General features: G+C 31.3%; 1 protein-coding gene across 5 annotated transcripts; it reads left to right on the forward strand.

Moving 5' to 3' along the window:
* The first annotated feature begins 4561 nt into the window (after positions 1–4561).
* On the forward strand, positions 4562–111622 carry LOC129911548 (uncharacterized). Of its 5 annotated transcripts, none has more exons than XM_055989377.1 (9): positions 4562–8105; positions 55879–56377; positions 67072–67242; positions 80694–81133; positions 101016–101410; positions 101486–101837; positions 105413–105958; positions 106019–106546; positions 110596–111622. In XM_055989377.1, exons 1-9 carry the CDS (start codon positions 4629–4631, stop codon positions 111001–111003), a joined length of 6816 nt encoding a protein of 2271 aa, XP_055845352.1. In that variant the 5' UTR covers positions 4562–4628; the 3' UTR covers positions 111004–111622. The 5 variants fall into 5 exon arrangements, with proteins under 5 accessions (XP_055845352.1, XP_055845353.1, XP_055845355.1 ...); XM_055989378.1 differs by having other exon boundaries at positions 101486–101831; positions 110596–111621; XM_055989380.1 differs by having other exon boundaries at positions 80769–81133; positions 110596–111621.
* The last annotated feature ends 32557 nt before the right edge of the window (positions 111623–144179 follow it).

A 144179-nucleotide genomic window follows, 5' to 3' on the forward strand; every position in this document is an offset into this window, starting at 1 on the left:
AACCTAATATCTGAATAAAGTAGAAATTAAATGTCATACCGAAATTATACTATTCATATAAGAATATTCTAATGATATGGTGCAAATTGATCGATTAGACCTTGATAAATATGCTATAATATAATTGAGATATAATTGACTACTTCGTTAAGTAAAAAGATCAACTGTCAGACCTTTAAGCTTCAAACAATTTCGTGTATAAAAGTCAACCGCTGTATAGTTTAGCGTATAGGTCATCTTCTGGAACCTGGAAGATACCTAGTTTAAATTTAAAACTGGGTTCCATCCGCTTTAATTGAGCAGTTAATTCTATAGTAACAGATTTATCAGTGAACTCTTTGAAAAGATATTTTTATACAAATACAGTTCCGTATCCTTAGTGTCTTTATACCCTTTCAAAGAATCAATAAACGTATTTATTAATTATTTTTACCATTCATCTTTAAAAACTGTTTGAATATTCATTTAAATATAGTTTCTGTAAGGATTAGAATAAATATTTTCATAAATATAATAAACTACTATCAGATTTTCAGGGTTATTCCTTAAAAAACTCTTAGTAGTTATTAGTATGTTATAGGTGTTACTCTTTACCTACCTACCAACAAGTGAGTTCATTCATCCAAATGGCTCTCCATTGTGTGTTAAATAGGCAAACTAACAATTTTCCCACCTGCTTTTGCTTTGGTATCGTCATCCAACATAATCACTTCTCATAGTATTATTATAGCCGTGGGTATCTTTTGAGATTTAAATCCACCTAATAGTGGTATCTTGTCTTTTTCTGCCAGACTTACGCAATTGCAATCCACCATCGGAATAACCAAAGCCAAAGAACTCTTCAAAGGCTTGTGATACCACAATTAACTTGCATAATTTGATAGCTACCTACAGTATCTTACGGATATATGAAATTAAAATATTTGCATTAGAACAGAACATCAGAACAAAAAAATATACCTAGTTTAGTCTTGGTTTTCGTTCGTTTCCATTTTCTTTCTACTTTTAAAATATTTGCATAAAATAAAAGTGGCGCCCAACAAACACATAAATCTTAAAGTTGTATCACCGTTACCCTTTTCGAAAGTAAGATACCTCGCTGCTTATATTTGTTGAATACTGTATTCTCCAGACTACTTGGGATCGCCTTAGAAGGTGATTACCAAAGACAAAACAGAAAGATAAAAAACAAACAAAAAAAAAACTTATTAAAATATGTAATTTTTTGAAAATAAATTGCACCTATGAGTGAATACTAGGAGGAGTGTAGGAGTTATTTTTCCCTTAAAGCCATGATGGATAGTTCCCTTGGAGGAAGGGGAAACGTAGACGAAGATAGACAACAAACAAGACAACACAACGACAGCGGTTGAATTTGAATGAATGGCGCAAAAACAGTTCCCTTTCCAATTTTTATGTTTAGTTTACTTCCGAATCCCTTCGAGGACAGACAGACAACAAAGCGACCATTGATCGAGGTCTGAAGAGTTCTTTTTAACGCGCGCGCATAGGTCAACCGTGACGGAAGATCTTTCTTTTTTTTTTAAATTTCTTTAACGATTAAAAGAAAACCTTTGTTTATTATTTTTTTAACGTACACACACATCAGGTTCAAGAATATTATTATTTATGAATTTTCTTGTGACTTGTGCACGCAGAGGCACCCTCACTCAGTGGTGATAGCATACAAACGCGATCAATTGAATAATGTTTGAATAACTATTGGAATTTTGTTGTGTTTTGGAAACACCTGTTTACAAGGGTATTGTGCAATGTGCAAGGACTGTGTGATGTTTGTGGAAATGTACCTAATGTAAAAAAATATTTATAGATGTAGTGAAATGGAATAAAATAGGACTTTTGTTATAGAATATTTAATTTTTCACATAAGGGTTATGATAAAAACACTTACTTCTAGAAATCTTGGTATTTAAAGCAAACAATTTACTTTGACTATATAATTTGAAGAAAGTTAGTTACATTACTTACGAAAGTGATATGAAAATGATTGTTCTTGTTAGTTCTAATCATTATGAAGGATTTTTTTCAAAGATGTTAAGTTAATTAAATGAGGTAAGTACATTTTTTTTTCTTCAATATAATGTTTAAAAGTATTGCACTAAAGACTAAACCAAAGAAACAAAAACGATTAAAGTGCTTTATGCAAAATTAAACAACACAAGGAAATACGTTGAACATTTAAAAAAAGATTCATTGCTTGTTATATAATGTAAATTTTATAAATGCAATTTTGTAGAGCGTTCAATTTTATACAAGAAAATGGTTAAATCTAGAGTTTTTGATGATCGATTAAAAAGAAAAAAAATCTAAACACAAATACACAATCTTTCCCATACACATCGTATGGCAAATAGAAATTTGCGATGCGGCGGTACTAAATGTTAACATTAAGGGCTGAAACTTTTACAGTATTTTTTTTTCGTCATTTCCAACAATGGTGTCCGTCTTGAATACCAGAAACCATGTTCGGAGATTAAGAAGAACCAAGCCTCATGAGCTTATGGTCTAAAAAAACATGGGAAAGTATTAAAAGTTTAAACTTCCCCCAAAGTGATTTTACAAAGTTAAGGGGTAATAACACCTTGTAAACCACGAAATCGACCGTCATTTTCATCAGCGTATAAAACAAAGAAGAAATATTATTTTCTTTTGGTGTTTGTTTAGTTTAATTAAGTATATTAATAGGTAACAGAATAGGCTAATGTTAAATTTTTTAATGATGTGAAATTTTTGAAATGGCGGTGTAGTTCAGGATGATAGTAAAATCCTGTGCTCCCATCGGGCGACCAACTAACTCCTACAATTTTTAACCGATTGGGCTGAAATTTTTTTGAAATATTAAAATTTAACGATTTTATGGTCTTTTTTTCAACGAATTTTGTTTTTGGAATGAAATAATTTTTTCAAACTAATGCCATTTCTTTAAAAATTAATATTTCAAAAAAAGTACTTCACTAGAGAATAGTATTTCTAAGCTCCACACAAAATTTAACCTAATGCACACACGGCCTTATAAGTCACATAATTACCCGCGAATAACAATTTTTTTTGAAAATTTTATATTTTATGTCGGTTTCTATTTGCTTTTGAGATTTTTGTGTAAAAATCTCAGATTTTTTCACGCAAATAGAATATGAAATCTAGTTTTGTAATTGTGCACGACATCTGTTCATATAAAAAAAAAAAAACATTTTAAAATAAAACAACAAGAAATGTTCAGACAAATGTGTGAATCTTGAAATCGAGATTCAGATTTTTGAATCTCGGATCCAATCTCAAGTCGCAAATAGATCATGAAATCTGAGATTCTCCCACTTTTCCCCTCTTCACCCCCTCTTTCAGCTGTACAACACATTTATCGATCGAATATATGTATTAGCCCCGTTCCATTGGAGGTGGTATTTACTCATGAGTAGATCTAGTACTACAATTAACACATGATCTTTTACTCGAGGACATATGAAAGTATAGTAGATGTACTAGATTTCTACTCACGAGTAAACTAGCACCTCGAATGGAACAGGGCTTTTATTATAAATAAAGTTTTGGCAAATTTCAAGTTATTAAAAAAAAACAGAGATTGGCGAATTATTTGCCAATGAAGAAGTAAAGAAAAAAAAATTGCGCATTAATGCGGTTATGGCTTCAGGTGGACAATATCATCTGGCCCACCCTAGACAAAATCTCTAGCTACGCCCATGACCAAAGTTGAAGTTATATCGAAAGATATTACAATTTGAATACAACAAAACAAGGTTTTTTCGGCGTATTGCTCTGAAATAAAAGTAAGAAATTGAGTTTTTATAAAACTTGGAAATTGTTAATTAGTTTGCAACAAAATGGTGTATAAAATAAAAAATATTTCGATTAATAACTTATTTCTTATTATTAGGTAGGCAATGTTTTAGAGAAAGAATTGTAACAAACAAAAATCAGTTATGGGCGGAGAAAGAAAAATACTGTTACAAAGTAGGGATTTTTTGAAATTTCACAAGAACTCCATTAAATCGAAAACCGTAAGGGTTTGGGGTAAACAACAACCAAATTCTGAGAGCCCTTAAGTTGGCCTATCAGCATTTCGTTTGATCCATTATTTTTACGAATGCAAATAAAAAATATTAATTTCCAAATCAATGCATAAGCCGAAGTTTTGAAAAATCAGCCGAACCCTTCGACATTTTTGAAATACATTAATTGTTTTTTTTTTGTGTTCAATATCTGATGATCAGGTAAATAAAAAAAAATCCCCCATTGCTTTGGCATAAGCAAAACATTTTCATGTTCAACAGGTTTCCTAAATCGACATTACATTTTCGAAGAAAGTTACATCCCTTAAATAACGGAAATTAACTTAACCCGTTTGTGAAACAAAATTCCGTTACAATTTTGTAAAATCGTATTAAAAACATCAACTTCCGTTTCAAACCGGAAGTGGTTATATCATTTTCTTGTCGCCCCCATCAACAAAGTAATTAACTTTTATTTTTTTTTTCTATTCACAGCATTTAACAAACAATCGAAAAGTCAAACTAAAAACACAAAAAAAAAAAAAAAAACAAAATAATGCAAACAAAATTAAATTGTGACGGTCGAATAAAAACAAAGCAATGTCTTCTTCACTCCAATTGAACCACATTAACATTCTTCAACTTAACCAATGTGACAGTGAAAAACTACGTTTCCTTTCTCCACCACTGCCACCATCAGCACAACCAACTTCCACCAAACCGCCTACAACTCCATCAGCTCTAGAGGACATAGACAATGCAAATCGCATTGGGAGAAGGCAAAATGATAACAAAACGTTGAGCCACCACCATTGCCGTCATTGTCACCACATTCGTGGTGAAATTCCATGCAACTCAGAGTGGAGTTGTAATGGAACCGCCACAAAAGGTTCTATTTACACTCCACCGCTTTCCGTTTCAGCCCCCAACAATGGACAACACGACCAAGTGGGCATTAGCTATACTACGGGTGATGCGGATGTGTATGGGGGTGCGGATGATGGTAGTGCTGGCAGTGGAAGTATCAACAGCACTTGCAAAGGTATTTGTTGTGCTGTTGTCGAGTCGGTTCAGTGCGCATCCGCACTTGTGAACGACACTCACCATGATGATAATGTAGATGGCAAAGGCAAAGGCAATGGGACATTGACAACTACAGTAGACTCGAATTTCAAATGTGTATCGACTTCGACGACATCAGTGAGCGGTAATGGTCGCATAACATGCGCAGTTCTGCCCCAACCACGTCCGTTGGAATGCGTTCATAGGCGCTGTCGTCGCACCGAACGTCTAGCAACGGCAATAGCTCCAACAGCATCATCGATCCAGGAGCTATCACAAACAGACAAGCACATTGGTAAACACTTGAGCCAGGCCAACAGCAATAGCACCAGCACAAGCACCAACACGAACACCTATACCACCAGCACCACTACCAGTTGGGCATCGACTTCGACGTCGTCGGTTAGTAGTCCACCATCAGTGCAGGATTTTGCAAAAAAATGTCTAACAGCTGAAGAAAAAGCATCATCTCCTCCAAAAAGGACTGAAAATTCCCTGGCTAAAGGTCCAATTTCTGCCAATTCGTGTGATTTTGTGTTAAGTGAACTTTATTTCAGTCCGTTTGGTGATATTTTTTGCTATAATTTAGATCCGTGTCTAGTTTTTGGTGCTGCAGAAACTCTGCAAGCAATTCTTAGTGATTCTTTGGGCCATTTTTGTCATCCGAAAAGAATTTTTCTTGTCGCCAGCCAGAGCTCACACTCCCAGTGGGTTGCGTCTTCTTCATCGTCGTCGTCGTTTTTATCGTCGTCGGGCGTATTGACTTCGGGCCACCCCAATAATCAAGTTAGTGTTATTCCATCTGTGCAAAAGTTTAACTATCTTATTCTAAGTGCTTCGAATCTTAACAATACCCTTTGGTTTATTAATAACGAATTGGTTAATAATTTAAACGAAAATCTCTACTTTCTTCCAATACTACCAACACCATCATCATCTTCACCAATACCATCATCGTCAGCTCCACCAACACCACCAAAACCTAAACCATCATCATTACCATCATCATCGTCATCGACGAAATCACCAGGAGAATCTGTATGCGAATTCGAAGCAGAAGCAAGAAATTTTTGCAAAAGCTCTAGGCTTCAAGAGGAGTTAGAGAAGAAGAAGAAGTATCAACCAGAACAGAGCGACTACAACTACGATAGCAAAGGATACAAATACGGCGGCGGCGACGACAGTGAAAAGGAAAAAGCTAGCGACGAGTCACGTCGTCGACAGCCAACGCTTATTACTCTTCCAAACGACTACAACGATAACCAGCACAATTTCGACGAAAAAGTCATCACATCTCCTGCGAGGTGTTATGCTTATACACAACAAAAAGCTTCTTCTTCTCATTCATTGTTAAAGGTTAGTGATGTAAAAAAGGAATTATTCAACAAAGGCAGCAACAATAATAATGATAACAATGACAATAAACAACAACAACAACAACAATGTAACGGTAGTAGTAACACTACAACAACACCAACAACAAACCCATCTTCAATTCAAATAACAACAACACCTGTCAACTATAACAAAAACACTAACCCTATCAGCAGCCATCTTGTTGAAGATAATGATGATAATAATGATGATGATGAAGATGCATTCCAAGCAAGTCAACGCTTAAAAAGATTAGAAGAAAACTTCAAAGATTTGACAGTTTCACGAAAATCCAATCTCTGGCAGCCATCATTGATTGCGAAAAATTCGAATAATAACGGTAACGAGTTGTCATCGTCCATTGCCGAAAATCGATTGACAGCAGCAACAGAACTAACGAGGTCATTAATAGCATTGCAGTCATCATCAAGCATAACTAACAAAAACGAACAACACAAAGATAAAGAAGACGTCAAGAGCTCATCAAAATCATCATCGTCGTGCAATAATTGTGACAGCATCATCAATCTCTCTCTTTCATTTAACAAAGAGAATAAACCATTACCAAAAAGCTTCTCAACTACCACCACCAATACTCAAATAAAGTTTAAAAATGATGTAATTATAAATAATAATGAAAGCAATTCTCCTCCAATACCAGTAGTTAAAAATAGCTTGTATTTAAGTGATAATAATAACAATTTAAATTTAATATCGAAAAGTGACAGCTGTCATTTTAACAACAACAACAATAATAATAACGAATCTCATATAAGTACTTCTTATACTTCATTTGTAAATAATAATAAAAAGAATAACAGCAACAACTACTGTCGATTAGGAGAAGAAAATAATAATAAAACAAAAAAGAGTGCTTTAAATTCGACTTCGAAAAATAAAAAAGATATTTTTTACATAAGTCGACCAGTGCCATCGATATCCGAATTCGATGTTCGAAATTTAAATTATCGCAATAAATCAAATCAATTTTCTGACGATTCAGTGACATTTGAGTGTTACGACGAATTACTTGACGAAGAAGAACAAAACGAACAGAACGACGAACAAATAGAAGAAAATAAATTGCGATCGCGTTCAATTTTATTAGGTGTTTCTGAATTTGTCGACAATTGTTGTACAAGTGATGATGATGAACGTGAACGTGATGGTGAAAATAACAACGAAAACGCATGTGAATGTAATTTTTGTCAAAAGTTCCGTTTGATTAAATCTACGAAGCAAGTGAAAAATCAAAAAAATCCTTTTAACTTTAACAACACTCATTCCCAACAACAACAATCTTCTTCTTCTTTAATTGAATTTCGAACATCATCCTCAGTGACAGATCGATTACAAACGGATAATAATTTCGATATCGAAATGCGTGAATTAAACGGTCAGTTGCGTGGTTTGCTTAAAAAACCAAATCGACCGCCACCAGCTCGTAAAAATCGTGTCGTGTTCGATGAGACGCGCAATGAATTTTTCGAAGCCGATTATATTATTTTAATACGTGAGGATTGCGCGTACGACGAGGAGGACGAGGAGCCATGCACATGCGGCGAACATGAATTGGTGCGGCTTTGCTGTGAAGAGGGCTGTCAGTGTAATTATACAAATGAGGACACTCGGACACCTCAGGTGAGTGGATTTTGACCTATTAATAGCAAAGTTTAGATTTTTTTAGAAGATGTCACGTGCCCTTTATGTGATAGATGGGCATGAGAGGGGGCAGGCACGACACTCTTGTTGTTTTAATCGTGATTAATCAATAACCTATTCTATGAAATGAAGACATTTGTATGTTGACAGTTTGTGAATTTATAAATGCTAAGAATTAAAAAGCGTATAAATACCTTTGTTTGAATATTCAAATCTGAAAGTCTAAGTAAACATTTTTGTGTTTTTTTTTTTTGTCATTTTAAAAACATTTGTGTGACTTGACTCACATTACTTTGTAATGTGATCGTCTTAGTTTCGCATTTCATGATTGTTGTTATGAAATGTTTTCATCCATTATATTGAAGTGATCATAAAGAAGGAAACAACATAGTGTACCGTTGAAACACTTTTCTTTAAACTTGATACTTAAGTGAATTTGGTTATACAACAGTTTAAAAACAAACTTTAACGTAAACGCTTATTTCCACAGCGTGATGGTTTGTCACAAAAAAGTCTAATTTTTGTTAAGGGTAATTTTTGTTAAGGAAAACTTTGGTTCTTCGGGGAATCTAAAACTTTTAAACAAAATTTCGCAAAAACAAGAAATTGGACTAATTGTTGATACCTACTGATCAATCTTCAGCACCCCCAACAAATGTAAAGTTAGACTCCTTTGCTGATATGATTACAAACATATGTAACTTTAAATTGTATGCAATTTTTTTCTGCGAATAGGGTTAAAAGTAAAAAGGGCCTCACCTTGCGCAGAGAAGCACTGTCAGTTTTTATTTCATGGATCGATAGGGGTGTATTTAAAAGGCTTAAACCCAATTTCTAACCACCTGATCATTCTTTTTAGCGGAGTTATTCACAAAAATGCATTTTTTGGGATATTTAACATCTAAGCTAATATCTCTGCTCCAGATTGTCGTAGACCAAAAAATAAACATACATTCTCTTGCTTATAATATTTTCTATCGTTGTACGTAATTTCATTGTATTTGAGTGAGTAAATACAAAATGGCAGCCATTTAAAGTCAAATTCTTGTTGTTAAAAAACACATTTTTGTCATTATTTCGAAAAAAGCTTATATTATGATTGACATTTCTCTAATCTATTTTGTAGCCCTATTCATGTCCTGCATTTTAAAGAAAAAATCAGCTCTTTATCACCAAAGATGGCCGAGCAATTGATAAATGAACGCATGCAAAACCGGTGCGAAAACACCCAAAAATATCGTTTTTTGGGATTAACTCGACTTCAGAATGTCCTACGACAAAAAATAAAGCTATTAATTGTTCGTTACAACATTTTCTATCGATTTGGTGCACATTAGAAAAATGTCAATCATAATATAAGCTTTTTTCGAAATAATGACAAAAATGTGTTTTTTAGCAACAAGAATTTGACTTTAAATGGCTGCCATTCTGTATTTACTCACTCAAATACAATGAACATACAACGATAGAAAATATTATAAAGAAGAGAATGTATGTTTATTTTTTGGTCTACGACAATCTGGAGCAAAGATATTAGCTTAGAAGTTAAATATCCCAAAAAATGCATTTTTGCGAATAATGGATTGTCTCACTGTTTGCACTGTCTCACTGTTCGCACCTTTCCCCTAAATAAAATAAAAAAAATTGAAATTTTTTTTTTTTCAAACGGGTGGCGGACATGATCTCGACCGTCTGAATCCAGAAAACCCAAAATCTTGGAAATCCAGAATCCCAAAAAGACAAAATCCCGAACCCAAAATACATAAAACCAAAATTCCGAAAAACTAAAATGTGAAACCATCAAATCAAAATTTCGAAAAATGGATCTTAAAAATCGTTTTTTTTTGTTTTTTTTTCAACTTTTCTCAATATTTTCTAAAAAAAAAGTATAGTTTTTCCACATAATCTAAAAAAATATGTTTTAATCTAAATAATTGCATTCCAAAGTTTTCAAAAATCCAAAATTTTTTCGGTAACTTTTTTGAATGAAAAATAGGCTATTTTTTTCAAATTAAATTCGTCAAAAATCCAAAAATTAACTTTTTGCTCAAAAAATATTTAAAACAGATAGAAAACACAACAAAGTAATTTTTAACTAAGTTTTGTTAAAATCCAACCATTTTTGTAAAAGATAAAAATAAAAAATCGTATTTTTGCAATTTTTTCCAATATTTTTGAGGTTATACAAAAAAATAGGTTGAGTAAAAGTTGTAGACACTTTTGCTATCTACAACTTTTGGATTTAACTTTTTTCGCTAGGAGATCTCCTTTTGACAGAAATCGTAAAAAACCGCGATTATTGACACCCACTCCACTTTTTCACCCACCCACCCCCTTTCCCCCAATTTGTTTGTGGGCAGTTTATTTTTCCCCTTTCATATACCATATACTGCTAATAATTTTTTATTTTCAAAAATTATCGGCACTGGTCTACACTAAGTCGTCGAATTATTGTTTATAAATGTAAATTAAAAATATTTAAGTGAGAAAAATTTAGAAAAACAGTGTTTTTGAAATATTGATTTTTTTTTATCAAAACTACATGTTTTATGCATAGTTGATATCTTCTTAATCGATAAAAACACTAGAAATGGCTTAAAATTAACAAAGCAAGAATTTTTGCAAGGAAAGTCGGAAAAATATTTTGCCCCAAAATTCAGACTCCATTTCCATTTTACAAGGTTTAACTAGCCAGTGTTGCTTTTTATCACACGCAATCCTATAAACGGTCTTTTTGATAAAATCGATTTCTTGCCGTCTGATTTTCTCGTAATAATGTACATAACCGATTTCCACGAAATTTTTTTTAAGTATTCCTCATAATAGATTTCAAATTTTTTGAAAACCCAATTTTATATTTTAAAAAATCTAATTTTTTGAAACGAATCAATTATTTTTTTTTTTTTGAAATGTTGTCTTATTTGTATCGAATCAAGGGGCACGGTAGTGCCCAGCCAAGTTCTCTAGCAACTTTGGCACTACACCCTTATTTACAGGAAACAACTCAGGCCATTTTCGACCCCCCTCTAACTTCCACACCAAAGATGCTAGAAATTTCAAACTCACTACATTTGTTGAGCTCGTCAAAACCAAACACCTCACAAAATTTCAGCCTCCTACGATGAGTAGTTTCTGAGATATAGGGCTTCAAAAATCGCAAAAACCGTAACTGACTCACTGACTCACTGACTCACTGATTCACTGACTCACTGACTCACTGACAGATCATCAAAATTATGGAGAACTTCCCGATATCGTAGAAACTTGAAATTTGAGATTTTCAATTCAGGGGGCGTGGCATCCGCCCATTTCCGCTGAATTTTCATCATATATTATAGAGCACTTCTGATTATCGTAGAATCTTGAAATTTGGTAGAATAGTAGAGCTGGTAGTTTATACAAAGGAACAAATTTAAAACTTGAGAATTTCATCCAGGGGGCGTGGCAACCGCCCATTTCCACTGAATTTTCATAAATTATTATAGAGCACTTCTGATTGTCGTAGAATCTTGAAATTTGGTAGAATGGTGGAGCTGGTAGTTTACACAAAGGAAAAAATTTAAAGTTTGAGAATTTCAGGCAGGGGGCGTGGCAACCACCCATTTTCACTGAATTTTCATCAAATAAAGAGATTTTATATTCTACAGCCATACCTTGCAAAAAGTAGTGAAATCACAACAAAAACATTACTGTTGAAAAAAGAGCCAAGTTATCCTATGTTGAAATTATGCTGGCACAAAAAGTACTGAGATGTAAAAGTGTACCAAGTTCTAAATTTTGGGTTCAAATTCGTATCAATAAAATTTTGATTGTTTACTTGGCAATTTTTGAAATAACTTTAAAAATCGATAATTAAGAAAAATTGTCAAGAGAACAATCAAAATTTTATTGATACGAATTTGAACCCAAAATTTAGAACTTGGTACACTTTTACATCTCAGTACTTTTTGTGCCAGCATAATTTCAACATAGGATAACTTGGCTCTTTTTTCAACAGTAATGTTTTTGTTGTGATAATAGTTTCTGAAGAATGGCGTATCAGTTTTTGTTTATTCTCGGTTCACAGGTTTTGCGTTTTCTTCACAAGGTGTCTCTCATTTTCCTTAAAAAATACCTTCTTCTGAAAACCATAGTACCAAATTTTATTAGCATCCATATTTCCATGAACGTTAGGCTGTAAAAATTAAAAAGGTAAAGAATTTTCAATTCTCTATTTTTTTAACACGTATACGCCATAGTGTACGTGGTGCAGGTACGAAAATATTGTAAGTTATGGGTTATGACTTATGACCCTTAACATTTTTGACTAAGTTTATGCTCATCAAATGGACTGTATTTATTTTACTTGCGATATAAGTAAATGAGAACTGGGCACAACAAGAGACCACCGAGAAGCACCGGGGTAGAGGTCTACCTTTTTTAAATGATACATAAATAACTTTGATACTTTTTACATTTTTGAGTGTTTTTTTTTTGTTTACTTTCAAATCATTTTTTTTTTTTTTTTCAGAAAAGTGCATTATTTTTTCTTCTGGTTATGAACGATCAATTTATTCTCTCAAAATCATTTTGCATTTTGACTTACGATATATGTAGGTGCTATAATTATATAAAGTTATGCATACGTAAAAAAAAATGAACTCGAGATGTTCAGGCTTTTATTTGGTATTTTAAATATATGATAAATTTAGTCATGTAGAAAATTTGCCTCAAAAATAGAGTTGCCACATAAAATTTCCCATTTTAAAAGGAACCATCCTATTTTTTTTTTTTTTTTTTTTTTTTTAATATTTCCAGTATCAACTTATCTTTTATTTGACGCACCAAATTTAACCTCTAACCTTATGAGTTAAGTAACTCGACATTTCTAAGTGTTTCTCACTTTTGATCTATTTTTATTTAACTTAAAGAATTTTTCAGTAGGTGTTGTTTTAAATTTCAAACTTTTCAACATCCAAAAATATTAAAATCATCTGAAATTAGGGCCATTGATGCATTTACATAAATATGTTTATGTATCCTATAAAATTACCTAAATTAAATATAGAAAGTTCTAATTTTAGATTGATTAGCTTCCAAAGATTGAGCACCCTATGGGAATATACGGGATAAACCTTTAAAGGAAATTGATGCTCACTCAAATAACAAATTCTAATCCATATGTATAAATAAAATCGGAAATTGTTACGAAATATGATGATGAAATATGATTTCCCAGAGGATATTTTTAGTTTTTATTGATTGAAAAAGTGTTGCATTAGCGACAGCCACAAAATGTCAAATGTGATTAAATAATATCTCGTTAAACCTAACTCTTTTTTTTTTTAATGATTGAACGTAAAAATAAGCTGTCATTATTTTTATACAGTATGTTGGTTGTACATATGTGGGCTTAAATTACTTTCATTTAAGTCTACACAAAAAGGTTTAAAATTCCCTCCATCAGCAGCATTCGTCATATTATATACGTATACCTTCAAACGACAACGACCGGGGTAGAATCCAATTAAAGCTTAAAAGATTCAAGGACCCAATTCAATGTTTGCGAATGAAATGAAGGTTCATTTTCTCAAGTTTGTGATTGTTTGATTTGCTTCAAGACTGCCCACATGGTGTTTGTGTTGATTTTTATTTTTTTTTAAATAACGAATATTTTTAATAACGAGTATATTCTCAAGGCTATACCCAACTCACACACGTGTACGGTCTTAAATTGTCTGCTTTAAATCTTATATTTTTCTATATGTATCTTCTATAGATATATTGTCACCTCTTAAACATTTTTACCACTTGTGATAAAAAGACTTGTTAAAATTCATTGTTATTCTCTGAAAAATACATCATGAAGAAAACATGTCAATAGCCTAACTCCGTAAATAAACTTGAAAAAATAAATATTTATCCATAAATAAATTGTCTAACTTTGTTGTATACAATTAGGATGGGGACGGGCTTCCAAATCCGCAATACAAAGTTTGCTCAGTCAATTATGCTTGTGTTCGCCTTCATTTCGTATAAAACCTTATATTCCTTCACCGAATATCATGAATATTCATTCCATGGCTTATTAAAGTTCTTTTGAGTGAGGCAAGGCAGCAGCAGCAGCAAAAACTACTGTATTGGCCTTGAATGCCGCCACATTTCTCATTTTCCTGAAACAAAAATGTTCCTTGTAGATACTTTAGTCGTTTCGTTTATGTCTATAAGTATGTGTTGTGTGTATGTATGTGTGCGGTGTACCTATGTAATATTATATGGATATCAATTTGCTTGTTCCATGAAAATAAACTTTTATTTTACTTTTGGTTTATTTTTTTTTTTTTTTGCTTTCTTCTGGCGGCAAGGCCATTTGGTATAGGTACCTACTTGTACATACAAAAACATCATCGCTTTTACATCCCTATTGGGCGTGTATAACCTTCGTCTAAAGTGAGTTTGCTAGAGGTCAGAGAAGATTTACTAGCTCCTTTTTGCCAGAAAATGAATCTTTATCTATACCAGATCATATTTTGTGTTATATTATTTTTTGGTGGTTTTGACGCGAAAGGTTGACCTTAGATTTCACTCATGGATTGTCACTTCTTTAAGACGAAGGAATGGACTTTAAATTTTTAAATTTCTTAGTGAAGTTTTTAAAATGGGTTTGTTGAACATTGACGAATTGAGACATTTGATATAATACAAGTTTTTAAAGACTGAAACTCAAAAGTCTTAGGTTTTAGGTAAATAAGTCTAATGGCCGATTTTATAAACATTTAACAGGCTTTTAAATTTTTAAATGACATTTTTTGTTTGGAGGAAACATAATTTTAGGACGTAAAAGCCTGATAAATATTTAAAAAGGCTTTATGAAATTGGCCATAAGTATACATATATTAATAGAGAAATGAAATCTTTTTAATATATACAGGGTGATTCAGGAGTAATGTGCGAAAAAATTTTTCAAAATTTTATGTACATAGGAATTAAGTACTAATTTTGTTTTTAAAATTCAATGCTCTTATTTATTTTTAAACAAAAACACAAAACCGGAATAAATAAAATGCTCGACTGGGTCGCACGAACTTGCTCTTTAGAGTTGCTTACATTTTTAAGAAATTTGGAAAATGTACTAAAAATAAAAAAAAAAAAAAAACATAAATTCGATTTAAAAAAAATAAAACAAAATCTGAAACAAATTGCCCTCCAATTCAAGTATGCAGCTTTGATTAATATATTAAGATGCATTTTTAGAAGAAAAAAATTTAAAATCGTTAGAGCTGTTTTTTAAAACTAATTTTTTATAAATAATTTTTTGGAAAAAAAGTTTTAAAATAAAATTGGTATGCCATTTGGTAGAAATCACTATTCAACATCTAAAAACGAAATTTCAAAAAACACAAAAATTTGATTTTTCAAATTTGAGTTATACATAAGTGCTTCTTGACAAAAAGTTTCGTAGAAATCGAATAAGCCGTTTCGGAGAATATCATATTAAAAAAAAAACGGTTCTATGGCAGGTACCGTTAATAATGATTTAAAAAAAAATTTTTTTTTTCAATAAAAGATAGATAGACCTTGTCTTGAAACTTACATTTGAATTTTTTAAACAAAATCGTTGGAGCCGTTTTTGAGGAATTTCAACTTTATTAAAATCGGTATATTACAAGTACCTACCGTTATTTTTGGTCCAAAAAAATTAATTCCAAAAACACCTCAATCGGTCCATCCGTTTAGGCTGTAGGTCCTTATACAGACAGACAGACGGACTTCAGACTTCATGTAAAACTGAAAAACTTTTATTTCCAAATCATTTCAATTCTTCTCAAAAATTTCTGAGCAAAATTTTAGTTAAAATTTATAAGATCAACTAAATTTTTTTTTTGTAAAATATGCACATTCAGAGAGATGCTTAAAAGTAACATTTTTGAAAAGTTTAAAATTGTAATAATAAAATCTAAGTAACGAATAATAAATTCAAATAAATGGAATATTGAAATTGTTATAACTCAAAAACAATGATAGATCACTTCTGATTAATATTGAGGATATCAACATCCTTTGAAAATGTATTTTTAAAAAAGTTTGCTACACGTGTCGCGACGCGTCGTAGGCGGGTGGAATTAATTTTCTTTGCTAATTTAATAATACTCGTCTGGCGGTTTGTATTTTCTTCTGTTATATCAATACAAACTTAATGCGAAATAAATTGATTAAAAAAAAAATCCTATCCACCCTCCCTCACACAAATAACCTGGCTATGACTCTGCTGCTTATGCCGCTTATATATAAAACGCCTCCATTTAGCGCAGTCGTTCAAAAGAAAAATTTAAATTATTTAATAGAAAAAAAGACATCTTTTGGTGCAGATTAGACGTTCCTTGTTGGGAGAACCTTAACCAAACATAAACTCCTGCTCAAAATTAACGCACACATTTTTCGTCTGAAGTTATACCCCTGCATCTTATTTTAAAAGGCTTTAAAATTCTTTGGTGCATTTTTTTGTGTTTTGTTATTGTTTAGCAAGTCGAAAAAATGCTAAACTGCAACAGTATTATCAACCAAAAAAAAGATAAACAAAATTTAACAATTCAAGGTCTGAAAACTGATTATAAAATAATTTTTATTTTTAAGAAGAAAAATTTAAAAAAAAATGGAAGCTGGTGACGGTTCTTTCCCATAATTGTGTGCAATACTTGGTATAGTCTCCTCTAGCGCATATGACAACCTGCAGTCGTTTGTCCATTCCACTAATTAACTTTTGAAGGTTTTGTTTTAACACTTCTTTCACTGAAGTTTTCAGTTGATCAAGACTGCTTGGAGGTGGATTTCGGTCGCGAATGCATCTTTTCAATATTTCCTACACATGTTCTATTGAATTCAAATCCAGATTTCTGTGTGGTTAATCCGAAGCTGGAATATTAAAATCTTGAAGATGTTCTCAAACTACTCTAGCATGCATTATCGTGCATCAGACTAAACTGTGGACCAAATTTAGGGGTGATTGGAACCAGATGCTGTTCGAGGGCATCAGTCAAGTATTTTTGGGTACTTAACTTAGGTCTAAAAAGGCTCGCTAACTCCGTAGGTGTTGTAAAGCAGATTTAACTCCATGAAATTTTATGACTCTTCTTTAAAATGCTCGCGGGTTAACAGACAGACTTCAGCAAATCTCTCCCCAAATCTTCCCGAGAAAACATTTTATTCCATACCTTTAATTTAAGATCACTATTGTCTCATTTGAGAAAATAACCATGATGCTGTGGCATAAAGTAATAGCAAGACTTTACTTTAAAATAAATAAAATGTGCGTTAAATTTGAGCAGGAGTGTATAATAAAAAAAAGTTCTTGTGTTTTCAACCATTCTGAAATAAGGTACATCAAATTTAACTGAGCTAATACTGAGTAACCACAAAAACACGACTATTAAAAGTCTTAAACGGTAAATAATAAAAAAAAAAAACACAAAATTTGTATATTATTTATTAATCTAGAAAAGAAAATCAACATACTTTTTTCCAATAACAATTTTACCTGACATTACGATGATATGAAGAATGCAAAAAAAGTGGGTCCTGCAATTCTGTCTGTCTGTCCGTCTGTGTGTACCTGGAGCTACAGCCTAATGGAGCGATTCTCTTCAAAATTCGTAGTTAACAGTTTTGGGTGATTCCCTAGAGGACAAATTGAATTTTTTTTTTGACCAAAACTAACAGTTCATTTTTTGTCAAAAACGGCTCTAACGATTTTAATTAAAATTTGTGTAATAAAATAATAAAAGCTTTCTTTGGAAATACAAACAAATATTTTTAGTACCGTTATTAACGGTACCTGCCATAGAATGGTTTTTTTCATTAATGAATTTCTCGTAAACGACAACGCAGATTTCGACCAAAATGTTTAGGTATACAGAAACACTAAAACAAACAATCAGATTTTTACAGTGCTGCTAAAAACATTCCGGATTTTTTTTGTCATTTTCATCAAATAAAATTTTAAAACACAAAACTACCCCGAAATACTGTTTTACGAGCTTTTAAGAATTTTTGGCATCTTAACCTGCAGGAAAAGCCAATGTAAAGGCATTTCTTTCTCCTTTTATGGAGCCATTATAGGCTCCAACATCTCTCCGTTCTGGAAATGACCAATAAATCCGTTGATTTAGTGTAACGGGGTAGAGCCTGCAGCTGAAAACACCCCAAACCATCAATGATCCTCTCCTGTGCTTCACGGCAAGGAGCACATTTTTTTGGTTTCAAACATGTCCATGTTTTAGCGCCTGGCTGCCATTTAACAATCGGAATAGAACAAGTTAAAATTGCTTTAATCATTGCAAAACATATTTTTCCGTTTTGTTATCGAGCAATTCCGATGATTTTTTGTAAATACAAGCATGGTGAAGTATTTTCATTTTAAAATTTAAAGTTTTTCTTAAGATCCTTTCATTGCCTACTTTTTTAGACAATGCTTAGCATTAAGGAATGGCTGTTTTCCAAGCGGAAAAAGATTAAGACCAAATCTCAAAGCCTTCCTTAATGTACTTGATGTTGAAGGCAGATTAATCTCCTCACAAATCGATTAAGAAGTCGCAAAAGGATCTTTTATTAAAAACCTCTTTATTCGCCTATCAGTTTTTAGGAATATTTTGTTATGGCATCCACCCTAGTGATCTGCTTTAACTGATTTTTTTCCTTTTTACTGTTTGACGATATCATACTCACTTGACGTTGCAATTTACAACATCCCAAAGGGATAACATTTGGTTTTATTTTGACTTAAAAGTGTTCTACGACTTAGTAACGAATTTTATGACTAGAATGCGTTTTTTCCGTTATTCCATTAAATAATTTATACAATTCACAAAGCTAACAACTTTGTTTGTCACTGCAAACAAAAAATTTTCAGAAGTGACGCTTAAACCCGTTACCTTAACACCGAGAATCGAAATCCTTGAAAAATCCGGTTAGTTTTGCACAGACGAAACTCTGACTTTCCTTCATTTTTCGATTTTTAAATTTTTTTAATGTATTAAAGAACATTATTTTGTGTTCAAATTCCTTGACTGATATATTAAGGATCTAGAAAAAATATTAACCCTCTACTGCATACGAAGCCAAATATGGTTTTGTCTGTTTGTACGCACTTTTCTCTTTTCTGTTACAAAAAAATGGTAAAGATTAAATACAATCCTCTTCTTTGTGTTTCTGAAAACCCATACCTAGAGATAGTTTTTTTCGTGTGTCCGACCCAAAATAAAGGTGTATTTTATGATCACAGGTGAGTCGATCAGTCGTGTACATTGAAATCGAAAGTGTAGAATATATTCATAGTTTAAGTGTTAATTACTGCTTTTGTTTGGAAAGTAAAGTGGAATTAAAAATTTATTTCTGATCGATTGTCTAATTGTGTATGCTATGAACCAATTTTTATTGTAAAAAAATTATTGGCCTGTTCTTGGGAGGTTAAAAAGTACGGAAGCCATATTTGGCTTCGTATGCATTAAGGGGTTGTAAATCTACACAATTTCTTTAATTTTTTTGTTGGAAAATTTTGTTTCTTTACATTGTTATTTTGCTTGGAAGCTATGTTTTACTTCAGAAATGGAGCCCCTTCGCTTTTAGAGACATTTTTCTCATGTTAACCCCATTTCCAGAGGCGTAACCACAAAAATTTTAGGGGGAGGGGGGCTCACCTATAATATTTTTCAATCATTTTATTACTTTTTATCTTTTGTAAGATCTGGGAGTGGGTGAAAATGTTTGAGCAAGACTTACTTCGACAGTGGAAAGAATTTGAACAAGAAAAAATATATATAACGGACAAAAACAAATTGCTTTTCTCGGTTCATTGTCTTAAAATGAGCAAAATTTTAAATTAATTCTTAACCTTTTATTTATTTTACTTTATTTTGTTTTTAAATGATAAATATTTATATTTTGATATTTTTAATTGTATTCTTTTTATAATCTGAATAAATTAAATTAGTAAAATTTCTTACCCTTTAATGCATACGAAGCCAAATTTGGCTTATAAACAAATTTTTTAAACAAATTAATTTAAACAAATTTTTTAATGAAAACCGTTTTGAAACAACCCAATGAACCCATGTAAAGCATTTTTTAATTTTTTCGTCCGCTAATATTAATTAAGCAGTAGAGGGTTAAAACAATATTTTGTTCAATTTTTGTGTTTTACTTTTATTTGATGAAAATGACAAAAAAATCCGGAATTTTTTTAGCAGCACTGTATGTAAAAGGCCATTTTAAAACAGTGTTTAATTAATTTATAAAAACAGATTTTATTTTTTTAAGAAAACTTATGAAATTCCTTAAAAATATCAAATTTTAAATTTTCCCTAATTTTGTTGAGTAAAAAGCTTTAACATTAGAGTTACTTTTACCATAAGAGCACGTACGTTTGACCCCAATCGTGCATTTTTTTTTATTTGACTTTGCTGTCTGAGCTTAAAATAAGATTAATTATTAAAATAGATTATAATTTTAATTACAAAAATCCTATAATTACCTAAACTTCTAAACGGTAGATGTACCTACTTATTAAAAAATTACTTGTATTGAAATTTATTAAAATCAAATGGCCGTATTTCGTTTAGAACTTTATAATTTCCGAAAATGTATTATTTAAGTACCTACACTTCAATTTCAAAATTTTGTCAGTAATTTTACTTGATAGTCTTTCAATTATAATTTAAAATAAAAAAATGAACTCTTTTTGTACCTACATCTACTCTACCTACATACATACATATTTTTATAAAAAGGTCTCATATAAAAGCAAGTAGTCCTTAATCTCCATACATTTTAATTAAAAAGAAAAGTTTTTTAACTACAAGTTAAAGTAAGTATCTCAAATAAATGGTTCTAATTTGTCTGGTTTCAATTTTTTTTTTTTTATAAAATCTCATGAGAAAATCAAATACTTAAGAAATCCATTTAATATTCATAAAACGTTTTCAACTTACATCGTATACAACATTGCTTTCTTACTCTACAATCAGCGCACACTCAAGGGATAATAAACTGAGACATACATAATAATACATTATTTCCATATATAACTTACATAATGTATATATGAATCAAATTAAGGATAAAACAAAAAATCATTTTCATTTTAAATTCAATCTTTTTTTTTTTAAGAACGAACTTTTTGACAAAAGAACCAAGCACGTTTATTGCACACATCATAAGACTTAAACGATTTTTGAAAGACATTTGAAATTTATTTGATGAATCAAAGCACGATCTAAAAAGAAACAATATTAAACAGTAGTCGCGCAGAAACCATTTAAAATGACAAAAGAAATGAACCAGATACACCTACTACATAAAATATATAAATAAAAAAAAACATCTCTATACTAATATACCACTTATTTGAACTCAATTTAGAAACAAATGCTGCTCAGAAGACACATCTTTATGAATTGAAAATGTCACAGGATATTATATCGCACCCCATTCTTATTGCCGATACACTACACCACCACCCCTTCATCGACTCGGGGTAAGAAAAAGACTTTGGTCATATGTTCGGATGTTACGAATATACAACCAGGTCAACATTGATATATGGAAGTTATGTCGCATTAAAACGATTTGGATGTTTATATTTAAACTTCAAAATAATAATGAAAAAAGGAACAAAGACAAAAGGTCAGAAGTGTGAGGTGATAAACACAACAAGCACAATCATAAGCACTTGCTTTAGTTTTCGCAAGGGACCATTTTCTGCCCAAAATGTTTTATTTCTTTTTTTTTTTTTCTATATTCAATATTGAAATAAGTAAGAAACATTCCTTAAATTTATTTGAAGGAGAGCTTGTGACTGTCTTCTTGAAATGAACTGGCTTTCTTAATACACAAAATATTCATATTTCTTTAACTTCATGGAGAAAGCGTTAAATTCCTCACTTTAATAAAGTTATGAGGGAAACGACAGATGTTATTTATTACAAGCTTTTTTTTATTTTTACTATCGCACAAAATTTAAAGCCAATATTTTTGTAATAAGAAATGTTAATCAAATATTATGCTTCGGGAAGTTTGTGTGAATAACTTTTTGATTTCATTTTTCTTTAATTAAAAAGAAATACATTAGCAAAAATTAAAGAAATTAAAATTAAAATGCCTAACTGGCCCGCATAAACTTGCGCTTATAATTAAATTTGCTTAACTTGTTTAAACTTCAAATTTTATTTATTGTTTGTTAAATGCTTACTCCCGAACGCTTGGGGGCTGTGTGCGCTCACCGCAGCAGGTTAGCGTGGTCAGATTCAGTTCTTTGAAACACATATTCTTATGTGTGTTTATAAGTATAGGTATAGTAAAGTTGGGCACAGAAGACAGCTGAACGTTTGACAATTTATTACAAATTTAGAACAAAGAAATAAAGCTCAAATATCCTCACCTTATGCCCTAAAATTATTCAAACCGCAACTCAAGTAATTTTTTTTCTTTTGAAAAGGTGTATTAACTACTTTAGAATGCGAAAAATGTTGGTCTGTCTATACCTCGAGTGACAACCTAAACCACTTAAGAGATTGACTTAAAAATTTAAATTTTCCTTTGCGCCAAAATTTACAGTACCTGCCATTTAACTAATGTAGAAAATCAATAACGATTTTAATTTTAAAAAATCTGTTCTCTCGCAAATAACGTCCCATAAACAGAACGGTTTTTTTTTTTTTTTAATTCCTCGTAAATGACTTAACTAATTTCAATGAACATTTTCGTACAAAAAAGTTTAAGTGGGGAAATCCCTGTGGACTTTGGATTTTGTACTGCGGAGCACTTGGATTTAGGGCTATCTAGGCTAGGGACTTTTGAGGCTTCAAATAAAGCTACGACCACTGAAAATAGTTTTTTCGAACGATAAATGATTTTTTGAGCAAAAAAAAAAAAAACAAATTCCAAAACTCACCTTAATACTAAAACAAACAAAAATTTTTCAAAACGAAATTTTTTTTTTTGGAAAATCAATTATTATTATCAACTGATTTAGGAATGAAAGTTTGTTTTTATGTGTCAGTTAATAATTTCTTAACATTGAAAAAATATGAGAAAAGAAGATTTATTTTTTTTTAATACTTGTTATATGAACAAAAAATGGCAGATTAAAACTATTGAAAATCAGTAATAAATTATGGTGTAAAAAAGAGGATATTAAATCTACTTTTTTTAGCTCATCGATTTTAGTACCTACATACCTACTTACTAAATTTTTTTTTAAGCTTAAATTTTTTTTGTTTGATTCTACCATTTCAATCATCACACCAAAACCATATTTTTTTTTCAAATATGTACATACCTACATAATTCAATTTTTTTTTTTTTTTGAAAAACCTTTTTTTGAAATTTTTTTTCCATGTGTCGAATAATGATTTGTTAAGAATTGCATACCAATTTCTTTTTTATTTTTTGCCACCTGAAAGCTTATTGCTTCAGCTCAAAATATATATATAGATCATGTCTATTAGACATCTACAAAAAGAGCTAGAATTTTTTGAACTCGATCAAATTTCATTAAAAAAAAGCAAAAAAAAACATTTATTTTTATGTTCTCAGGATATCGCATCAATTTTTTTGTTTGAAAACCTATAAAAAATATACATATACCATTTGAAAGCTTATTATTACACCTTTCATATGAAGTATCAATTTCATTTCAAAGATGCCTACAAGAGAAGTTTTTTTAAAGTCAACCATGTCGAATTTCCAGACTGAGATTACAGTACTTCCCACACTGGTGGCTGTTCGGGGGGTAACAGATCTCCACTGGTGTTTTGAGGTTTTTCGCAAGTTTCTTGATTTAACATTGTGTAGCTTATAGTTAGTCTACCGTTATGTGTGATATACCAAATGAAAGGTAATTGTATCAGGATGCTCATAAAAGTTTAATAAATTTAATTTCTATCTGCTCTTGGTCAAAAGTTATAACTTGTTGAATTCTAAAATTTTATTTTACCGTTATCTCAAAATTGTGTTTACGAAAATGATTGAAACTTTGCACACATATAGTCGTCTCAAGTAGCACACTGGTGTATAAATTGGTGTAAATTCATTAATTTTGGTGTAAAATTGAGGAAATTGAAAAAATATGGTGTATTTCTCAAAATTAGTGGTATAAAAATTATACCACTGTCTTTTCTGTAAAAAATTTCAACATTTTTTTAAGATTCCGTGCAAAAAATACATCGATATTCAGTTGTTTTTATAATATAGGTACCAGTAATGGTGTATAAAATTATTCGATTCTGAAATCAACCAAAACGGTATATTTTGTACACTCTCTTTCACCAGAATGCATAAGTGGGAAACGCCATATTTTTCAATGGCCGCCATTTAAAAAAAGTAGACAGCAATTAATTATTTTTCTATAATAGTATATTTATCGACCTAATTATCCCGCAATTTGGTTTTTTATGAAAGTGAATAAAAATTCATTTTCATTTATTACATAAGAAATGGTATGAATTAGAATTCATCAAACTCTTTGAGGTAAAAAATAAACTTTGGTTCAAATTTTAAATCAGAATAATTTAAATGGTGTATTTTATCCGTAGATTTATTGTGTATTTTTCAATTTCAAAGGGATAATTTTCACCAAAAACCATGATCATTTAATATACCACTAGCGCCATTTATACACCAAAATCGGTATATTTTTTTAACCACCGGAGTTTATTATATACGAGAAAATGGTGTATTTTTTATATTCAAAATGTATATCACGAAAGTGCAAAAAAATACACCAAACATTTTGGTGTATTTTAGACTTTTGTGCTACTTGAGGTAGTCATGGTCTATCATTACTCCATATACTTTATTCCTGTATCTATTAAAGAAAAAAAGATAAAATAAAAAAACGATGAAAATCGGTTAAAAACGGTCAAAAAACGTGTTTTTTAAAAACTTGTTTCTTCCGTCATTCAGTCAAAACTCACTAAACGATTCCTACATGTCCTATAAGTTTGAGATTTTTTGAACGCTCTAAAAAAAGCTAAAAATCAAAAATTACCCAAAAATACCCCTAAAAAACAAGGTGTTTTTCAAAAATTCATATTTCGAAACGCAGAGTCCGTATCAGACGCCTATTTTTTTTCCCTTATCTTTCACCTAGCATCTTTAGGTGGCAAAAAAAATTTCCTTTACCCAAAATCATCATTTTGTCATATCCCCAACACGTGTACAACGTTCAAACAAAACGTTATAGCTTAGTTTAATTAAATTAATCTCATCTATCTATAGCAAAAAAATTCAATTCTCTACGACTTTGCGTTTAGATTTTAGCCCAAATTTCATCTTTCCGTTTTACCTCTGTTTACCCTATTAAATGACGGAATTTTTAAAAATCCTTCATTTGGATTAAGCTTTAGGCTATTATCTTTCAAATAAGCTATAGAAGATTTTTGTATCTCTAATAGTTTATTTTTAATTTTGAATTGAAATTTTTTGCCGCACTGCGAAAGTGCGAGAGTGTGACGTTAGAAAATGGCGTCACTTTTTTGTGGTGGCTGCCATGGTTCATCGATTTATAAGTCAAAAATATATTTAAAAAAAACGGTTCCTTAAATTTTTCGAAAATTCTACAAATTTGTTTTGCAAAAAAATATTAAATACCTAGATATTATTTTTAATTCACAAATTCTGATTATATATGAAAACAATTTGTAGTGTTAGTTTATAACAAAGACAAAAAGACAATCCAATTTCCTCAATTTTGACACCAACTCTCCAGGACTCTCCCCTCTCTTCAGCCAAAAGATTAAAGTAGTCAAATTAAATTTAGACATTAAATTACAAGCTAATTTGTAGGTTTTTATCAATCGAACTTAGAAAAAGTACTGGAAAAACAATTTCCGAAAACGATTAAGAATTATGTCTAATTGAAGTGGAAAATGCTTTAAGAATTCATCTACCTTACCTATAGTTATATAAATAAATTTTATCTCTTAATCTCTTCCAATCAGACAAGATTTCAATTTATTTTTGGATGAACTAAAAATGAAACTAATTGTTTTTGAGGTAAAACAAAATAAGCTAAAACAAAATATAAAACATTGTTGGTATTATTCCTTTTATTTCATTCAAGTTAAAATATCTGAATACAATTATTGAAATTTATCTATCAATCTTATCCATGTAAAATAAATTTTGTTTTGATTTAAAGAACCCTATTAGACCATCAGTTTGTATTTCTATTAGAATATTTGATTGTAAATTCCAGTTTGGCAATGTTTATTCTTCAACATGAGAAAACCATAATAATACTTTTCGTGCCACTTGAAATATCTTTAAGCAAAAAAAAAAACAACAAACAATTTGTGTATACCTAACATGGAAAAATAATAAATCCTTATGCATCCTTATATCTAGCAAGCAATTCTGATGCCAAAGCCCACCTCTATATTGAAACAAGCAAAATTTTGCTAGAAAAAACATCAGTGTCTCCAGTATTTTGGGTGGTAGAAGAGCCAAAACAAAAAACAAAATCATAAAAAAACCAGCGAAAATTTATATCGAATCTGGATCCAAAAAATACATTTGTAATAATCCCCAAGGGTACCTAGTAGTAGTTCTATGTATATACAGGGTGTCCCAAAAGTAATGGATCAAACGAAATATGCAGATAGGCCAACTTTAGGGCTCTCAGAATTTGGTAACTTGTTCATCCCAAATCCTTACGGTTTTCAATTTAATGCAGTTTTTGTGAATTATCGACAAATCTCGACTTTGCAACAGTATTTTGCTTCCTGCGGTCATAATTGATTTTTGTTTTTTACAATTCTTTCACTAAAACATTGCCTAATAATAAGAAATAATTAATTAATCAAAATATTTTTTATTTCATATGCCATTTTGCTGCAAATAAATTAACAGTTCCATGTTTTATAAAAACTCAATTTCTTACTTTTATTTCAGAGCAACATCCTGAAAAAAATTTGTAGGGTGTGGCACTGGTTTATTATTTTGAAAACTTGCCGTGTTATTGCAGTTTTCAAAAACGTATAAAAGTATCCAAAGTTGAAATTAGAATGAAAGGTATTACAATTTGAATGCAGAAAAATAGGGGTTTTCAGCGCAAAATAACAAACAAAAATCGAGGCTTTTATTCAAAAAGAAATAAACAAACAACAGTCGAGAAAATGTGTTTATTTTTCTTTGTTATTTTTCTCTGAAAAGCCCTGTTTTGTTGCTTTTAAATTGTAATATCTTTAGTTATAGCTTCAACTTTGGAAACTTTTATACATATTTGGAAACTGCAATAACAGGGCAAGTTTTCAAAATAATGAACCAGTGCCACACCATACAAATTTTTTTCAGGATGTTGCTCTGAAAAAAAAAGTAATAAATTGAGTTTTTATAAAACATGGAACTGTTAATTAATTTGCAGCAAAATGGCGTATGAAATAAAAAATATTTTGATTAAATAATTATTTATTCTTATTAGCCAATGTTTTAGTGAAAGAATTGTAAAAAACAAAAATCAATTATGACCGGAGGAAGCAAAATACTGTTGCAAAGTCGAGATTTGTCGATAATTCACAAAAACTGCATTAAATTGAAAACCGTAAGGATTTGGGATGAACAAGTTACCAAATTCTGAGAGCCCTAAAGTTGGCCTATCTGCATATTTCCTTTGATCCATTACTTTTGGGACACCCTGTATGTTGTATACATAGATTCCAAAGAGATAAATACTTTAAGTAGAAAAATATATGTATGTACCTAGAATAAACTATATAGATATAAAAATGCCTTTTGTATGGCTTCTCTTAGTATATCTTCAAAAAAAAAAAAAAGGAGTTAAAATATAATATCTATATCTATAACATTCACCGCCATTGGAGTCCTACCTCCTGCAGAGAGTGCCACTCGAAAAGAAAATAACTGCTTTTGCCAGTGATGTTATATCTATATTATCTCCTTTACAAACTTTATTCACATATAGATACATAAAAAGAGTTGTTTTCTTTTATATTTTGTTCATGCTTGATTTACCGTTTACTTGTTTTTGATTCTGAATAAATTGAGGATTAAAACAAAAATGTATTAAAACATTTTATGTTAAAATCATCAAAGATTTTATGAATTGATTTTTAAGAGTTCATCCAAGCAAAATGTATAGTTTTCTTAAATACCATTTTCAATTTAAATTTAAGCTTTAAAAATGAAAATATATTTTTTTCTCTTACATAAATGGAGCCAATGTATTCGGTAGGCTGGGCGGGATCACCACAGCTCAATGTTTATAAATTTGTGGATAACTTTCACATTTGTAAAGATAATTGAATGAAATGAGCCCTTAATTATGAAAGTGGACTAAGTCACTCCTAAAAATGGCATCAAATCTAGCCTTAAAACAATTATTATTTAAGGGGTAAAGTTTATTTGAAAGCGAAATCGCAGTAAATAAAATTCTTTATTGCTCCTCTAGTGATTTCATAAAAGAAATATAATTAAATCGTTATAAGAAAATTATTATGCAAGTTTTTCTTCAAACAATGCAAAAAGTGACTTAGTCCACTTTCATAATCATGGGCACAAATAAATTTTACTATAAAGTTAATAAACAAGGCTTAATATATTCGATCTTATAATTTCTAAATTTGAGCAATTGTAATTTAGAGAGCACAAAACACGACAATTTTGGTCGTTGTTTAAGTACGACCTATTTCTTTTGTGTTTGTTTCTTAGTCCAGACTAAAAATTTTATTTTTTTTTTAATTCTGTTTTGGAAAATTAAGGAGTAATTTTATTTTGAAAAACTTAATTTTTGTTTTTTTTTTTTTTATAGAAAAAATAATTCCAGCTGATGCTATTTTTCTTGAGCTGGCAATGTTTGAACAGGTGTAATTTCTGCACATATCAATATAATTCATCAAAATATAAAGTTTTAAGAAGCTCAACTCAAATATTACCACGTTGATTTTTTTCAGAAATAATAATTTATTTATATTTTTTTTTTTTCAAGTTCTCAAAACCTAAGACTTTTTCTTCAAAAACATCAAATTGGTTATATTTGAGTTGAGCTTCTAATTACTTTTTAGGTCCAACTCTCTAAAGTTACTATAATATATGTAGGTAGAGACTAACAAAAGTTTAAGAAGTCAGTTTTTGTATATTTCTACTTGTTTACGTATATTTCGGTTCTTAATTGAGTGTACTTTTAAGAAAATGAAAAAGAACATTTCTGGTTTTTTTTTTTTTTTTTTTGTACAAACAATTATGTCGGCTAGTGTGTATAGCTATATTTTGGGAATTTTTTTTTTAAAACAAGTCATTCCAATAACTTGCGGGTCACTGTGGTGTATGTGTAACTTTTTCGTCTATAAAAATACGGAAGTTCGATATTATTTATACTAGTAACTAGTTAAATTTTTTGTTTTTTTTCACGAATCTGCTCTTAGAGTTAATGTTGCTTAAATTTTTGAGACTTTTTATATAGAAATTTGAAAAAAAAAAAAAAATAAAATAAAATCTGAAATCTGAAATCAAATTGCCCTCCAAAACAAATTTTCAAAATCGTTAGAGCCGTTTTTTAAAAAAACTAATTTTTTATAAATAATTTTTTGGAAATAATGTTTTAAAATAAAATTGGTATGCCATTTTGTAGAAATCACTAATCAACATCTAAAACCAAATTTTCAAAAAAATTCAATGTCCCGTTTTCGAAAATTTGATTTTTCAAAAAAAAATTTTCAAAATTTTTTTAAAACTCCAAAAATAATTTTTTTGGAAATTTGTTTTTTGGTTTGTATTTAAATTGTATAAATTCTTCCTCACAAAAAGTTTCGTTGAAATCGAATAAGCAATTTCGGAGATAATCGGATTTGAAAAAAATGGTTCTATGGCAGGTACCGTTAATAATGATTTTCAAAAAAAAAACTTTTTCATAAAAAACTAACATTTGATTTTTTTAAACAAAATCGTTGGAGCCGTTTTTGAGATATTTCAATTTTACTAAAATCGGTATATGACAAGTACCGTTATTTTTGGTCCAAAAAAATTAATTCCAAAAACCCCTCTGGAGAGTCGCCAAATAACGCTACATACCAAGTTTGACATTAATCGGTCGATCCGTTTAGGCTGTAGCTTCTTATACAGACAGACAGAAGTAAATACCTACTCACTTACATAAGTGACCTGTTTAGAAAAAATTTTTTAATATAATATTAAATTTTTTAAAAATATTCGCAAATTAGTTTTTTTTTTAACAATCCTCCTATACAAAGAACTTTTGTTGAAATTGGTTTAATCGTTAAATTGCATTTTACTTACCATTACATAATAACGGTTCAAAAATTGTTTTCTTATTTCAAGAGTTTGACGTTATTTGCCACAAAAAATTGAACTTAAATCGTTTTAGCTGTTTCTGAGAATATTAAGTGGTTGTATATGATAGTTATGCTTTTAATTTTTGTCCTGAAGTAGGTAAGCTTAATTTCCCCTCTATGATTCCCTTAATCAACTACAACTTGCAAAAGCCTTACTGAAGTTTTTCTAGATGCTGTCATTATGAAATTGTAGAAAAAGTTAAAAGAATTTTCAGAAACATTTTCTTCACATTCTCAGTACTTCTATGATACTTCCTTCTGGTATGTTAATGGATTTTTTCGTTAGATTCACCTTTTTGAAAATCAAATTCACCCTCTGCACTGGTTTACAGCCAAAATGGACACTCAATCCCAATATTTTTTTCTTACGTACTTTGACCTCAGGGACTCGAAAATCACTTTAAAAAAAAATTACGATGGATAAGTTTTCGAGATATGATTCTTCAAAATTTTTTGTCGTTGTTTTTTCCAGCCTATTTAGTATTCGGGCTATATCTTGAGTAATAAACGACTATTCTGAACAGAAAAGCTGGCGACTGAAAGCTAAGTAAATAAGCAACAAACATCTTTCACATTCTTTCAAATCCTCATAGTTTTAAATTTTTTGTGTTAAAGGAAAATGGTTCAAAAAGAACAAAAACAGTAGATTTTGAAAGTCCATATTCTATCCAATTTTAGCCGTATTCAATTTTTGTGACCATTATGTTGAAAGATAAAGTATCTTCTTTTCTCCTTTACATTTTCAATATCTATAAATGCTCAAATGATAAAAAAAGACTATTTAGTAAGAACATCAAAAATTTCGTTATTTTCTCTTTTATGAATATTTTTTCTTAAGTTTTTTTACAATATTTCAATTTATATTTTTTTTAAAGAATACACATCGATAGGAAATTTAATAATCTACAATAGATTACTTAATACAAATTTTGACTTGCTTTTCAAGTTATAGACAAAAACTCAAAAAGTAACAAAAAAAAAGTCGAAAATACTGATCGTTACAAAAATGGTCATATCTTTATAATTTATCCATAGATTTTGAAAAAAAAATATCTTTTTATAAATGCCATTATCTTTTTGTACTATACACAAAAAATTTAAAACTATGAGGATTCGAAAGATTTTGATTTTTTCTTTTAGTAATAAAGTTTTTTTTTTCAGAAATTTTCTTTAAAAACTCGATTTTTAAAAAAATGTTTTAATACATTGCACTTAAACATCTGGAGTGACCCAGAAAAGTTGTTTTAGCGTTTGTTGCTTATTTACTCAGCTTTCAGTCGCCAGCTTTTCTGTTCAGATCAGTCGTTTATTACTCAAGATATAGGCCGAATACTAAGTAGGCTGGAAAAAACAACAACAAAAAAGTTTGAAAAATCATTTCTCGAAAACCTATTAATAAATATTTTTTTAGATATAATTTTCGAGTTTTCTGGGCTCAAATCTATACGAAAAGTATAACGGCACTTGGTGTCCAAAATTTTTTTATTTTTTTGTAAACTAGTGCTGAAAATCAAAGTCTTTTAACTTATAAATTTATTATTTGAATTAAAATTATAAATAAATTTACAAATCTAAAGACCAACAGTATTCTGAATGCACATGACCGCTTCAGCTACTTGAGAACTGTTTTCAAATTGTCTTCCAAAATTATACTATATACGAATTGCGAAGCTAATGGGTCGTATTCATAGACACTGTTTAAGGGGGGAAATCCCTCTGGACGACACCTTTTTCAATATTTTTTTATGAAAAACTGAAAGCACTTATTGAAATTTGGAAAAAGACAAGATATTACTGACATTATTAAGTATTGAAAAAATTTGTTTGAAATGAAAAAATAACAAAATGGCGGCTCTGGAGCCTTTCAAAGTTGACGCCTCTAGTTTACGCCGTGCAATGCACAGGTCCAGGAAATGATCTTAAATCAAAAGATTATCTTCCGTTAGATGATACTAGTACGCATTGCATGAACCTAAATTTTTTTTTTTTTAAATGAAAAATAAAAATTAGAAATCAAAAAAACGAAAAAAAACCATGTTTTTTTTACAAAGAAGTAGTTAAAAAAAATATTTACTGTACAAATTTTATTCAACTTTCATGTTGTGGCCAATAAGTTAAGAAGTAATTTGCTTCAAATTTCAAGTCGATAGCTTCATTAGTTTTTGAGTTACATTGCACTGCGCGGAAAAAAACTAGTTTCGAAAAAAATGCGTTTAAAGTTTTCGTTTTCGTACTATGGTAGGTTCGGAGCGCATTGGTTTCGGGACTATCTAGGCACTTTCGAGGCTTCATTTAAGGCTAAGACAACTGAAAATAGTTTCTTTGGTTGATAAATAAATTTAGTACGCAAAAAAAAAAATAATGCAAAAATAAAAAATTCCAGAGGGATTTCCCCCCTTAAGCTGCTTTTTAAGAAAAACTCGAGTTTATACCATTTGAATTGCATTGGATAAACTCCAGTTTAAGTTAAAAACAACTATGAATGTGGCCCAATATTTTTTAGTTTGCTTTTAATTCAAGTTGTGGATACTCACTAGCAAGCCAAAATCTAAATTTCGATTGGAAAAGTGCCGCTTTTGAGAAAAGCCGTATTCAAAAAAATGTATACGCTTTGCACTTCATGGTATTAATCACGTGTTTTTCGAATGAAATAACTTACGTATCCAGCTGATTCTGGAAGTTCTTCAACTCATTCGTTCTTGAACTAGTGAAAATCCGTATTCTGGAAAAGTTATTATTTTTTTTTTTTTTTTGCAAAATGTCAAAGCAACTTATTTGGCATGCTGCTATTGATTTAAATCTCCTTGTTTTCAGAAAAAAAAGCATTGAAAAAGAACAAATTTTAGCAGAAATTTCATGTGTAGCTGTCAAAAGTTGTACTTCTTGGAAAAATATTTCAGAAATGTCAGTCGCAGTCAATATGTACTTTGAAAATTCATAAAAAATTTAATTCTCAAATTAAAAATTGCTCCGAAGGAATAAAATCATATGACAAGACTGCTGGAGAGAGAGGGTAGAAAAAGAGCTTCAATAAATTCTTAACATACCTTCCATAACAATCCAACTCATAGCGCGATTATTTTAACTTGTACACGTCAGACTTCTAAGGAGTTCAAGGTAAAGACAACCATTGTCGTTTGTCCTTACTTACAACGATATAGTCTCCCTTCTTAGTATTTTCCATAAATCATCTTTTTTTATTTAAGCTTGAAATTTAAGAACTTAATGAGATCGCAAAAAAAAAAATAAGAAAATAAAAAAAAAAAGAGTATGAGTGGGAATAGGTTGATTGGATAGCCCAAAAGCACCCCCGCTGGTTTTAGCTGTACACTCAAGGCACTCGAGCCGTTATATCTGTATAGGTTTCTATATAAATAAACTTGAAGTTATTCTCGCCCTTTGTTGGCTTTTTCATTAGAAATGGTTACAGCGGAGAAAAGGGGCAAGATATTGTGGTGTAGATATATTGCTGATGTATGTACCTAGGTACTCCAGAACATATGTTAGTCTGGAGGACGATGGGGAGTCTGAAAAAAAAAAACAAAAAAAAAAAAGAAAGCTTTTTTCCCTTTGACAATAGTTATCAGTTGCGACCGACGCATAGCAACGCACATCAATGCGTTGCTGTTAGACAGGCCAAAAAGAGTGAGCTTTATAACACACAGTCGTCGCATACACACATAAAATCTCTTGGCTGTCTAATACTAACGTAGGCGGAAAGTGTTGAATCAAGCCCAATCGATTTTTTATTTGCCAACACTCTACAGCAAATAGCCCTTTGTCTTGAGTTTTTTTTTTTTTTTGTATTTTTTTGCCATGGTTGTTGTTGTTGGTATAGAAAGATAAAGGAAAGGGGGACAACTTGACAAATAAATAAATTTGTGCGCCTGGATGGTCGTTGTTGTTTAATGTTTATAATCAAACTAATGTGCTAATCATCAATTAAGTCATACTTGGCCACAGTTAACAAAATTGGGCTAGTAGAATACCTACCTGATTTTCTGATTTTGATATCGGATAACAACAAACTTATAGAATTGATCTAGGATTTTGGTAGCAACAATTTTATTTGGTCAACACTTTTAAGGACATACTTGTTACCACAATGCTACCACCGTAAACCCCGAGGCCCAACAAATTAATTCTTTTACACTTTTTCAGACTTTTTTTCTGTCAGATTGAGTGTGATAAAAGGGTTGAAGTATCGGTTGAAGAACTTTTAAGTCCGAATCTTTTCTAACACTTTTTTGTATTTTTTTTTTTATAAATTGATTATTTTTTATTGTTCAACTATGTTCAACAACTCGGGGCCATTGAGTTCGTAAATAAAAGAAACCGAAGTGAGCTTCGATAACAAATTGTACCTTTAGGTGAATTTTTATTTTTGTATTCTTCTTTGTCTGGCCTTTGTGGGATTTATATATATATTTTTTTTTCTTTTTTTTATGGAAATAAAAAAGTTTAACTTTGTCGGTTTGTCAATCTTAATTATAAATAAAGTGTGCCCTATACACTATTGGGTCTTCTTTTTGTTTAAATCAGATAAGTATACAATTTCAAAAAAAAAGAATTTAAGTACTAATCAGAGGTTTTTTAAGAGGTTAATGATTATTTAAGAAGTAAATCGACTGAAAACAGTATTTGTTTTAGGATCTTAAAATTATATTTATCAAATGATATTTTATTTTTTAAATAAAAATTATGATATCATTGTGAAAATTTATTGTTGCGGTAAACAACAAAGAACAAAGTTTCTTGGTGCATAGAAGTCTTAAGTAAATTCTATAATTAAAAAAATTAAAATTTGGTTTTTAATCGATTGCATTGATTCGAAAAAAAAATAAATTGCACGACTGGGGTCGCACGTACTTGATCTTATGCTTAATGTAACTATAATGTTAAAGCTTTTTATTCAAAAAATTTAAAATTTGATATTTTGAAGAAATTTCATAAGTAGTATAAAAAAATTAAATCTGTTTTTATAATTAATTAAACTCCGTTTTAAATTATCTTAAAAAAAAAACAAATATGCCATTTTATTTCTCGTATAAAAAGGTATTTTTAGAAAAAAATTTTCGAAAATTGTAGGAGCCGTTTTTTAAAAAAATAGTTTTTTATATATAAAAATTTTTTAACATTTTTCAAAAAAAAAGTTGGTATGCCATATTGAAGAAATAATTAATTTACACATAAAAACTAAATTTCAAAATTTTTCATTGATCCGTTTTCAAAAAATTGATTTGTCAAAAAACAATTTTGAAATATTTTTAAAAAAACCAAAAATGCGTTTTTTGAAAATTTTCTAAAATTTTAATATTAACTTTACTTACACACTTTTGTATAAAAATTTTATTCAAATCGGGTTAATGTTGTACGAGATATTCAGAAACGAAAAAAACCGTTCTATGACAGGTACCGTTAATAACGGTACAAAAAATATTTTTTTTATTTAAAAAGTTGGCTCTTATGTGTAGTACTACACACAAAAATTTTAATCAAAATCGTTAGAGCCGTTTTTGAAAAAAATTAACTTCTCTATTTCCGTTATATGGCAGGTACCGTTAGTTTTGGTCATAAAAAAAAAATTTCAATTTCCCCTCTAGGGAATCACCAAAAACTGCTAACTACCAAGTTTGAAGAAAATCACTTCACTCGTTTAGGCTGCAGCTCCAGATAGAGACAGACACACAGACAGACAGACAGACAGACAGACAGACAGACAGACAGACAGACAGACAGACAGACAGACAGACAGAATTGCCGGACCCACTTTTTTGGCATTCTCCATCATCGTAATGTCATGTAAAATTGTTATCTCGAGTTCGATTTTTTTTACGAATCCTAAGCTTGCCCTATAGTACCTATATCGCAAGTAAAAATGAGCGAGAGAGCGAAAAGTTGAAACACAAAATAAACATGGAAAGAATTTCTAACACTCTTTTTTGACGTTCCCGTTTTTTATTTCTGTCTCATTTTTATTAAATGTGGGGCCTTAAATTTTGATTGGAATAATTAAAAAATTCAAACAAACTGCCAAAGGAGAATGGGCATGTTGGACGTTTGGCGGCCAGTAATGAAATTGGTATCAAATGAAAGAACTATATCGTAGGAAAAATTTTTACTATGGCCGTTTCGTTGTACCTATTGCATTTAAAATGGAAGATATTGCAATATTAGTGTTGTTAATGCATCGAGCAATATGCGAAGGGCAAATTGAATTACTATTTTAATTAAATAATGAAATATGATTTTATGTCATTTTTTCTATGATTTAAAACCTCAATCTTGAATATCCGACCAATGGAACTCAAAATATAAGCTTTTTAAGCCAACCACTTCAAGATTTTGTTTTGAGTTTTCAAAAGGAAAAAAAAAATAAAAAATTGAGAAAAAAGTCTTAAAATAGACTCGAAATTGATGTTTTAAAAAGCCAATATTTTGGGTTCTATTGGTTGGATATCCAAGATAAAGGTCTTCAGGCTCAGAGAAAATGACAGATTATCATATCTTGCACTTAAATACACGTTCAATTTTAAACATTGAGACAATTTGCATTAACTTTTAGATGCAAAAATGCATTTTATCGGTTTGTGAAGAACGTTAGAAGGATAAAACTTCTGCACAATGTATGTAAGACTTAACTACATCAAAAAATAACAAAATCGTTCTTGGCCGCGGAACGTCCAAGTTCCATACAAAATTGCCCATTCTCCTTTATCAAACAAAAAATGAAGAAAAAAAATTACGGAGTAAATCAGTGGTCAAATATGAAAATTGTTAAAAAAACACTTTATAACACTTTCCGGCAGAATTTTGACCCCAACGCTTCGGATTAATATAATTTCGTACTTTAACAGGCGGATTCGTTCAAACTTGGTTACATGTTGTTTGGATATTGACTCTCATGAAAATTGCATTTTTTTTACACCGAAGAAAAAAACCATTTCGTTTTTGATCATCGATATCTTAGCAATCAAAAAAATATTTTTTTTTTTGTTTTTAAGTTAAAAATTGCTTGAAAGTTGTGGTCGTTGTACTTTTTCTGAAAAAACATCGAAATAATAAATTCTGGGGCCACTTCCAAGTAAATTTCGTCAATAGGTAGTACACAGGCATTTTTTTGCACATTTTGCTTATTATTTATTATTTTAAATTATTGCTCACTTTTTTTTCGAAAAAAAAATGTATATGTTTTATAAAGACAAGTAGGTAAAACTTAAATAAAATATTAAAAAAAAAGAAAATTTAAAAAAATCAAGATTACCTACAAGACCTAAAAATTAAACTGTTACTAGCACCCTCTTGCGCTTAGGATATCGAATTGAAATTTCACAACGTTAATGTTATATGTATTTAAGTGGAAGAAATTTAGCGGGTGGCCCGACCGAAAATCGAAAAAAATATATTTTTTGGACCACACTAATATATATATACAAATTATTTTTTTTAATTGTATTTTGTTATTTCAATAAAATTCAGTAATCCATTTCGAAAAAATTGATTTAAAAAAATTTGATTTTTTTTTAACCCAGGATTGATATTTGAATTTTGAAATTGATTTACTAAACAATTTTTCATTGAAATAAGTAAAATGGTTTACGAGATCAATTGCAACAGCCTTTTGCTCCTATGGCAAGTATTGTAATTTAAAAAAAAAATTCAGACAAACAAAATTGGAGAACTCTGTGTTTTTGAATTCTCTACCATCGTAATGTCATGTCTGACTGTTATATCGATTAAGATTTTTTTCATCCCCATACAATAGTAAATAAATATCAAAAAAAAAACAAAACATGTAGTGTGATTTTTTCTTTGTAGTTCAATGTATGTACCTATAAAGTTTAAATTTAATACAGCCAGTTGTTATTTTTGAAGTGAAAACTTCTTTGAAACACGATGAAACGAAAAAGCGGCAGGAAAAATCAATTGATTATAAGTTTTTTGTTTTAATAGATAGATAAATGAAATTTATATTGTAACAAAATAAACGATAACTGTACAAAATTTCAATTAATTTTATATGCAAAATTCTGATATAACGGTGAAAAGATGTTCATATATGCACATATATGTACATTTTAACTTTAATACGCATGCTGTTAATATTACCTTTCATTTAATATATCACACATAACAGTACGTGCTCTACAAGTTACACAATCTTAAATTGAAAGCCTTGAACAATACCTCAAAACACCTGTGGAGAGTGTAGAAAGTATCATAATCTCAGTTTGAAATTTCGACATGGTTGGCTTTCAAAAATTCTTACTTTTTTTGTAGGCATCGTAGAAATATGATTGAAGCTTCATATAAAAGGTGAAATATTAAGCTTTCAGATGATATAAAATTTAATATAGGTTGTCATTTCCAAAAATGGATTTAATAGAGTAAGAATTGAAAAAAAAAATATATATTTTTTTTTTTTGATGAAAACTGATTAGGTTCTATAAATTCCAGCTCTTTTTGTAGATGTTGTAAAGACATGGTCCATATAGATATTTTGAGCTTAAACATGATGCTTTTAGATGATATAAAATTTATTATAAGTTGTCATAAAAAAATGGATTAAATGGTGTTAGTTGCTTTTTTTCATGAAAAATGATTGTTTTGAATAAATTATTTTTATACTTTTTGCGTATTGTAAAAATTTAAGTATAGTTTTATTTTTTAGGAAAATTTGTAAGCTCTTTAATGGTGTAATTTTTATTTAAGAAAAATGATTTTATAAGGTTTCACTTCTACCACGTTTGAATTACACACATGATTTTTTTTGTATTTGAAACCAATAGTAGATAGACACCTTGTCTTCTTAAAATAATATTTTCCACACTTTTAAGGCAATGTTTTGTCATCTTATGTTATATTGAAAATATAAACGAATTTTCATTTTTTTTTACCCACCCTAATGTATATGCATTTATGACATTGAAAATTGAATATATTTTTAGTAAAACGTAGGAGAAAATATTGATTCTTAAACTTCACAGAAAATTTCCATATATTCTAAAAAACCTGGCCGACTTATTTTCAATTTTCCACTCGGTACCTACACATAAGTTTAAATTCTATTTTCAGTTTTTTTTTTACTTATTTACATGTTTTGTTTGTATTAAATATTATAAAATAAAAAAAAAATATTTTTGAGTATGCAGCAAAAACTGAACAACTTTCCTAAAAGTTTTAATTTTGTTTGAAGAATTTCAAATGCATGAAATGTTTTCAGAAAAGCCCACGCATCTTTGCACAGGACATAAATTGTTCAAAGAAATATTCTTTTTTTATTTTTCATTTTTTCGTATTTTTTTTATTTCAAGACCTAGTTTGTAGGTAGGCGTTAAGTTGAACAAGTTCTGCTGAAATCATTTTGTCAAGAGTTAAAAATATAAGGCCTGCAGTTATTTAACAAACTTAAGCTGACGACTGCGAATTTCATCCATAATTTTCACGAAAATCAAACTTATTTTCGATCCTTAAGGCTTTTTGTTTGAGGCAGCGTAGATAAGATGAAAGATTTAAAAACTTGCTGATGTTGAAACTGAAAGCAATTATCAATAAATTTTGCTCGAATAGCCAACTTGTCAAAAACATGATTCAGCAACCTCTATGGTGCCTTACTGTCGAAGACAGCCACAAAAACTTTTATGCCAACATTTATTTTACAAAATTCGATATCAAGGTGAAGTCCTTCTTGAAGTCCTTCACACCTCAATAGCGCACATTGTGTTCAATCCACAAAATCCAACCAAGGCACACTAAAGATATAAAAATAAATGAATAGTCCAGTGCATTTATGATGTTTATATATGGATGACCCAGCAGTTTGTACCACCCCCAAATTTTTTTTGCTCATTCGATAGAGTATTGGCTGAATATCATTACCCTGATTTTTCGCACTCGCGAAATTCACCTTTCGGCCGCCATCTTGGATTTTAGTTTTTGTTGAATATCTCGATTTCTATTTATCCTACATAAAAGTTGTGCATACAAGAAACGTAGGCAATTAAATTTCGCGTCTTTTATGTTAAGAACACTTTTTCGATATTCTGAATATTAAAAAAGTTACAAGCCAAAAAAGTAAAAAAAAAACCGAAAAAATGACAATTTTAAAGTTTTGAGGACTTTTTATCAAAATTATGAAAAAGCGTTCCGAGAAAAGATTATTCAACTTAAAATTCTCTACAACTCTGCTATACAACTTTTTTTTCTATCTCTATAAATACAAAAGTTATTAATACTTGTTTGCTAAAAAAATACCCCTTTTTTACGAAATGAAGAGACTTGAATATAAAAAAATTGCTGGCCCTGAATTTTCTCTTGTAACATAAAGCTATAAAATGTTCACTAATCATTTAAAATTCAAGATTTGGTAAAAAAAAAAGTTAAGAAAAAAGTATAGATAAAAAACACAAACAAAAATGAGCATTTTTAAAAAAATAAGTATTAATAACTTTTGTATTTATAGAGATAGAAAAAAAAGTTGTATAGCTGAGCTGTAGAGAATTTTAGGGTGAATAATCTTTTCTCGGAACGTTTTTTCATAATTTTGATAAAAAGTCCTCAAAACTTTAAAATTGTCATTTTTTTCGGTATTTTTACTTTTTTGGCTTGTAACTTTTTTAATATTCAGAATATCGAAAAAGTGTTCTTAACATAAAAGACGCGAAATTTAATTGCCTACGTTTCTTGTATACACAACTTTTATGTAGGATAAATATAAATCGAGATATTCAACAAAAACTAAAATCCAAGATGGCGGCCGGAAGGTGAATTTCGCGAATGCGAAAAATCAGGGTAATGATATTCAGCCAATGCTCTATCGAATGAGCAAAAAAAATTTGGGGGTGGTACAAACTGCTGGGTCAAATTATAAATGCACTGGACTATGAAATGAAACGAAAAAATAAACGATAGGTAGCCTTGTTTACTCAACTAGTTCAAGGTCGACGAAAAAGCATAGATTTTAAATAAATTGATATACGACGAAGTTATTGATTGCGAAAACAATGTGGAATTGTTTTTCATCGCATCGTTTTCGTTTCGCCTCGCCTCGTCTCTCTCTCTGGTGGATGTTACACAAGTGATTCGATGTAATTCATATCCACATCGACGATATCCATTTTTATAAATCTTTGATGGAATAAAAATATTAATTTCCGAGACAAATGGAGGGTAAAGTTTATACATATAAAACTATAAACTATAACGTATAGAATGATGACGATGATAGGATGCACTTACTCGTAAATTAAAAATATGCACATTGTTCAGTGGCATATGTACATTGGAAATTTAATTCGGATTCGCTTCGAGGGTTTGTATATATTTGTATAGAAAAAATTTATAGGATTGAAATAAAAAATAAATAAAAATTAAAATTAAAAAAAAAACTGTGTTAACAGTCTAGTGTTATTATACTCGTTTTAATATTTAAACAACTTATGTGCATTAATAAGTTGCGCGTCATTGTATTCTGCCCAAATAAAACTTTATCAATTTTTTTTTTAATTTGAAGTTATAGGTCTTAATGAATTAATTTGTGTTGGCATTATTTAATAATAGAATTACATGCCAACGTATTTATTCATTAAAATATATATGTATGTAGTTTAAAACTTTGAAATAAAAAGCCGAAAAAAATTCCTACATATTTCATACCTTATTGAGTTTTGATTGGGAGGATTTTGAGGTTTGTTTTAATTTCCGGGATGGGCATTGTAGTGGAGTAAATAAAGCTCAAAAAATGGCAACATTAGGGAACATGATGCTTTTAGATGATATAAAATTTATTATAAGTTGTCATAAAAAAATGGATTAAATGGTGTTAGTTGCTTTTTTTCATGAAAAATGATTGTTTTGAATAAATTATTTTTATACTTTTTGCGTATTGTAAAAATTTAAGTATAGTTTTATTTTTTAGGAAAATTTGTAAGCTCTTTAATGGTGTAATTTTTATTTAAGAAAAATGATTTTATAAGGTTTCACTTCTACCACGTTTGAATTACACACATGATTTTTTTTGTATTTGAAACCAATAGTAGATAGACACCTTGTCTTCTTAAAATAATATTTTCCACACTTTTAAGGCAATGTTTTGTCATCTTATGTTATATTGAAAATATAAACGAATTTTCATTTTTTTTTACCCACCCTAATGTATATGCATTTATGACATTGAAAATTGAATATATTTTTAGTAAAACGTAGGAGAAAATATTGATTCTTAAACTTCACAGAAAATTTCCATATATTCTAAAAAACCTGGCCGACTTATTTTCAATTTTCCACTCGGTACCTACACATAAGTTTAAATTCTATTTTCAGTTTTTTTTTTACTTATTTACATGTTTTGTTTGTATTAAATATTATAAAATAAAAAAAAAATATTTTTGAGTATGCAGCAAAAACTGAACAACTTTCCTAAAAGTTTTAATTTTGTTTGAAGAATTTCAAATGCATGAAATGTTTTCAGAAAAGCCCACGCATCTTTGCACAGGACATAAATTGTTCAAAGAAATATTCTTTTTTTATTTTTCATTTTTTCGTATTTTTTTTATTTCAAGACCTAGTTTGTAGGTAGGCGTTAAGTTGAACAAGTTCTGCTGAAATCATTTTGTCAAGAGTTAAAAATATAAGGCCTGCAGTTATTTAACAAACTTAAGCTGACGACTGCGAATTTCATCCATAATTTTCACGAAAATCAAACTTATTTTCGATCCTTAAGGCTTTTTGTTTGAGGCAGCGTAGATAAGATGAAAGATTTAAAAACTTGCTGATGTTGAAACTGAAAGCAATTATCAATAAATTTTGCTCGAATAGCCAACTTGTCAAAAACATGATTCAGCAACCTCTATGGTGCCTTACTGTCGAAGACAGCCACAAAAACTTTTATGCCAACATTTATTTTACAAAATTCGATATCAAGGTGAAGTCCTTCTTGAAGTCCTTCACACCTCAATAGCGCACATTGTGTTCAATCCACAAAATCCAACCAAGGCACACTAAAGATATAAAAATAAATGAATAGTCCAGTGCATTTATGATGTTTATATATGGATGACCCAGCAGTTTGTACCACCCCCAAATTTTTTTTGCTCATTCGATAGAGTATTGGCTGAATATCATTACCCTGATTTTTCGCACTCGCGAAATTCACCTTTCGGCCGCCATCTTGGATTTTAGTTTTTGTTGAATATCTCGATTTCTATTTATCCTACATAAAAGTTGTGCATACAAGAAACGTAGGCAATTAAATTTCGCGTCTTTTATGTTAAGAACACTTTTTCGATATTCTGAATATTAAAAAAGTTACAAGCCAAAAAAGTAAAAAAAAAACCGAAAAAATGACAATTTTAAAGTTTTGAGGACTTTTTATCAAAATTATGAAAAAGCGTTCCGAGAAAAGATTATTCAACTTAAAATTCTCTACAACTCTGCTATACAACTTTTTTTTCTATCTCTATAAATACAAAAGTTATTAATACTTGTTTGCTAAAAAAATACCCCTTTTTTACGAAATGAAGAGACTTGAATATAAAAAAATTGCTGGCCCTGAATTTTCTCTTGTAACATAAAGCTATAAAATGTTCACTAATCATTTAAAATTCAAGATTTGGTAAAAAAAAAAGTTAAGAAAAAAGTATAGATAAAAAACACAAACAAAAATGAGCATTTTTAAAAAAATAAGTATTAATAACTTTTGTATTTATAGAGATAGAAAAAAAAGTTGTATAGCTGAGCTGTAGAGAATTTTAGGGTGAATAATCTTTTCTCGGAACGTTTTTTCATAATTTTGATAAAAAGTCCTCAAAACTTTAAAATTGTCATTTTTTTCGGTATTTTTACTTTTTTGGCTTGTAACTTTTTTAATATTCAGAATATCGAAAAAGTGTTCTTAACATAAAAGACGCGAAATTTAATTGCCTACGTTTCTTGTATACACAACTTTTATGTAGGATAAATATAAATCGAGATATTCAACAAAAACTAAAATCCAAGATGGCGGCCGGAAGGTGAATTTCGCGAATGCGAAAAATCAGGGTAATGATATTCAGCCAATGCTCTATCGAATGAGCAAAAAAAATTTGGGGGTGGTACAAACTGCTGGGTCAAATTATAAATGCACTGGACTATGAAATGAAACGAAAAAATAAACGATAGGTAGCCTTGTTTACTCAACTAGTTCAAGGTCGACGAAAAAGCATAGATTTTAAATAAATTGATATACGACGAAGTTATTGATTGCGAAAACAATGTGGAATTGTTTTTCATCGCATCGTTTTCGTTTCGCCTCGCCTCGTCTCTCTCTCTGGTGGATGTTACACAAGTGATTCGATGTAATTCATATCCACATCGACGATATCCATTTTTATAAATCTTTGATGGAATAAAAATATTAATTTCCGAGACAAATGGAGGGTAAAGTTTATACATATAAAACTATAAACTATAACGTATAGAATGATGACGATGATAGGATGCACTTACTCGTAAATTAAAAATATGCACATTGTTCAGTGGCATATGTACATTGGAAATTTAATTCGGATTCGCTTCGAGGGTTTGTATATATTTGTATAGAAAAAATTTATAGGATTGAAATAAAAAATAAATAAAAATTAAAATTAAAAAAAAAACTGTGTTAACAGTCTAGTGTTATTATACTCGTTTTAATATTTAAACAACTTATGTGCATTAATAAGTTGCGCGTCATTGTATTCTGCCCAAATAAAACTTTATCAATTTTTTTTTTAATTTGAAGTTATAGGTCTTAATGAATTAATTTGTGTTGGCATTATTTAATAATAGAATTACATGCCAACGTATTTATTCATTAAAATATATATGTATGTAGTTTAAAACTTTGAAATAAAAAGCCGAAAAAAATTCCTACATATTTCATACCTTATTGAGTTTTGATTGGGAGGATTTTGAGGTTTGTTTTAATTTCCGGGATGGGCATTGTAGTGGAGTAAATAAAGCTCAAAAAATGGCAACATTAGGGAACCCGATTGAACGGCTCCGATTTTGATGATCTTTCTTTCAAATGTCGGTAATTAAAAATACTTTAAAGACTATAGATTATAGATTGCCGCTGTTGCCGTTTTGATTTTTTCAATTTAATTAAAGATTTTTGTGAACAAAAAAAAATTTGTTCAACAATTTTGCTTAAATTTCATAAATTTACTAATGCCAAAAGATTGTCTAGGCAAGTAAAGAAAGATAACTATATGGGAGTGAAGTACAATCTTCCATCGTTTAGGCGATAATTGCAATTTTCTCACAAATTGACTTCAAACACAAAAAAAAATATTTCAACACAACGGCAACACCTACAATATTTAAATATACATTTTTAAAAAGCTAGAAGCTTATTCATATTTTTAAAATTAAAGTTAAGTAAATTGAAGAAAGAGTTTTTGAAAAAATGGTAATTAAACTCAGATTTTTGAAAAAAAAAATTATTGAAAAAATTTTAGCATGTCGTTTTTAAAACTTTTTCGAAATATTATTATTATTATTTTTCAAATTTGTTGGGCCACATTTGTTATGATTTGAAATTATGAAATGAAATGTCAATATGTATTACAGTTTATGCAAAAAATTAAAAAGTATTTCATTTCAGAACTTTTTTTAATAGAAATTTTGAAAAAGAAAATTAACTTATTTTTTTCTTAAGTTCAACATTTAAATATAAAGTTATTTTTTCTTCATTAAATAGCCCTTATTTTTGAAAGTAAAATAGCAAAAGTTTAAAGTTCTAATTTGCCAAAGTCTTTGAGAAAATTAATTATCTCAATGCAAAAATTCAGTTTTTATAAAAAAAAATCCAATGAATTGTAGTAAATTATAATTTTTTTTCTAAACTAATAATTCATCTGCGATAATATTTATGGCGAAAATTTATTAAAAATAAATTCATATTTTACTACGAAAAAGTTTAAAAAAAAGTCATTTAAAAACTTTTAATCTCGTTTTTTTTCCAAAATTCAGAGTTGAGGACCATTCTTTCAAAAACTCTTGATTAAATTTAGTGAATTTAAATTTTACAGAAATACATGAGAATCTGGCTTTTTAAAAACGTGTATGTAAATATATTAGGTGTTGCCGTTGTCTTCAAAATACTTTTTTTTTGTTTGAAGTCAGTTTGTGAGAAAATTGCAATTTTTTTTTTAAACTGCCCCTCCCACCTAAACAGGGGGAGATAGACCCCCCTTTCAAAGAAAAAAATGTTTGGATTGAACTCCTCTACAAAAACCTGTTACCAAATCCTGGCACCCAAGTTATCCTATTACGTGCCAAAACAACATTTTTGTTCTATACCTAAAAGTTCGAATTTCTTTATCTGGGTTGAAATCGTAATTTTTTTCTAAGCCAATTTTAAACTAATTTTCATAAAAAATACCTCGTTTGATTTGGAAATAAATATTATTTTAGAATATATTTTTAAAACAGCATGTTGTTTTGAAAATATATACTTTAATTTGATGTCGAAGTTGGGTAAATGACGAAAAAAATGGAATTTTTGAACTTTGACAGCTTATAAATTGTAGGTGGTTTAACCGAGTTACATGTTTTATTTTTTTTTTTTTTTTTTTTTTTTTTATTCCCACGCCTCTTTCCCCCCCAGATACCGCACGCGCTGGGGTCCATTTTCACCGAGTACGAAGTCATTTGCGGATGATTATCGTATCGGCACTTTTTAGTGTTTTTTGAAGGTAAAAACAAATTAAAAAGAACTAAATAAGTAAAGAGAATGGTGATACGAATATCAAAGGAAGGTCAAAGATTGGGACTGCTTAGTACAAGCATTTATTATATCTGTGCAAAATAAAAAAAATTTAAAATGAACAAAAAAATAAATTTAATATTTCATGTTTAATTTTCAGAAAGTGTCAAAATTTTAAAACAAAAATGTTTTAATAGTCAAGAGTATTGATAAAAAAATAATTCAATATACATATGTACATACAATTAGGTATAAAGACATTAAATGAGAAAAGAATCAGTAAACATTGAACATAAATACAAAAAAAAAGTTTATGAGCGTGGTACACTGGTTTTTAGTATTTTTTTCAGACTAGTTTTATTAATGTTAAAATCAAACAGATTAGTATTCAAATTTACAAGCTTACACATGCGAGTTAAGGGCACATGCATACCATAATTAGTACGGTGTTGGGGTAATTTTATTAAATCTAAGCTACGAAAGTTATAAGCACCTCTCCGGTAGTTAAAATTAATAGAATTAAGCAGATCCGGGCCATCAATTACACCCGTTATAAGTTGATGAATAAATACAAGGTCGTTATTTACTCTCCTTTGAGACAAGGTTTGGATCTGCAGTAGGTTGATTCGATGCTCATAGGAAGGAAGGTTAAAAGGGTCCGTCCATGGTAAGCCTTTTAAGGCAAAACGAATAAAATTACGTTGGACTGATTCTATTCTTTCTATATGGATGCTGTAAAAAGGTGTCCAAACTTGAGATGCGTATTCTAAGTGGGGGCGAACTAAGCAGTTGTAAAGAGCTAATGTAACGTAAGGGTCCCTAAACTCTTTCGACCAACGCTTGACAAAACCTAACATAGAATTGGCCTTGTTTACAATCAGGTTTATGTGCTCTGAGAAATCGAGGTTGGAGTTAAAGTTAACACCAAGGTCTTTAAAGCTATGCACACGGAGTAAAGTGTGATGCGATATCTTATAATCGTACAGACTAGGAGTTTTTTTCTTTGAAAAGGTCATCGTCTGACACTTAGTCGGGTTGAGATTTAAACCGTTCCTTGTACACCAAATAGCAAATCTATCAAGATCATCTTGCAAGGATATGCGGTCATTCACAGAGCTAATGCTTTTGTAAATTTTCATATCATCTGCGAAAATAAGAATTTCACTCTTACGTAAACATAACGGAACGTCATTAATAGCTAAAATAAAAAGAAGAGGTCCCAGGTGACTACCTTGCGGGACGCCCGATTTGGCAATGAACGATTTTGAGAAGGTCCCTCTGAATTTCACCTGATATGATCTATTTTTAAGGTAAGAAGAAATCCAAGTGATAAAACTTATAGGAAAACCAAACATTTTTAATTTAAACTTTATGATGTCATGAGAAAGTTGATCAAAAGCCTTAGAATAGTCTGTATAAATGCAGTCGAGTTCCTGTCCACTTTCTAAAGCGAAGGAGCAATTTTGCAAAAATGAAAGTAGATTCGTAACCGTTGATCTTTTTTGCATGAAACCATGTTGTTGATTACAAATAATATTTTTACAGTAGAACGTTAAACTATCACAAATAACTTGCTCAAAAAGCTTTGGAATACATGAAAGTTTAGATATTGGCCTATAGTTAGTTATGTGGGCTTTATCTCCCTTTTTAAAAACAGGAGTAATATATGCGCTTTTCCATATGTTTGGAAATATACCCGATTTAAGAGATAATACGAAAATGTGTTGAAGAGGGAGAGCTAAAACGGATCTACAGTTTTTCAAAACTATCGGAGGAATTCCATCAGGTCCCAGAGAGCAATCATCATGAAGAAGTGAAAGACAGTGTGAGATCTTATCGAGCTCAACTGGAATACTGTTAAATGTAACTTGGGGGTAATCACGTAAATAATGGAAGTAATCTATATCTATATCGATGGGGGTATCAATAAAAGATTGACTAAAGTTATTTGCAAACGCGTCAGAGATCTCAATAGTACTTTTTAAGATATTATTGTTATAATTAAAGTTGACTGGATAGCCGTCAGACTTTTTTTTTGAATTGACGAATTTCCAAAAACTTTTAGGGTCTTGTTTGATAGAAATCTCCATCGACTCAAGATATTCTGCATAAATACTATTAGAGAGAGTCTTAAACTCATCAAAAAGAGAGATGTATAAATCATGATTTTCCGGGGACATATTTTTCAAATAATTTTTCCATGCTTTATTTCTTTTGTTTCGGAGAGTTTTAAGTTCTTTGGTATACCATGGATGGCATATGCTTGTGTATTTGGATCTTTTCAAGGGAACTATCTCCGCTATACAACTATTTAAAACGTTATAAAAATATGACACCGCGTTTTCAACGTCACACGAAACTGGAATATTTACAATACCAGATGCACTAAGTTTATCAGATAACTGATGAAAATTAGCTCTCCTAAAGTCAAATTCATATGAATTGTCTTGAGAATTACTATTTACAAGTAAATGACCTCCTAAGTCAAGAAATATGTCAAGTGGGGGATGGTAAGGGTCTATGTTAGATATAGCAGAGGAAGATTCTACCACTACTGTATTAACTGCGTCAGATGAGAAGACTAAATCGAGTAATCGATTTTTAAAATTTTGAATACAGCTGACTTGCTGTAAGTCTGTAGAGATAATATTATCCAAATTCTGGAGCTCCAGTTGAGATGAAGTTAAAGAAGCTTCGAAGTAGGACTCGTCTTCTGATGGCACCCAGTCAATGTTAGGAAGGTTAAAATCGCCTATCAGAATTATTGTACTATTGAGATCTGCAATGCCAATAACAAAATCAAGTGCTAAGGAAAGCTCTGAAAAGGTAGAAGTCGGACTTTTTGGGGGGATGTAAGCTGTTAATACTAATAGATTTTTGGATTCCGTAGTTATTTTTACACATATTAATTCTATGGTAAGATCAAAAGGGAATGTAACAAGAGATGTGCAAAAATGATTTCGAACTGCGATAAGAACTCCACCGCCTACAGGATTCTTAACGCCTACATGACGATCTTTCCTGAAAACTAAGAACTCTTGGTCGAAAAGTTCAGTGTCCAAAATTGTGGCATTGAGCCAGGTTTCAGTAAATGCGATAGCATCGTATGTTGAAAAGGTATAAATGGGTAAAAATTTGACTAAGCTAGATTTTTTTCAATGGGTGAAGGTCCCTAATTCCAGATTTTGGGGGTGTTAGGGACTTTTTAAATACCGTTTCGTAATCAGTGCGACTAGCTCTACAAAACGTGATAGGTCTCCGCCCGCGTATATTTTGAGTGTTACACCGTGTAATTAAAAAAAAAAATTGGTATGGAATTTTGTAGCAATTATAGTCTAAGATCCCGCCTAGGACGACCTACCCTCATCGTTATACCAGTTAAGAGTTATATTTTTTTTTAAGGTAGTGTCTAAAGAAACAGTTTGCACATGGGTTGATTGGCGACATCCTGTCAAGGCATAGGGTTGCCACGCTTTAAAGTTCTTTTTTTTTTTAATTTTTTTTCAACAACGCCACCCTGCTTATATGGAAAGTCTTAGAGGTGGAAAAAAATATAATGTCAGAGAAAATTGAATTTGAATATTCTGGGTTTTTAAAAATTTGACATTTTAGTAGGGTAAACTGAGGTGAATTTAGAAAAAGGTCAAAAAGCCATTTCCTTAAAAATAAATTTTTAGAAAAAAGATTGATACTGCAATCGATAGATATTGTTAATATATAAAAGTCACACATACAAACAAAAAATCTGCAACTCGAGATATGAACGTTTAAAAGTCAAAACCGTGAAATTTGATGTTTGAGAAATAATTCACCAAAAATCAGCACGGAAAATATTTTAAATGATATTTATGTTTTTAGAGAGCAATAAAATAACTTGACACGTATGTGCCAAATTTTCGATTTAACTTAGTTTTTGGCTCCTGTGTATTTTCGAAGAATTACAAGTTACATGGCTTTAAAGAATTAGATTAACTAATTCTTTTTGAGTTTCCATTTTGGGGTCAACTATTTCGAAATATTTATCTGATTACAATTTCTGACTTAACCCCTTAGTACCAAAGATATTCACAATCTTAAAAGTCCTCTTAAAAACAAGTTCTTCTAACAAAAATGGTGGATTTGCTCCAAAACTATTTTTTTTTTTTTTTTAACTTCTTTAGTATCGCAGTGATTTGAAACAAGATGAAACGAAAAAGCGACACGAAAAATCAATTGATCATAACTTTTTTGTTTTAATAGATAGATAAATGAAATTTATACATACAGTAGAATGGTTATGATTGTACAAAATTTCAATTAATTTCATATTCAAAATTCTGAGATAACGGTGAAAAGATGTTCTTTTTCTAAACACGTTATATCTTTTGATCTAGAGCACATAACAAATTTATTTAACTTGAATACGCGTGCTGATAATATTACCTTTCATTTAATATATTACACATAACGGTACGTGCTCTACAAGTTATATAATCTTTAATTGAAAAACTTGAAAAATACCTCAAAACACCTGTGAAGATTTCTTGCCGATGACCAGCCAGCAGTAGAGGAAGTACCGTAGTCTCAGTTTGAAATTTCGACATGGTTGGCTTTAAAAAATTCTTACTTTTTTGTAGGCATGGTAGAAATATGATTGCAGTGTCACATAAAAGGTGAAATATAATGATATAACATTTATTATAGGTTTTCTTTTAAAAAATGGATTTAATGGCGTTAGAAGAGAAAAGAGATTGATTGTTTTGCTTTTTTTATGAAAACTAATTGGGTTAAAACAATTCTAGCTCTTTTTTTAGATGTTGTATAGGCATGGTTGATATAAATATTTTGAGCTGTAACAATAAGCTTTCAGATGGTATAAAATTTATTGTAGGTTGTCATATAAAAAAGGTGATGGTATAAAAAAAAGTTATATTTTTTCGATTTTTTAAAAATGATTTTTAAGGTTTCACTACAACCACGTGTAAATTGCACACATGATTTTTTTTATTTTTATTTTATCAGAGTTTTCAAAACATTGATTTTATATTATAAGTTATTGTCAAGGTGAAGATTTTCTACGCAACAAAATAAATATTGACAGCAATTTTAACTTTTAGCGTTTTTTTAAGAACCTGAATCAGATTTAACTCAACTTACCCTTTATAAGGTTAGTTCTTAATAAAACCTTTTCGGTCTAATGATTTGTCTCCTTCATAAATTTTTGTGAGAGCTTTCTTAACAGCTTTGTAGGAGATGGTTATACACCATCTTTCTATACGCAGCTTCAATTATCTGTCAACCGTGAAATTTCATGAGAGATTAACCGCACTTTATTCACAATCCTCTGTGTTAAAAAATCCTTTTGTTTTCAGAATTGTGTCATAAGGCCATGGCAGTTATTTCAAGGTAGTAATCTTTATATTTTTATCAACGACAACAAATCATATGCGGCATGTTAAATTCACCTCAAAATCTATTTCAGATTGGTCCATTAATTTTTGTATGATTTAAATTTAAATAAATAAAAATGAAAGTCATCATACATTATACCAAAATACAAATACATACACTGTATTACAAGTACAAAGTACAACTTTTTCAATTCATATTGTTATGAAAATATATTAAACCCAAGAACAGGTACTATGCTCATAAAAACTGAAAGTAAGTTAGCCGGACATTATAATCGCCACCCATTTATTTAGTTCAACATTTATTCAGAAAAGGAAACAGGAAGTTAAAGCGAACATAAAGACCTTCGCTACAGATAGATATTAAAGCGGAAGCATTATTGTGTGATGGATAGATGATGGTTGAGTTATGTGTTTTGGGAAACAATAAACTATACGATATTTTGAGTTATGTTATGAATTTTGATGGTAAAAGTTGCAAAAACTATAAAACAAAAGACTCAATATATGGTTTAAGCAAGGATCTTTTCTGAATGGTCAAGCATTATTCGCGTTGCTATGTAATAAAGTTTATTATTACATTTTCTGACGATATTAATCCTTGTTTCATTATTATGACCTCATTAATGTTTTTTTTTTTTTTTTGTTAATATTTTTCTTTATTAAGGAGTATTTTTGTGAAATATTGTGATTGATCCTGATGAACTTACATAATTCTAAATAAGTGTTTTTGGTGTTTTTTTGGATTTGCGTTGAGTTGCCCATTACTTGCTCAATTCTTCAAATATGATACATTTTTATGCATTAAAATATTTTCAAAATGTGCCAAATTGAAAACATTTATATATTTAAAAAAATTCATGTAAGTAGCCTAGAAAATACTTAAAGTAGAAATCGAAAGCACAGAAAAACACACCAATATAATTCAACTGACTTTTAGGATTCACTAAAAATTAACGGTACCTGGAATATAACCAAAAATAACATGCTTTTCTAAAAAACTGCTATGCCTGTTTTGTTTTTTTTTTTTTACTTTTTAAGTAAACCGTTATTAACGTATTAACTGTCATACAACCGTTTTCTTAACGGTTAACGGCCCGGTACCGGGTAAACGCCCCTTTTGGCAGGTTGCAAGATACCGTTTACCCGCTACCGGGCCGGTCTTGGGCGACGACTTGACGTGTTAAATGGCCCTATCTCGTACACGATTTAACCGAGTGTAATGAACATTTTTATACAAATGCATTTTAGTAAGAGTGTAGTAGTAAAATCTGAGAAAAAAACGCGACACAACGCGACATGACGCCACACAACGTGACACAACGCGACACGGTGCGACACGACGCGACACGACGCGACACTACGCGACAATGCGACACAACGCGACACGACGCTACACTACGCGACATGACGCGACACAATGCACCACGATGGGACACGACGCGACACTACGCGACACAATGCGACACGACGCGACACAACACAACACAACGCGATACGGCGCGACACCATGCGACACGACGCGACACGACGCGACACGACGTGACACAACGCGACACAATGCGACACAACGCGACACAACGCATACATTTTATTCAACGTATAAAATAGTTGCATTTGATTTGCAAAAAGGTGAATTCAATTTTATAATTTCGCATCTACCTTTTTTTTTTTAATTTTGTTGAGAACAGAGGTCATGCTTAGTTGCATAAAAAATAAGTACCTATACATTAGTAGAAGTAATATTTCTCAATTAACACACATATCTTGTTTTTACTCTGCGAATTTTCATTTAGTCCTTTGCAACCTTATCGTTTCGCAAAAAAAAACACCTCGCAATGTATATTTTTTTCAAATTTTTTTTTTTTTTTTATTTTCGGTGTTATTAAAGTCACTAAACTCTAATATTCGTTTATAAAAAATTAAACAAATTGATATCATAGCTTAATAGCACAGTACACATAAAAAGGTAATAATATTCCGAACTGACATTGGTCGCCAAATTGTCAAAACATGACAATTTGGCAACCAATGTCAACTACCGTACTTCTTAACTGTTTAAATTACCGACGAAAAACGCACAAAAACCGAAAAACCATTCACACAACTAATTTTTTAACATTTATTTACTATTTTCCGAGACGAAACACGCAGAAAAGTTGTTATTTTTCAATTTATTTAAATTAAAACAAAAACGAATTTCCTGTTTACCGCGATTGAAATATAAAAATTAAAGGCTGGCCTGACAGATTGGTGCCCATTTTTTGACAAACCAATTTTGACATTTTTCGAAATATATTACCTTATTATGTGTACTGTGGCTTAATAGAAACTTGTGAAATAATTTTAGGCAAAGCTATTTTAATGTAAAACAAAATTGTAAAACAATTTTGACAAAATCAAAAAATTAGCGGAAATATTACGCCATCGAATTCACTTGCAGTTATTATTGAAAAAAAAAGTGTAAAGTTACTGCTGTCAAATAATATAATTCATTCAAAATTCCAGCTAAATTCCTCGAAATTTTCAATTCCAACCAATTCCAATTTATGATCTCGCACAATAATGGATTTCCGAACAAAACATTAACTCGATTCCTTTGGAATATGCTAAACCGATATTATTAGTAATTAATTATTCCCATTACAGATGCATGCATATTCTAATTGAATTAGTACTACATCATTGGATTATGCGCCTCGCTAGCGTGCTAAAGACTCCACATTATGTCATCTCACACATAAATGAGTAGCCTTTATCTGCACCAAAATTGTATTCCCTGACCAGACCATATACCTACATATCTACCCATAAAAAGAAATCCTCGGGTCACAGCTCACAGTTTTCCGCAATCCCTAATTAATTCTACTTTATGCTTAATAGCTCGTGCAGCAGTCCTCTCTCGCTCTGTGTCTACTTTGTTTTCCTTTCAATTTATTTATGCAATGAAACCAATCAAGCTCTACTATGGTTTGCTTAATCCAGTTCCTCTCTCTTTCTCTGATATACATATAATGAGTATATCAATACTCATATTGATGTTTGTGCCTTAATCATATTTACATATATCTCTGCCCCATACCCATGAATTGAGTTCAGCAGCATCAAAAGGCCTTTTGCCATTCTTATCATTTAATTACAATCGAATTGTTTAATTCTGTTTGGCAACATACTGATTTATACCACATTAAAGGTCTCTCTCTCTCTCTCTCTCTCTCTCTCTCTCTCTCTCTCTCTATGTTTGTATATAAACATTTATTTCATGGAAATTTGTTTTTTCTTTTATCTTTTTACAGAGTCCGAAATTTGCACCGCCAATTGATTTTGTAGACGAAGCAGCACTAAGTCCACCCGACGGCTACAAAGACAATGGGTTGAAGAATTCGCTTGGCGGTGCCCTAAGTGGGCACATATTCGGTGCACAGCATATTCAGCAATTGCAAGTTATTCAACGCTTACAACAGCAACGTGCCGCAATGCTGGCGGCAAGAAATAACAATCCAACATCACAGTCTCCAATCCCACCCTTGGCAGCGACAGCAACACCAGCAACAACAGCAGCAGCAGTTGCAGCCGCCGGCCAACAACAACCCCAAGGACCAGTAGTTGCTGCTGCTGCTACAGTTGCTGCTGCACATCCATTACCAACACATGTACCAGCCGGAGTTGCCATACAACCCCAACCGTCACCGCAGCCCCAATTGCAACCACATTCGCCAGATGATGATTCCCTACCCGTATGCACCGAATGTGCCGAATGTGTTGAGTGTGCAGCTAAACAATTGCAGGACAAAGGTAATTGACGCATGCATTATACCATGCAACCGCCATTATTGCTATATGTCTTTCTATACCGTTCTCTCACCAAAATAACAACAGCAACTGTTGAATTTGAATGCCCCCACATAAAGACACACTATCAACTCGTAGAATAATATATAATCTAACAGTCATGCTTTATTGTCAAGCTTCATTACTCCTGACATCACCCGGTGCGACCAGGTCTCTCTCTCTCTCTGCCCCGATCCTTTCCATTCAAGCGGAGCGAAATTCCAAGTGACACCCCCAAAAACCTACCATGCATACATCCGTAAACGATTTTCCATCAAGCACACTCGTTCATACTCTCTCTCCCATTTCGACTCTGGCTTCGACTTGGTCGCACCTTTCAATTTCAAAAATCATCCCAGAAGAGCCCAGGTCGGGTTGACTTTATTTAAATTACTGTATCACTTTTTTTTTTCTGTTGTTGTTGTATTTCTAACGATTTGTATGGATATGAAGAGAACCCTTTCAATCAAAATAAATTTCGAGAACGATGATCCCGCATCTTGGAACAGTTTTCCTATCCGTCGAATTCTTATTCTTCATTCAGGCGGATTGGGATTGCGAACGACAACGACGACGAAATAGGTATGGGACTTTGTCGATATGGTCTGCTGCATTGCTTAAATCGATGGAGAGTAGAGGCGAGCGAGCGAGGGTTGCGCACCCTGGTGCGGTTTCGTATCATATCTATTAAATATGCAAATGGGATTTTATTCGGTGGCTCCTCCACACACCACATTGAGTTTCTCTGTTCCCAGGAAAATCTTTCAAGTGAAACCGTCCGTCGTTGTAGAAAACAGTGGGACAAAGTGACTTTTACATTAGCTTTTTTTTGGCTAAATGTTTTGATTTACCGGGACTTTTAGAGAAAATTCATTGTTCCACTTAGGGTTTATTCAGTCCACAGAAACGTGCTTATATCGAGCGAACTTTATAGGGACTAAATATTTGGTTAATTTCACTTCACTGATTACACTAGTCAACAAAATTTAACTTTTTTTTTGCCACAACAACCAAGATATACTTTTCTAAAGGTTTTTGATGTGCTGAACTCGAATCTGAAGTCAGAAAAATTTGATTGGTCTCCGTTTTTGAGATATTACCGTTATAAAATGCTTAAAAAAAAACGTCATTTTGGCTGTTTTCGAGCTTCTGTTTTTATGTTGTGGGGACTTAGTGACTTTTACTTATGCTTTTTTTGGCTCTATGTTTTGATTAACCGGGAATTCTCGAGAAAATTCATATTTCCACTTAGGGTTTATTCAGTCCACAGAAACGTTCTTATATCGAGCAGGTTCAGAAAAGTTAGGGACTAAATTCACTGATTAGTTAGCTGTCAAAAAAATCCTTCCAATTTAGTCAATTTTATTGGAAAGTTGACTTGAAAATTAGGCAAGAAAAATCTCCTCAATTTGATTTGCTCGTCTACCTAACCTTCCGTTCAAAAAATGACATTGACTGAATGTTTCGTGGGCACAACGCCAAAACCACGAATCTGCAAAATTGTAGTTTTGAGAAAAACGGCTTCAAAGTTTTGCAAATGCATGCAATATTATGGGAACTCGTGCTACGGAAATTGATATTTTAGGCTTTTAAGCAACAGATAGATGATTGGGGTCGAAGCAGTGGATAGAGGGACTGATAACAAGTTAAATGACGCATTAAAGTGAAATATGTCCAAAAATGCAGATTCGCGGTTTTGACTTTGTGCCGACGCACGGTTTAGTCCCTAGCGTTTCCTGAACGAGCCCAATTTCTTTTTAAAAATTAACTAAAATTTAGGTTATCCGCAAAGGATTAGCATCTTGAATTTTGTGAAATTTATTACTTAGGAAGAATTTTTAGTATAATTTGACCACAAAAAATGTCTTGATTTTATTCCAATTTTTGTCCAACATTTGTCCCATAGTAAAATCTACCGTGAAATAGGACAAACACATTTATGTAGATGGAAAAAAACAAAAAAATTACGAAGGTACACGTACGTTTGTTTACCTCTATTAAGATAGGTAGACCTACTTTGTCAGATATTATTGCATAAATAATGTGTTTTGTACCGAATTTAGAATTATATATTTTTTTCTTGGATAATATATATGAGACAGTGCTGTCGTTCTGGGTTTTTATGTTGGTTTTATTTTGTATTGTTATTTTTTTAAGCAAAAGCACTTTCGGTGGTATTGTAGGACGATGAATAAAGGAGATGGGGCGTTTTTGGGCCATGAGCGTACATTAATGAGACTAGTCTCGAATTAAAGCTGGAGCTTAGTATATTCGATATATGAAGTTTTTTTTTAAATCGAAAGTCAGGGTCCTGAGATATAAGGCTCCAAAGTTCGTTCTGATAACCATTTTCTGTCCCTTTTATATGCAAATATCATTAGAACTATAGAAGCTATATGTATGTTTTTGATGTCAAATGAAAGGTTGTTTTTGTGCCTTTTCAACAATATATAACACATATTACACATAAAAAAGAAACGGCGAAAAATTAAAGGAAAAGGAAAATATTAATGAAAAAGAGAGTAATCCTGAACAAGTTTAAGGTTGACCTGAAAAAACGACAAAAACTAAGGATGAGGCTTTGTTCCTGAAAGCCTCTGCTTTTACCAAAATCGGATTAGATATTTTTTCGAGATATCCCCATAAAAGGGTTTTTTTTTTGTGAAAAATTCATACCAAAGCAAGGCACGAGTACGATAACTTAGGCGCCGAGAATTGACAACGGCTATTTGTAGAGGGGTTCAATAAAAAAATTTTTTTCTTACGGGAGGGGGGGGGGTCAATGTCCCTCCTTTTAGGCGGGAGGGGCAATTTTCAAAAGAAATACTTGAAATCATAAAAAAATTATTAAAAAACAACGGCAACACTTACAGTTATCAATGATACTTTTTTCAAAAGCTAGAGTTATACACTTGATTTTAACTTTTAAATCAAACATTTCATTCAATCGTTTTTGAAATAATCGATTTCAAAATCAACATTTGGGAAAAATAAGATTAAAAAAATACATTGGATACTATTTTTGTCAAGTTTTTCAATGAGAAATTGATTGATGAGTAAATTGTATCAATAATTTCCTAATCAAACACTGAAAACCATATCTTCTTATGCTTTCTAGTTTTTGAGAAAATTGAAAAATAAAGGGCCCAACCCATAGAATCCGTTGCGTCCGTTGCGTCGAAGTTTTTGACTGACAGCTCGATAAAATACACACGTTCTTATGGGAAGTCCGTCTCCGTCCGATCCGTCGCTTATGGGTCGCTTCCCATAAGAACGTGTGTATTTTATTTTAAAACTTCGCCGCAACGGACGCAACGGATTCTATGGGTTGGGGCCTTAAGAAAACTTTTTTCAAATCCTTCAGTGGATTAAGTTTTTGGGGACTATTCTCTGCACCATCAGGGCTCTCCTGCGGTGAGCGTACAATGGGAATCTAGTTTTTTTTTTTAAGAAGAACAAAGCTCTTTACTGACTCTATGTATGAATATCGATAAAAATCTGATTAAGAAATTAGTTTTTCTCTTTTTCATTTTTCTCAAAAAATAGAAGCAAGGCATAAGAAGATATGGTTTTCAGTGTTTGATTAGGAAATTATTGATACAATTTACTCATCAATCAATTTCTCATTGAAAAACTTGACAAAAATAGTATCCAATGTATTTTTTTAATCTTATTTTTCCCAAATGTTGATTTTGAAATCGATTATTTCAAAAACGATTGATTGAAATGTTTGATTTAAAAGTTAAAATCAAGTGTATAACTCTAGCTTTTGAAAAAAGTATCATTGATAACTGTAAGTGTTGCCGTTGTTTTTTAATAATTTTTTTATGATTTCAAGTATTTCTTTTGAAAATTGCCCCTCCCGCCTAAAAGGAGGGACATTGACCCCCCCCCCTCCCGTAAGAAAAAAATTTTTTTATTGAACCCCTCTACAAATAGCCGTTGTCAATTCTCGGCGCCTAAGTTATCGTACTCGTGCCTTGCTTTGGTATGAATTTTTCACAAAAAAAAAACCCTTTTATGGGGATATCTCGAAAAAATATCTAATCCGATTTTGGTAAAAGCAGAGGCTTTCAGGAACAAAGCCTCATCCTTAGTTTTTGTCGTTTTTTCAGGTCAACCTTAAACTTGTTCAGGATTACTCTCTTTTTCATTAATATTTTCCTTTTCCTTTAATTTTTCGCCGTTTCTTTTTTATGTGTAATATGTGTTATATATTGTTGAAAAGGCACAAAAACAACCTTTCATTTGACATCAAAAACATACATATAGCTCTTATAGTTCTAATGATATTTGCATATAAAAGGGACAGAAAATGGTTATCAGAACGAACTTTGGAGCCTTATATCTCAGGACCCTGACTTTCGATTTTAAAAAAAACTTCATATATTGAATATACTAAGCTCTAGCTTCAATTCGAGACTAGTCTCATTAATGTACGCTCATGGCCCAAGTCCCATATAATTTTGCCCCATCTCCTTTCGATTGTTGTGAATGTAGAACGTTCAAAATAGCGGCTAAAAGTTTCTTCAAAGTTCTTCCTTTTTTCAAGACAGACAGTGTTAGTTAAGAAAACAACCGAATTAGGAAAAAACTTGGACATACCTTAATCATTTAATGAAGTGAAGCTGCAGCTTACTTTGCAATAAGGTTATTCTTTATTCATATACAGGGTGTCCCGGAATGAGATATGAAGATTTTGAGAGATGATTCTTGGGTATATTCTAAGAAAAAAATTGTTCTACAGTAACTCTCTATCTGCAAAGTTGATAACCTTGAGCGATGATTTAAGAAAACGCTTACTTTGATATGCCTTTACTCATGTTAATGTTAATAACTCCGTTAATACTTATGATAAAAACTTCATTAATGTCATGATTTTTAGAAGAAATGCTATTCTTTGTACCTGCTTTTTAAATATGTTAATATCTTTTTTAATTGCTCAGATATACATTTTTAAATGGAATTATTTTTTTCTTACCCATGATAATTTTTGACTTTGGGGCCGATTTTCTTCGATAAATGTGTTATAAACATAGTGTTTTATAAATTTTTTGAAGAAAACAATAATAAACAAAAATGTTGTCAACAAGTTTGTCAGAAAACTCATAGATTTTATGATATTTGGGAAAACCTGCACCAGGTAAAATCTCTAAAAAATGTGTTTTTTTGCTTTTATCAAAAATGGATACGAATTAAAAATTTATTTTGGTAGTTTAAGTGCAGGTTTTCCCAAATATCCTAAAATCTATGAGTTTTCTGGCCAACTTGTCGAATCGAATTTGTCTACTGGAAGGCGATAGGCAACACTTGCAATTTGTAAATATACAGCGTGAAATATAATGAGGATATGAAAACCAAAGCTATGCTCGACAAAGATACATAAATGAAAGAAATGAAAATCTAAAGCAATGAAAAACCAGAGCTATTTAGTAGAAAAGTGGTGAGGCCAATAAAAATGTGAAACCATAACTTCATGCGTTTACCAGAGAAACCTGCGATGTACCTGAGCTTTCAATATCTTTAATGAGCATACCCGCGCTGCAAACCATAAATTTTCGAGGGAAACCCGGTGATTTTTTCGGAACCACACGTGATTTTACAGGGCAACCAAATTATTGATTTTACTATTTAGTGAAAGCCTTTGATTTAACTGAGCGATCCGTTTGTTTTTTTTTTTGCGAGGATATCTGTGATTTTTCTGCAGCATTACTTGACGTAACAGAAGCAATCCGGGAGTTTAGCGATGCAACACGTGATTTAACACAAGTTTTTCGAGATTTTAGGTTTAAGGAAGAACCCAGTGATTTAAACGATTTGACTCTTGATTTAACTCCAACCAAACATTTTACTGGGAAATCCACAAAAACTTAATTAACTCGCTTTTAATTAAAATGTTTTTTTTTCGAGAGCTGACAGCAGATTTTTTTCGTAAGAGCTAACCGATTCATATTAATAATCGTCTAAGTAAGGGTATGACAGCAACTAACTGAAAAGCCCACTGTGATGCCTGTAACGTTAATGAATTGAAAATGTTTGCGATTTTTCCCAAGAAAAATTATGCAAAACTTCTATAGTGTAAACTTGAATTGTTTTGAAGGGGTTTGTGTACGAATTGTTCATACTTGCAGGGCAGCTGCTTTTGTAATCAATTTATATTGATACATTTTATATAGTTTCGAGCAAGCACCAGGAGGAGACGGACACAGTCCCGAAATTCTGAATCCATAAAACCCATAATCCTGAAAACCCACAATACTGAAAACCTAATATCCAGAAAACTCAAAATCTATAACGGCCAAAATCCCAAAAATAAAACAGAAAAAGTAAAAAAAAACTTTAAAATGGGTAGACACTAACACAATTGCTTAGATGTTTGTTTTTTTTTTTTTAAACAGGAAAATTTGCTCAAATTTTTCATTCTATTAACTTTTCGGGATTTTCGAATCCTATTCGGAATTTCGGGATTTCTAGATTTTGGATTTTTTGGATAATGGACTTTCAAGTTTCTGGATTTTCGGGATTTTGGATTTCTGAAATTATAGATTTCCAGGCTTTAGGGTTTTTGGGATTCTGCCCCTTTTACCAGAGTTGAAGCAAATTCATTGAAAATTACTTTTGATCTGTGATTTTGTCCAAAACAACTTTTTCCGCATTTCTTTTAACATTTTTAATGGACTTTTAACATTTTGTAAGAACAAAAGTGCAAAATTTAATTTAATTTAAAAATATACATTTTTTTTTAAACATATTGCCCATGCCCATATTTTTGGTACCCACCAAAAACAATTTCTTTCTAGAAAATCTCTCGAAAAGATTTAAATGTATATTATTTTTGAAGCAAATCGCCGCTACAGTTGTTTGTGCTGTATCTCAAAATTTCAGACAGTAGACCCTTTTATATTGCATTCTCTAACATCGTAATGTTTCTTCTTGTCATCTTAAGTTTTTTAAGAAATAAAATTTCCCTATAATGCTATGGAACTCATGTAGGTATTGAATGTAAAAAGTAACATACAAATAATGCCGTGAATATCAACTTAACCTGTTTACATCTTAACATTTCACAAAGCAGAACTCTACCTCCTAGATTATTTTTTAAAACATTATCGCAGCCATTTTTTAATATTAAGTCCTTTTGTAATTATTTATGATTTTGATTTAAATACCTGCTGTCTGTCGCCTGTCTGTCATTGTTGGAAAACCTCTTAAAAAGTAAAAAACACAAAATCTACGACAGTCATTATTTTAACTTGACAACTTTTTACACCATACCCAACAACAGAAGATTTCAAAGAGAAATTCTATTTTTTTTTTCTCTCTGTTTTTAAAACTTAACAATATGGCAAGAAGTAGGTAGGATGAAAATAATTTGTGGTCTTGGGGTTTTTCTTATACCAACCTGATGTCCTATAGCTTCAAGATGAAGTTTGTGTTTTTTTTTTTGTTGTTTCTAAATCACCTGTCAAGCTTCTTTTGATGGTGCTGCATTACTTGTATCTGAAGGATGATGATAAAAGAAGAATAATTTTAAAATGAAAGTGGGCCTCTCAAAAACAATAATGTCAACAAACTCAGATTAGACTTTAAGATACCATTTTTATTTTTTTTAGATTTTGTTTTTCTCTATGATATTTTTTTTTTTCTTCTCCTTGAAATGATGGATTAAGAGTTAGAATGAAGATGAGAAATTTTCTTAATTGTATTGGTCATTTTTTTTTTTGTTGTAAATGGGTTAGTTTCTTAGGGGATGGTAAAATGTTTTGTAAGGGCAAAATGTCAATATACCAAGATACCGTCTTAAGCGTTGTTGGTTGGCGAAGAAAAAAGCACTCTCAAAAATGTGACCTGCTAAGAAATCAGCATTCAAATTTGATAGACCAAGACAAATCAAGTAGGCTCACTAGAGTGAAAGAGGTTATTCAACCACCTTAGGGTGAGAAACTCAAGGAAGAACGAATTAGGTTGAAGATGCTCATTATGATTGACCATTACACCAACTTGGATTGAATTGCCAACTTGTGTATGTAGGTAAGTGGTGTAAAAAAAGTGGTCAATTCTGTTCAATTTGCATAATTAGCTATGTATACCTACTGAACCACTTACAACAAAAAATACTTAAAACATGATACTTTTTTTTTTTTAATTAGAGAATTTAAAATCAAAACTTGGCAATAGGTCGTTAATGAGCCACTTAAATAAGTCTAAGGAAGATTGGTCCCGGTGAAGTATCAAACGAAGTACTTTTGAATGTTTATAAAATCAATTTATTTACCAGCAAAATTCCAAGGATGTAAAATGTTAATTCTTTAATGCACAAAAAGTTCTTTAATGTTCTAAAAAGAAGAAGAAAAAACAAAAAAACATAAAATATTTCAAAAAATCCCTCCATTTAAATCTTAATCAAAATTAATCGATGTCGATTTATTTTTAAATAATTTATTTAATATATAATTCCCCAAATTCAACGTAAAACTGTGCCCACATTGCAAAAGTCAAAGGTGCCCCGAAGGAGCCTTATAACTGTTTTTCTTTTTGTTTCAATAACTACTACTAATATTTTTTTACAAAGGTGGTTTTAATTTACTTAACTTTAAGCAAAGTGCTATCAAAATATTGATTCACCATTAAAAAAAATAATTTTGTATTAGGTTCTGAAATCGCTTACATAGCGGTGGTCAAAAATTAGATAAGATATACAGAAAACACGAAAACACGTGGTACTCCGCGAAAAGTTAATGAAAGACTGCGAAATTTCACAAAATTTCTTTAAATCAAATTAAATTCTTCATCCAAACTTTTGTTAATTAAGGGCACGATCATACCGAAAAACGCAAAGTCAAATGTGCCTCCGTTTACCCTACTGAAGCGTTCAATTAACCAAGTATTAAATTTCTTTTTGAATATCTTTTTTCTTTGGTATTTTGACTTAGGTTTTGGTTTATTTTGACCATTTAGTTAATAGTTTCATCTGTTAATTTAGTTAATAGTTTTTTCAGACGAAAAAAAAAAACTAAAACAGGGTACACTTAAAGTGTCTTTTATCTTTGTATTTTTTATTTGTGTAGGTATCGTCCCAAATTTAAAATGACATGCTTTTAAAAAAGCGTTAAGTATTAAAAACCATTCGTTTTGATACCTTTTTTGGATTTGTCCAATGGTACGAACCCCTTTCCTTAAGGGCATTTTTCTCATTTAAAATGCAAAACAAAAATAAATTAAACAAATAAGTATTTGTTTTGCAAATAAAATCAAAAAGTTCCTAAATCCTGGGCTGTAGAAAAAACTAGACTATAAGCAAAAACAATTAACTCACTTGAAAATAGAAAAAAATGTCCAAAACTGCAATAAAGTACCAAAAATTTGTTTTTTTTTTTTATCCTATAAAATAAAGTAGGTTTAAACATAGAATTTAAGTCAAATCTCGGATAGAAAAAAATTTGCTCAAAATCTTCGTTTTTGAATACTATAATTTATTGCCTCAAAAATCTAGAAAAATCTCATGTCCGCAAGTTGCACTTTTCAAGGTCAAACCTTGAGATGAAGATTTCCAAAAATTAAGCAAACTTAGACTATGATATTTCATATGTACAGATACACATATGATTCATGATTTCCAGGTATTTTTTAATGCTAGTGTCTGAAAAACTAAAAACTTTTTTTCAAGTGTTTTCGTGTGTGCGAACTGTTTGCTTTCGTAGCTTAAAAAACGAAAGAAATTGTTCCGAATAAGCTCTATCTGAGGTTTATCTGACTATTGAAAAATTGGCCCTAAGAAGTGTAAATTACTGTTTTCAAGTACAAAAAATGCGAAAATTAAAAAAAAACAAACAGTTAAATATTTACTTTTACACAGTTTCCGAAAGTACAGAAAGAAAACCTTGTAAGTTAAGAAAGAAAAAATATAGTTTATGAATTTCTTATTTTTGTAGGCAATAAACTTATAAACTGTCAATAAAATACTTTTAACACAATTTCTATGAAATGTCTTGTAGTGTTTCAATAAAATAGAAGGTATTTAAAAATTAAGTTATTAAACAAAAGAGATTGTTGGATCTTTTTTGGTTTGTTACAGAAATGTCAAATGTTATATATAAAGTTTTAGTTTTGTTCCGAAAGCATCCCGTTTAATTTATCGGAAACGCCATCACTTGTACCCAGCGAAAAAGCTCTAGGGCTTTTTTTTTGTAAAACAATTATCGGCTTCTAAACATAGAATTTTAGATAAAAGGTTTTCTTGTAATTTACCCACGATTGACAAAAGCTGCATCTAAGTCGTTTTAGACTATAAAATATCAAACCTTAACAAACTGTTTATTTGCTATATTTATACCATCCAAATTCTGAATGTGTTTATCTTTTACATCTGTATTGCTTAATCACCTAAAATAGTCTTGAACAATAAAGGCTATAATTAACTAATTTAGATATAATGTACTTATGCATTCTTTGATTGCTTTGATAATGTTCACTACATTTTTATCTTTCAAACAATTTGTATCCTCATATAAACCATAATCAAAGACCCCATTCTTTACGTATTTAAAAAAAAACATGAACATTATAAAAGCACTTTATTGCACTTACACTTCAAAGTTTATTAATTTTTCATCATCTCACATCATTTTTTTTTTTTATTTTATTTTCATATAATATAGAATGCACCTCTCCACAATGCCAAGAAGAAGTCGCACAGCTTAGTGTACCAACGGTGGCGTTAGTGCCATTGCACAGTAACTCACCTGAAAGACGAATTACACAAAAAGAAATTATTGCAGGTGAAGAACGTCCCAAATATGTGCTCCAAGCTCAATATAAGCCCGTTTCTGGTAAGTTATCGCTATCAATCCAAACATACATATCTCCAAATCAATTTTTTGTTTTTTTTTTTCAAAAAAAAAAAATATTTATCACTTTTCATCAGCTCTTATTTCTCTATAATAATGTGTTTGTTTAGTTTATGGTTTTTTGTTTTAAATAAATAAATTATGACTAAAATAAACATATTCGTTAAAAATGCTTTGTGTGATAAGTTTTGTAATTTGTGTTTAGCTTTCAATTTGTTTTGCTAAATAAAAATTAAAATTCATAAAATCATAAAAAAATATTATTTTTTTTTTAAATAGTTCAACTCGAAGTGACGTCGTTATTTTGGAAATTATTTTTTAAATGTTTTTTTGTAAAGAAATATCTTGTAGTAGGTAGTAAATAAAAATCTTAACTGATCTAAACGTATTATTAATTGAGTAGTAATTGCAAGGATTTTCATTACTTTACAAATAAAAGGTTCATCGTCAACAAAGAATTACTGTTTCCCTTTAAAAGTCATCCTCTTGCATACTAGCATAAAGATTCTAATAAAAGTAAAGAGGCCAAGACGCTTCCCTGGTGCGTGTCAACTTTGACTCGCTTTGCTGTTCTGTTATCAAAATGGTATGACTGAGAGTTCCCTTTCAAAAAATTATCATTAATAAAATTACTTCCGATTTATCAGAATACCCAACGCAGGTAGGATTCTTCGGCATGACATAGGTACCTCATCAGGCAATCGAAAATGTCAATCCTTGCCGATTTCGTTGCATATTATACTTGAGTTATCTGAAAATTAAAAAAAAATCAAAAATCTCAAACCCAAAGAAAATTGTTTGCGTTTTCTAAACCATTTTTAAATGCGACCATTTTTGGCTCCAAGATTTTTCAAAATCGGTTCCTTGCCTCCAAAATATTCTGGCAACACTGATTCTTAGTGTCTTTTGATAGAAAATAAAATAAAACAAAACACTTGTTCTTTTGTTCCACAATGTATTTAAATTTTTTTAATTTATATATTTATTTTATAAATTAAACAGCCGACGCGTTTCGTCTGGTTAGGACATCTTCAGGGCACTAGATATACATTCATTTTGGTTTTTTATTTAGTTGTGCAAAGCTTAAATGACAAATTGAAGAACGAGAATGACGTAAAACAGAAAATTATTTTCAGATTAGATATCAGAATCCATGGAGTTTCTTCATTGTCTGTAAATGTTACCCCCAGAATTTTGCTTATCACAAACAAAAAAAAAAAAAAATTGATGAAAGTATGCACTTTGAACTTCAAATTCACCTGAAAAAACTTCTTTGGTGAATAACGTGGCATTCGAATCAATCAAATTTCAAATGATGCTTTCTTAGATTACTCTCCATTTTAATAGATACATGTCAAAAAATCGCTTCTCGGAAGTCCATAAACAGCAGGTACAATACTCAACGTAATGCTCAGTTTTTATCCACAGGGTACTAATGTGATCTATTCTATACTATACAGGAGAGACCAGCGCGGAATCCTGCTTTCGCACTTTCTCTCAAGTTTTCTTTCAAGGTTTCCCTTGACGATCATTCCCCTTTTTCACACTTCGTTCAGTGTCTCCAGGCTGCCTCTATTAGCAGAACTTGTAACCGTTCTGCAGAAAGCCATTAAGCGGTAAAAATATCATATCTACTAGTCTAGTTCTGATGTACCAATACCTCTAAGAGGTATTGGTACATCAGAAAATCAGCATTGTTAATCTTGAGGAATTGGATTGTTTCATTTGATGTCAGAGCTGCAGGAGCAGGAGTACGAAATATTAACTTAACTAAGTATCATTATTATATTAGTCTTCGACAAACCCCACGTCTTTTTCGAAAAATAAGTAGACTTCTCCCAAAATGTCGACTGTCGACTGTCCGTCGCGTTGTAGAAATCCGTCGTCATAGCGACCGTCACTTAATGATTTCACATGACATGTCGTTGCCAAACTTAGCATTCAAGACTTCTTATATTCGGTCTTATCACGAACTCCATTCGTATCCGAAATTTGCTACGATTCCTATAAAAAACAATCACGGAATCCGTTCGTAATGGAAAATTCCATACAAATTGTCACAACGATCGGATTTTGTGATTGTTTTCTCGAAATCGTAGAAAATTTCCGATACGAATGGAATTCGTGATAAGGCCGATTATAATGATTGATGGCGGAACCTAGTTGACTGTAAAAGACCTCCTTGTCTTCGTCAATAGCATATAATTGGTTCGTAACACTTTATGAGGGTGTCATAACGTAATCCGCAACGGACCCTTGATGGTTCGTTCACCCACAGGCTCCCTTTGAAGTAAGGCTATTGTACTCCAGCTTCTCAAACCCTTCCAAGTGTCTTATTGGAGCTGATTAGTACAGTGCTAAGAGTTTGGAGATCTATACTTTTTTGTTCCCATGAATGGCCTTCTATTAACCCTTAATATGTCCATTTTTTACCGCATGAACTCCTTCTTTATTGGGACGAATCTGACCTTAAAGGGTTCACCATGCCCAGTATCGAGAAGCGGCCTAACATTCCAGAAACCAATATTAGTAAGGGTACAATAACCAAAAAATCGTCAACGTGTAACGTTGTCAGTTTCCTTAGCGAACTTCGTCACTTACAGGCAACTATAATCTTCACACTTAACAGCATATCCTAGAGAAAATAGAACACTCTTTACTTGCAATAAGAAAAACCAATATCTTTCTACAGACTGAATCGTCGATGCTCATTGTCAATTATCAATTACAAAGAGCGTTACTCATTCGCGTTACTCATACGCGTTAATTTCTTCAGTAACTTTTCAACAGCTGATCAAGACAGCTCTTAAGACAGCAATTTTTCAGATCATCACCTTATCACTACTTTTTAGCTTCAAAGGTAGAAACAAATAGAATTAAAGAGTAAAATAAACTCGGTGGAAATGGATATTACAATTAAAGAGAAAATTCAAAAACTGTATCTTTCTCAAAAAGAATTTTCGTCACTTACAGGGAACTGTAATCTTCAGACTTAACAGCATATCCTAGAGAAAATAGAACACTCTTTACTTGCAAAAAGAGAAACCAATATCTTTCTACAGACTGACTCGTCGATGCTCATTGCCTATTATCAATTACGTAGAGCGTTACTCATTCGCGTTACTAATTCGCGTTACTCATACGCGTTAATTTCTTCAGTAACTTTTCAACAGCTGATTAAGACAGCCCTTAAGATAGCAATTTTTCAGATCATCACCTTATCACTACTTTTTAGCTTGAAGTGTAGAAACAAATAGAGTTAAAGAGTAAAATAAACTCGGTGGAAATGGATATTACAATTAAAGAGAAAATTCAAAAACTGTATCTTTCTCAAAAAGAATTTTCAGTTTTCAAAATCAATGAATGCTCAAGGACTTCAGGCGTGAAAACCAGTCGTGCTACTTTTTTTTAGAACGAACAAAAAAAAAACTAAAAGACTTAAAAATTAAACTTTGATAAAAGTCACGTAATGTGCTTAACATTTTTTAACAAGTTAAAACAATTTTTTTTTTTTGTTACAATTATTTCATCTAATTTGACCCATATTTTTTTTGAAAGAATTGAATTTCTTTACCTACTCTAGCCGGTAGACGACACGATAACTTTATGTTTACAATTCACAGAGGCTCAAAAGTTTATTTATTAGGTCATGTACTTTCGATGTTTTTTTAGATTTACTCAAAAGTCAAAGGATTCAATTTTTCTCCCAAAATATAGTTGAAATAATGAGGATTTGGTTAACGATGAAAATGTCAAAGAAATCATTTTACAAATTGTTTCTACAATGAATGAACAAAAAAGAAATAAGAAAACAAAAAAATACTTATCAAGGAAAGCCATAAAGAGCTCTGTGTTTTGTGTAATGGAAATGGGATCAATAAAACAGGATAAAATTCCTTTAAGATTTTGTTGTTGTATGTGGTTGTGTCGACGTTGAGTCTTTTATATGTATGTAGTTGAAAAGGTTGTTGCCTTGGATTTTGGGTTGTGAATTTTAAGAAATTAATTAATTTAATGGCTGGATTATTATGGTATTTGTGATGATGAGAAAAAAACAAAAAACCTAGCCACACACCCTTAATAAAGCCAGTCACCATAATGTATTGAAGCTTCTTCTTACAAACATTTTTTAAAGGGATTTAAAAAATATTCCATATTTCATAGAATATGTTATCAATCATCAAAATGCTGTGCCACGATATTTAGTCCTGCATAAAAAATAAGGTTCGTCAACAAGAGGTCAAGTTTGCAAAATGTTATCAATTATGTATGACTCTAAAACTGTTCTCCCTTTCCACGCTGGATTTTCATTCTAGTTTTGCGAGTAAAAGTGTCATCAAACGTCAACAAATTTGATGAAGGTAAACTTTTTTTTCACACTCTCATTGGTGAAAGTTAATACTAGGTATGACTTAGGTCTCTTAAAAAAAAAAGATGACCTCGCATGTAGGCCTCACTCAAGTTCATTCAATATTGTATGATAGAAACACGGGATGAGAAGTCCTAGCCGAATTGAAATATTGATAAAAATGTTTTAAAAAAATACATTACATTACATATTAATCTAATCCGAAGATAAATCTACGGACTAGACACACACTACAGCTTCGGAAACTTAGTCCATTTTGCTGATACAGCACAAGACATTAATACAACAGAGAGAAAGACAAAGAAAGAAAGAACAACAGAAACACATATAACACATAACTACGTGGCACAGAGGGGGAGACATCGTTGACAATTGTCTCATGTTATCGCACAGGTGGCTTCAGTTAAGCTGGCGATTTAGAAAAAACTTCTGAGCCGACCGTTGGGTTCGAACCCACGATGTCTGGCTCTGAAGTCATCTACTCATTCCTCTGTGCCATGGCCACCTGCTTAAAAAAAATAATAAAACAACATTTTGTGAAGTTGGTTTCAGACTTAAAAGCTCAAATTTTCAAAAAATATGACAAAATGTAAATTAGTACCTTTCTCTTGCTTTCACTCACAGCTGTGACTTAAGTGTGTGTGGGAAGACCGATTTCTCTGTGTGCCACAATATCTTTTAACGTTACCTTGTAGTTTGCTTTGAAAAGTATAAGATGAAACCCCACATGTAACGGTCAAAATTTTCAAAAATGCGCAATTTTTCAAAGCTACAATTTCAAGGAAAGAAAAAAAAAAATGTTGACCGTTTCATCTCTAGTCTAGGTGACTTCAAATTTCTGTAAAAAAAATTTCAAATTTCGAATTTTTTTTTGGATTTTGAAAGCTCGTTTTTAGGCTATTACTTTTATTAAAAAAAAAACCTAGAGTATTTTAAAAAGTATTGGGGCTACAAAATAAGGGTTTGCATCAAAAATTGAAAAGTTTTGAAAAGCTACAATTACTGGCAAAAGAAAACAAATTGAAAGAGTTATTCTTTCAAAATTTCTCCACTGGCCTTGATCAAACCGAAAGTGAAATTCTGAAACTTTGTGAAGCAAAACAAACTTTTTTTCGATCAAACAAACTTTTTGATCGGCCGATACTTAATCGTTGTAGTGTGCGCACTTTTATACTGATTAAGAGACCGATTAAATTGTCGGCCGATATAGAAAGTTTGTAGTGTGCCGGGGCTCTAAGTTGAAATAAAAAAATGACTGGGTCTAGCTACAAAATTAATTTTTGCACAACAAATTAGCATTTAATTAGCTACAACTTTGGACATCAAAAATATAATAATTTGCGTATTTTCATCCGCTAACTTCAGTCTTAGTACAGGTAAAATAGGCATTAAAAAAAAAAATTGTTACACTCATGAAACTTGTCAAAAAGTTTGCCAAGTACAAAAAAAGTCTATAAAAAAATTTGGGTGGAAGGGTGTTTTTCGCGGACAAAAGCCAATGATTCATTTTAATTATGGTTTTGATGACAAATTAAACATTTATAGATAAGTTCTTACACGTTTTACGCTAATCATTGGCTTTTTTTGGCCAATTGCAGATTTTACTGTCTCTTCGAAAAAAAAAACACCCTTTCACCAAAATTTTTTTTATGAAAACTCTTTATTCTTGCATTCTATCCCAAAATCATTGTTTTTACCAAATTTCATTAGGGTGACCCATCATTTTTGTTTTCACTCAAAAAAACACCCTTTTAACCATGATATTTTTATAGACACTTTAGATTCTTGTTTCTTATCTTAAAAGTAACATAAGTGCTAAATTTCAATAGGGTACCACTAATATTACTCTAGTATTATATACTTTACCCATATTTTCTTTACTTCTAAAAAAAACACCCTTTCACATAAAAAAAGATGTATAGACTTACATTATTCGTAATTCCCATGGGAAAGAGAACATATTTAATGAATTTCGTAATTGTACCATCTATAACATTGATTTTATCGGACATATCGCGGATTTTTCCCTATTTCCCAAAAAAACACCCTTTAACCTAAAGTATTTGTATAGACTGTTCGGGTTCTTGGTTTCTGTTATAAATGAAACATTTTTACCAATTTTCATTGGTGTAACAATTTTTTCCTAGTTTTTGTGGTACTAATTCCGAATTTCATCATTTCTTAAAAAAAAACACCCTTTCACTCAAGATAATATTGTACACTTTATAGTTTCTTTATTCTTATACCAACCAAAACATTTACACCAAGTTTTTAAAATTAATAAAATTTAAGTCAGCTGTTAGATACCTTCCTCACACACAACTGAACCTACCAAAAAAACACCCAATTCAATTCAATTTAGTTTATTGAACTTCTTATTTACAATTGACTTAAAAATTAACTTATTTCTAAGATACATTGGTTGATATAAAATTTTGTTGGCACAGAAGGGGCCTCACCTTATACAATGACTAAGTTATAAAATATAAATAAATATTATACATGGATAAACTTAATTTAAAAAGTCTGCTGACTAGGTTGTCCTCGGGGTGTTCAGTTGGGTTGGTTAGATTGGCGTTTAGCCACGATAGTGTGCCGACTGGGTGTCCACTTTTTAGATTCTTAATTCTTATACCAACCAAAACATTTACACCAAGTTTTAAAAATTAATAAAATTTAGGTCAGCTATTATGATACCTTCCTCACACACAACTTAACCCATCAAAAAAACACCCTTTCACCAAAAATAATTTTAAGAACTTTATGAATCCTTTTTCCCTGCTTTATCTTAAACCTTCATCCCGAATTTTATCAGTGTAGCATGTTTTTCACATGGGTTTAGGTTATATTTTACTTGTTGAAGTCAAATGACAAGCACTCTTGTTTTCAATCGGCTATAACTTCTCTTAGAGCAATCGTATGGACTTTATTTTTATGTCATTAGATTCAGCATCAAAAAATAACTTGAAAACATGTGTCATATGATGATATTCGACCAACAATTTTTTTCAGTAGGTATATTTTTGACCTTCACCCCCTCCCTCTTGTCCGCGAAAAAAAACCCTTCCACCCAACTTTTTTGTATAGACTTTTTTTGTACTTGGTTCTTATCCCAAAAGCAAACTTTTTGCCAAGTTTCATGAGTGTAACAATTTTTTTTTTTTTTATTTCTTGATTTTATGTACTATTTTACCTGTACCTACTATCTTACTTTATCGGAATTTTGAAAAACAAAAAAATCTGTTGAGGCTTTAAAACGAAGTTTATGGAAGATATGGATCTCAGCCAAACTTATTGTTTTTAATGATTTCAGATTTTGCCCGCTAACTTCAGACTTATTTTGTTGGAACCATGCGATCTAAAAATGTTTAGCTTGCGCAAAAAATTTGCATTCAATTACTGAGATATTTTTTTTTTTTTTATTTCGCCACAAAGTGTCCACCAGAGTAAGGGACGTAGTTTAGATCCGCTTGCTGTTTTTGGTCTCAAAGTTCAAAGATCATAATCAATATTTTCTGGCGTCTGGCATCATGTAATGCCATGATTCGTCGTAGTAGTCTATCATAAAGTGATCTAATAATCTCTTGAGAGATGTTATAATTGCTTCCTCCAATTCTTCTTTGTTTGTTGTATTATTGACCTTTCTTGTATGTATGTAGGTTTCTTGAGCTAAAATCGAATAGAAATCCTAATATTCATATCCAGTGAACGGTGATATGACAGGCGAATTGCCAAAAATATTGTAATAATGACGTCGTTTATGGGAGATTTAAGAAAACGTTACTTAGACATACCCTGACCCATTTCAACAGAAATTGTGAAATAGTGAATTGAAAAAGAATAAGTCCATTCAGATGGGTTCTGAAAACTCACAAAATGTCCATTTCCGAGAGGCTTCCCGATTTTTATTTTTCCATTGTCGGATATATCAAAAAATTAGAATATGTTCAGAAGACCATAACGCAAAAACCATAGGTTGCACTCAGTGATCTGAAAGACAAGTCCAAAAACGCCCGATGGCAATTTTCGTTGTGATACTTCTACCGAAAAATTTCATCGAAAACACAATTTTCTAAAACTCAATTTATTTAAACCAATTAAACTAAAACTCAGTGAAAAGTGTTTTTGATTTCCTGAAATTGACATATTGATGGTACTGAAACTTGTTTAGGTGCGATTACACACAGTAATTACTTTGAATGAATAAGAATTCATGGAATTTAACTTCTAAAAGTTTTTGGGTCCACTTTAGTTTCTATCTATCATAAACCTTTACTATGTAAGGATAACCTAACAATATTCTAAACTCTCTCTGCTTTTGGGTTTTTACTTGTAACTTGTAATTTGTAATTCATGCATTCATTCGAAATAGCTTTTTATTAAATTGAGTTTCAGTTAAATGATAGTTATCTATTCTTGACGCATTTGTTCTCAGTAATGGTTAACAAAATTAATATACAAGATTTCAAGGAATTAAATAACTATCTAAAATTAAAATTCAGCTTTCCGCTTTATCCTTTCAAATTTAGGTACTTCTCAATTTTATAATTTTTTAATAACAATGGCTTATTGTTTTTATTATTTGGGAAACAGAGTTGAGCATACGTAATGAATACCAGTTTACGTGATAACGTTTCAGGAAAACAGATTTTTTGCTTTAAAAAACAAAAAATATTTCAGAATTATTCTGTAAGCAAACAAAATAAAAGTTTTGGGTTGTCTTGGGATTCGAACCCAAGACCTCTGGTGAAAAAGACACAACCTTATCCTTCGATTCCGCATACATACTTGTTTGTTTTTAAGTTTGATTCAACACACTTAAATCTGTCAAATTTAATTAATTTTCGTAAAGAAATGGCAAAGAAAATCATTTTTGACAACGAAAAGCACCACTGTACTTTGAAATATTTTCTGGAAACATTTTCCATACAAGATGATTACACTGGTATACAAGGGTTTTGTTGCCGAAACAAAAATATAAATACTTTTCTGAAGGTTTTCGGTGTGCTGAACTCGATTCCGAAGTCAGAAAAAAAATAATCAGCTCCCGCAAAATGTTTTTTTGAGTACTTCGGATCTTATTCATTTATATAAGGAAAATTGTTTAAGCATACTTATAGTAACGGTTTCTATAAGAAACCATCTTTCAATACCTGTTCAAATCTTTTGAACATCTTTTTTATTGCCCGAGATATCTTAAAATGAAGTAAATGGGTTTGGCTTCATATGTATATCATAATGAGATAATGACGTTATAAAATTTCTATGGTAGATTAAGTATGCCAAAGAACTGAGGATATCTCGAGCAGTAAGAAAGATATCGGAAAGATTTTAACAGGTCTTGAAAGATGGATATTCTTCTAAAAACCGTTACTCAAAAAATTTTCCTTATAGGTACATATTAAGAATAAGGTCAGAAGTAAAATTTCAAAAACGGGATCTGATAAATTTTTGTTTACTTCGGATTCGAGTTCAGCACATCGAAAACCTTCAGAAAAGTAAATTTTTGTTTCGGCAACAAAAAAAGTTTAATTTTGCTAACCAGTGTTATTTTAAAATAAAAGTGAAATGGGGTATGTAAATTTAAATAAATGTAACACGAACTTTTCAAAAAAAAACAAAAAATGGTAGGTACTCCTGGATCCTGCGTTCATTACAGTTGAAAATTATACGTGGATATTCTGAATTGTTTGATACTTGCACCCTTGATCCTTGATGGCCCTAAAATGTCCCATTTCATTAGAAAATTGAACTTTACTTACTTAACTTAAATCCATTTATGTATGTCAAATTCCTAGTAAAATCTAAAAATGGGTTTTTAAGCGTGGTTACACAAAAAATTAAAAATGTTTAAAATAATGGACTATTTTTCTTCTGAAACTAATAATTGTATTTATGCTGACAGCAATATTCTAAAAAGTTTACTCTATGTATTGACATTGCTACCAAAATATTGCATATAATCACTAAGACTAGGAAAAATTGGATTTTACTATTCTAAAAATAAAAAAAAAAAAAATTGTGTGCCCACTTCAGTTTTTATAAAAAGTTTCATTTAAAAATAGAAGAAACTATCCAAATCCAATCCAATTTTTCTCGGTAGTGGTTAACGAAATTAAAATGGTTTTTTTCAAGAAATTAAATTTTTATTTAGTTAAAAATTCAGTTTCCACTTTACTTATTTTTTTTTTATTTTAAAAAGAAAATAAAATCAATTTCAAAACTGATATGTACTGATAAAAACGAGGCTAGTACGGATTATAACTTTAACACAAAAAAAAAAACAAACAACGAAACGTGTCTGGTTTTGAGAGAACATAGGAAACCGTTTTACACGTGCCAATGATGTTCTTGTATGAATTTCAATTTCTATGAAATGTGTGTGGTCCGTTCTGACCTTTCTTTGATGCACTTTTTCTCGGTATATTGGTTACCGAAATAAATATAATTTTCAAAAGAATTGAATTACCATCCAATGTCTAAATAATGTTTTCCGCTTTATCCTTTTATAGATTTCCTCTTAAAATTTAAATTTTCCAACAACAATACTTTTTTGTTATTTTGAAAATATCATGTCCAACAATAAATGATTAAAAATATGATATGTTTATCATGGGTAGCGGTAGAATGGACCTACACATTGACATAAATTTAAAGAGTATTATTTTACCGCTTTTTACTAGTTTAAACAAATCACCGTACACAATAAGAGCTAGCAGGTATATTTGTATCAATTTTTTTTTATCGCTCCAAAACAATTAAAATTACGTTATATGATCCACTTCGATACTAACTTTTTCGCCTTCAATTTTTGCTTCTAATACCAAATGCAAAACTTCAACCGATTTTCATAACTATTTTATTGATAGAATGTTTCGCTACAATTTCCATCGTTATATATATGCAAAAAAAAAAACACCCTTTCATGCAAAATATTAAAATGCACTTTCTTTAAAATTGGACAACAGCAGTTCAAAAATTTTATTAGTGTACTATTACACTGGTTAACCAAATTAAACTTTTTTTTGTTGCCGAAACAAAAATATACTTTTCTGAAGGTTTTCGGTGTGCTGAACTCGACTGAGGATATCTCGGGCAATAAAAAAGATATCGGAAAGATTTAGGTCCATTTTCTTCACTCGGAGTTGAACAAAACTTGAGAATTTTTATATTAAAAATTCTCAAGTTATGTTCAACTCCGAGTGAAGAAAATGGACCTAAAACACATTTAAAAAGTTGATAAATAGTTCTTATAAATGTTACTAAATATGCTCAAACAATTTTTCTTATATAAAAGAATAAGGTCCGAAGTACTGCATACTCTAACGGTAATATCTCAAAAACGGGAGCTGATTAGTTGTTTCTGACTTCGGATTCGAATTCAACACACTGAAAACCTTTAGAAAACCCTTGTAAACCAGTGTTATTTTTACCAGGTTTCACTTCAATTTTCAGCTCTAAAAGCCATCACTTCCCCACTTTTAAGGCCTTCTTTAAACAAGTTTAAAAAGGAGCCTATATAGAGCGGGTTTTGGGTATGCTTAAAGAGGCCAACCAATAGAATCCGTCGCATTCGTTACGTCAGAGGACTTTACTGACAGCTCAATAAAATACACACGTTCTTATGAGAACTGACGCGTACCATGACTCGACGGATGCGGTTTATTGGTCAGTTCTATATGGCTTTGGCCCTTTAGAGGGTAAAATTCTGCGTCGGTTCAAGAATCATGAATTAATTTTTCTGACCTCAATTGCTAGCTTTTGTAGACTAAATTAAAATTTGATAGTTGGGCGTCTAGTTCAAGATGACAAAAAATTCCCGTAAAAAAAATATTTGTATTTTGCATTTTATTAAGTTTTTAGGGGAATACTTTTGAGCTAACTTTTTCAGCAAAAATTTGAATACTTTAAAATGCTTTTGAGCTGCAAAATTGTGGTTTGCATCAAAAATGTTGTTTTGAAAAAAATCCATTAGTTTTAGTGAACCAAAAGTGATTTTTTTTTTTTTACTTTTTAAACCTAAGAATAACAAATGAGCATTTAAATTGTCACAATTACTTAGAAACCAAGCAAGCTACAAATTTTCGGTTTTCGCAACAAATTAGCTACACTTTCTGGCATTAAAATTGTTTGGTTTGATTCCTCTATACTAAACCATTCCTAAATAGTTCTTGTATTTCACGGACTGTACACTGGTGAACTTTTTCAGATGTACCATAAGATTCTTTCATTTAAATATTCAGAATTTCAAAGCTAATATCCTTTAATATTTCGTTTTAAACCCACTGCACCGAACCTGCGTCACTGAACTCTAATATAGTTGAAAACATTGACTTTTGGATTATCCTAACCCTAGTCTGGGTGAATAAGATAGACCAATAATTTATTTTTATCAATGCCTCACTGCGTTCAGCCAGCAACATGTCAAAAGTTTGTTATGAAAACATTTCATTATAGTCCATTACTTTGTATATTGCAATTTCCATATACAAACCACAAAAATTAAATATTCATATAAATCTCTGCTAGTATAATGCAAAATCCAGATAAATTATTTGTATGCATAGAAAATTAATTAAATCAATTTCATCAAATCCAAAATTAATTTAAATTTTTCTCTGTGTTTGTTTGTTTGTTTTAAAATATTTCAATTTTTCACTTTCAATTTGTCTCATTATGTTTATACATACGTAATTTGCTCCTGGTTTTCAATTTCAATTTCGAATTCTCATTTAACTTTACCCTCAAACCTTTTAAAATCCATTATAAATCCCTCTACCTTTTATATGTATTAATATATATTGTATTTTATATAAATGTATTATCTGCATGAGTAAATGATTATAATTTTCATTGCTGCGTGTGATGTCTTCGTTACGTTAACGTTGTGGATCTAAATAAATAAATAAAAAAAAAATACATAAACTTTATTAAAAATAAAAAAAAAATAATGTAAAACAAATTGCTATGCTAAATACATCTCTCACAAAAAATTTATCTACTACACAAACAAACAAAAAATATAACTTTTAATCAAAAATAATTCTCGAAAAACTTTAAAAAGATGAAAAGGATAAAAAAATTATATCTGTTCATAAGAATCAAAGATTTGTTGTTGAAACTATAACAATGACTACAGTCACAGAAAGACGAATCGTGCGGGAAGCCACCGAAGACATAACGACCACATCGACAGCACCCGTAAGTCTCCAGACGGCAGAAGTTACAGCGCCATCTATCATCACCTCCGCTGCTGCCGCTGCCAATGCCACCGCCGGTATTATTGCTGCACCAGTTGCAGCCTCAGCACTAGCACCATCATCAGCAACAGCAGGTAATACAACAACAACAACAACAACACATCCAGCCATAAATAGTGTGAGTGAATCTACCGAACTAATCCAGGAGCCAAAGCCACCGATTCCACCAAAGGAGTCCTCCCCAACACAGATAAGTGGCATCCTGAAGGGTGGCAAACTATGGAAGCAGGAATCTATAAGTCAGGTGAGTGGTTATTGTGCAATCAGTAGTTTAGTAGAGAGAAAAATGGGTGGGGGGTAGAAAAAGTATATATACCTACCAACACCAACACTAGCAGCTATAGCTTGCGGCATAGAAGCAAAGAATTAATGGGGTTGACTGCACAATTTAGATTGAGATTGAGGATTTAACTGAGGATTTCAGTGGGGTGCTGTGCGGGGAGTAGACATTTACAGCAAAACATCTCAGGGAAGAAAATAATGTTTGTTGTTTTTTTTTTTTTTATTTTTTTATTCTTTACGAGTATTTGTGTTGATTGGATTACCAAAGAATTTTCTTCTTCTCGACATTTTTTGTATGAATTTTATCACGATAAAGTTGATTGCAGAGAAAGATGTGTTGTTATTTTGTTGCAAAAAAGAGATATCCGATTCAGCATTAATGAGGTCTTATTTCTTAGTATTCATTATATTTATCTTTTCAAATAACTTTTCGATGATGACAAATAATATTTTATAGATGTTACTTTGTTTTAGATTGTATAAGAAATTAATTTCACAGAACTATTGAAAGAATTATTTTCTCTATTTATATTGTACCTATTAAATATATATTTTGTAGATATTTATGTTTTTATAGGGAGTAAATAACAATACATCTTCAAAAATGTCTTTATTAATTTTTAAAATATTCAATGTATCAATATTAATGAAAATACATATATTTTGATGCAAAGTTCTTACATAATATTACTTTCTATAAAAAAATAATATACCTACATTCTTGTAAGATTTATTGTTTTAAAGATATAAACTAGAAACAAAAATAACGTTTTTTGCTTTTGACTCTTAAATAGTGTTATCAAAAAATATTTATAAATTTTTATATTACCAACAAAAAGTCTTATGACACTTTTTTCGATACGATCGTTCAGATTCAAGATATAGCAAATTTAAAATATTTTATATTTATTTAATATTTAAAGTGTTCAAAAATTTCGTTAATTTAGCAGACAAAACAAGGCATTCCCTAAGAGCAGTCCCTGACAACTTTTTCGATTTGCGCTATCAGTTAAGGGGTTATATCTAGTTGTAAGTCCGAAAAAACGTTCTTTTTTGTGTATTTTTTGTGAAGAGGCATTTATTTATATAAACATAAAGAATACATGTCCATATACATATGTAGCATATATAATGTACTAAAAGAATTCGCTGTGTATTTAATGTTGTAGTAGTTCTCCTAGACGACCTCCAAAAAAAGGTGTCTGGCGGTGAGCAAGATATGTATGTTTGATCCAAATCAGCTAAAATTAAAAAGAAAGATTAATTTCCAGGGAATAGTCAGAATTTTGATTTTTGACAAAATGGCGGTTTTCCCAAAGAAAAAAATCGTTGTTTTTCAAGAAAATTTACGCTTTAAAGTGGCTTAAAGAATTGAATTATTGTCAAAAACCTTATTCCTTCGTTCATTACCTGAAAAAGTATCTGAGAAAATTGTATTCAATTCAAGCCGATCACTCCAGCCGTTTCGGAGAAATTTTGCTCACCGACTTTGAAAACACAGTTTCCAGAAAAACGCGTTTAAAAATTTTCGGAACCATGTAAACTTAACAAAAAATTCTTCACAAATACGTATTTTATCGGAAACCAATTGCTGTATCAATGTGAAATTTTCGAACAACATTCTTACAAAATTATTTAATTTTTTTTTTTTCAAAATTACAACTAGGTTTTATCTCTTGCTTTTAGAAAATTTCAATATAAATAGACTTTTTGTTTGAAAATTTTGAAACAAAAAAAAAAACTGTATTTTACTAAATGTCATTGAGAAGGAGTTTTCTGATTTAAAAAAATGTATTTTAATTTTCACATCGTGTAAACTCCTAACACCAGTACAAATTAAGTTGAAAAACAAATTGAAAATATCTTAATAAAAACGGTCTGCTGTCGAATGGAACTTTTGCTAGGGAAACTCATAAAAAAAATAAAAAAACAGATTTTGCATGTGACTTTTTTGTGGAAAATTGAAAATTGTGTATTTATTTTGTCTGCAAGCAAGAAAAATTTATTCGACCGGATCTACCTGTCCGTTTTCCCCAAACACCTTAAAAATTTTTAGTAAATTGCAAAAAACCCTTCCATTTTATGGCAATTTTTATGGCTCTTTGCAATTAACTAAAAATTTAAGGTAAATGAAAAACTTTCTTTAGGTTCAAATTCAGCACGTCAAAATACATAAAGATTGGTAGGTCTTGGCAAAAGTACTGGCAAACTTTTTTCGTGGGCTGCTGATTACACTAGTTTACAAAAAAAAAAAAAAAATTTGGACATTTTGGACTTTATACTTTTAGTATAGATTTGAGCCCAGAAAACTCGAAAATCTAAATGTGTTGAACAAAAATGGTTCAAAAAGACCAAAAACAGTAGATTTTGAAAGTTCATATTTTATCCAATTTTAGCCGTAGGTATTCAATTTTTGTGACCATTATGTTGAAAGTATAAATGCTCAAATGATAAAAATAGTTTAGTAAGAACATCAAAAATTTTGTTTTTTTCTCTTTTATGAATAGTTACAATAGTTTTTTACAATATTTCAACTTTAATTTTTTTTTAAAGGATACACATCGATAGGAAATTTAATTATCTACAATAAAATTACTTAATAAAAATTTTTAAATTCGGCTTGCTTCTCAAGTTATAGACAAAAACTTAGAAATTAACAGAAAAAATCAAAACTGATCGTTACAAAAATTGTCATATCTTTATAATTTATCCATAGATTTTGAAGAACTTTGAGGATTCGAAAGATTTTGATTTTTTCTTTCAGTAATAAAGTTTTTTTTCGGAAATTTTCTTTAAAAACTCGATTTTTTTAAAAATTTTTTAATACATTGCACTTAAACTTCTGGAGTGACCCAGAAAAATTGTTCTAGCGTTTTTTGCTTATTTACTCAGCTTTCAATCGCCGGCTTTTTCTGTTCAGATTAGTCGTTTATTACTCAAGATATAGTCCGAATACTAAGTAGGCTGGAAAAAAACAACGACAAAAAACTTTGAAAAATCATATCTCGAAAACGTATCCATCGTAATTTTTTTTAAAGTGATTTCAGAGTCCTAGAGTTCAAAGTACGTACGAAAAATACAGTGGGATTGAGTGTCCATTTTGGCTGTAAACCAGTGTTATTAGACTAGTAGTTTTGTGAAATGGGGCCTAGTTGTACAATATCCGATATATGTATCTCCGTTGTTCATTAAGTTATTTTCAAATTTGTACCACCATTTTTAGGAATTTTATGTTATATGGAGATAATGAAACATATTTACTGAAAAATCAATCCCGAAATGTGTATTTAAATTTTTTTTATTTTTGACAGTGTATTTCCAGAAAAAGGAAATTAATGTTTCAACCGCAAGAAAATGATATAATCAAAGAAAATTTAAACTTATTTCAAACAAAAAAACGCAAAATTTTATAAAAATCAAGTTTTTTTGTCAGAAATAAAAATAAAAAACAAAAAAATTAATTTTTGGCATTCTTCTCAATATTTTTGAGACACTGGTCTATGTCTGAAAAATATTTTTTTTTTTTTTTTTTAATTTTAATTCTTCAAATGTTTTCAACCAAATCTTGAATTTTAAATGCTTAGTGAGTATTTTAAATAGCTAGCAACCAAAAATTTATAAATATTTGGGACCTGTTGGGTGTTCACAAATTAAACTTAAAGGCTGGATTGACAAACTATTTTTATAATAACTTCAGTCAATAGGCAACACATATTACAACTGAGTTGTATGTCAATTTTAAAGGTATTAACTTAATCGGTCACTATGGCGTATAAGTAACATTTTTTTCTATTGAAAAATAGAAAACGATTAATAAATCATTTAGATACCTATATCTTTTTCTACTTGATGCCTGTCTCAATTTACACTAATTTCTTTATTCTTTATTGAATTCCAAACAGAAATATATACATACATATGTAAGAAATTAGTTTTTGTAATTACAAAAAAAACTTATTCTATTGAGATTTACAAATCGATACTAAACTTAAATTAAACACCAACACCAAACCCCCACACATGCTGTGCAACTAACCATATAGTTATCCCAGTTATAACCTTAAGCAAAATTCACCATCAACATAAACAGTGATTTGCTAAATGACAAGTAAAATCCTAACATTCTCATTTTCCTTTAAATGTATTTGTATTATTCTTGGCAAAGATATATAATTCCATCTGAGGGATTTAAAAACAACAGAAGTCGATAAACATTTTGTCAACCAAAAATACAATCAAAGAGTCCCCAGGGATTATTCTCGTAAGGCATTTTGTGGGATCTAATTGTCATTATACAGAGCAAAAGCAATTTTCAAAACTAAATATCTCGTGATGTACATTTTGGAAAAGAGTCCATCATCATCCAAGTCTTTTGACATAATATACAGCCCAATGGCTTTTTCGATTTTCAAGATACATTCCAATTTAAGAGAGAATATAGTAGAACTTTGTGTCAAAAGTCGGTATAGAAGCTATACTTATAAAACTCTTAGAGTAGGTGTATATGGACTTGCTTCTAACTATATCTGGGTCATTATTTACACAAACCACAGCTTTGAGGACATATTCGAAGCGGGATACGAGTATTCTATTTAAAAATTAAAATATTATCCAAAAGCACTTAGCACACATACAAGATACAAAAACAACAAGAGTACATACATATATACTCTTTACCTCACTTTTTCTCTCTCGTTCTCAATGAAGATGATATGCAGCACTATAACATAACAACACGGCTCGTTGTTGGTCCTTTATTCACAACACACATTTGCTGACGGATAAAAAGCAGGACCTGACATCAAAACCATTTCCACTTGACATATGATTTTGCACATGATTTGTGTTAAACCGGGTAGATTTCATTATTATACTTTACGTGTATAGGAAAGCGGCCACCGCCGCCGTCGCCACACTCATCATATCGACTTTGATGGTGTTTCTCGAAAGCAAAAAGGACCAAAAAGGAGCATCATTACGATGAAATTACTCGATTGACAAAGCAGCAGCATAGTCTTTTACCCCCTTTTCCTATCACTCCACATAAAATTGATTGTTCGAAGAGAGAGAAGAAAGTGTTTAAACATGAATACGAATTTATGTAACCCAGAAAGATAACATCTTTCCCAACACAAAAACACAAAACACGGAACAAGTCCAAAGAGATTTTATTTTTTGACAAATTTGTCCGCAAATAAACTGGAGCAGCCCCCCTCCAACTAACCCGCCTAACTTTACTTGAAATAAAACAATCTTTTGCTTTTTCTTCTTGTGATAGGTACATATACTAACAAAAATATAAATCGAGGAAATTTTCCACTTGTCCTTCAGAAAGGACTCGGCGTTATTTTCGATAGAACAATCAGTCTATGTTATGCGAGTTTAACCTAAAAATTTCTGTGATGGGGGTCCATAAGCGGATCTTCTGTAATAAGAGTAACTGTTTTACAACATTTAAGAAAAGGGCGATGCAATGTGTGGAGTTTTCGAAGTTGAAAGAACTTAAGGTTGAGAGAACATTAGGATTCCGATAAAGTGTTCAAAGGGTTGTGTTGAATATTTTGAACTCACATACTTTCCTCTATCATCAAATTGAGTGGGGAAATTGGAAAGAAGTCCGGGGAGGGGGAGCACGCAAATTGTTATTTTTTTAACTAAGACTTGATGGAACACGTTTTAATATTCTATTAATTTCACAAAAACTACAATCATTTTTTTTCAGTGTTATGTAACATTATTATGATTTTTTAGTTATAAACTCAAGGCTACTTGAAAAATTTAGAAAAGTGTTTAGTTTTCAATTTTATCTGAATCGATGAATTTATCAAGCAATAGCTGATATGCTAATTTTAACGCTTTAATTTATTGATAAAAAAAAAAGGTTGAAGGTTGGTTTCTTGGTGTACCCAACAGTAAACAAACGGTTAAGAGATAAGATTTCACTGGAATCACTTCAGTAATCTAAGAATATTTAAAAAAATAAAATACACGACTGGTCCAAGTGCAGGTACTTGCTTTTGTTATAACAATTGCTTAAAATACTAAAACTTTTAAAAAAATATAAAATATAATTTATTTTTATAAGAAAACTTTTTTGAAACTCGTTAGGAATTTTTTTTTTTCAAATGTGTAGTTTTTTTTATAAATATTAAGATTAAAATTAAATATTAATCAACAAATAAAAATCAAATTTTCAAAAAACCATTGGTCTATATTAAATATAATGCACGACTGGGTCTCACGAACTTGCTCTTAGAATTCAAGTTGCTCAAATAAATTATTAAAAACAAAATTTTAAAAACATAAAATTCGTTTTTCAAAAGAATAAAACAAAATCTGAAATCAAATTGCCCTCCAAAACAAGCATGCAGTTTTATTTGATTTGCATTTTTAGAAAAAAAAATTTTCAAAATCGTTAGAGCCGTTTTTCAAAAAACTAATTTTTTATAAATTATTTTTTGGAAAAAAAGTTAAAAAAAAAATTGTAGATTTTGTAGAAATAACTGATCAACATCTAAAAACTAAAGGAGAATGGGCATTTTGGACGTTGAGCGGCCATTAATAAAATTGGTATCAAATGAAAGGACTATAACTTAGGAAAAACTTTTACTATGGACGTTTCGCAGTATTGCGTTAAGAATGTAAGAAAATGCAGTATTAGTATCGTTAATGCATTATTCAATGTATGAACGACAAAATGGTTTATATTTTTATTTGGAACATAAAATATGATGCTCTGTCATTTTTCCTGAGTCTGAAGTCATTACTCTTGAAAATCCGACCAATAGAACTCATAATATAAGATTTTTAAGACAACCACTTCAAGATTTTGTTCGAAAGTTTTCAAACAATTCAAACTAACAAAAAATTGAATAACGAAACTCTCAAAATAGTCTTGAAACTGTTGTTTTAAAATGCTTATAGTTTGGGTTCAAGTGGTTGGATATTCAAGATAAAGGTCTTCAGACTTAGGGAAAATGAGAGAGTATCGTATTTTGCACTTAAAATACACACATAAGATACAACTTTGAGGCAATCTGCATAAAGTGTTATATGCAAAAATGCATTTTATCTGTTTTTGGAGTAGGTACGTCACAAGGGTAAAACTTCTCCACAATATATGTAAACCTTAATTACATCAAAAAATAACAAATTCATTCCTGGCCGCGCCAGGAAAAAAAAAAATTTCAAATTTTTTTTTAAATCCACAAATAATTTTTTCAAAATTTTATTTTTGGCTTATATTAAATCGTTGAAATCGAATAAGTAGTTTCGGAGTAAATCGGATTTAAAAAAAAAAACGGTTCTATATCAGGTACCGTCAATAATTATGACCTTTATAATGGTTTTCAATATAAATTTTTTTACTGAAAGATAAATCTTTTCTTAAAACTTATATTTGATTTTTTAACAAAATCGTTGGAGTCGTTTTCGAGATATTTCAATTTTACTAAAATCTGTATATGACAAGTACCGTTATTTTTGGTCAAAAAAAATTAATTACAAAAACCCCTCTGGAGAGTCGCCAAATAACGCTACATACCAAGTTTGACATTAATCGGTCTATCTGTTTAGGCTGTAGCTTCGTTTACAGACAGACAGACTGACAGACTAACAGACAGACGGACTTCCGGGACCCACTTTTTTGGCATTCTCTACCATAGTAATGTCATGGAAAAATGATATCTCAACTTTTTTTTACGAATGCATAACATGATATATGTATATCGCAAGTAAAAATTGGTTTTGGAAGATTATGGCTTATGAAAAAAAAAAACAACATGTCTGCAATTCACACTTGGTAGAAGTGAAACCTTCAAAAATTTTGATTGATACCTCAAACATTAAAATCAAGCAAGTACCAAGAAAACTGCCACCAATCATGTGCAGTTAGATTGGACAATTTTAAGATTTTCATAGATTTACTCAAGAATGAGGTTACGGTATTTTCTACACTGGTGGTTGGTCATCGGCAACAGATCTCCACAGTTAACTTTTGGTAATTTTGAAGTTTTTTAATTAAAGATTGTTTATTTTTTAGTAAAGGTACCGTTATGTGAGATATATATAATGAAAGGTCATATTATCTTTAAGTGAAATAAAGTTAAACCGATTTTGTATGTGCTCTAGATCAAAAGATAAAAAGTGTTTGGAAAAAGAACATATTTTCACCGTTATCTCGGAATTTTGTATATGAAATTAATTGAAATTTTGTACAATTATAGCTTGTTCTATAATCTATCTACAGTATAAATTTCACTCATCTATCTACTCATCTATTTACATGAAGGCAAAAAGGCCTCCGCGATAATTATTCGTCACTGAGATACTTGACATACAGTCTATCGAAAATCACTAAACAAAATCACGAACTTTTTTGTTGTTCCTTTCCTTTTTTGGGGCTATTAAATTGACCATTATTTAAAAGTACAGTCAAATAAGGTGAAAAAAGGGATAAACCTCGGAATGAATGCTAATAAAATTTTTTTTGCTTAATATCTTCGTTTAGGCATTCTATAACTTTCCTAAAAAATCTAGAAAAATCTCATGTCCACAAGGTGCATTTTCAAGTTCAAACCGCGAAATGGTGATTTTCAAAATAAGCAAAAATATACAATGCTATTACATTCACATATGATACATGATTTCGAGGTATTTTTTAATGCTGATTCCAAAATATCTAAAATCAAGGCAATCTGATGTCTGTGAAAAAAATGTATTTCTATAAAATACTGGTATTTTTTAAGAAAGGAGAAAATTTTAGAACATGCACTAAAAAACATTATTAGTGCTGATAGGCCAATTTTTTGGTTTCTATGTTTGTTTGGATATTCTATAACTTATGTTAAAAATCTAAAAAAAATCTTATGTCCGCAAGTCCAAGGCGGTTACTAAATCGTCGCCGTCGCCACAAAATATTCTTTCTAAAAATTAAAACTGAAAAAAAAACCTTGTAATCTCATAGCAACTTTTAAACCGCCCTCTTTTTGAAGATAAATTTACACAGCTCCCAAACATAATTCTTACAATTTCTTGTGTTTTGACGTTATCGTCAAAGTACCTTCTTTATGTCACACAACTTCGACGACAAGTATAATGTTATGCATATTTAGAGACTGACAAATAAAAATCACAGTCAAACAATTCCGTTTAGAATCAAAGTTACAAATCACTTCTAAGAAAAGTTTAACACTTTATTAGGGAAATATAATTTGTCAATCCATCCCTGTTTGAATATGCTTATAGATGTATAAAGTTATATAAAAACTAAAGGAAACTGCAAGGAGTGAGGAGGGGGAGAAAAATCTTTTAACAGCGACATTCAGCACCAAACCAGAAGAAATAAAATATGACTATGTAGTCATACATACATTTCTATATATAAAAAGTTTGTCAGCAGTGAAGAGAGGCTTCGAGCAGAATTTTCGCAATTTTCCACAAGAGCGAATAATCAGGAAAGGTTTTTGGGAGGAAAGTAGGATGAAGACGCGATTCTTAACTGAAATGGATTTTGTATTCTGTTCTATGTTTGTGTTTTGTGTTGATGCAGCAATGTGGAAGCCATGAAATGTTCAGTTAGAATATATTTAAAATTTACCAAGGATAAACAAAAAACCATAGATATAGAAATAGATAGATGGATATAGAAGAATGAGTTGTGACGCCCTCGTTTAATTAGTTAGACAAATTAGCGAGACAGAAGACAGAAGACACAAGTGCTAAGTAATTAACACCCCGGAACAATATTATATTATTTGATTAAAAAGTAGACTTAATTTATATTTAAATATCATATTTGTCAATCTTATTTGTATAGAGAATCTGTTTTCTGTTGAGAACAAGGTCAACACAGTATAGAAGGATAAAGAATGTGCAACAATTTTAACATTAAGTTTATTGAAATGAATTTTTTAATACATAATCCTGCTTATGCAGAGCTCTTTCTTATTGAAATATATTTTTATTTTGATTTCTTTTTTGTATGAGGAGCTTTGTGGGAACATATTTCATTGATTTTTATATTTGCGGAATTAAAACATGTTTAAGGTTGGATGATAAATCAATTAGTTAAGTAAATTTTATTTTATTTAAGAGATTCTTTTTCAAGGAAGATGGCCATTAAGTAATGAATTTATTAGCGAACCAAGTCCATGACCTTATCGATTGAATTTGCATTTAAGTTCTTTTTAAATTAATTTCTGCAGAAACGACAAATGTTTTATTTGGACAGTTTTTGAAAGCCAAATCTTTTAGAAATTTAAATAGTACATTCTTTTTCCTGTAGCCAACCATGTCGTTTTCCCTTTTTCTATTCTGTGCAGGATAAAAAGGTGCTATAGCTAGATTTTTCAACTTTTACTTCACCATAAATGGTACTATTGTAGCTGTCCATTGTTCCACTACATACTTTTTATGGAACTTCTCTACTAAGTAGTAGGTAAAGAATTCTGTTCTAACAACGCAACGTGCCAAGCCAAGTTCCGATATAGGCACATCTCGAGTAAAAATTAGAAAAGATTCAAGTTAATAAATAAATAATTTAAGGAACATCTCCTCATGACATGACATGACATGTCCACTTTCCATTCTTCACTTTTAACTCTCCTTTTTCCACTTTCCAGTCTCCACTTTCTAGTCTCAACTTTCCAGTTTCCACTTTCCATTCCCCACTCTCCACTTTCCACTCTCCACTTTTCACTCTTCATTTTCCACTTTCCATTGTCCACTTTCCAGTCTCCATTTTCCACCTTCCACTCTCCACTTTTCATTCTTCATTTTCCACTTTCCATTCTCCATTTTCCACTTTCCATTCTTCACTTTCCAATTTCCACTCTCCACTTTTCCACTTTCCCACTTTCCAGTCTCCGCTTTCCAGTCTCCACTTTCATTTTCCACTCTTCATTTTCCACTTTCCAGTATCCACTTTCCAGTCTCCACTTTCACTTTCCATTCTTCATTTTCCAAATTCCAGTCTCCAGTTTCCATTCTCCACTTTCCAATTTCCACTCTCCACTTTTCCACTTTCCACTTTTCCACTTTCCAGTCTCCGCTTTCCAGTCTCCACTTTCCAGTCTCCACTTCCAAGTCTCCACTTTCCAGTCTCCACTTTCACTTTCCAGTCTCCACTTTCCAGTCTCCACTTTCCAGTCTCCAATTTCCAGTCTCCACTTTCCAATTTCCACTCTCCATTTTCCCACTTTCCAGTCTCCGGTTTCCAGTCTCCACTTTCCAGTCTCCTTTTTCCACTTTCCAGTCTCCACTTCCCACATTCCAGTCTCCACTTTCATTTTCCACTCTTCATTTTCCACCATTTTCGCTTTCCAGTCTCCACTTTCCAGTCTCCACTTTCCAATTTCCACTCTCCACTTTCCCACTTTCCAGTCTCCGCTTTCCATTCCCAACTCTCCACTTTCCACTCTCACTTTTCACTATTCATTTTCCACTTTCCAGTCTCCACTTTCCAGTCTCCACTTTCATTTTCCACTCTTCATTTTCCAATCTTCATTTTCCACTTTCCAGTATCCACTTTCCAGTCTCCACTTTCCAGTCTTCACTTTCAATTTCCGTTCTTCATTTTCCACTTTCCATTTTCCACCATTCTCCACTTTCCAATTTCCACTCTCCACTTTCCAGTCTCCACTTTCATTTTCCACTCTTCATTTCCCACTTTCCAGGCTCCACTTCCCACTTTCCAGTCTCCACTTTCATTTTCCACTCTTCATTTTCCACTTTCTAGTATCCACTTTCCAGTCTCCACTTTCACTTTCCATTCTTCATTTTCCACTTTCCAGTCTCCACTTTCCATTTTCCACCATTCTCCACTTTCCAATTTCAACTCTCCACTTTCCAGTCTCCACTTTCATTTTCCACTCTTCATTTCCCACTTTCCACTTTCCAGGCTCCACTTCCCACTTTCCAGTCTCCACTTTCATTTTCCACTCTTCATTTTCCACTTTCTAGTATCCACTTTCCAGTCTCCACTTTCACTTTCCATTCTTCATTTTCAACTTTCCAGGCTCCACTTCCCACTTTCCAGTCTCCACTTTCATTTTCCACTCTTCATTTTCCACTTTCTAGTATCCACTTTCCAGTCTCCACTTTCACTTTCCATTCTTCATTTTCCACTTTCCAGTCTCCACTTTCCATTTTCCACCATTCTCCACTTTCCAATTTCAACTCTCCACTTTCCAGTCTCCACTTCCCACTTTCCAGTCTCCACTTTCATTTTCCACTCTTCATTTCCCACTTTCCACTTTCCAGTCTCCACTTCCCACATTCCAGTCTCCACTTTCATTTTCCACTCTTCATTTTCCACCATTTCCGCTTTCCAGTCTCCACTTTCCAGTCTCCACTTTCCAACTTCCACTCTCCACTTTCATTTTCCACTCTTCATTTTCCACCATTTCCACTTTCCACCATTTCCACTCTCCAGTCTCCACTTTCCAGTCTCCACTTTCATTTTCCACTCTTCATTTCCCACTTTCCACTTTCCAGTCTCCACTTCCCACATTCCAGTCTCCACTTTCATTTCCCACTCTTCATTTTCCACCGTTTCCGCTTTCCAGTCTCCACTTTCCAGTCTCCACTTCCCACTTTCCAGTCTCCATTTTCATTTTCCACTCTTCATTTTCCACCATTTCCGCTTTCCAGTCTCCACTTTCCAGTCTCCACTTCCCACTTTCCAGTCTCCACTTTCCATTTTCCACCATTCTCCACTTTCCAATTTCCACTTCCCACATTCCAGTCTCCACTTTCATTTTCCACTCTTCATTTTCCACTTTCTAGTATCCACTTTCCAGTCTCCACTTTCACTTTCCACTTTCCATTTTCCACCATTCTCCACTTTCCAATTTCAACTCTCCACTTTCCAGTCTCCACTTCCCACTTTCCAGTCTCCACTTTCATTTTCCACTCTTCATTTCCCACTTTCCACTTTCCAGTCTCCACTTCCCACATTCCAGTCTCCACTTTCATTTTCCACTCTTCATTTTCCACCATTTCCGCTTTCCAGTCTCCACTTTCCAGTCTCCACTTTCCAATTTCCACTCTCCACTTTCATTTTCCACTCTTCATTTTCCACCATTTCAGCTTTCCAGTCTCCACTTTCCAGTCTCCACTTTCCAATTTCCACTCTCCACTTTCATTTTCCACTCTTCATTTTCCACCATTTCCGCTTTCCAGTCTCCACTTTCCAATTTCCACTCTCCGCTTTCCCACTTTCCAGTATCCGCTTTCCATTCCCAACTCTCCACTTTCCACTCTCACTTTTCACTCTTCATTTTCCACTTTCCACTTTCCAGTCTCCACTTCCCACTTTCCAGTCTCCACTTTCATTTTCCACTCTTCATTTTCCACCATTTCCACTTTCCACCATTTCCACTTTCCACTCTCCAGTCTCCACTTTCCAGTCTCCACTTTCATTTTCCACTCTTCATTTCCCACTTTCCACTTTCCAGTCTCCACTTCCCACATTCCAGTCTCCACTTTCATTTCCCACTCTTCATTTTCCACCATTTCCGCTTTCCAGTCTCCACTTTCCAGTCTCCACTTTCCAGTCTCCACTTCCCACTTTCCAGTCTCCACTTTCCATTTTCCACCATTCTCCACTTTCCAATTTCCACTTCCCACATTCCAGTCTCCACTTTCATTTTCCACCATTCTCCACTTTCCAATTTCCACTCTCCACTTTCCCACTTTCCAGTCTCCACTTTCCACTCTCACTTTTCACTCTTCATTTTCCACTTTCCAGTCTCAACTTCCCACTTTCCAGTCTCAACTTTCATTTTCCACTCTTCATTTTCCACTTTCCAGTATCCACTTTCACTTTCCGTTCTTCATTTTCCACCTTCCATTTTCCACCATTCTCCACTTTCCAATTTCCACTCTCCACTTTCCAGTCTCCACTTTCCAGTCTCCACTTTCCAGTCTCCATTTTCATTTTCCACTCTTCATTTCCCATTTTCCAGTCTCCACTTCCCACATTCCAGTCTCCACTTTCATTTTCCACTCTTCATTTCCCACTTTCCAGTCTCCACTTCCCACATTCCAGTCTCCACTTTCACTTTCTACTCTTCATTTTCCACCATTTCCGCTTTCCTGTCTCCACTTTCCAGTCTCCACTTCCCACTTTCCAGTCTCCACTTTCATTTTCCACTCTTCATTTTCCACCATTTCCGCTCTCCACTTTCCACTCTCACTTTTCACTCTTCATTTTCCACTTTCCAGTCTCAACTTCCCACTTTCCAGTCTCCACTTTCATTTTGCACTCTTCATTTTCCACTTTCCAGTATCCACTTTCACTTTCCGTTCTTCATTTTCCACCTTCCATTTTCCATTTCCGCTCTCCACTTTCCACTCTCACTTTTCACTCTTCATTTTCCACTTTCCAGTCTCAACTTCCCACTTTCCAGTCTCCACTTTCATTTTCCACTCTTCATTTTCCACTTTCCAGTATCCACTTTCACTTTCCGTTCTTCATTTTCCACCTTCCATTTTCCACCATTCTCCACTTTCCAATTTCCACTCTCCACTTTCCAGTCTCCACTTTCCAGTCTCCACTTTCCAGTCTCCACTTTCCAGTCTCCATTTTCATTTTCCACTCTTCATTTCCCATTTTCCAGTCTCCACTTCCCACATTCCAGTCTCCACTTTCACTTTCCACTCTTCATTTTCCACCATTTCCGCTTTCCTGTCTCCACTTTCCAGTCTCCACTTCCCACTTTCCAGTCTCCACTTTCATTTTCCACTCTTCATTTTCCACCATTTCCGCTTTCCAGTCTCCACTTTCCAGTTTCCAGTTTCCACTTTCCAGTCTCCATTTTCATTTTCCACTCTTCATTTTCCACCATTTCCGCTTTCCAGTCTCCACTTTCCAGTCTCCACTTCCCACTTTCCAGTCTCCACTTTCCATTTCCACCATTCTCCACTTTCCAATTTCCACTTCCCACATTCCAGTCTCCACTTTCATTTTCCACCATTTCCGCTTTCCAGTCTCCACTTTCCATTCTTCATTTTCCAATTTCCAGTCTCCATTTTCCATTTTCCACCATTCTCCACTTTCCAATTTCCACTCTCCACTTTCCCACTTTCCAGTCTCCGCTTTCCATTCCCCACTCTCCACTTTCCACTCTCACTTTTCACTCTTCATTTTCCACTTTCCAAACTCAACTTCCCACTTTCCAGTCTCCACTTTCATTTTCCACTCTTCATTTTCCACTTTCCAGTATCCACTTTCACTTTCCGTTCTTCATTTTCCACCTTCCATTTCCCACCATTCTCCACTTTCCAATTTCCACTCTCCACTTTCCAGTCTCCACTTTCCAGTCTCCACTTTCCAGTCTCCACTTTCCACTCTTCATTTCCCATTTTCCAGTCTCCACTTCCCACATTCCAGTCTCCACTTTCCACTCTTCATTTCCCATTTTCCAGTCTCCACTTCCCACATGGACATGGACATGGACATGGACATGGACATGGACATGGACATGGACATGGACATGGACATGGACATGGACATGGACATGGACATGGACATGGACATGGACATGGACATGGACATGGACATGGACATGGACATGGACATGGACATGGACATGGACATGGACATGGACATGGACATGGACATGGACATGGACATGGACATGGACATGGACATGGACATGGACATGGACATGGACATGGACATGGACATGGACATGGACATGGACATGGACATGGACATGGACATGGACATGGACATGGACATGGACATGGACATGGACATGGACATGGACATGGACATGGACATGGACATGGACATGGACATGGACATGGACATGGACATGGACATGGACATGGACATGGACATGGACATGGACATGGACATGACATGGACATGACATGGACATGACATGGACATGACATGGACATGACATGGACATGACATGGACATGACATGGACATGACATGGACATGACATGGACATGACATGGACATGACATGACATGACATGACATGACATGACATGACATGACATGACATGACATGACATGACATGACATGACATGACATGACATGACATGACATGACATGACATGACATGACATGACATGACATGACATGACATGACATGACATGACATGACATGACATGACATGACATGACATGACATGACATGACATGACATGACATGACATGACATGACATGACATGACATGACATGACATGACATGACAGGACATGACATGACATGACATGACATGACATGACATGACATGACATGACATGACATGACATGACATGACATGACATGACATGACATGACATGACATGACATGACATGACATGACATGACATGACATGACATGACATGACATGACATGACATGACATGACATGACATGACATGACATGACATGACATGACATGACATGACATGACATGACATGACATGACATGACATGACATGATTGAAAAATCGACCTTATTTCCATAAACTTTAGTGAAATAACTAGTGATGGGTACTATCGAATGATTTGAACTATCGATAGTTAGTAACTGAATGATTTGAGCTATCGAATAGTTCATTTATTCATTCATTTACTCATTTGAATAAAAACTATCCAATAAAAATATCGAATAAACTATCGGATAAAAACTATCGAACAAAAACATCCCTAAACTTTAGTGAAATAACTAGTGATGGGTACTATCGAATGATTTGAACTATCGATAGTTAGTAACTGAATGATTTGAGCTATCGAATAGTTCATTCATTCATTCATTTACTCATTTGAATAAAAACTATCCAATAAAAATATCGAATAAACTATCGGATAAAAACTATCGAACAAAAACTATCGAATAAACTATCGAATAAAAAAACTATTCGAATGAAAAAACTATCGAATAAAAACTATCGAATAAACTATCTAATAAACTATCGAATAAACTATCGTATAAAAACTATCGAATAAACTATCAAATAAAAACTATCGAATAAACTATCAAATAAAAATTATCGAATAAACTATCGAATAAACTATCGTATAAAAACTATCGAATAAACTATCGAATAAAAACTATCGAATAAACTATCGAATAAAAAAAACTATTCGAATGAAAAAACTATCGAATGAAAAAACTATTCGAATGAAAAAACTATCGAATGAAAAAACTATTCGAATGAAAATAGTAACTAAATGAATGAATAAATAGTTTAAAACTATCGAATGAATGAATATTTTACAACTATCGACAGTTTGATAGTTTTTATTCGATAGTTCTAATCACTAGAAATAACAACTAGTTTTCACGTACAGCTTTCACTTTATTTCACTTTGTCAAAGACAAGTAACATCGAGTTCCGATAGGAATAAAGCCGATTGGTAGCAAAAAAAGATAAATAAATATAAAAGCAGGGAAATAAAGCCTAGCGACATATACTACCCAATTTTTTTTATTTCAAATTCGGCCAAATTAAATAAGAGAAATAAATACCAAATTCAATTTAGGACTTATATCAGTGGCGTTAAGGGGAGGCGGACCGCCCCGTTTGTCACCTATTTGTGGGTGGCACTCGAAAGCTACCAAGGTGTAATGCGCCTTATAAATAGCAGAGTTTTAACAAAAAGTGATATCAGTAGTAGATAGAGCTATAGAACAATTTTTTTTTTTTGTTAAATATATCCAATTTATGATATATATATGAATTTTTGTTATCTACATACTATTGATTTAAATTTTTCTTCCCATACTAAAATCTGTATAAAATTATGCCGAACTAAGATTTGTTACGAACTTCAGCACAGTTGTGCGCAGCTCCAGTAAAAAAATCACATTTTCGTTTTGTATCTGTAATTTTTTTGAAAAAAATGGTAAAGTAACATATATAGCATTCGCAATTTTATTTAAACTAAACACAAATTAGTTTCACCTTTCACAAATATATTTCACCTTTTAGCAAATATATTTCACCTTTTAGCAAATACAATTAAACTAAAAGCAAATCAATTAAACCCAAAAGCAAATATAATTAAACTAAGGCAAACTATTTAAACTTTTAGCAAATCTATTTAGCAAAAACACAAATTTATTTCACCTTTAAAATGAAAAATGATAGTGATAATGTTTTTTTTAATAACGTTAGCCCGTTTGCTGACATTGGAAATTGGAATAAGTAGAATAATGTCAATAACATTGCTAGGGCATTCTACTTTTATCAATTTTACTTCAATAACTGCAACCAAGTTATGTTCCATGTTAATCTTACTTAGAACTTGCCGTGCGTATGTTTTGATTAAAGGAAGTGTCTTTTCTATAATAAGCTATACTTTAAGAGTTGGAGAATGTTACTTTTAATTTTTTCCAACATAAATTTTTCGGAAATAAAAAACATTAAAAAACACAGGTTTTACTGCGATGTAACTCAGAATGTATGGCTCGCATGAGGAAATGAGATATGGGAGAAAAAAGATAATTGTATTTTCAAACCAAAAAAATCAGCAAATTTCCTGTGCCACAAGTCGTTTTCGAAATATTGAGAGTAATGCGATTTTTTAAATAGCGGATGTCCCACCCAACAAAAAATTACGTAAACTGAGATTTATTCTCAAAATAAACCTCTCTTCAAAACTGCATCAAATCCTAGGTCAAGTTTCTTTTTTCTTAGATTTTTCTCTATTAACTGAAATGCACATTTTGTTTATAGGGTCTTATTGTGGCTTTTGGGGTGTTTCTTTGATTTTTGAGCTACGGACATCTTCTAAATCCTAATCCCTTCTTCATAGCTCGATACCAAAAGCTTTTTCTAGAAAAGGTTTAATCAGTTTGCGTTTAGTTTAAATAGATTTGCTAAAAGTTTATATAGTTTGCTTTAGTTTAATTATATTTGCTTTTGGGTTTAATTGATTTGCTTTTAGTTTAATTATATTTGCTAAAAGGTGAAATATATTTGCTAAAAGGTTAAATATATTTGTGAAAAGGTTAAATAATTTGTGTTTAGTTTAAATAAAAGTGCGAATGCTATAAATTAATTAATTATATACTTGTCAATTACCTAATTATTTGACGGTTTCGTTAATTTGTTTCACCTAAGACTGTTTCACTGATCTCATCCCTTGCCAACAGTGAGACGTTTTGACTTTTTCTACATTTTAGTCCAATGTGATACTCTCATTCATTCTTTAACTACAACTTTTTTTGCAACATTAAGATAAACTGACTTCAAAGTTTGGTTAAGCTTTCTTAAAAACATTCTAAGATATACCAATTTAAAAAAAAGGTGTCTCACTGTTCGCACCTATCCCCTAACCAATCTAAGCAACTCTATCTTGAATTTCTTGCATTTCTTATTGAAAGATATAAGAAAAAAAAGAACAAATTGACAACAACAAATAAGAAAAGGCAATTCTCATTTGCTTTAAAATTTCATAAATATTCATTAAAATTTTGCATCGAAACAAATAAATCATTAAGACCAAACCAGAATAATGCAGCTGTCGCTCCTAAGCCTTGTTATACTATTCAAGTGAAAAAAAAAGAAGATTTATGGGTGCAATGTGAAGATGCAACCAGAAAAAGAAGGTAATCAATCTAAACTTCATTTACATCTACTTTCATTCTGCAGACCTAGTTAAAGAAATTGCTGTCCATTTCAATGTCTCCCCGTCTCTCACATTGAGGAATAGTTAATCCCTTAAACGACTGTTTTTTCAGAAACCTTTGGAGTGAATCAAGCAATTTACTTTCCTATTGTAATTGACAGAACTCAGTCAATCTTAAAATTTATGGGGAATTTTATTAAATCATATTCTTTAAGCATATAGTAAAAAAAAAACTTAAAACTAATTTATATATTTTCTCTAGTCCGATGACATGAATACCTCCTCCGAAGACGATGCAAATGCCAAAAGATCTGTTCGCTTTGTAACAGAAGATGCTTTAGCCACTTCTCGTGATGGTGATGGCCAAGCAGCTCCCGACAGTCCCGAACACGATAGCCAAATAAATGAGTTAATTCCTATAAAGAAGCATTCAACATTGTTCACAAATGCTCTACGACCAAATTCAGCTGTGCGCCAACTCTTCCCAAGTTCTGTGCATCAGACATCGTCAATGTTGACACATGAGGCTCTGCGAGCTTTTGATGAATCGAAACGTGCCGGAAATTTACTTCCCAATATGGTTGGTGGAAATCCCGGTGACACAGATTCTGTACGTCGAAGTATAGAGAGAAATATCCTAAGGAGGTCATTGATTAAGTAAAGAAAAAAACAAAAAACTTAACTTTCTCAAGCTCAATTTAATAAATAATTTATATATTTTTTTTTTCGTAGGAAAAAGGCAATCAAATCAGACATTTCTTTAGAAGAACGTATCAAACAATTGACATGTGACATTGATGAATCGAACGAGGATCCAGGTCAAGATTCGAACGATGAAAATGGCAAAATGAATTTATATAATGGCGAACCAACAGCCCATCGGGATAGTCCAACTGGCGAAGAAAATCCAAATCAAAAATATTCCAACGATAAAAGCTTCTCACCAAGTTCTTCGGTTTCTAGCTCTTCCAGTGGCTCATCATCGGCATATAAGAAAATTTCTGATATATTCAATAGGGATAAGAAACAGGAGAAGATAATGGAGATGGAAGAGAATCCCATAGTCATTATACCTCAGGTAAAGGTTTGTTCTATTTTCTTATATAAAAGTTCTGTTAATTGTTATTGTGGAAAAGTATGAAATTGCATGTTGCTATGAAAAATATAAAAAAAAAATATGTTAACTGGATTATCACTGTTAAGATGAAAATAATAAAATTCTTTAAACACATTAATTAGGAAGAAATGCAGAAATGCTTTATTCATCCAGCTAAATAATCTGCTGGCAATTTCTTGTTCCGGGTTGTTTTGATCCCGTTTTCATTTTGGTCATGTAGTGAAAAAGGGATCATGGTCAGCGTAGAATCGAATGTCATGTTCGTCATTGGTATTTATCATGGTCTAATCGAGTAGAGAGATCCCTTGCTACTTGCTATCCTCGCCAGTTTCTTCATGTAGGTATGTTTTCGATGTCGTAAACCTAATTGTTAAATTAGAGTTGATGAACAGCTTAGTCCTCTGACTGATCCGGTGCTGGAAAGAAAAGTGGGATTTTTTCAAACGGTTATGGTAACGGAACAGCTTTAATATCGGTGTTAGCTGTTAACTGCACTCCATCGGGTGCCCCTGCAACACTTAGTCGAGCCTTTTTTCCTATTCGTCCTCAGAAGTTGCCATTGGCCAATTTCTATCGCTGAAATTGGCATTCTCCTTCATTCAGCGCTCACTGAATTGATGACCCTATTTCATTGGAGAATTTTTGATTTCCCTGGATTGAATGGAAACTGTCTTTAAAGTAGTGCGGAAGAGGATTTGACATTGTTACCGAATGTGATGGTTGTTGACATAGAAGTTCTATTTCTGAATGCGTCTAGTCCTGAATGTCCAAATTTTTTTCATCAGTAAATCTTTCGTAGCTGCTTCGTTAGTTTGAGCTTCTGTCTGAAAGATTTTGTTTCGTTGTTTCTTTTAGCCGAAAACAGTTTCCTCTTAATAGTTAATGATGGTGTCAATCTATCAGCTAAGAAGGTTCCTTATTGCAAAAGGTGAGATAATTCGTCCATCGACGAACGTCTGTCTGTCATTTGGCAACATCAAGTTTAAGGTAATAATTTTTTCATATTGGCTGGTAGTACCTAAAGATCTGGTACTGAAGGTTTACAGAAAACAAGAGAAATAAAGTCGTTCCGTAATTCCGTTTAGACGAAAACCAGGTTTGACGTTGCCAGAAAGAAATCTAGTCTTGACGAGGTATTTGTAAAGGTTTACTTTGATTGGGAATATAATGCGATAACGAAGGTCCCTACACCTAGTTTCCAAATTTAGAGTGCTGCCAGGTCAAAGCTGTGCAATTTCGACACACAAGCATCCTTAAAACGATATTTGGTGAGTGTAGAAATATTTTTGCTGCCATACAGGATTCCTGAGAAATAGCATGATAGCTTTACTGCCGTGTTAAGCAAAAAGGGCGCATATCCATTTTTGTAGTTTTGAGATAAATGCATTTTAATGAAAAAGGAAAGAGTTGAGATTTGTATATGTGCCCTTAATTATGAAAGTGGACTAAGTCACTCCCAAAAATGGCATCAAATCTAGCCTAAAAATTATTATTATTTAAGGGGTAAAGTTTATTTGAAAGCGAAATCGCAGTAAATAAAATTCTTTATTGCTCCTCTAGTGATTTCATAAAAGAAATATAATTAAATCGTTATAAGAAAATTATTATGTAAGTTTTTCTTCAAACAATGCAAAAAGTGACTTAGTCCACTTTCATAATCATGGGCACATATATGTATGCTCAGTTTCAAAAGTGATTTTAAGCAGATTGTAGAAAGAAATATATATATTTCAGTTTACACAATAATAATATAGTGTTCAAGCTTCCCAAATGCGTAATTTTTTTTTTTTTTTTTTAATTCTTACAGTTAGAAACATATGCATTTTTCTATTAAGGAATACAGCTGAGTAATATCGTTGTGCTTATCTTCATTGACTATTTTGAGCCACTTGGAATTGGAAATGCAATGTTTTAAGTTGACATATAAATGAAGCATTGTTTCAGGATGTCAAATATGCCCTTAACTCATTTTTGGATTTTTGGCTCATGCGCCCTTTTTGCTTAGTACGGCAGTTTAGTCGTCTAGATATAATGAGATCCACTATCGCTTTGTGCGATCTTTCTTATCGTCTTCAACCTGAGGACTGGGATTGAAAGACCATCTAAACTAGAGCATTTTTGATCATTACTTCCATGTGTCCGAGCCCTATTTTAGTGTGTTTTAGTTTATTTAGACAACTTCCACATCCATATTATTTACTTTAACTGATTTTTAAGAGAGTGACTTCTTTTTTTTAAAACATCCCCTGTACATTAATTGCTCCAGGATAACCCCTCAAGAAATCACATGATATCGAATTTCCTCGGTGAACCTCTGTGCTTGAGAGAGCAATTGTTGCAGAAAACCTATTGCACTTCGTATTTGCTCGTTAGGTTAGATTAGGTTACACGGCTGACAGTTGATTTTGTAACCGTCACACTTAGATCAATGTAGATCCCGTGTGACCCTAAGGTATTGTAACTTCATGAAAAAGTGTAAACCTTTGAATATTATGGTTGGTCAAGCCATTTGGAGGACTTGAAAAAGTTCATTAGGATATTGCCTGAGATTTGGGATACTTCTTCTTATTCATTAAAGAAGTAGTTCCCTAAAAATGTTTTTCTAGTGCGGCAGATACATAGATCATCGGTATTAAGCCCCATTTTCTTTTTGTGGTAGCCAAGTAAGTTATGTCCCGTTAAGACGCCTCTAAGGGATCTTAAGGAAGGTTTTATTAAAAAGTAAGATCTTATTGGATCTTTCCTTGTCGGCCAGTTTCCTAGTGTTACCACAGGTTTCTAGGAATTTTCATCTTTCATTGGTTTTTTTGAAAAATATTGTTAGTAATTGGTTTGGAGTTCAGGCAAGGAATGGTTTGCATGGAACTTTTAGCTCGATGCAAAAATATATTAGGCCTCGACATGAAATGCTTTGGTCTTTTACAGGATTTGCACTCAGTTTGATTATTTTTGTTCTATGATTGATCTGCGCATTCGTGCCGATAATGTTCTAGAATGTTGTTTTAATGCGTATCTTAGCCAGACAACCAGTTCTTGGTTTTGAGTTTGTGACTTTGACTTTATACCGTTTGATGATAGATTCAACTTTGTTAATACCAACTGGATTTTGGTGTTCCATATGTTACTCTCATAACATAGTTTATTGTTGTTATGATAATGGTTGTCATTTTACCATCTTACTTTGTGCCACCAGCGCCTGTTTATTTGGACCCTAAGCAACAAGTTTCTTTTGCCAGCTCTATCCCAACCAGCTGTTTCCAGTTTTGCATGCCAAGTTGATGGATGTCCTCTTCCACTTCCGCGTACCTTTTTAGGCAAGCTTTTCCTCTACCTCGCATATTTATCCATAAATTGGCGTTCCTGAAATGACGCCTAATTGATGTACTGTTTTTATGTGAATTTCAAATTTATAATAATATTTTCAACATTTTCCTGGCAATTTTAGTTAACATAACTTTTTTTCTTTAGCTTTTCTTTTCTGTTTTAATCTATCAAAATATTTAGTTCCCACACTTATAATAATTTTAACACATTTTGTACAGGAATGTCGTTGCCCAGCAGCTCCCGATTTGGGTATGGGAATTCAAGTTCCTGTAGTGCATACACAAATTCATCGAACTCCACCACGCCAAACAGAACCAAAGCGACAATTTTTGTCAACACTCGCTCCGCTTACCGCCTGCGTTGCTGGTCAAAAAGATGACCTTTCCTCCTATTACACCTTGGCAGCTGGCGAAGGTCACTCGCCAGCTAATACCCATTTTGCTCAATACAACATGAGTGACATGGAGCCGATATTGTGCAACGACGAAATGAGAAAAGTTGCTCCTGATGTTATTGCCGGTACTCCTGGTCAGGAACAAGATGAGCTAGCTGCCTTTGTTCAGCAAGAATCGAATCGCACTGATAAAATCAAAAAACGCTATACCAACGAAACCTCCAATGCAAGCTCAGACGATGACGAGCAAAATGACTATGGCTTTAATAAGAGACCATCTGTGCGTGGCATCAAGCCAAAGTTCAGTTCGACCAATGAGATTTTGCAACAAATGCAAGATCAGCTTACCAAAACTATGCCAAGCTTACAGGTAAGTTGACTTAAATAATTTTCATAATTGTTTTTAATGTCGATTCTCGATTTGTTTTAGAGTAACACATCTATTAAATCCTATACATTGCCAAAACAAGCTTCGAGCAGCTCAATAAATAAGCAGATTCAAAATGTCCAGCCACAGAACCAACAACAGCAGCAGCAGCAACAGCAACAACAACAACAACAACAGCAGCAGCAGCAACAGATTCCAGCTGCTACCGCTATTTCACAACAGCAAACCGAACGCACTTGGAGTTTCTATGGCGATCCAGAGCAACAGCGTATTCCCATGGATCCAAATATGCATCCAGGCTACTACCACACAATGCCAACAGTATTCCAACAAACATTCCAAGGACAAGAAGAGACTCTTATGTATCAGAATTGTGTCACAATGGAACAATATGGACGTTATGCTAGAAGTCCTACTCGTCGCCCAGAATCACCGCCACCGCTAAGAAACTATCATCAAACAATGGTGCTGATACCGTGCAATGCTGAAACTTACTCGCAGTTTGCTGCCACAAGTGTTGATCCAAAAGTTGCTCAGATTCAGAGGCAGAATATTCTAGAATATCAACAGGTAAGCTTTTAAAAAATAAGATGACGATGATAGAAAAAAAGGAAGGAGAATGAAACGCATAGTTGAATAAACATAAGAATTGTATTTGATAGATAGATTTACTTATAGTTGAAAATCACGATTCGGGTAGATATTTTGATTAAATTTCTATGATACATTTTGAGCTGAAATATAATCCGAAATTATCAGAAATTCCCAAAGATATTCTATTCCATCGGATAACTTGTATTTTTTCGCCGAAATACAATACTTCTATTTATCAATCTTTCTTGCATCTCGGAAAATACGCCGAATTAATTTTGAAATTTTTTCTGAGAGAATTAATAAAATTCATAAATTTTGTGACATATACAATACTTTTCAATTAGGGCTATTGATTTTGTCGAAAAAAAACAGGGCAATAAGGAACTAAGACGTTCACGGGTTTTTTATGGCTGGAATCGTTCAATGGGTTATAAAAGAAGATAAAACTGCGGAATGCTATTAAATGAGAGGGTGGAAATTAAAGCAAAATTTTGAAATTTTTTTAGAAAATGAAATTTCCCATCAGAATAATATATTTTAAAAATTTATAACAAAAATTTCCATACCAAAACAGTCGAAAGAAACATACAAAAAAAAATCGATTTTTTGAGTTTTTTTACTTTTGTGGTTATGTCTTTTAATTTTGTTCATTGAAAAAAAAAACGAAGTATGGCCATTTGAACCTATCTATTTTTCGTATTTTCAGTTTAACTAAAGTAAAAAAGAAACATTTGAGGCGAAAGTAAGATAATTTAGCAACGGAGAATTGATAGCGGTTTTTTGTAAAGGGGTTACAATCATTGTTTACTGTAGAAGGGGGTGTCTATCTCCCCCGTTTAGGTGGGAGGGGCAATTTTCTTTAAAAAAATACTAAGAATCAAAAAAAAATTATTAAAAAACAACAACACTTACGGTAATAGGTAAATGATACTTTTTTGGAAAGCTACATTGATGGGTTCAGATAGTGGGTCAAGTTCAGTTGTCTATAAGTATATAGGGTGTCTTTGTCATAAGGGAGGTATACTTGTAGAGAATTTATTTAGGTTTTCAAAGCATATTTTTAGCGCTATCGATTCCTGAGATATCAAATAAAAAAAAGACCAGTTTCATTGAAACACTAAATTGAAGCTTAATAAAAAAAATTGATTTAATATAGCTTTTTTTTAAATAAAATAAATACAAAAGTTATATGGTCCACATGGTTTTGTTAAGTTGGACATTTTTTCCAAATCAAGTAAAAAAAGTACACAAATAAATTTCAGAAAAAATGTATTGACTAAGCTGATACATACATACATAACGTAATATTTTCGCCTTAATATCTTGATCTTAAAATTAAAGCTTAAAGTTGTTTTCTTTTCTTCCGTTTTAAACAAAGATTTATGGACTGTTCCGTTTTCAACGAATTTGCAAAGCTGTTGAGTAGCCATGAAATTAAAAATAGTAAACATTTTGCGAAAAAAACACATTTTTGTTTTTTTTTACAAAATTTATTTTTGTCATTGATTTAACAGGCATCATCACTGCGCGTATTAAAAAGCTATAGACAACCCCCTTATATTTTTACTTGCTCTATAGGGCAAGTATTGGTTTCGTGTAAAAAAAAAATGAGGTTTTAATCAAAACCAACATTACGATGATGGAGAATTCCAAAAAAGTGGGTCTCGCAATTCCGTCCGTGCGTCTGTGCGGTTGTACGTCCATCTGTACACAGCCTAAACGAGTGGACGGATTTTCTTCAATTTTGGTACAGATGATTTTTATAGAATTCTGAAAGTTGGTTCTTTTTTATATATCTCGCTTAGAAAGTGTACCTCCCATACAAATTTTTCAATTCAAACCAAATAACTCGAAAACGGCTCTAACGATTTTGATTAAACTTTGCAGACGTAATATTTAAAGCAATTGCAACAAAACTGCATTTTTAATTTTTCTCAAAAAAGTCAGAAAAGTGTACCTCCCATACAAATTTTTCAAATTGTACCAAATAACTCGAAAATGGCTCTAACGATTGCAAACGTAATATTCAAATCAATTGCATTAAGACTGGATTTTTATTTTTTTCAAAAAAAAGTAAAAAAAAAACATTTTTTTCATTTAACAAAATTTTTTCCTAAATGTCGGCTCTTCCTCAACAAAATTTCTTTAATTTTATATAGAGGCAGCTCTTAAAATCTACAAGTAAACTAACATAAAAGTGTTTAAACTGCAAGAGCAAGTACATGCGACCCCAGTCGTTCGTTTTATTTAAAATTATTTTAACTATTTATTTTTAATTAAATTTGTATTTAATCTTTTTTGAAAAATTAATTTTACAATGACGGATCGCTAGATTTTGTACCTATAGAAATTTTCGTTTAAATCGATTGAATTGTTTTTTAACTTGGTTTATATACATATGTATACGTACATATTTATATACAATTAGACTGATTCAAAAAAAAAATATATTTTTTTGTTCATGTTTAAAATATTGTTGGAAATGACGAAAAAAAAATTCTGTAAAAGTTACAGAACTTAATATCCCATGTGATTTAACATGGGAAAGATTGTGTTTTTGAGTTTGGAATTTTATAACTTTTTAAAGGTTCATCAAAAAGGCTGCACTGAGCCAAAAAACAACGTAAAATCAATCGAAACCACTTTAAATCAATGGAAAATCACTACATTTTTAGCCTAAAGTGGAAAATGATTGAATCAAAGTAGCACACTTTAAATCTAAGTTGTTCACACATAAAAAAAAATAAAAAAAAAGTAAAACTGGCATCCGCTGGGGATCGAACCTCCTATACCTGGGTTGACAAGCTTGTGCTTTACCACTGTGCCATCTCACTTATAAAAATTGATTTGACAAACTGTAACTTAAGCATAGGACGATTCTTAGAAAATTAATGAATATATTTTTCACCATTGATTCAATGTAGAACGGATTAAAAATTACTATGCGTTTTTTCTCTGGGTGTGGATTTAAACATTTTTTTGTATAAAATTGAACGCTCTACAAAAATGCTTGTATAAAATAAAAAAAAAAAATAATCCTTGAAGGGTCAAAAATTACCGCTGTTGTCGTATTGTTAAAATTAAGAATTTTATGAACAAAAACAATTTTTTTTTCCTAAAAATTTTGTTTTAACTTCATAAATTATTTAACACTTAGTCTAATCTAATTCAATCACATCAGGATTTTGAGATAAACGCATTAAAGAATCACAAAATCAAGTTTTTGTTTAGAAAATCTGAAAAAAGTACTTTTATACATATCTCATAAACGATAGCTGATCGAAATTTTTTGAATTTGGATTCAAAATCAGCACACTAAAATCCGTTAGAAAAGTATACTTTTGTACTTGGGCAAAAGAAATATGAATTTTTAAAAATCTGTTTCTTTATGGTAAGATTCGGCATATCTTAAACTAAACTTACTTAAATTTAGATATCTCGCAGAAGAAAAGAGATATTAAGAAGATTGAAAACGAATTTGAAAGAAAAAAAAGATTACCTTATGCAAAAAAATTGCTTCGAAAACAGCAAAAAAAGAAAAAACGTGACGTCCTAGGACAATTCTGACTTCGGAATCAGTTTTATTAAAAGGAAGATTTCCCTGCAGAACAGCGTTATTTAAAGAAAAGCTTATATGGGATTGGGAGACAGTTTTCCATGGTTTAAGATGTAGAAGCAATCCTCTCAAAAATTGACTTTTAAGATAAAAAAATTAAATAAAACGGCAACCGCTACAATATTTTTCTACATTTTTAAACAATCAGAAGTTTATTCCTATAAAATAACAATAAATTACATTGAATGAAGGACTTTTGAAAGAATGGTCCTCAAAGCCACTATTGTGAAAAAATGTTAGACACATTTTTTATTGACCAAATTAAAAAAAAAAAAATTATACGGCAATATTACTACAATTTCAAAATTCGGTAAAAAAAATCAAATACAAAATTTTCTAACCATATTAAAATGTTAAGCTGCTTTCCATTTTTAAATTATAACCTCCCCCTTTTTGTGCTTTATTTTAGGTTACTCAACAAACTATAAGGGTCCCCATCAGTTATGCATTACCAGCTATGCAACTGCATGTGGTTGCTGGACGTGGTCATACTACTCAACAATATGTTCAGCATCAACAACAGCACTTACCATCGCAACAGCAACCTCAGCAGCGTGTGCTAGCTCCAAGATATAGTATGCCACAAGATGGCACTATGGGCTTTAGTGAAAGAGGTGTTCCCGAAGGTGCTGCAGCTGTTTCACATACTGACTGTAAAGGTATTATCTCGCCAACATCCCAAGCAAACCAACAGCCACAACAACAACATCAGCAACAACAACAGCAGCAGCAACAACAACAAATGCCCAACTGCAACCAGACAACGGTTACCTCTACAGGTCCACCAGGATCTGTGTTTTATGCAATGAATGTATGACCCGGTGGGGACTAGTCGTCCCAACGATCTAGCTAACCCAAACAAAAGTGAGAAAACCAAATTTAAATTTATATAAAAATTAAAAAACAAAAAAAAACACAGAAATTATGTACTTTTAAATGAATAGCGTTAAAATTTAATAAGAACTTAAAAATAGTTGTTAGTAAGACCCTTACTTAAAAAAAAATTAAATAAATAAAAAAATATGCAAGAAAAAAACGGGTATGATTATCGTAATGTTAAAGAAAAAAACAAACAAAAGTCCTTGAAGGAACAATAAACCAAGAATTCCACTAAATAGCACCACCACTGTTAGCTTTTTGATGCTTATCTTTTAGTCAATTCCACTAAATCGAAGATGTTTATCGTTGATCCAACTAAAATCGAAGACCATGTTGACATACTCACCAGAAGGGCATACAGTGGGGTGATTGAAAAGTTTTTTTGACACCAAACAGTAATTAAGTTTTTTTGTTTGTATAACTTTTGAAAAAAAAAAAAACTAAAATAACGGGTTTGATTTTGACAACGCAATGTTGGTGCATTACAATATGAGATTCCATTGATACAATTTATTGTTACAAAAAAAAAAAACATACAAACATTTATATATTTTTTGTCGATGCTTAAGTAAGTAGATTTTGTAAAAAATAAAAACAAAACAAAAATTAAAAACCAATAAGAATTGAAGAATATTTTTTATTCAAAAAAGTAGTGCAAGTATATTATATTATTTTATTTATTTAAAATAAACAAAAAAAAAATTATAATTAAAAAACAAAAATAATAAACGCTTAATTTAATCGCTAGTTTTAATCATGATGAGTGAATTGTAGATGTCTTATGTTATATTGCAAATATTTAACAACGCAAATTTAAACAAAAAAAAAGTATATATAAATATATATTTATTAATTATCATATTATATTATATTATTATAATAAATTTAATTGAAGTGGTCTTAAAATAGTAAAAAAAGGCAGGATGTAATCAAAATTATTTTTTATTTTTGTTATTTATTTTATTTAAAAATTTATAATTTAATAATTGTTTAAAGTTTAACTTTATTGCGTGGTTTAAAAATATTTTTGACTGAAATTAATATAATAATTGAAATTAATAACAAATATATATATATTAGAAAAAATCAATAAGTGTTATTTGCTAGCTTAAGATATTAAATGAAATATTTTTTTTTGTTTTTGTTTCAAAAGACAAACATTAGGGAAAATTTAAAATTTTCTTTCAAAATGTCAAAACAAACCCTTGTAAAATATCATACTCAGAATTATAACATCAATTTCAAAACATATTTGAAAAAAAAAATCGAATTTGAAGGATTGATTAAATTTTTTGCTTTTTTTATTTTAAAGATAAATTTTATGCTGAAGTTACATTAAACTTATTAACATTAGAGTATAACAACTCATGGTATTTATCAAAAAAGCGAATTTTTTTTAAAGATAAATTAGTAAAATAATATTTTGTATAAAATATCAATAATCGTGGCAACAATCGTCGATAGGCTTTAGCTTTGGAACTGAGTTCAAATGAGAAGTTTGTATCTTACCATTTATTTAAATCAATAGTGTCCGTATAATACAGTAAAATAAGGAGAAAAAAGGGGAAAATCTCGGAATGAATGTTAGTAGAAATTTTTTTTGCTCAATATCTTCCTTTTACCATTCTATAACATATCTCAAAAGTCTAGAAAAATCTCATGTCCGCTTGTCGCGATTTCAAGGTCAAATCGCGAAATGGAGATTTTCAAAATTAGCAAAAATAGGCTATGGTATTATATACACATATGATACATGATTTCAAGGTATTTTTTAATGCTGATTCCAAAAAATCTAAAATCAAGACAATCTGACGTCTCTGGAAAAAGTTATACCTGTTTTTCATCTGTCAACTCATATTATTATAACAGTTGCAAACTTACTGCCGAAAAACCCTTAAAAGTTATGGTAGATGAACCAAATTTTGCATGAAGATTTTAGAATCCATCATTATTAAAAATCAAAACAATCCACTACAAAAAATATATATACCTACGAAATAATGGTATTTTTTGATGGAGGGGCAAATTTTAGGATATGCACTAAAGAAGATTCTTGTTCATCTTAGGAATAAGTGCTAATAGGCTAATTTTTTCATTTTAATCTTTGTTTGGATATTCTTTAACTACCCTCAAAAATCTAAAAAAATCTCATGTCCGCAAGTCCTAATTTTCTTGGTTTGAAGATAAGGTGCAGATTTGAAAAAATTGAAAAACTACTCTTCAGATATTTGTGTCAGATCAACATGAATAAGGTACATTACTTTTCAGGGGTGGTCATATTGATTTGTTTGTGGGTTTTGTTGGAATCAGCGTTAAAAAATACCTTGAAATGATATGGGTTATGTTGGTATACATATAAGAATCTAAAATTTTCTTATTATTTTTTTTAAATCTGCACCTAACTTAGTTTAACCTGGAAAATAAGAACTTGCGCTCATGAGATTTTTTTAGATTTTTGACATAAGTTATAGAATATCCAAACAAAGATAGAAACAAAAAAATTAGCCTATTAGCACTAATTCCAAGATTGTACCAGGATGTTTTTTAGTGCACATCCCAAAATTTCCCCTTTTCTCAAAAAATACCATTTTGTCATAGATATAAATGTTTTTTTGCATTGGATTGTTTTGATTCTTAACGATAATGGATATGAAAACCCTCATGCAAAATATGATTCCGCTACCATTACTTTTAAGGGTTTTTCGGTAGTAAGTTAGCAACTGTTATAATAATATGGGTTGAAAGATGAAAAACAGGTATAACTTTTTTCAGAGACGTCAGATTGCCTTGATTTTTTGGAATCAGCATTAAAAAATACCTTGAAATCATGTATCATATGTGTATATAATACCATAGCCTATTTTTGCTAATTTTGAAAATCTCCATTTCGCGATTTGACCTTGAAATCGCGACAAGCGGACATGAGATTTTTCTAGACTTTTGAGTTATGTTATAGAATGGCAAAAGGAAGATATTGAACAAAAAAAATTTCTACTAACATTCATTCCGAGGTTAAATCCTTATTTGACTGGATTAGTAGTAATTTTTCGATATCTACTGAAAAAGGGCCTTCCGAGAAAATTGTTTTTCTTTCGATTCAATTTTTCATTACTAAAAAAAATGTTACACATACACCCCAGTGGGTTAATCAGTTTAAACTCTACAGATATTTCAATACATATTAAGAAAATGTCACACATATGGCACAAAGGACGGATCAGATTAAAGTCTAAAAAATTTTCAATAGCAAAAAAAAATGTTACACATACGCCACAGTGGACCAGATTAGTTTACTTAGGTACTTATTTAGGGTAGCCAACGCTTTTGTGTGGAAGTAGCCATATAAGGTATCTACTAAGTATTTCATTCTACTTGACGCCATCGTTGATCTCATCTACGAGATTCTTCCGCTGTCGCTTGGATCCAAGGAGAGATTCCTTAGTGGAAAAATTTCTAACCCCCCTTTGGACGCACATGACTACTTAAATGCACTTATTTTCCACTTATTTGAACATGCGGATCAGTTTAACTCTAAAAATATTTCGATTAAATTTTTCAATATTAAAAAAAAATGTTACACATACGCCCCAGTAGCCGGAACAGTTTAAAAGATTTTTTTTTTTGTAGAAAAAACAAAAAGGGGCTTGACAGCTTCACTCTTTTTACAACTAAACAAGTCAACAAGTAAAAGTGAAGGTTGGCAAACTGCTTTTTTCGACAAACCGTTATCAGTTATACTATAGTGCAATTAACTATCAAGGCAGAGTTTCGGGTTAGAATTTAGATATGTTCGTTTTTCAAAAGGTTCTGCCTCTTGCTAGAAATCTACAAATGTTCAAAGAATTTTACTCGGAATGGTAAAGGACATTTCTTTAGCATATGTTTATCGTTTAAATTCGGCATTCTTAAAGACTAACTAATCGCTTATAGAAAAAAATTGAAAGCCAAAGTCCCTTAACAACTTTTTAAGCTAGAAATGCTTTTATGTTTTAATACCTGCAAATGATACGACGAGTATGTGTTCCCGTTATTCGTTCAATGAATGTAAAACTCTTAAACTTGGGTGATTTGCTAAATGAAGTCGACTTGTGCCAAAGTAAATTTATTCATTAATTTTTGAAAATATCTTTCAGCAAACTTATAATCTCATTTCATGCAAATTTAATTTTTGTCGCTTTTAGCTAACTTTTGATTTGTTCCTTAGATGAAGAGTCCTTTGTTTAAAGTAATTTTTTGATTTAAAAAAAAAATTTACAATTTCTTTGTCAAAAGAATCGACCAGACCTTATAGACCGAGAGCCGGCAGCATATTTTGGCAGTTTTGATATAACCGAAATTCGAGTGTGCACATATCTAGATATGCACCACAGTATATCAACGGAACAAGTCTGGCACTGATCTTTTTCAGCTTTGCCTTGCCAGACGCATCCAAAGTGCAGCAAAAAATCAATTTTTGGCGTTTTGGTATAACCGAATAAATGATACACCAAAAAATCATAAAAAATCCCCTGATTTCGAATCTGTGGGTACCGCAAGTTTCTTTTTCAGCTTTCCCCCCGCCAGACCGCTTTAAAGCATTTTTAAGTGCATTTTTCTAATAAAAAACCTAATTACTTATTTTCTGTTAGGTATAACCGTCTGATGGTAAAAAATTAATATTCTATGTCTATTCCAGGTCTAGAAAATATAATTTTTAGCCAGCTATTTTTCAGCCTTCCCTCTGCCAGACGCATCCAAAATGCAGTCAAAAATCAACTTTTGGCGTTTTCCTAGGTATTAACTGAATAAATGATACACCAAAAAATCATAAAAAATCCCCTGATTTCAAAAATGTGGGTACCAGAAGTTTTGTTTCAGCTTTCGGCCCGCCAGACCGCTTTGAAGCATTTTGAAATGCATTTTTCTAATAAAAAACTTAGTAGCTTATTTTCTTTTGGGTACAACCGTATGATGGTAACAAATTAAAATTCTATGTCTATTCCTGGTTTAGAAAATATAAGTTTAAGCCAGATATTTTTCAGCCTTCCCTCTGCCAGACGCCCTTAAAAGTTTCCCAAACAGGTTTTTCCATAGAAAAAACACCTAGTTTCTGTTTTTTTCTTATAAAATTGAAATAATATTTTTTTGTTTAGAGTAACCATATGATGGCCAAATATTAACTTTCTCTGCCTTTTCCTGATTTAGAAAATGTAAGTTTAAGCCAGTTTTGTTTCAGCCTACCCTTTGCCAGACCCCCTAAAAGGTATCTCAATAGTACGGGAAAGTTAGATTTTGCTATATGGGGCATGGGGGTCTGGGAAAAAATCCGAAATGCATTTTGACTTCAGGGCTCGAAAGGCATAAAGACACGAGTCGTAAACCAAATTTTGTTCAATCGCACTATACTCTGTCCGATAAAAATTGGCAGTACAGAGAAGATAGGGCATTTGCATCTCACTCTGCTTCACGCCTTCTGGATATGTCTATCACATAAAAAAGCTCACACAGCGATTATCCGAAAAAAATGTTTCGAAAAGGTACCAGCGTTACCATTTTAACGAAAAAAAAATTAATTTTTCGTTTAACACCAAAATAACAAAACAAAAAATTCACTCATTTAAAACACAGCCCGACCCCAAGCAAGGGTAAACTATTTTTCCTGTTGAAATGTTAAAATGCATGTCAAAATGTTGACATTAATTGTTTTCATTCATTCACAAAATAAAAAACAAACAGCCACCAACACCACGACAGCACATAATGCTTTTTTTCATTTTAAAAGCTTGAAAAAGCATTAATTCTGAAAGCTCTTTCAGAAAAATAATAGAAAAAGGAGTAGTATATGAAGGAAGTTTACCAATGGTAACTCTTATGTATTGTAAATACTTTTAATAAAAAAGTTTTATCATTGAGTTTCATTCTGCCACAGACATAAACAAAAAATACCAAGACTGGAAACTCGGCGGTCAACTGACGTTTGCCTACAAGCTGCGAGGTGTGGTGAATGTCGTGAATCTATAAATGTGTGCGTGTTAACGTCATTTACCAACGTGGTGGCTTTCACATATATTCACAGACAACGCTGTACACAAAAGGGTTTTGGGGGGAAAGACCTACGAAAGTTTCCAGTCTTGGTATTTTTTGTTTATGGCCACAGATCGTGTGGCAGATCGGTCATAGGAGGGTGTACTTCGCTTAGTAAAGAAATTACAACAACAATGCCATGGCGCGTCTGTGGTTTTCTTGTGTGTTTCAGGGCCATATTTTTCGTGAATTGCTTTTTGGCAGTCGTTAGGTCCCACTGATTTTGAAAAAGCTCTCCCATAAGGCCTGTACTGCCAATTTTTATCGGACAGAGTATAAGAGTCATTTGGCCGCCATTTTTTTTTTAATACAAATTTTAGTTTTTCACATAACTCGCGTATTTTTGAACCTACAAAAAAAAAACAATGTATGACAAACTTGAAATAATTTAATTTTCTACAATATATGTTAAATAACATTTTTCGATTATCCCTTTGGTTTAAAAGTTAGGGTGTTTTTTTTTTAAACTCGTCAAAAAGTGATTTTCTTATTTTAGTCATATCTCTTTTACTTGAGCGTTTTTTAAAAAATTTGTTCTATGTAAAAGTTGTAGATCTTTTAATTACCTTCATTTGTTACAATGTTGGTTTTTCGATTTGACAGACCGTTTTCGATCTGTAGGCAAAAAACTTCAAAAAATTGCAATTCTTTGTATAGGGACAAACAAAATGATTCTTGGTGCGGTTGTACAAAATGTGGTTTTAGACTCTTTCGATCTTTGGGTTTATGCTCTTTTAATCCCTGAAGACAAAATGCATTTCGGATTTTTTCCCAGACCCCCATGCCCCATATAGCAAAATCTAACTTTCCCGTACTATTGAGATACCTTTTAGGGGGTCTGGCAAAGGGTAGGCTGAAACAAAACTGGCTTAAACTTACATTTTCTAAATCAGGAAAAGGCAGAGAAAGTTAATATTTGGCCATCATATGGTTACTCTAAACAAAAAAATATTATTTCAATTTTATAAGAAAAAAACAGAAACTAGGTGTTTTTTCTATGGAAAAACCTGTTTGGGAAACTTTTAAGGGCGTCTGGCAGAGGGAAGGCTGAAAAATATCTGGCTTAAACTTATATTTTCTAAACCAGGAATAGACATAGAATTTTAATTTGTTACCATCATACGGTTGTACCCAAAAGAAAATAAGCTACTAAGTTTTTTATTAGAAAAATGCATTTCAAAATGCTTCAAAGCGGTCTGGCGGGCCGAAAGCTGAAACAAAACTTCTGGTACCCACATTTTTGAAATCAGGGGATTTTTTATGATTTTTTGGTGTATCATTTATTCAGTTAATACCTAGGAAAACGCCAAAAGTTGATTTTTGACTGCATTTTGGATGCGTCTGGCAGAGGGAAGGCTGAAAAATAGCTGGCTAAAAATTATATTTTCTAGACCTGGAATAGACATAGAATATTAATTTTTTACCATCATACGGTTATACCTAACAGAAAATAAGTAATTAGGTTTTTTATTAGAAAAATGCACTTAAAAATGCTTTAAAGCGGTCTGGCGGGGGGAAAGCTGAAAAAGAAACTTGCGGTACCCACAGATTCGAAATCAGGGGATTTTTTATGATTTTTTGGTGTATCATTTATTCGGTTATACCAAAACGCCAAAAATTGATTTTTTGCTGCACTTTGGATGCGTCTTGCAAGGGAAAGCTGAAAAAGATCACTGCCAGACTTGTTCCGTTGATATACTGTGGTGCATATCTAGATATGTGCACACTCGAATTTCGGTTATATCAAAACTGCCAAAATATGCTGCCGGCTCTTAGACTATTACCAAAAACGGTTAAGGTGACTCCAACATGCCAAGGAAAAATCCCGCGCTTTGCGTGTCAATGTCAAGTTTTAAATTTTGGTGTTTATTTCATCCAGAAGTGGACCTATAATAATATTTAACTTTGACATCAATAAAAAATTTAACATCCACAACAAAAATGAAAATAATCAAGTATAACAATGATAAATATATTTTATTTTGTTCTTAATTAAAATAAAAAAAAAACAAAAATACCAAACAATATTTTAACTATAATATAATAATTTCGCTACAGTGTAGTCATTTACATAACTTTTAACTAAATCACATTGAGTATTATTAAAATTAAATTAATAAATAAAAACAAAAAAATCATAAGAAAAAAACTCATCATACAAAGAAAACAAAAAAATACCAAAATAGTTCTGAAACTCACGAAAAGAAAACCCAAAATATTATAATTTTTTTTTTGTTAGATTATAAGAAAAATAGAAATTAAAAAAAAAAAATGAAATAAATTACAAGAATAACAAAGTATAAAACCAAAAAACTCATTTAATGTTAGCTCCGTTGTAGATCGTAATATGTAATTTATTATCAGCATACGTATACATATAGAACAAAAAAAAAAACAAAATAACTATTATATTATATATACACCATAGTATATAAAGAAAGTATATTTCACATAAGTAAAAAAAGTAAAAACAAAAATTCAAGTAAACCAACAAAAAAGTTATAACCGAATTTTTTGAATTACGCAAATAATATACAAAAAAAAAAAAAAATTATAATAAATTATAAATATTTAAAACTAAAATTAAAACAAAAAAAATAACTAAGTTATTATATACATACTTATAAAAATGAAGACAGAAAGAATAGAATATTTTAGAATGATATGTTAAATTCTTAATTTTTTTTTGTTTATTTTGTTAAGTACGTAAACGAAATTAAATAAAATTTTGACTGAGCATGACTCGTAAAATATAAAATTGAAGAATGCGTTTTTTTAACTTTTGTTATTATATCTTATTGTTGAAGATGAATTCATTGAAGAATTTGAAATTACTGGAGGCTTACACCAGGGAAGCGTCTTGAGTCCTGTACTCTTTATTACAGTAGTTGATTACCAGCTTGAAGGTAAAGGGACGTAGGTACCCAATCAGTTATTCTTTGCTTACAATGGAGCAAATAAATGAAGATTCAATACAATAATATGTGAAAATTTTAAACATCTGAGGCCTATGATCAATAGCAAGCTATCTGCTATCTTCTGTGGTCGAAAAATGCGTCTGAAAAAATGAAGCTGATAATAAGGCTCTTAGTCGCGATTATAAGTCAAGCACTCACATACGATTTATAATGTTGGAAAATGTACAGAATGCATAAGGATGTTTTCTTATGACAGCAGGAGTAACAAAGCTTGATAGATTACTTATTTTTAATTATGTGATTGTTCAAATGCTTTTGAATTTAAATATTCAATTATTTTGTTTATGATAACTCACTGGATGGATTTGAAAGAAATTTTTAGAATGCATTTTTTGGGCAAGCGTTTGATTTTTTTTGTAAAATCAAAAAAAAATATATTTGTTGCTTTTGTACCAACATAAATACAAAAATAGAACTGCAACTTTAAACCAAAACCGGCCTCGAGACTTTCCCAAGATATCTTCTTCCGAACGTAACATTGTTAGCCTTTGATTTTTTTTTTTTTTTTTCGAAAATGTGGAAAATAAAATGCATTTCTCAGTAACATATACTAGACCAGTGTCAATCCGGTTTTCAGAGGGCAAAAGCTGAAAAAATTACTAGCAGCATAAAATTTAGGATAAATGGTATATGAAAGGGGAAAAATAAATTGCTGACAAACAAATTGGGGGAAAAGGGGTGGGTGGGCGAAAAAGTGGGGTGGGTGTCAAAAATCGTGGTTTTTTACGATTTATGTCAAAAGTAGACCTCCTATCGAAAAAAGTTAAATGAAAAGTTATAGATAGTATAAATGTCTTCAACTTTTACTCAAACCATTTGTTTATATAACCTCAAAAATATTTTTAAAAAATGCAAAAATACGATTTTTTTATTTTTTATTTTTATCTTTTACAAAAATGGTTGGATTTTAACAAAACTTGGTTAAAAATTACTATGTTATGGTTTCTATCTATTTGAAATGCTTTTTAAGCAAAAAGTTAATTTTTGGATTTTTTCAAAAAATAGCCTATCTTTCAATCAAAAAAGTTACCGAAAAAATTTTTGATTTTTGAAAATTTTGAAATGCGGTTATTTAGATTTTATTTAAGATTATGTAGAAAAACTATTAATACAGTCAAATAAATAGAAAAAAGGGGTAAATCTCGGAATGAAAGTTAGTAGAAATTTTTTTTGCTCAATATCTTCCTTTTGCCATTCTATAACATATCTCAAAAGTCTAGAAAAATCTCATGTTCGCTTGTCGCGATTTCAAGGTCAAATCGCGAAATGGAGATTTTCAAAATTAGCAAAAATAGGCTATGGTATTATATACACATATGATACATGATTTCAAGGTATTTTTTAATGCTGATTCCAAAAAATCTAAAATCAAGACAATCTGACGTCTCTGGAAAAAGTTATACCTGTTTTTCATCTGTCAACTCATTTTATTATAACAGTTGCAAACTTACTGCCGAAAAACCCTTAAAAGTTATGGTAGATGAACCAAATTTTGCATGAAGATTTTAGAATCCATCATTATTAAAAATCAAAACAATCCATTATAAAATATATATATATCTACGAAATAATGGTATTTTTTGATGGAGGGGCAAATTTTAGGATATGCACTAAACAAGATTCTTGTTCATCTTAGGAATAAGTGCTAATAGGCTAATTTTTTCATTTTAATCTTTGTTTGGATATTCTTTAACTACCCCCAAAAATCTAAAAAAATCTCATGTCCGCAAGTCCTAATTTTCCTGGTTTGAAGATAAGGTGCAGATTTTAAAAAATTGAAAAACAACACTTCAGATATTTGTGTCAGATCAACATGAATAAGGTGCATTACTTTTCAGGGATGGTCAGGTTGACTTGTTTGTGAGTTTTGTTGGAATAAGTGTTAAAAAATACCTTTAAATCATGTCGCTTATGTTAGTATACATATAAAAATTTAAACTTTTCTTATTAATTTTTTAAAATCTGCACTTTATTTTCAAACCAAGAAAATTAGGACTTGCGGACATGAGATTTTTTTAGATTTTTGAGGGTAGTTAAAGAATATCCAAACAAAGATTAAAATGAAAAAATTAGCCTATTAGCACTTATTCCTAAGATGAACAAGAATCTTGTTTAGTGCATATCCTAAAATTTGCCCCTCCATCAAAAAATACCATTATTTCGTAGATATATATATTTTTTATAATGGATTGTTTTGATTTTTAATAATGATGGATTCTAAAATCTTCATGCAAAATTTGGTTCATCTACCATAACTTTTAAGGGTTTTTCGGCAGTAAGTTTGCAACTGTTATAATAAAATGAGTTGACAGATGAAAAACAGGTATAACTTTTTCCAGAGACGTCAGATTGTCTTGATTTTAGATTTTTTGGAATCAGCATTAAAAAATACCTTGAAATCATGTATCATATGTGTATATAATACCATAGCCTATTTTTGCTAATTTTGAAAATCTCCATTTCGCGATTTGACCTTGAAATCGCGACAAGCGAACATGAGATTTTTCTAGACTTTTGAGATATGTTATAGAATGGCAAAAGGAAGATATTGAGCAAAAAAAATTTCTACTAACATTCATTCCGAGGTTAAACCCTTATTTGACTGGATTATATACTTTTGTTTTAGAAAATATTGAGAAAAATTAAAAAAAAAAAAAACAAAACAAACAAGAAAAAACACGATTTTTAAGATCGATTTTTGCGTAAATGACAGTAATATTGGCGAGAAATATTTTTCTCTAGAAACCAAATTATTTTTTTCTAATGGAGATTGATCTTTTGAATTAGAATCTAGCATTAGAATGGCTCTAACGTGCTAAGTTTTTGACCTTCCAAAACACTATTTCTGTGATGTTTTGGCATGGAAATATCTCAAAAACGTAATGTGATAGAATTTTTCTGATTTCGGATTCGAGCTCAGCGCACAAAAAAACCATTAGAAAAAAATATTTTGATTTCTATAAAAAAAAACTTTTTTGCTAGTGAAATCGCACAGGGCAGAAAAAATCTATTCTTGCAACTTGCACAAAGAGTTGCCGTTTGTAAATAGTAATTTGCTATTGCAAAAACAAAGCCTTTTACACGTAAACACCTTAAAACACGTAGGGAGTTAAAGAGCTTTCCTAGACTTGCGTTAATAACCGAAAGATACCACCTTTTTACTTGCTCTATAGGGAAAGTATTAATTTCGTTTCAACATTTATGTACATATTTTTATATTATAACAGCAAATCCGTTCGACTCAGTCGTGCAATTTATTTGTCTATTGCTGAGCCTTGTTATCTTTTTTAATAAGCTTAAATACTCCCAACAATTAATATAAGTTAAATGAGAAAGTATAAGCATGTTGAAAACAGGAAAAAATGTTTTTTGAGTTTCCCAATTAGAAGATCACAAAAACCTAACCAGACAAACAAAAGAGTCCGTTTATAGTGGAGTAACTAAAGCAAATTATTAGGGAACCCGGCCGAACAGCTCTGATTTTGATGATCTTTTTTTCAAACTTCTGTAACACTGGTCAACAAGGTTTTTGCCACAACAAAATATACTTTTCTAGTAGTTTCATGATGTGCTGAACTCGAATCTGAAGTCAAAAAATTGTTATTGGCCCCCGTTTTTGAAATATTACCGTTAGAATCTGTCAAAAAACGTCATTTTGGCTGTTTTTGAGGCTATGTTTTTATGTGGGGTAGTTCATTTTGAACTAATTTGTAACGGTTCCTATAAGAACTGGTTTTATTCTTTCAAATAATGTTTAAATTTTTCCGATATCTCTTTTAATGCCCGAGATATTTAAAATTTAAGTAGCTGTCTTTGAAGCAGAAACAACACAGGCCAACCAAATTAAAATTTTTTTGCCACAAGAACCAAAATATACTTTTCTGAAGGTTTTTGGGTTGCTGAACTCGAATCCACAATCAGAAAAATTCTATTAGCCTTCGTTCTTGAAATATTACCGTTATAAAATGCAAAAACAGGTTTTTTTTTTATAACGGTAATATTTCAAGAACGGAGGCTAATAGAATTTTTCTGATTGCGGATACGAGTTCAGTAAACCAAAAACCTTCAGAAAAGTATATTTTGGTTCTTGTGGCAAAAATTCTGTGACCAGTGAATTAAACTTTAGATGAAGTTTAGTTTCTCTTTGGCTTATTAATTGAAACTTAAGATATCTCGAGCAATAAAAAAGATATCGGGAAAATTTAAACAGTTTTTGAAAGAAAAATATCTGTTCTTATAATCACCGTTACAAATTTGTTTTTAATAAACTACCCCACATAAAAACAATACCTCTAAAACAGCCAAAATGACGACTTTTAGCATTTTATAATGGAAATATTTCAAAAACGGAGGCCAATAAAATTTTTCTGACTTCAGATTTAGATTCAGCACCCCAAAAACTACTAGAAAAGTATATTTTGGTTCTTGTGGCAAAAAAAAGTTAAATTTTGTTGACCAGTGTAATTAAAAATACTTTAAAGTCTATTAGGTTAAAAATTTGCCATTTTTTTTGCTTAAATTTCATAAAATAAATAATACTTAAAGATTATCTAGGTAATTTAAGGAAAAAAAAATATATGGGAGTTAAATACAATCTTCCAACGTTTAAGCGATAAATGAAATTTCTCACAAATTGACTTCAAACACAAAAAAATATTTTTAACACAACGGCAACACCTACAATATTTACATACACGTTTTTTTAAAGCCAGAATCTCATTTCCTTCTGAAAATCCACTAAATTTAATCAAGAGTTTTTGAAAGAATGGTCCTCAACTCAGAATTTTGAAAAAAAAATATATTATTAAAAATTTTAAATGACTTTTTTCCAAACTTTTTAATAGTAAAATATGAATTATTTAAAAAAAAATGTTTGGCCATAAATATGATCAGTTGAATTCCGATATATATTACAGTTTAAAAAAAAATTAAAAAATTACTTCAATTTCATGGGATTTTTTTCTTGATAAAAAACTGAACTTTTGCATTGAAATAATTCATTTTCTCAAAGACTATGGCAAATAAGAACTTTGAACTTTTGCTATTTGACTTTAAAAAATAAGGGCTATTGAATAAAATAAAAATAATATTTAAATGTTCAACTTAAAAAAAAAAAAAAACTTCTATTAAAAAAGTTCTTCGAAAATGAAATACTTTTTAATTTTTCTCATAAACTGTAATACAACATATTGACATTGCCTTTTATAATTTCAAATTATAATAAATGTGGCCAGCAAAATTTGAAAAATAAATGCATTTTATATTACGAAAAAGTTTTAAAAAAGAAAGGTTAAAATTTTTTCAATCATTTTTTTTTCTTCAAAAATCTGAGTAAATTGTAAAGTAAATTGAGGAAAGGGTTTTTGAAAAAATGGTAATTACATTTTTTCAAAAACCCTTTCCTCAATTTACTTTTTTAATTTTACAAATATGAATAAGTTTTTAGCTTTTTATATAATGCATATTTAAATATTGTAGGTATTGCCGTTGTGTTCAAATATATTTTTTGTGTTTGAAGTCAAGTGAAAAAATTGCATTTATCGCCTAAACGATGGAAGATTCTCCTTCACTCCCATATAGTTGTTTTCCTTTAATTGCCTAGAAAATATTTTTAGTAAATTTATGAAAACAAATTTTTTTATTCACAAAAATCTTCAATTAAATTTAAAAAATCAAAACGGCAACAGTATTTTTACTTGCGATATAGGTACTATAGGGCAAGTTTAGGATTCGTAAAAAAAATCGAACCCGAGATAACAATTTTACATGACATTACGATGATGGAGAATGCCAAAAAAGTGGGTCCGGCAATTCTGTCTGTCTGTCTGTCTGTCTGTCTGTCTGTCTGTCTGTCTGTCTGTCTGTCTGTCTGTCTGTGTGTCTGTCTCTATCTGGAGCTGCAGCCTACACGAGTGAAGTGATTTTTCTTCAAACTTGGTAGTTAGCAGTTTTTGGTGATTCCCTAGAGGGGAAATTGAAATTTTTTTTTATGACCAAAACTAACGGTACCTGCCATATAACGGAAATAGAAAAGTTAATTTTCTTCAAAAACGGCTCTAACGATTTTGATTAAAATTTTTGTGTGTAGTACTACACATAAGAGCCAACTTTTTAAATAAAAAAAATATTTTTTGTACCGTTATTAACGGTACCTGTCATAGAACGGTTTTTTTTCGTTTCTGAATATCTCGTACAACATTAACCCGATTTAAATGAAAATTTTTATACAAACGTGTGTAAGTAAAGATAATATTAAAAATTTAGAAAATTTTCAAAAAACGCAATTTTGGATTTTTAAAAAATATTTCAAAATTTTTTTTTGAAAAATCAATTTTTTGAAAACGGATCAATGAAAAATTTTGAAATTTAGTTTTTATGTGTAAATTAATTATTTCTTCAAAATGGCATACCAACTTTTTTTTTGAAAAATGTTAAAAAATTATTATACATAAAAAATTATTTTTTTAAAAAACGGCTCCTACAATTTTCGAAATTTTTTTTCTAAAAATACCTTTTTATACAAGAAATAAAATGGCATATTTGTTTTTTTTTTTAAGATAATTTAAAACGGAGTTTAATTAATTATAAAAACAGATTTAATTTTTTTATACTACTTATGAAATTTCTTCAAAATATCAAATTTTAAATTTCTTGAATAAAAAGCTTTATAAAAAGCTTGAATAAAAACATTATAGTTACTTTAAGCATAAGAGCAAGTACGTGCGACCCCAGTCGTGCAATTTATTTAATTACCTACTCTTGAAAAAAAGATCATAAAAATCAGAACTGTTCGGCCGGGTTGGCTAAAATTGCCATTTTTTGAGCTACTCCACTATTATTGTTCTAGTCCTTAAGTTTTGAAATTGTCAACTATCCCCAACATGCCCCGAATATGACCCAAACGTGTTTAGAATTTTTCGACTTGCTATAAAATAAGCAAACACACACAAAAATTAAAAAAGCATTTTAAAGCTATTAAAAAAAAGATGCAGCAAATTAAAGACGTGTGCACTGATTTTGAACAAGAGTTTAATTATTTATTCACATTTAAATAAAGCTTTTTATACGTCTCCAGTTTTGTTTTATGCTGTAAATTATTTACAAATTATTATTTTCACAGCAATGTACAACACTATAGCAAAAATTTAAATGAGAAGAGAATCCAACTGGTTTCATTGCATTTTTCTATCTTTGAGCTTTTAACATCGATAAGGTAAGCTCCAAGCCAGCTAAAACTAAAAGCAGCAATCAGTATTGCGCGCGTCAATCTAAAAGAGTGGACTTAAAGCAGCGGCTAACACTAAGAACAAAAAAACAATGATATCATTTTCGCCGACAAAAGTCGGATTTTACGTATTTCTTTTGATTATAAATTCAAATTTTGGACTTTCGCAATTTTTAAATACTATACAAGTTCGCGACATTGCCGATGATATACGAAAACAGCGCTTCACCTCAGCTCAAGAAAAAATCTCAAACAATCGACAAAGCAACCAACTGGTTTCTTCAATAATTCATAATGTCTATTCGAATACAGAAAATAATACAAACATCATTTTGGACTTTTCCCACAATGTGACTTTATCTAGTCTAAGCTTTCAAATACTCCGAGGTCTAAAGAATGAAATGACAGCCAATAATCATAGTGATCCGTTGCAGTTAATTGCACTGTATCGTGGTTTTGAAGATGATGTGATTTTCAAACAGTCAAATAAGTTTAATCTCTCAACAGAATTAAAAATGATCTTGGATGAAATCAAGGTTACTGTCAAGACAAATGCCTTACAGATCTTGAAAACTGCAATGTACAAAAATGAATTCGAGGGGAAAGCTTATATTCGAAATGTGACCAGTGAACTTTTCAACTTTTTCTACGAAATAAGCGATGAAGTGATGAGGGAATTAGTTAATCAGACCTATCCGGATGTCCCGTCAATCCAGACTGTGGAAAACATTATGTATGGCAGTAGATACATTCCACAACAAATCGAATTCTTTCTGGCTTTGTACGAAAAACTTGAGGCTAATCAGGATTTGAATAATGACGCAGTTTTGAGACTCGCATATTATATTAGAATTTTGGCTAAACTTGACAAATATCGTCATCTCTTTCAGCCAAAAAAGGATGCTGTCAATGCAGTCATCAGGCGAATGCCAAAATGTGCTAGAAATCTTTACTTTGCCAGTGATTTGTGCATTTGGAATAGGGGCAGTTCGGAGTATTTGTATGCAGCAGCCTCACAGCACAATCTATCTCGGCGAGGTATTTTCACATACGAAGCTATACATATGACTGCAGAAGCAATATGGCAAGCTGAATTTTTCGCAAATGTTTATTTCAAAAGTCGCAGATACAGGAATGAGTATTTGTATGCATCTACCACGGATAAGTATGATCGATCAACGCGTCATGTTTTGACTTGGGTTGACGATGGATTTGTAGGCGATACTAGTGCCTGGAAGATTGAACTGCATGGAGACTATTGTTTTATCAAAAATGTAAATTTCCAGGAATATTTATACACATCGCGGTTGATCCATGCACCAAAGAAACGATATGTTTTCACAGCGATAAGGGATCCAGACTTTTCAAATCCGAATTTTCAATGGCAAATGCGAAATTGTGGATAGATTTAAAATAGTTTGTACTTTGTAGTCATTTAATTTAAAAATAACAATACATTTTGATAAATAAATAAATACCTACTTATTAAAATACCAGAAAGAGATTTTAAAAAGGTTTTTCTTATTTAAAAAAAAGAAACTGTAGTTAATAGACCAGTGCCAATAATTTTTGAAAATAAAAAAATTATTAGCAGCATCAAAAAATCACAAAAATAGTGTTTTGGACGTTCAAAATTCAATATCTCAAAAACTTTGCACGTTAGAGCTATTCTAATGCTAGATTCAAATTGAGAAGGTAAAAGACCATTAGAAGAGTATAAATTTTTTTCTATGGAAAATTATTTCTCGCCAATTTTACTGTCATTTACGGAAAAATCAATCTTAAAAATCGTTTTTTTATTTTTTTTCAATTTTTCTCAATATTTTGTAAAACAAAAGGTTTTAATCTAAATAATTTCATTCCAAACTTTTCAAAAATCAAAAATTTTTTCGGTAACTTTTTTGATTGAAAAATAGGTTATTTTTTCAAATTAAATTCGTTAAAAATCCAAAAATTAACTTTTTCCTCAAAATTTTTAAATAGATAGAAAATAAAACAAAGTAACTTTTAACTATGTAAGTTTTGTTAAAATCCAACCATTTTTGTAAAAGATAAAATTAAAAAAATCGTATTTTTGCATTTTTTTTCCATATTTTTGAGGTTATATAAAAAAATGGTCTGAGTAAAAGTTGTAGACACTTTTGCCTTTACCTTTTTTCGACAGGAAGTCTGCTTTTGACAGAAATCGTAAAAAACCACGATTTTTGACACCCACTCCACTTTTTCGCCCACCCACCCCCTTTCCCCCAATTTATTTTTCACCTTTCATATACCATTTATCCTAAATTTTCCCACCACCCTTAAAACGCAAAAACTCAGGTAGTTAAGAGTTTTTGATAAGTCCCTAGAGAAATGGATCAAGCAACTTTGATAAAAAAAAAACGTTTATTGTGGCAAATAAAATTCTACTTTTAAAATAAAAAAGAAATGTTTTCCTGATCTCTGCCTTTCCCATAAACGACTTAGTCCATTTGAACTAAAAATTTTATGAAGCGTCTAGCCGGTTTCCGGTATATTAAGGTCCATTTTCTTCACTCGGAGTTGAACATAACTTGAGAATTTTTAATATAAAAATTCTCAAGTTTTGTTCAACTCCGAGTGAAGAAAATGGACCTAAATTATCTAATAATTTTCAAAACCTTCAGTTTTGGATTTAAAAAAAAATGTCTTTTTTTTTAATGTCAAATTTTCTTAAATTTTGTTTTTATGAGTTGATAATTTATTTAGAATACCTAGCACACAAGTTTTTTTTTAACTTATAAAATTAATAAAAAGGTAAATTAAAATTTTTGTTTTAAGAATGCTCTAAAAAACTTTAACATCCGAACCAGTCGTGCATTTTTAACTCTAATGGCTCTTACGATTTCGATTAAAACAAATTTGTAGGCTTTTACACTAAAAAAATTTTTGAAAATATAAATTTTTAATTTAAAACAAAAAAATGCATTTTTGTTTTTTGAAAAATCAATTTTTGTTTAACTTATTACCAAGAAATTTTCTTGAAATTGGGTGAATTTTAATAATTTCTTCAGAAAACATATTTATGCAAACAATTTTCTGTTATACAAGAAATCAAATGGCACACTTAGTTTGGAAATTAAAACCATTTGAAAGGATGTTATTTCCAAAACAGCGTAAAATAAAGCGATAAAGTTGTAATAAAATTATTCTTTTATGAATGCTATAAAAAAGCTTAAGAGTGCATTCAATTCTGTTGATAGGTTATCCAATTATGCAATCGTAAAAATAAAAAATAACTCTACCTGCCATATATAAATTTTAGAAAAGTATAACTCCCCTCAAAAACGGTTTCAATCATTTTGTTAAAAAAATTCAAATATGTATTAGTTTTAAATTTTTTTTCGAAAGTTCTGCCATAGAACTGTTTCTATTATTTCTCGCAATATTCTCCCAAACGACTAATTAATTTTTATTTTCATAAAAAAGGCATTTAGGTAACAAGCCATTACCGCCCATGTCGAGTTAAGAAAACAAGGAATAAGCGATCTTATAATAGCTTCTTGGGTTTAATCTACTCTCAATTAATTTATTTGCTACGACAAAACAATAGGGCAAAAACTACTTTTGTCGAGTAAAGACAAATATGCCTTTTAGTGAGACTTATTCAAACACTTTTTTTTTTTTGAAAAATCAAACTCTTGACAACAGGGTATTTAATTGTTTTGAAGTTTTGGTTAAGGTAAGACGTTCATTAATAACTTCCGAATGGCAAACCATACATATAAAATTTATTTTTTCAAAAAATTATTTTAAAAAATAAACTTAGCTTAAATTTTTTTGAATTTTTTTTTTCTAAATATGCATCTTGATACAATAAATCTTAAATATTTTTTATGGAGCTCAAATTCATTGAAGATGCTATTTCAAACTTGTATATAAAAAGTTTAAATAATTTTTTACAAACTACTCTAATAGAATATTATAAGAACATTAATTTTTTCAAAAATGAAATCGCCATATAACAGATATTTGACGTAACTATCATGTGACCTTATAAACAAGTTTCTCTTAAAAGAATTTCCTCAAACTCGTCACGATTTTAATTTTAAATTAAGATGTTTTTTTTTTGTTTTATTTTTAGCCAATTATTCAAGGAAACAAAATAATCAATGCAGAGTGGAAACCCCAAATTATCATAGGCCGAAGATCTTATGAATAAAAGTTTTATCATTTTTTAAAACCAAACAAAACAGAGAGAGAGAGAGAGCTTTTCTCTACTCAAATTCTTAAGTTATAACGAATTAAATGCATGCAAATATTTCTCGTTTACATACAGTAATGTTGAATAATTATCTTTTAAATTTATTTTTTTATCTTAAAAATTATCATAACTCACAAAAAAAGAATTTACTCAATCGATCAGTCATTGTTCAGTGGATTCCTACAATTTAGATGAATAAATCTTAAAAATAATGTGCAAAACTATGGGTTTGCAAAGAGTAAAGAATATAGAGCAAATAATCATTTTTAGCAAAAAAAAACAAAACCGACTTCCATGGATCGGAACTTGGTTTTATGGTTTATCTCATAGTTTATATAGCCGAAACCGGAAAAATTGAAATGGGACCACACTGAGGGCACCAGTACACAGGCGCCAAAAAGTTGGTCAAATGAAAAATTTGGCAGATACGTGTCAAGTTATTTTGTTTTTTCTCTCTAATAACAAAAATATTGTTTCAAATACCTTTCGTGCTGATTTTTGGTGAGTTATTTCTCAAACATCGAATTTCACGGTTTTGACTTTTAAACGTCTATATCTCGAGTAGCACATTTCTTACATTTTTGGTTTGTATCTGTGACTTTTATAACTTTACAAAATCTATCGATTCCAGTATTAATCTTTTTTTACCACTTTTTGTTAAGGAAATAGCTTTTTGACCTTTTTTCAAATTTACCTCAGTTTCCCCTTCTTATATGTCAAATTTCTAAAAATCCTGAATATTCAAATTTTTAAATGTAATTTTCTCTAACATAATTTTTTTTTACACCTCTAACACTTACCATATAAGCAGGGTGGTGTGGTCGAAAAAACTCAAAAAATTAACTTTAAAGCGTGGCAACCCTATGCCTTGACAGGATGTCGCCAGGCAACCCATGTGCAAACTGTTTCTTTAGACACTACCCTTAGGAAAATAAAGCTTTCAACTGGTATAACGACGTGGATAGGTCGTCCTATGACGGGATTTTCTCCTTTAATATGTTGAAATACGAAAATAAGTACTTTTTAAAAAAATCGCTCCGCAAAAACGGTAAGTTAAATTAAAAATTTGACAGATACGTGTCAAGTTATTTTATTTTTCCTAACTTATCACATAAAAATTATTTAAAAAATCTTTCATTCTGATTTTTGGTGAATTATTTCTCAAATATCAAATTTGAGTGTCATGACTCTAAAAAGACTATATCTCGAGTTGTAGATTTTCTACATTTTTTATTTGTATGTGTGGCTTACATATATTTATAATATCTATCGATTCCAATTTCAATTTTATTTCTATCACGTTTTGTTTAGAAAATAGATTTTTGCCCTTTTTCTAAATTCACCTTTGTTTACCCTACTAAAACTTAAAATTTTAAAAAATCCTGAAAATTAAAATTTTTAAATTAAATTTGCTATGCAATTATATTTTTTTTATAACTCTTTGGCTTGCCATATAAGCAGGGTCGCGTATTCAAACATACGCAAAAATAAACTTTAAGGCCTGGCAACCCTATGCCTTGACATGATATCGCTAGGCAGCCCATTGCAATTTATTTCCTTAGACACTAGCTTTCAGAAAATATAACTCTCAACTGTTATAACGATGAGGGTAGGTCGTCCTATGGCGGGATCTTAGACTACAACGATGATCATTGGAAAACCAAATCTTTTTTTGTTAATAATTAATTTAAATTTTTATTTGGAATACATCTTACAAAAGTGATCTTGTGTAAGCTCTCGGAAATACTGCAAAAAGTTTTAGATCTACTCTTGTGAGTCATTTGTTCCTACCGGGTATTTGTTCAGTTTTTCAACATTTTAACATTAAAAATATTTGACGTAACAACTTTTGACTTTACACTAGTTTACCTGAGAAATCACGTCACCGATTTAGTGTTCATTCAGAATTCATTTTAAATTTTATTTTTAGCCTTATGTATGTTTACATGAAAATAACCAATGCGTTCTGGAAAACCCCAATCCTCAATTGATAGGCGAGAAAGCTTTATTTTCAATTCTTAATTCTAAAGTCATTATCAAAAGAAGTATGTACCAGTACCTATAATCAAGGCAAGCAAATATTTCCTGTTTACATACAGTGCTGTTTGAAAATGTTGTGCATCACGTTTAATTAAATCTTTAAAACTTATGATAAAATTCTATTTGTAAGTTACTGTCTAACAAATTTACAACACAAACTGGATGGTGCCAAATAGAAGAGAAGAAAATGCATTATTTTTAGGCAAGGGAACCTTGAAAATCTTAAAAAAAAATAGATTTGTAATTTTTTACCTAAATGGATAGACCTATTCATTGTGAACTCCTATCTGGAAACTAAAACTTGTTTTGAGACCTTGATCCGAAAATATTTTCTTCAAAATGCAAAAAAAAAAAAAAAAATCGATTGCAAATAATTCAGCAACCCCCCCAGCAAGAAACTTTTGGTTTTCAATTATGAATAGGGCGTAAAGAGGCCTTTCATTTGGTGTATTACTCGACGGATTTGGAGGACTTTTTTGAAAATGCATTATTTTTAGGCAAGGGGTTAACCTTGCTTTTGTGTCGAAAATCTTAAAAAAATAGATTTGTAATTTTTTTACCTAAATGGATAGACCTATTCATTGTGAACTCATATCTGTTAACCAAAACTTGATTTGAGACCTGTATCCGAAAATATCTGCTTCTGAATGTAAGAAAAAAAATCGACTCCAAAAAAAATATTAAAAAATTGATTGCAAATACCTCAGCAACCAAACGAACAAGAAACTTTTGGTTTTCAGTTATGAATAGAGCTTAAAGAGGCTTTTCATTTGGTGTATCACGTGACGGATTTAGAGAACTTTTTCGAAAATCCATTATTTTTAGGCAAAGGCCAGGGGTTAACCTTGATTTTTCTCTAAAATTAAAAAAAAATAGATTTGTATTTTTTTAACCTAAATGATTATCCCTTTTCATTGTGAGCTCATATCTGTTCACCAAAACTTGTTTTGAGGCCTTGATCCGAATATATTTGCTTCCGAATGTAAAAAAAATATATTTGGAGCGAAAATTGTTCAACATCTTTTTTTCGCAATTTTTCAAAAATGGTTCTAGCTACAAAATCTGGAAACTGGGATTGCTCTAAAAGCTGCAATAACTGACTCACAAAAATTTTTAAAATACTCTCCATTGATCTGAGCGTACCGGAATTGCGATTTTGACCTTAAATTGAAACTAAATCGGGCCACATGCATAATTTATAGCAATCTTGTAAGCAAACAACATAAAACTTGCCTCCAAACTCACAATAAAATGTTCACAGCACTGTACAATCAATTTCAATCTGTTGATAACTACCTTAGTAATAAGCTTATGATTTTTTCTTTAGTGATTCATGCTAAAAGTTAGAATACTTGTAAATGACTAAATTTGTTTTTAAGTTTAAACTTGTCTGATGAGTTTTCTGAGCTTTTGATTATTACTAATTAAATTCCAAAGCAGAATACTCAGATATCACATCCCACAAAGCTTTTGATTCAGAGTTTCAATCACATAAAATAGTACGATTGAATTTTAGTCTTAGTGCGGTCCGTTAGATAACAACAAACATAATAACAACAAGTTAAAATGTTGTTAAATTCGTTTTCAAAATCAATAATTTGTCTTCTTGTGTGTTTTTTAGAAATTAAAAATGTTCATCCTCAGTTCCCAGTACCGCCCAGAAATACAAATACTGATCAAATAAAAAGTATTGCCGAAGAAATACGATTGTTTCGATTTGCTTTTGCTCAAGATCAAATCATGAAACTTCAAGACAATAGTAAAATCGCGCAAATTATTCAAGCTGCCTATCAAAACAAAGAAGATAACTTCGGTTTGATTTTAAATTTTGAAGATAGTTTGACTCGAGTTGATTTAGCTTTCTATGTTCTCAAGGCATTGCGAAATGAAATGGTTGCCAATGGACATCTAGATCCTATAAATCTAATACAACTTTCAAAAGCCTTTGAATATGGAGTAGTGCATCAGAAAAATAATGATAAAATCATAAAAGCCGAATCAGAAAAAATTATTGAAGAAATCAAGATTGATGTTAAAAATTCAGCAACGGATATACTCTCACAAGCCATGTTAACAAACAATTATCTGCTTAATTCAAAAGTAGATCATGTAGCTAAGGAAATTTTTAATTATTTATACAGTCTTAATCATGAAATTATGACGGAAATGGTCAATCGAACCTACCCATTTGTTCCCGCTCGTGATATTATCTCAACGATTATGTCTTCTAGCGATTATATTCCACAAAAGGTTGCAGTGATACTGGCCGTTTTCGAAAAGTTAGAAAAAGACAAGGATTTGGACAATGATGCTATTCTGGATATTGCATCTTCTCTCAAAATGCTTAGAGCTGAAGATAATTATTTCAACCTGTTTCCTAATCTAAAATATGATGTGAATGTATTAATTGATAAACTACCAACTTGTGCTAGAAATTTATACCTTGCCGAAGAAGTTTGTCTTTGGAATCGAGCGTATGGAGAGTATTTGAATGCAGTTAGCCCGAAGGCCACGCAAGATGTAGGATTTGCACTCACTACTATTCCAGATGCTTTAAAAACAGGACAGGGTGCTTGGTCTGTTGAAAAATATTTCGGCTCAATTGTTTTTAAAAGTCAATCTATCAAAAAACATTACTTAACCGTTTCATGGGAAAGAGATGACGTTCACCCCGAAGCACATTATGTACAAACACTTGAAAGGGATGAGGATTCTCAAGATCTTAGAAGCAACTGGAAAGTTGAACTTTATGGGGAGTACTGTTTTATTAAGAATCATCATATCAATTTTGATGAATATATATTTGCTTCGGATATTAAACTTAATCCAAGGGAACATCTTGTTCTAAGTGCACCATCTACTGCAAAATTCGATCCGATTAACTTTCAATGGCAAATAAGAGATTGCAGTATTCCAAGAATATTTTAAGTGTGAATTTTTATTATTTGTTTGCAAAATAAAGAAGTTTATAATTTTTTTAAGGATTGGTGTTTTATTTATTTTATCCTTTTATGATCTTTATTTTTCTGGTTTTAATATATGTATTTCTTTTGCTTTGTCGAAAATTAAAACGATATTTATTAATAGAATAAAAATAATATGATCATTTATAAAAAAAAAAGTTTTAAAAAAAGGTAATGCAATACTTTTCAGCATGACAATGACCCGAAACACATATCAATAAAATCAACTGAAGATTGTCTAAAAAGAAGTAAAAGATTATTTCCGCAAAGTCGGTAAAAATAGATTTCAAGGCATGTTTAATGTTATATTGAATTTAGTTAACAGATTTTTTAGTATGTACTTGTTAATTCTATAGAAAATAAAATATAAATATAATCCAGTCAAATAAGGGTTTAACCTCGGAATGAATGTTAGTAGAAATTTTTTTTGCTCAATATCTTCCTTTTGCCTTTCTATAACATATCTCAAAAGTCTAGAAAAATATCATGTCCGCTCGTCGCGATTTCAAGGTCAAATCGCGAAATGGAGATTTTCAAAATTAGCAAAAATAGGCTATGGTATTATATACACATATGATACATGATTTCAAGGTATTTTTTAATGCTGATTCCAAAAAATCTAAAATCAAGACAATCTGACGTCTCTGGAAAAAGTTATACCTGTTTTTCATCTGGCAACTCATATTATTATAACAGTTGCTAACTTACTACCAAAAAACCCTTAAAAGTTATGGTAGCGGAACCAAATTTTGCATGAAGGTTTTAAGATACATTATCATTCAGAATCAAAACAATGCAATGCAAAAAACATTCATATCTATGACAAAATGGTATTTTTTGAGAAAAGGGGAAATTTTGGGATGTGCACTAAAAACATCCAGGTACAATCTTGGAATTAGTCCTAATAGGCTATTTTTTTGGTTTCTATGTTTGTTTGGATATTCTGTGATTTATGTCAAAAATCTAAAAAATCTCATGTCCGCAAGTTCTAATTTTCCAGGTAAAACTAAGTTAGGTGCAGATTTAAAAAAAATAATAAGAAAACATTAGATTCTTATATGTATACCAACATAACCCATATCATTTCAAGGTATTTTTTAACGCTAATTCCAACAAAACCCACAAACAAATCAATATGACCATCCCTGAAAAGTAATGTACCTTATTCATGTTGATCTAACACAAATATCTGAAGAGTAGTTTTTCAATTTTTTCAAATCTGCACCTTATCTTCAAACCAAGAAAATTAGGACTTGCGGACATGAGATTTTTTTAGATTTTTGAGGGTAGTTAAAGAACATCCAAACAAAGATTAAAATGTAAAAATTAGCCTATTAGCACTTATTCCTAAGATGAACAAGAACCTTCTTTAGTGCATATTATAAAATTTGCCCCTCCATCAAAAAATACCATTATTTCGTAGGTATATATATTTTTTGTAATGGATTGTTTTGATTTTTAATAATGATGGATTCTAAAATCTTCATGCAAAATTTGGTTCATCTACCATAACTTTTAAGGGTTTTTCGGGAGTAAGTTTGCAACTGTTATAATAATATGAGTTGACAGATGAAAAACAGGTATAACTTTTTCCAGAGACGTCAGATTGTCTTGATTTTAAATTTTTTGGAATCAGCATTAAAAAATACCTTGAAATCATGTATCATATGTGTATATAATACCATAGCCTATTTTTGCTAATTTTGAAAATCTCCATTTCGCGATTTGACCTTGAAATCGCGACAAGCGGACATGAGATTTTTCTAGACTTTTGAGATATGTTATAGAATGGCAAAAGGAAGATATTGAGCAAAAAAATATTCTACTAACATTCATTCCGAGATTTACCCCTTTTTTCTCCTTATTTGACTGTATTAATATAAAATGAAATATATATTACGCATACGTCACCGTGACCTTAGGATTTGTCATTTGCATAACCTTTTTTCCAACAATGTATAGCCATAAGCAGTGCCCCTCGCCCCAACTACGAACAAACAATTTGGCCGCATTTATTATGATTTCAAATTATAAAAGGAAATGTCAATATGTATTACGGTTTATGAAAAAAATTAAAAAGTATATTTCATTTTCGAAGAACTTCTTTTAATAAAAGTTTTGAAAAAAAAATGTAACTTATTTTTTTTTTTAAGTTCAACATCTAAACATAAAATTATTTTGTATTCATTTAATAACCCTTACTGTTGAAAGTTAAATAGCAAAAATTTAAAGTTCCTATTTACCACAGTCTTTGAGAAAATTAATTATTTCAATGTAAAAATTCAGTTTTAATAAAAAAAACCATTGAAATTGAAGTAATTTTTCATTTTTTTTTTTCAAAAGTGTGATATATTTTACCTTTTTTGCTTCGAAATTCAACTGATAATATTTATGGCCAAAAATTATTTTTAAATAAATTCATATTTTATTAGAAAAAGTTTGGAAAAAAGTCATTTTAAATTTTTCTGATAACATTTTTTTTTTTAATTCTGAGTTTGAGGACCATTTTTTCAAAAAGTCTTGATTAAATTTAGTGGATTTAAATTTAAGAGATAAGAATGAGCTTCTGGCTTTTTAAAAATGTATATTAAAATCTTGTAGGTGTTGCCGTTGTTTTCAAAATATTTTTTTTGTGTTTGAGGTCAGAATGTTAGAAAATTGCATTTATCGCTTAAACGATGGAAGATTGTCCCTTATTGAGGTCCGTCAAGATAGCACCCACACCCCCAAATTTCCAAAATCTGAGTATGCAATAATTTGTTGCTAATTTGTTGCTAATTAGTTGCTCTAATCTCGAATTTGTTGCTCCACTCCTTCCCCCTCAAAATTGATGGAAAGGGTGTGGGTGCTATCTTGACGTCAAGATAGCACCCACACCCATTAAAAACCCAACATTTCAAAAAACTGAGTACGTAGTAATTTGTTGCTAATTTGTTGCTAATTAGTTGCTCCATTCTTGAATTTGTTGTTTCAAGATTTGACCATAAAATCGGCTGCAACAGATGCATTTTTTTGGAGACTTTTTATCTATAATTTTTTTCAAAAAACCAAAAATGCCAAATTAAAAACATGATTTCATGCTCTGCAAAAAGTAACATACAAATTTTCCATCACTTTCCAGTCCAGTCTTATAGTCCAAAAACTAGTCAACTCTCGCCCCTAAAAACTATAAAAAACGGTGTGGGTGCTATCTTGACGTCAAGATAGCACCCACACCCCCCTATTTCCAAAATCTGAGTATGCAGGATTTTAGTGATAATTTGTTGCTAATTAGTTGCTCTAATATTGAATTTGTTGCTCCACGATTTGACCTTCAAATCGACTGCAACAGATGCAATATTTTGGAGACTTTTTATCCATACGCTTTTTCAAAAAACTAAAAACGCCAAATTGTAGACAGAATTTGTTGCTCTGCAAAAAGCTATTTTTAAATTTTCTATCACTACCCAATCCTCTCTTACAGAAGAAAAAATTTTGCGATGACGTCATCTATCAAGCTGGGTACGCCACAACGAAAATTTGAAAATTTAAGTACGCAGGAATTTGAAGATATTTTGTTGCTAATTTATTACCCTAATCTAGAATTTGTTGCTCCACGGTTTGACCTTTAAATCGGCTGCAACAGTTGCAATATATAGGTACATATATATAGCTTTATATACCTAGGTATATTTTCAAAAATGAATGCTTTTTAAAAAGCTACATTTCTAATAGTCAAGTATTCTTGCCCTTTCATAAGCCCTTAAAACAAGTACCTACCTATAGGTACGGAAGACGTTAAGTAAAACTCAACAGCAAAAACAAAGTTTATAAAGGTACCTACTACTGCCCATTTAATTTCTCTATATTATATATTACCATTAGGTACCTACCTCAATTTCAAAAATTAATTTGATTTAACGTATAAACATCTACCTACCTTTTTCAAAGATATCTTACAACAACAAACATCTATTATAAAAAAAATGTCTCCCATGTCCTAGCCTAGAAGAAACCTAGACATCTCTTGAAAACGATGCCTACCCCCAACATTTTTTTGTAATTCTTTTCATCGCTTTTTTACACTTTAAGTCTATCACTCTAGTTTTGGAGAGATGCATTTTACTAACTACCACTAAAGCAACCGAAAAACACAACTCAATGCTAATCAACCAATCAGGTTGCGATGCGACTATTTTTATTATAAAAACAAACCAAATACATAAATGTGTTCAAAGTTAATAGGAATAATCGAGTGCGTATGCGTTGATTTAAATTTTGACTGCGCCCCCCACAGTCTGCTTTGATGAAAATAATACAAACGCACACCTTGAAATGTTTTTTCCTTAGTCGGTTTCAGACCTCTATGAAGGTATGATGTACGGTCTCTCGCTTGATTTAAAAATTTTATGACTTAGGTAGGGTAAAAGCGGGTGATATGGCGCAACGGGGGAGATGGCGCACCTTAAATATCTTGGGCATTTATTGCTTTAAAAATGTATGAAAAATATTTTTAGCTTTCTTTAAATATTTAAAATCGAAGTAGCCAGTATTCGTTTCTTTGTCTGCGATACAAAAAATTAAAAAAAATTTCAAAGCAAATCATGTGATTATTTTTTTCGAATTTTTTTTTTCGCTCTTTTTTTTTGTTCCGATATTTTGTGAGTCGGTGGGATCTTAGATGCCCTTGATACACCAATACATACAAGAGAGTATAAGTTATGCATTGCATGTGAAATCTGAGCTCTATTTCTATCTGCTTTTAATAGGTGCTTACGAATAGGAATTATGCGAAAAAAGGTGAGATGGCGCAGTTTTTTGCGGGTGAAATGGCGCATTCCGTACTAGAATTTTTTACTCGAGTATAGTGTTAGCATGTGCCATATCACCCTCAAACTATTTTTTTTAAGTAATTCAACCAAGTTCAAATTTTATAAAAAAGACGACTAGTTGCAATCTGTTATATGGCATGCATTGGTGCTTGACTCCTTCACATCGTTCAACCATTTGTGCAATGAATTTGGCAATAGAAACCTAAAACAAACTCATGCGCCATCTCACCCACCCTATAGGGGGAGATGGTTTTTTTTAAACTTTTTTTCTATATTAATTTAAAAATATAAATCTAATAGGTATATAAAAATCTGTAAAACAAACAATACGTTGGATATTGAATATAGAACATTTTTGCATTGTTAGAAGTATGAAATGTGGTTTACTTTGAAAAATATGCCAAAAACAAAAAAGGTATGCCATCTCACCCGCTTTTACCCTACCTACATAATTTATTATAGACACACCAAGGTAAGGTAGGTATGTATGTTTGTAGGGCCTTCCAGTTTATCTGGATTTAAAAGTTTGAAATTTCGAAATAGGTTCGTTATGCAATTTTTTGTTTTATGGTACCTATGTCGCTATGGGTCTTATGAAAAATGTTGCATATTTTTAGGAGAAAACTTTAAATTCAAAACCACTGAAAACCCGAATTGAAAATTTCTTGAATTTGTTGCTTCACAATTTGAACATTAAATGCCCTCCAACACTACAAAAAAGCTTAGGTAATTGCCTAAAAGGAAAAACTTTAAAATTAAGAAAATATGTAAGCAGGTATGTACGAAGGAGTGTTCCCACCAAGGCACTCCCAACAATTGACGGTAGCGGAAGAATTCATTTACAGAATCAACGGTAGCGTCACCAGTTCCAGTTAGGCCGAACTACTTGGTGAACCCCTTATATGAGCTACTCCGACATATTCAGAGCACAGGTCTATAAGGAGCAAATCACATCTAGGCAAAATAACATCAAGGTGAGCCTAGCGACACACACCAACATCTAAGAGCTTTCCATTAAGCGTGCATGCAATTCCTTGGGTTAGGCGACTGGAGATCACCGGCGTAGTAAAAGACGATCACATTACAAAAACAGGAGCATGCCAGTGTCGACAATTTGCGAAAAACGTTTCGCGAAATTTTCCGAAAAATTTCGAGCATTATGGAAGTACTTGCTAACACAAACAGCACTACCCCGCCAGGCAGTACCGCTGCTACACACGGTACTGATCGTGGACCGATTAGAAATAATCGGGTCAGAGCTATACGGATTCCGGGGGCTAGCAAAGTAATGCACGAGGTTAGAAGAAAATTGAGAGTCGCGAGTTGGAACGTGGGTAGTATGAACGGCCGAAGCTGTGAATTAGAAGAGATGATGAAGAGGAGGCGAGTGGACATCTTGTGCGTCCAAGAAACCAAGTGGCGAAACACTGGAAACAGAGCCCGTTTCTTAGACGTCAAGACAAAACAATACAAGATGTTCTACTACGGAACAGAGCAAGGTAGAAACGGAATCGGTGTCATCCTTGCGGAAAAGCTTCTTGGAAACGTTTTGGCTATTTCGAAGTCCAGTGACCGATTGATGTCTCTAAAACTGGTGATGGAAGGAAAGGTGTGGAATATAGTCAGTGCATATGCTCCCCAAATTGGATGTGAGCAGGTGGAAAAAGATGCATTCTGGCTAGACTTCCACAACCTCATTAAAGACATCCCAAAGAAAGAGCTTTTGTTTGTGGGTGGAGATTTAAATGGACATGTAGGGAACGGCAACGAAGACTATGAGGACTGCCATGGTGGCCTTGGATTCGGAGCTAGAAACCCTCCTGGCGAAGAAATTCTAAGCATGTGCAGGTCACATGGTCTTATAGTGTTGAATACCATGTTCATTAAACAAAGCCGACACCTTATCACTTATAGCAGCGGTGGAAATGAAACACAGATCGACTACCATCTGGTATCTAGTTTCATGAAGCCGCTAGTGAAAGACTGCAAAGTGATATTAAGAGAAGCGATCGCCCAGCAACACCGTCTCCTACTGACAGAATTTTTTATGGAGACGAAGGCGGCAAACAAACAAAGAGAGGCTACCGGAGGTATCAAGTGGTACAACCTGGAGAAGGAAAAAGGCGATGCATTCATCTCTGTTATGAGAAATTATCTGTGCGAGACCACCAGCAGATTACAAAACGAAGAGTGCAGAGTACAAAATATGTGGGACTCTCTGCAAAGAACTTGCTTGGTGAAGGCGAGGTCACTGCTAGGAACATCTAAAGGAAACTACCAACGGGAAAAAGAAACATGGTGGTGGAGCGATGAAGTCAAAGCAGTGATATCAAGGAAAAAGACCGCTTTCCAAGCTTGGTCCAAATGCCCCTCTCATAATAGAGATGAAAAAGCACGACTCGAAGTGGACTACAAGCGCTACAAGAAGGAAGCAAAGAAGAAATGCGCCCAGCATAAGGCAGAGAGTACGGAAAGCATGTATCGCGAGCTTGGGGAAATATCTGATCCAGCTGCTGATGCAAACCAGGCTCTCCAGGAACTGCGACATGCCAAGATGAACAAGGGTGCAGCTATCTTCAAAATTGCCGCTCAAAGGAGAAGGAATGCTCAGGAAATACGTTCACCAAAGTTCATTAACGATGCTCAAGGCCTACTACTTGTGAATGACGACAAAATTCTCCACAGGTGGCGACAGTATTGTGACGAACTCCTAAATGAGCAATTTCCCAGGATTTACTTTCCAACAGCCGAACCTAATTTAGAAGAAGTACCCGACCTTACAGTCGAAGAAGTTAGCGTGGCGGTGAAAAAC

The sequence above is a fragment of the Episyrphus balteatus genome, chromosome 2, assembly GCF_945859705.1.
Source record: "Episyrphus balteatus chromosome 2, idEpiBalt1.1, whole genome shotgun sequence".
In the NCBI taxonomy this organism is placed as follows: domain Eukaryota; kingdom Metazoa; phylum Arthropoda; class Insecta; order Diptera; family Syrphidae; genus Episyrphus; species Episyrphus balteatus.

What these genes read in the sequence shown, in the direction of transcription:
- LOC129911548 (XM_055989377.1), top strand. Translation starts at nt 4,629, where the DNA reads ATGTCTTCTTCACTCCAATTGAACCACATTAACATTCTTCAACTTAAC. An exon ending in CTAAGGAGGTCATTGATTAA is followed by an intron (nt 101,411 to 101,485) that starts GTAAAGAAAAAA and finishes TTTTTTTCGTAG; the next exon opens with GAAAAAGGCAATCAAATCAG. An exon ending in AAACTATGCCAAGCTTACAG is followed by an intron (nt 105,959 to 106,018) that starts GTAAGTTGACTT and finishes GATTTGTTTTAG; the next exon opens with AGTAACACATCTATTAAATC.